The sequence below is a fragment of the Nerophis ophidion genome, linkage group LG12 (assembly GCF_033978795.1).
Source record: "Nerophis ophidion isolate RoL-2023_Sa linkage group LG12, RoL_Noph_v1.0, whole genome shotgun sequence".
Taxonomy (NCBI): domain Eukaryota; kingdom Metazoa; phylum Chordata; class Actinopteri; order Syngnathiformes; family Syngnathidae; genus Nerophis; species Nerophis ophidion.
Window position 1 is genome coordinate 33,497,835 of NC_084622.1, and position 105,566 is coordinate 33,603,400.

At 39.5% G+C, this 105,566-nt stretch overlaps 5 protein-coding genes across 13 annotated transcripts; 3 read left to right on the forward strand and 2 right to left on the reverse strand.

The window, feature by feature from the left end:
* Positions 1 to 6,382: 6,382 nt before the first annotated feature.
* On the reverse strand, positions 6,383 to 18,647 carry znf319b (zinc finger protein 319b). 3 transcript variants are annotated; one of them, XM_061917409.1, is made up of 3 exons: positions 18,517 to 18,647; positions 16,573 to 16,682; positions 6,383 to 14,078 (listed from the first exon to the last, which is right to left on the reverse strand). In XM_061917409.1, the coding sequence occupies exons 2-3, from the start codon at positions 16,575 to 16,577 to the stop codon at positions 12,248 to 12,250; spliced, it is 1,836 nt and encodes a 611-aa protein (XP_061773393.1). In that variant the 5' UTR covers positions 16,578 to 16,682; positions 18,517 to 18,647; the 3' UTR covers positions 6,383 to 12,247. The 3 variants fall into 3 exon arrangements, with proteins under 3 accessions (XP_061773393.1, XP_061773392.1, XP_061773394.1); XM_061917408.1 differs by lacking the exon at positions 18,517 to 18,647 and adding an exon at positions 16,881 to 17,398; XM_061917410.1 differs by lacking the exons at positions 16,573 to 16,682; positions 18,517 to 18,647 and adding an exon at positions 15,260 to 15,375.
* usb1 (U6 snRNA biogenesis 1) lies at positions 17,428 to 25,572 on the forward strand. The gene is made up of 7 exons (XM_061917411.1): positions 17,428 to 17,791; positions 23,911 to 24,050; positions 24,375 to 24,558; positions 24,821 to 24,874; positions 24,992 to 25,097; positions 25,173 to 25,253; positions 25,335 to 25,572. Exons 1-7 carry the CDS (start codon positions 17,613 to 17,615, stop codon positions 25,467 to 25,469), a joined length of 879 nt encoding a protein of 292 aa, XP_061773395.1. The 5' UTR covers positions 17,428 to 17,612; the 3' UTR covers positions 25,470 to 25,572.
* A 2,650-nt stretch (positions 25,573 to 28,222) lies between these two features.
* Positions 28,223 to 44,009, forward strand: bbs2 (Bardet-Biedl syndrome 2). Its single transcript, XM_061917412.1, has 18 exons — positions 28,223 to 28,379; positions 28,789 to 28,922; positions 29,024 to 29,251; positions 29,349 to 29,474; positions 29,613 to 29,675; positions 34,023 to 34,100; positions 34,271 to 34,375; positions 34,539 to 34,625; positions 34,727 to 34,862; positions 34,977 to 35,116; positions 36,540 to 36,660; positions 36,783 to 36,954; positions 38,197 to 38,326; positions 38,411 to 38,530; positions 40,708 to 40,845; positions 40,934 to 41,046; positions 42,653 to 42,801; positions 42,890 to 44,009. The coding sequence occupies exons 2-18, from the start codon at positions 28,806 to 28,808 to the stop codon at positions 42,994 to 42,996; spliced, it is 2,130 nt and encodes a 709-aa protein (XP_061773396.1). The 5' UTR covers positions 28,223 to 28,379; positions 28,789 to 28,805; the 3' UTR covers positions 42,997 to 44,009.
* Positions 44,010 to 45,928: 1,919 nt separating this feature from the next.
* On the forward strand, positions 45,929 to 60,017 carry b3gnt9 (UDP-GlcNAc:betaGal beta-1,3-N-acetylglucosaminyltransferase 9). Of its 3 annotated transcripts, none has more exons than XM_061917414.1 (7): positions 45,929 to 46,228; positions 49,266 to 49,547; positions 49,624 to 49,743; positions 54,550 to 54,894; positions 55,747 to 55,973; positions 56,051 to 56,306; positions 56,369 to 60,017. In XM_061917414.1, exons 2-7 carry the CDS (start codon positions 49,437 to 49,439, stop codon positions 56,699 to 56,701), a joined length of 1,392 nt encoding a protein of 463 aa, XP_061773398.1. In that variant the 5' UTR covers positions 45,929 to 46,228; positions 49,266 to 49,436; the 3' UTR covers positions 56,702 to 60,017. The 3 variants fall into 3 exon arrangements, with proteins under 3 accessions (XP_061773398.1, XP_061773397.1, XP_061773399.1); XM_061917413.1 differs by having other exon boundaries at positions 49,281 to 49,547; XM_061917415.1 differs by having other exon boundaries at positions 45,938 to 46,228; positions 49,281 to 49,547; positions 54,553 to 54,894.
* A 2,874-nt stretch (positions 60,018 to 62,891) lies between these two features.
* phaf1 (phagosome assembly factor 1) lies at positions 62,892 to 99,548 on the reverse strand. 5 transcript variants are annotated; one of them, XM_061917419.1, is made up of 18 exons: positions 98,928 to 99,548; positions 98,742 to 98,810; positions 98,550 to 98,638; positions 96,356 to 96,438; positions 91,809 to 91,892; positions 91,437 to 91,480; positions 85,083 to 85,162; positions 84,855 to 84,949; positions 77,155 to 77,219; positions 76,971 to 77,083; positions 76,587 to 76,720; positions 76,432 to 76,515; positions 75,039 to 75,121; positions 74,874 to 74,917; positions 74,733 to 74,782; positions 74,419 to 74,477; positions 74,244 to 74,316; positions 62,892 to 71,328 (listed from the first exon to the last, which is right to left on the reverse strand). In XM_061917419.1, the coding sequence occupies exons 3-18, from the start codon at positions 98,611 to 98,613 to the stop codon at positions 71,233 to 71,235; spliced, it is 1,251 nt and encodes a 416-aa protein (XP_061773403.1). In that variant the 5' UTR covers positions 98,614 to 98,638; positions 98,742 to 98,810; positions 98,928 to 99,548; the 3' UTR covers positions 62,892 to 71,232. The 5 variants fall into 5 exon arrangements, with proteins under 5 accessions (XP_061773403.1, XP_061773401.1, XP_061773402.1 ...); XM_061917417.1 differs by having other exon boundaries at positions 98,550 to 98,810; XM_061917418.1 differs by having other exon boundaries at positions 98,742 to 99,548.
* Between the last annotated feature and the right edge of the window lie 6,018 nt (positions 99,549 to 105,566).

Sequence of the window (105,566 nt, forward strand, 5' to 3'; positions counted from 1 at the left end):
TTCGTGGAAGCTGCTTTTATACCCAATCATGGCACCCACCTGTTCCCAATTAGCCTGCACACCTGTGGGATGTTCCTAATAAGTGTTTGCTGCGCATTCAGCAACTTTATCAGTATTTATTGCCACCTTTCCCAACTTTTTTGTCACGTGTTGCTGGCATCAAATTCTAAAGTGAATGATTATTTGCAAAAAAAAAAGTTTATCAGTTTGAACATCAAAAATGTTGTCGTCGTAGCATATACAACTGAATATGGGTTGAAAATGATTTGCAAATCATTGTATTCCATTTATATTTACATATAACACAATTTCCCAACTCATATGGAAACGGGATTTGTATATATATATATATATATATATATATATATATATATATATATATATATACTGTATATATTAGGGATGTAACGGTACGTGTATTTGTATTGAACCGTTTCTGTTCGGGTACGAAGGTGTACCGAACGAGTTTGTAAGCTGAAGTCTTAACAAGCTGCTTTGCTTCTTCTGCCTCTGTCTCAGCACCCAGCATTGTCCCACCCACACAACCATCTGATTGGTTACATACAAAGCCAATCAGTAGTGCGTATTCAGAGTGATGTAACAGCCAATCAGCAGTGCGTTTTCAGAGCGCATGTAGTCAATGCTTCAGCGTCGAGCAGATATGTTTTTAGCAGGTGAGCAGCGGAAAGCGTACTCTCTCCAAATGATAAAAAACACCACCCAGTCAACTACTACTAACATCATTATGAGCCTGTTGACCTTCTAGAAACTTAAACTGCAGCTCAGCTTACTCGCAGTTGAGGTGAAGGTTAATTAGCTTTTAGCGTAATGTTAGCTCATTTTGCTGTGTGTGTGTGTGTGCATGCGTGCATGCGTGCGCGCGTGCGTGTGTGTGTGTGTGTTAGGGGCAGCAAAGCCCTGTCTGTGTTATTTCACTTGAACTCCATGGTGTTCAGGGATGAATAGTCTCTCCTATTGCTATTGTACCATTTTTTCAGCAATAATTACATTAATCATTAGTAACGTAGCAGCCTAGTTTTGAATGGCAGGGTCCCTGCTATCACATGTTGACAAAAATATAACATTTACATAATAAAAGTCAACTAGAGGCTTCCCAATTCCTGTAATCAATTAAGCATGATGAGTTGACTTGAAACTGTTTAATGTTGCACTTTTTATATGTAGAAGAAAGGTTTTGTCATTTGATTTAATCAAAGCAACAATTTGAGGCAGTTTAATGTGGATTAACGTGGGCAGAATTATTATAGTGTTCCCAGTGTTAAAAGAATAAAGCCGTTGTTTACAAATTTGGTAAATAAATAACCCAAACATTTATATTTTGTTGTTTTCTTACTGTACCGAAAATGAACCGAACTGTGACCTCTAAACCGAGGTACATACCGAACCAAAATTTTTGTGCACCCCTAATATTTATATATTAGGGGTGCAGATTAAAAATGCCTTACTTTTTTAATCTGACTAAAAATGGTGAATATATATATATATATATCTATATATATATATATATATATATATATATATATATATATATATATAGATATATAGATATATATATATATAACTTATACTTGTATAACGCTTTTCTATCTTCAATGTACTCAAAGTGCTTTGACACTATTTTGACAAGGTTGTCGCACTTTGGGTGTATTGTCCGGTTATTAGCAGGCGCATGAGCGCAGTCAGTTACTGTATCTGACACCTTTGCACGTGAAACATGTTTGCCATCGCTGGTTGTGTTAGACTTAACTATTTTGTTGAATTTTCTTTGGTCATATTAAGTTAATACTTCTTCTATATGGAACATGCTTGCGCTGCGTATGTCGTAACGGAATATATTGAAAAAATAAAAGCAAAATCATGAAAATCGATTATTTTCTTTCTTTCTCCGCATTTTCACTGGATCGGTTCGCAGCCGAGTGTGAGGCGACTTGGATGAGAATCAGCACCTCCAAGTCAGAGTTCATGGGTCTTGTCCCGGAAAAGGGTGGAGTGCCATCTCCGGGTTGGGGAGGAGACCCTGTCCCATGTGGAGGAGTTCAAGTACCTCAGAGTTTTGTTCACGAGTGAGGGAGCAGTGGATCGTGAGATCGACAGGTGTGGTGTGGCATCTTCAGTAATAGGGGCGCTGTATTGATCCCTTGCAGTGAAGAAGGAGCTGAACCGGAAGGCAAAGCTCTCAATTTACCAGTCGATCTACGTTCCCATTCTCATCTATGGTCATGAGCTTTGGGTTATGACCGGAAGGACAAGATCACGGGTACAAGCGGCCGAAATGAGTTTCCTCTGCAGGTGGCGGGGCTCTCCCTTAGCAATAAGGTGAGAAGCTCTGCCATCCAGGAGGAGCTCAAGTTAAAGCTGTTATCGAAAGAAGCCAGATGAGGTGGTTAGGGCATCTGGTCAGGATGACCCCCGAACACCTTCCCTAGGGAGGTATTTAGGGCATGTCCGACTGGTAGGAGGCCACGGGAAAGACCCAGGAAACGTTGGAAAGACTACGTCTCCCGGCTGGCCTGGGACCGCCTTGGGATCCCCAGGCAGGAGCTGAATGAAGTGGTTGGGGAGAGGAAAGTCTGGGCTTATCTGCTTAGGCTGCTGCCCCCGCGACTTGACATCTGATAAGCAGAAGATGGATGGATGGATGCATTATTTTCTTTACACCTCTACCCATTTGTCAAGCCCCCCTTAACCAGGGACAGAACCATTACTGTACCCAGCTGCAGTGTAATGCAGAGGCTTTGTGGGTCTGTAAACCACATGGCTTTTGAGAAATGCAGAGAAGCAGAGAAGCTGAAGTAGTGAAACAACTGGCAGAGGAGGCAGATTTTAGCTCTGGCTGGGGAGGAAGGACACAACCAACCCAAAAAAGAAGCTATTAGTGACAAGGTGACCATTCCAGGATTAAAGGAGTGAAACGTTGAGGAATGGTGGATTGGCTGATGACCCTGCAGCTGATCTACAGACAGAGGTGGGTAGTAACGCGCTACATTTACTCCGTTACATTTACTTGAGTAACTTTTGGGATAAATTGTACTTCTATGAGTAATTTTTATGCAATATACTTTTACTTTTACTTGAGTATATTTATAGAGAAGAAACGCTACTTTTACTCCGTTCCATTTATCTACATTAAGCTCGCTACTCGCTACTTTTTTTTATCGATCTATTAATGTTTGTTTTGGTTAATGACAGAGCTTCAAAGTAGGATCTACGCATGCCTGCGTTTCACCAATCACATGCAGTCACTGGTGACGTTGGACCAATCAAACAGAGCCAGGCGGTCACATGACCGTGATACGTACAACCCGACTTAAACATGTTGACAAACTTAATCGGGTGTTACCATTTAGTGGTCAATTGTACGGAATATGTACTGTATTGTGCAATATAATAATAAAAGTTTCAACCAATCAATCAAAAGTGTAAAGGAAAAAAGAAGACAATTTTTATTTCAACCATACTTCCGGTCAAAAGCCTAAAGACTGATCGCACAGTTCCTGTCTTCACAATAAAAGTACCGCTCCATCGCGCCTGAGCTAACAAAATAAGAGTCTCCGAAAGCCAGCGCAAACAAGCTAGCAAGCTACGGAGTTTGCCGCCAATGTATTTCTTGCAAAGTGTATAAAAACGAATATGGAAGCTGGACAAATAAGATGCCAAAAACCAACGACTTTCATGTGGTATTAGACAGAAAAGAGGAACTTTTTTCTCCTCCATTTGAAAACCTGGACGTCTTGATTCCAATCAATGCAAGTCATCAGAATCAGGTAATACACCAACTTATATTCTTGTCTTCGTGAAAGATAGGAATTTATATGTTAAACATGCATGTATATTCATTGAAACACCTTCAACATGTGAACAAAAACATCAAAATAAATAAATGTAAATTATATACTGTATATATAAATATATATATATATATATATGTAAATGTGTATAAATGATTTGTGTGTGTGCATGTATGATATGTGTGTGTATACATGATATGTGTGTGTATGTATATATGAGGTAGATCACCTCGACTTGGTCATTTACTAAGTAATTGATAATGTTGAAAAACTTATTGGGGTGTTACCATTTAGTGGTCAATTGTACAGAATATGTACTGTATTGTGCAATCTACTATTACAAGTTTTAATCAATCAATCAATCAATCAAATCAATGATAGCCTACTGAGCCTATGGTGCTGTTAAGTTATTGTGGCTCAATGTGCCATTTATTTTATTTTATTTTAATGTACTATTATTTAATATATATTATTGTTTTATTTGCTTAAGAGATATTCCTGGCTCTGAATTTGCTCATTGCTATTTTTATGTTTTTGTGCATTATTTGTTGCCGTAATCAGGTTACTCATCAGTTACTCAGTACTTGAGTAGATTGTTCACAACATACATTTTACTTTTACTCAAGTAAATATTTGGGTGACTACTCTTTACTTTTACTTGAGTAATAAATCTCTAAAGTAACAGTACTCTTACTTGAGTACAATTTCTGGCTACTCTACCCACCTCTGCCTACAGACAGTAGTAGAGGAGGTGCAACAGGAAAAAATGCCCAGCAAGAAATTCCGCCCACCTTCACCTTAACTGTAATGCACACATTTCTTTGTTTGGATATCAAACTGACTCAAATGCTGCAACTAGTGTTGAGGCTGCCTGAATGCTCTATACAAATAATAGTGGCATTAATTTACACGTCTCGCGCTCACACACACTGACAATTATAAAAAAAAAGAAAGAAAGAAGAAAGCAGAAGCAAGTTTGCTATGAAGGCAGAACATTGCTTTCCAAAAAGTCAAGGAGACATCAGGGTCAAATGTTTTATTAAATATGAAAAGAAAGTATATCAGGACATTTCATGTGCTGCATTTTTGTTCATACCCTAATCAGCAACGACTCTTTATCTTTTCATTAGTGCTGTGAAACTATTGCTATCTTTTGTTAGTCACAGGGTTGCTGTGGATTAATCACAATAAATTTAATTTGTTTTAACCCATTCTAGGCCCTAGTGGTGTTTCATTTCACATGAATAAGACTATAGAAATGCTCTTAACATGTTTATTAAACACCTTTAATATCATGTTCAAGTTCATGTTAACAAAAACAAACATTTATCAACATTAGTGTGGACACGTTGCTCATTTTTGTGCTATTTTAAGATGGAAGTGCCTTGGTGAAAAGAAAACTTGCAGTTTGTGGAGTACACTCTTTTTTTAAAACTGTACTAATTTTTAGCATTGAAAGGGTCAATATGCTGTTGAGGGTCATCCATATTGACTTGTTTACTTTTGCAGTCTGTCACTCCCGGATTAACTTGCTGTTTCCACGACGGTAATACAACTCTGGCAAACAGACAATGTAGGAATTTTGAGTAATTATACTTCTCGGATTGGTTAATTGCCTTACATTTTTAATCGGACTAAAAATGGTGAATTCATCTGCATTAAATTAGGCAATACTACTTTTAAGTATATATTCAAGTTATCCAAGTAATTTCACATACTGTATTCAACAATGTGCAGCATGCTAGATCTTTGTGTCCTGCACAGGAATTTCATACTGTACACATTTTTTTGTAAATGTGGCAACTCGTCCAGGGTGTGCAGTGCCTTTCGCCCCAGTGCAGCTGGGATAGGATCCAGCACCCCTGTGACTCCAAAAGGGATAAACGGTAGAAAGGGATGGATGGATGGAGCACATATTACAACTATTTCATACACTGCGTTGCTTGTTAATTTTTTACCTTATACATCACCACCCTTCTGGCCAACAACACACTATCCATCCATCCATTTTCTACCGCTTATTCCCTTTCGGGGTCGGGGGGGCGCTGACGCCTATCTCAGCTACAATCGGGCGGAAGGCGGGGTACACCCTGGACAAGTCGCCACCTCATCGCAGGGCTAACACAGATAGACAACATTCACACTCACATTCACACACTAGGGCCAATTTAGTGTTGCCAATCAACCTATCCCCAGGTGCATGTCTTTGGAAGTGGGAGGAAGCCGGAGTACCCGGAGGGAACCCACGCAGAACATGCAAACTCCACACAGAAAGATCATCAGCCTGGAATTGAACCCAGGACTGCAGGACCTTCGTATTGTGAGGCAGACGCACTAACCCCTCTTCCACCGTGAAGCCCGTAACAAAAGGGCTGAATAATACCCAGGGGGATGTGTTCATGATACGATAAAGCCATTTTAATCAACACCAAGACCTATGACTCTCTTTTAAAGGATATCCATAACAGTACAAATCTGTATGTGATGTCATTGCCAAAGAGAACAATGATGCATGAATAAAAACATAGAAGAGAAGGCATGTTTTATCAGAAAACACGAGTAAATACACAAAATGAAAAATACTGTTTTAATACTGCACATAAACTGCTAATCAGGAGCAATTTAGGAAGAGAAAAACTGGGGGAGCTTTTATCCTCCTGTGAACCACTGTCCTGTTCAGTGGACATTTCTTTTTGGTCAGTTCCCTGCCCACTGGGTGTGAGTTTTCCTTGCCCTTTTGTGGGTTCTTCCGAGGATGTTGTAGTCGTAATGATTTGTGCAGTCCTTTGAGACATTTGTGATTTGGGGCTATATAAATAAACATTGATTGATTGATTGAGTTGCTCTCCTGAAAAAAATAAATACAAACCCCATTTCCGTATGGGTTGGGAAATTGTGTTAGATGTAAATATAAACGGAATACAATGTTTTGCAAATCCTTTTCAACCCATATTCAGTTGACTGCCCTACAAAGACAAGATATTTGATGTTCAAACTCAAACTTTTATTTTATTTTTTTGCAAATAATAATTAACTTAGAATTTCATGGCTGCAACACGTGCCAAAGTAGTTGGGAAAGGATATGTTCACCACTGTGTTACATCACCTTTTCTTTTAACAACACTCAAACGTTTGGGAACTGAGGAAACTAATTGTTGAAGCTTTGAAAGTGGAATTCTTTCTCATTCTTGTTTTATGTAGAGCTTCAGTCGTTCAACAGTCAGGGGTCTCCGCTGTCGTATTTAACACTTCATTATGCACCACACATTTTCGATGGGAGACAGGTCTGGACTGCAGGTGGGCCAGGAAAGTACCCGCACTCTTTTACCACGAAACCACGCTGTTGTAACACGTGGTTTGGCATTTTCTTGCTGAAATAAGCAGGGGTGTCCATGATAACGTTGCTTGGATGACAACATATGTTGCTCCAAAACCTGTATGGACTTTTCAGCATTAATGGTGCCTTCACAGATGTGTAAGTTACCCATGCCTTGGGCACTAATACACTCCATACCATCACAAATGCTGGCTTTTGAACTTAGCGCCTATAACAAACCGGATGGTTATTTTCCTCTTTGTTCCAGAGGACACCACGTCCGCAGTTTCCAAATATAATTTGAAATGTGGACTCCTTTAGAGTACAGAACACTTTTCTACTTTGCATCAGTCCATCTTAGATGAGCTCGGGCCCAGCGAAGCCAACGGCGTTCCTTGGTGTTGTTGATAAATGGGTTTTGCTTTGCATGGCAGAGTTTTAACTTGCACTTACAGATGTAGCAACCAACTGTAGTTACTGACAGTGGTTTTATAAATTGTTCCTGAGCCCATGTGGTGATATCCTTTACACGCAGATGTCGGTTTTTGATGCAGTACCGCCTGAGGGATCAGAGGTCCCTAATATCATTGCTTACGTGCAGTGATTTCTCCAGATTCTCTGAACCTTTTGATGATTGTACGGACCGTAGATGGTAAAATCACAATTCCTTGCAATAGCCCGTTGAGAAATGTTGTTCTAAAACTGTTCGACAATTTGCTTACAAATTGGTGACTCTCGCCCCATCCTTGTTTGTGAATTACTTAGCATTTCATGGAAGCTGCTTTTATACCCAATCATGGCATCCACCTGTTCCCAATTAGCCTGCACTCCTGTGGGATGTTCCAAATAAGTGTTTGATGAGTATTTCTCAACTTTATCAGTATTTATTGCCACCTTTCCCAACTTCTTTGTCACGTGTTGCTGGCATCAAATTCTAAAGTTAATGATTATTTGCACAAAAATTTTTTTTTTATTAGTTTGAACATCAAATATGTTGTCTTTGTAGCATATTCAACTGAATATGGGTTGAAAATGATTTGCAAATCATAGTATTCTGTTCTTATTTACATCTAACACAATTTCCCAACTCATATGGACATGGGGTTTGTAGCTCTGTTATGCAAAACATAAATATCCAGAGGATGCTAGCTCTAAGGAGGATAAACAGAGTAGTACAACAGACACAATACACAGGGGCCAAGCTGCTTGTCAGCCTGCGTTTCCTTGTTTGACCTAAAATAGCTTCCATTCACAAGCTGGGCCATGTTTGTCTTTACTTTCAACAAGATACAATCACTACACGGACCACACAGACATCATAGTGAAGAATGTTGTCAAAAAGTAGCAATACAAAATTTTCTTTAAGATAGGCATGATCTGACAGGCACACATCCAGTATGTACAGCAATGATATACAGAATAGACTGTAATAAACCTGTGTTTGACAAGTATTTTGGAGAGGTCATTTTGTTGTTTAGTGCCACCCCCCGCACCCTCTTACATTAACATTTATATTTTCTGGGTTTCTTTTGCAATAGTCGCCTTGTTATTTAGTCTGACTTTAGAAGGCAAACTGCAAGCACAATCAATTTAACATGCATCTATAAATTCAAACTTTGAACAGCGATTAACTGCTTTGGTCTTTCCTTTGACGTCTCTTTTTTAAATAGAAAAAATTCCAGATCGTTTTAAAGGGGCCTGTCTGTGACTTAAAAAAAAAATATACAATCCTTACACTTTTCAGTTGTGTATATAAAAAAGGCATTTTTTAGGGCTTTCTTGGTCTTTAAGTTATAGGAAACATAAAAAAAATATTAATGCAGCTGGGATAGGCTCCATCCACCACCGCAATGGATGGATTGAAGTAAATGTGTGTTCAAACAATTGAGTGCCAGTGTATACTAACTTGAGTAAAATAATAAGGCAAAAGGAAAGAAACTGAATTATTTTCTTCTTTACCGTCACTAAAAGTATTTTTTTCCCCAACTTGGCCATGTCGTAATTTATATTTGACTAATACTACATTGTCTGAATTAACCTCCATTATGGTATCTTTGTACATACTCGTGTGGACTGTAATGATCAAGTCTATTGGTAGGAGAACCCAAATAATGTGCTGCAAATATGTTGTAAATTGAGCTAAGGAAGAGAACCCCACCCAGCAATACAGTTCAGTTCTGAGACTTGATATTTTTGCACTTACAAAAGGACCAGTGCTTGCATATTATATTGATAACCATGATCATTTTGGTCACAATAATTGAATGCTTAGTTTCTCCTCTTCATTACAATTGGGGGTAGGGTTGCATGATAAACGATATAAATTATATAAATTTGAGCTCTTTTAATATTACCTTTTATACCGTGATAAGGCATGTTGATGTCACAGTCTAGCTGTGCCCAAACAAAGTTGTCTTCAAAGTCCTCGTTTACAGCTAATGTCCCTCAAAAGTGAAGCTTTTAAATGACTAATATTCGCTTCCATGGCGGAAAACTACAATTCTTACAAGTATAATTATCACAGGAGGACAAGGAATAGCTAAACATCCTACACTACACATTGTAATGGGATACAAAAAAGCATAGCAACACGCTAGAGTTCCTGAATGTAAATATGGTTTAATCGATACAAATATCAACAGTAGCGATAAAGAGTGTTTTATCAGTATATGGTCGATGCTACAGTGATTAAAAACTCTTTTAGTCATTTTTGTTATTGTTGACAAACTCAGGAAATAACAGCCAATAGTGGTTACTTTGACTTCATTATAAATGGTGCACATAATGAATGAAATAATAAAAATATTAATTGGTATTGTTACACATCCTGGGTTTTTGTTAGATTACGGATTGTAATCAGAATCATTTAATGATCCTGAAAATTTTAATTATGGACATCGGAATGACCAATTCGTCAACTACTTGGCATTTAAACGGCTCCATACTCAAATTTGTAGTATCACTCAAAACTAATTTAAAGTAGCAAAAACAACGGCAGAATAAGTGCCGATAATATCTTTACATGAGCGTACATATAAAAATGCTACAACAGTAAGTAAACAGATATTAACAGTAAATTAACAAGTAGATGAATGTGTTATTGAGATATGTTATCTCATACGTCAGCAGCTAAATTACAAACCCCGTTTCCATACGAGTTGGGAAATTGTGTTAGATGTAAATATAAACGGAATACAATGATTTGCAAATCATTTTCAGCCCATATTCAGTTGTATATGTTACAAAGACAACATATTTGATGTTCAAACTGATAAACATTTTTTTTTTTGCAAATAATCATTAACTTTAGAATTTGATGCCAGCAACACGTGACAAAGAAATTGGGAAAGGTGGCAATAAATACTGATAAAGTTGAGGAATGCTCAGCAAACACTTATATGGAACATCCTACAGATGTGCAGGCTAATTGGGAACAGTTGGGTGCCATGATTGGGTATAAAAGCAGCTTCCATGAAATGCTAAGTAATTCACAAACAAGGATGGGGTGAGGGTCACCCCTTTTTTAAGCAAATTGTCGAACAGCTTTAGAACAACATTTCTCAACGAGCTATTGCAAGGAATTTAGGGATTTTACCATCTACGGTCCGTAAAATCATCAAAAACTTCAGAGAATCTGGAGAAATCACAGCACGTAAGCGATGATATTACAGACTTTTGATCCCTCAGGCGGTAATGCATCAAAAACCGACATCAGCGTGTAAAGGATATCACCACATGGGCTCAAGAACATTTCATAAAACCACTGTCAGTAACTACAGTTGGTTGCTACATCTGTAAGTGCAAGTTAAAACTTTAGTATGCAAAGCCAAAACCATTTATCAACAATATCCTGAAACGCCGCCGGCTTCGCTGGGCCCGAGCTCACCTAAGATGGACTCATGTAAAGTGGAAAGGTGTTATGTGGTCTGACGAGTCCACATTTCAAATTATATTTGGAAACAGAAGACGTGGTGTCCTCCCGAACAAAGAGGAAAATAACCATTTGGATTGTTGTAGGTGCAAAGTTCAAAAGCCAGCATCTGTGATGGTATGGGGGTGTATTAGTGCCCAAGGCATGCGTAATTTACACATCTGTGAAGGCACCATTAATGCTGACAGGTCCATACAGGTTTTTGAGCAACATATGTTGTCATCCAAGCAACGTTATCATGGACGCCCCTGCTTATTTCAGCAAGACAAGTGTTACAACAGCGTGTCTTTGTAAAAAAAAAGAGTGCGAATACTTTCCTGGCCCCCCTGCAGTCCAGACCTGTCTCCCATCAAAAATGTGTGGCGCATTATGAAGCGTAAAATATGACAGCGGAGACCCCGGGCTGTTGAACGACTGAAGCTCTACATAAAACAAGAATGGGAAAAAAATTCCACTTTCAAAGCTTCAACAATTAGTTTCCTCAGTTTCCAAACATTCATTGAGTGTTGTTAAAAGAAAAGGTGATGTAACACAGTGGTGAACATTCCCTTTCCCAACTACTTTGGCACGTGTTGCAGCCATGAAATTTTAAGTTAATTTTTTTTTTGCAAATAATAATTAAGTTTATGAGTTTGAACATCAAATATCTTGTTTTTGTAGTGCATTCAATTGAATATGGGTTGAAAGGGATTTGCAAATCATTGTATTCCGTTTATATTTACAGCTAACACAATTTCCCAACTCATAAGGAAACGGGGTTTGTAGGAGTCTATGTAACTGGTTTTGAAATGATTCTATTGTAATTTATATGCCAAATGATATTTATTCTTATTGCAAGAGGCTGCAATATATAATATATAGATTTTAAGCATATTTTCCATTCCTAGACAGGGGTGACACGCTACATTACGACTTGATAAGAATGTGCCCGGCGTTTTTGGATCTGAAATTTTAAGTGGACAAAAGTGACATCTGCCGGGTTAAGCGAGGACTTTGTGGTAACAAAAACATGGTGGACCAAGACTTGATGTGTTGACAAGTTCTCAGACTCAGTTCCCATGAAACTGTAAGTACCCATCACCACTTTTGGTGATGGGAGACATAAAAATCTTGTGTGCTGCACTAAACCCCAACTGTATTGCTTGGTGGAGGTGAGAGGATGTGAGGGGAATGAGACGTTAAGAGATTGAGTCAGATGCAGTTGGGCACAGGGTAGTCCTCTCCATCAGTGGTGTGCTGTACTGTGTGGTCCTGTAAGGAGCCAAGGTCACTGAAGCGCTCACCACACCACACACACTGAAACTGTCCTCTGGAGTGCGTGCTCTGGTGTTTGGTCATGTGTTCACGCTGTTTGAAGCGCTTGTTGCAATGCTCGCACTTGTACGGCTTCTCGCCCGTGTGCACGCGTACATGTCTGTTCAGGTCTGACGAGTATTTGAAACGCTTCTCGCACTCCGGACACCTCAGCGGCTTTTCTCGCGATGGGTCGCAGCGATGCTGGACGAATTCGGACGAGGAGAGGAAGCGACGGTCACAAAGAGAACACTTGAGGGGCTTGTCCTGGCAATGAGAGTTTTGATGCCGCTGTAACGTGGAACTCTTCTTGTAGCCCTTGTTGCAGACGTCGCACTTGTACGGCTTGTCAGGCACAGGATTAGGCGACTCTCCGCACTTGTGCCTGAGCAGCTCTCCTGATTGGCTGAACTCCTTCTGACACGAGGGACACTTGAACAGGTTGTCCATGCCGTGGATGTGCTGGTGGTAGAGGAGGTGCGACGGTTGCATGAAGACCATGTCGCATAGATTGCATTTAAACGGCCTGTCGCCCGGGTCGTTGTGTGTACGGCGGTGCCTGATTAGGGCGTACTGCTGTTTAAAGCTCATCTGACACTCGTCACAGTGAAAAGGACGCTCCTCTGAGTGCGCGCGCTCATGTTGGCGCAGGTCTGACGGTCGCTTGAAACCCTTTCCGCAAGTGGCGCAGCGGAAGGGGCGGGAACCCTGCGGGTGGCAGGGATGGTGGAGGAGCTCTGACGATTCTTTGAAGTGCAACTCGCATAAGTTGCATTTGAATAAGTGCTCGCCGGAGTGCACGTACATATGACGCACCAAATGGGAGCGGTGCTTAAAGCTTTTCTCGCAGACCGCACACTTGAAAGGGCGCTCGTTGCTGTGTGTCCGCTGGTGGTGCTGCAGGTGCGACGACTGGCTGAAGGCCTTGTCGCATGTGTCACATTTAAAAGGCTTCTCGCCCGTGTGCACCCGTTCGTGTCGTGTCAATTCTGAGAGGTGCTTGAAGCTCTTCTGACATATGGAACATTTGTAAGGGCGGTCGCGGGCTGAAGGGAATGGTAGGATGGAAGAGTGACTGCTAGTGGACACCCTATCGCTGCTGGGCTGATGGGCATTGTTCGAGGAGGAGCTGGAAGTCATACTGCCAGAAGAACCGGGCCGGTACGTCTTCTCGCATATGGAACACTTCATCGGATGCTTGCTGTTGTGGGATGAGTGGTGATGGGCGAGAGATGTGAGCAGAGAGAAGCCCATCTTGCACAACCCGCACACAAAGGGTTTCTGTTCCACTTGAACACACTGGTGCTCCAGTAAGTCTGTCGCCTGGTGGAAGATCTTCAAACACTGGGTGCACTGGAATGACCTCTCCTGACTCACCATGCACTGGTGCTCATGGGGGTTGGCGAGGTGGGAGATGTCATGCCCACATGCCTCGCACTTACGTACTCCCTCATTCCCAGTCTGCTGGTCCTGGGCAGAGTGCTGCTGAACGTGCTGCGTGTGTTGCTGGTCCTGCTGCCCAAGCTGGGTCTGCTGCTGCTGCTGCTGCTGTTGTTGTTGGTGAAGGGGTGTGGACTCTTGCTGCAGGACAATTCCATACACAGTACAGTTCTCAGCCGCCGGAGGAATGGTGTGGACCACCTGTGTTTGGGGGACGGCATGCTGCTGCCAGGTCTCTGTCATGCGGGCACGGGCGTATGGGTTCAGTTTGGCAGCAGGAGTGGCCCAGCTGCAGAGAGTAACAGAACAAGTAAGCAATCTTATTCCGCAAATGGATGTACAGTGGGGCAAAAAAGTATTTAGTCAGCCACCGATTGTGCAAGTTCTCCCACTTAAAATGATGACAGAGGTCTGTAATTTTCATCATAGGTACACTTCAACTGTGAGAGACAGAATGTGAAAATATCCAGGAATTCACATTGTCGGAATTTTAAAAAATGTATTTGTAAATTATGGTGGAAAATAAGTATTTGGTCAACCATTCAAAGCTCTCACTGATGGAAGGAGGTTTTGGCACAAAATCTCACGATACATGGCCCCGTTAATTCTTTCCTTAACACGGATCAATCGTCCTGTCCCCTTAGCAGAAAAACAGCCCCAAAGCATGATGTTTCCACCCCCATGCTTCACAGTAGGTATGGTGTACTTGGGATGCAACTCAGTATTCTTCTTCCTCCAAATACGACGAGTTGAGTTTATACCAAAAAGTTCTATTTTGGTTTCATCTGACCACATGACATTCTCCCAATCCTCTGCTGTATCATCCATGTTTCCATTTTGGTATAAACTCAACTCGTCGTGCTTGGAGGAAGAATAATACTGAGTTGCATCCCAAGAACACCACACCTACTGTGAAGCATGGGGGGTGGAAACATCATGCTTTGGGGCTGTTTTTCTGCTAAAGGGACAGGACGATTGATCCGTGTTAAAAGCCTACTGAAATGAGATTTTCTTATTTAAACGGGGATAGCAGGTCCATTCTATGTGTCATACTTGATCATTTCGCGATATTACCATATTTTTGCTGAAAGGATTTAGTAGAGAACATCCACGATAAAGTTCGCAACTTTCGGTGCTAAGAGAAATGCCCTACCTCTACCGAAAGTCGCAGACGATGACGTCACATGTTTGAGGGCTCCTCACATATTCACATTGTTTTTAATGGAAGCCTCCAACAAAAAGTGCTATTCGGACAGAGAAAACGACAATTTCCCCATTAAGTTGAGCGAGGATGAAAGATTCGTGTTTGAGGATATTGATGGCGACAGACTAGAAAAAAAAAAAGTTAAAAAAAAAACGCAATTGCATTGGGACGGATTCCGATGTTTTTAGACACATTTACTAGGTTAATTCTGGGAAATCCCTTATCTTTCTATTGTGTTGCTATTGTTTTTTTTAAATTAATATTACCTGATAGTCGGAAGGGTGTCTCCACGGGTGTCTTGACGCGCAGTGTCTCAGGGGAGTCGACGGCAGCTATGGACGGCACAAGCTCAGCTTTTCTCCGGTGAGAACTGACTTTTTAACCACAATTTTCTCACCGAAACCTGCTGGTTGACACGTGGTCGGGATCCATGTTCTCTTGACCACGCTCTAATCCATAGGAAAGTTTCACCTCCAGGAATTTTAAACAAGGAATCACCGTGTGTTTGTGTGGCTAAAGGCTAAAGCTTCCCAACTCCCTCTTTCTACTGTGACTTCTCCAATATTAATTGAACACATTGCAAAAGATTCAGCAACACAGATGTCCAAAAAACTGTATAATTATGCCGTTAAAGCAGACGAAAGTTAGCTGTGTGTGTGTGCAGCGCTCATACTTCCTAAAAACCTGTGACGTCTTGCGTACACGTCATCATTACACAACGTTTCGAAGACGAAACTCCCGGGGAAATTTAAAATTGTGATTTAGTAAACTAAAAAGGCCGCATTGGCATGTGTTGCAATGTTAATATTTCATCATTGATATATAAACTATCAGACTGCATGGTGGGTAGTAGTGGGTTTCAGTAGGCCTTTAAGGAAAGAATGAATGAGGCCAGGGCTTCACGGTGGAAGAGGGGTTAGTGCGTCTGCCTCACAATACGAAAGTCCTGCAGTCCTGGGGTCAATCCCAGGCTCGGGATCTTTCTGTGTGGAGTTTGCATGTTCTCCCCGTGAATGCGTGGGTTTCCTCCGGGTACCCTGGCTTCCTCCCACCTCTAAAGACATGCACCTGGGGATAGATTGATTGGCAACATTAAATTGGCCCTAGTGTGTTAATGTGAGTGTGAATGTTGTCTGTCTATCTGTGTTGGCCCTCTGATGAGGAGACGACTTGTCCTGGGTGTACACTGCCTTCCGCCCGATTGTAACTGAGGTAGGCGCCAGCGCCCCCCGCGACCCCAAAAGGGAATAAGCGGTAGAAAATCGATGGATGGATGAATGGGGCCGTGTATCGTGATATGTTGAGCCAAAACCTCCTTCCATCAGTGAGACCTTTGAATGGTTGACCAAATACTTATTTTCCACCCTAATTTACAAAGAATTTTTTAAAAATTCATTCAATGTGAATTCCTCGATTGTTTTTCCACATTCTGTCTCTCACAGTTGAAGTGTACATATGATGAAAATTACAGACCTCTGTCATCATTTTAAGGGGGAGAACTTGCACAATCGGTGGCTGACTAAATACTTTTTTGCCCCACTGTAAAGCATCAGTATAATGAGGGAAAAACACAACTCACTCCATGGCTGCCAAAGACACTGAAGGTTGGTCAAGATGATTACTGTAGAGGACTAAGTCAGCTGTTGACAACTGGAAAAAAAATCCTCCACTTTCACTTTTGTGCGGGATCTGTGTGGACAAGACATTGAAAATGTAAAAGGGGGCGTTGACAGTCCCGTAATCTGTCTGGAATGGACAGAAATTAAATATACATATGATCAATGTAAACACAACGACGGGTTAGCAGCATTAGCCTTATGGAAACGGCAGCTAACGGTCAGATCAGTTTGTCGCCAACAAATCCGACAAGGATGTGTGCTAACATACCAGAGGCGTGTAAATGGACACTCCCGAGCAGTAGTTACTCTTCAGAACAACAGTTCGTCTGCAAATTAAAACGCTTCTTGTTGCAATGCTGCAGCTCCAGGGGCTGGATTCATTGATGTTGTGGCTTTGTAAAAATGCTGCTCCGTTCGACAAAAATGCCTATAAAAGCGGCAGTTGCACGTACGCGTTTATTTGGCGTTCATCTCATCCAGTCGCCAAGGGGGTGTAAATGTGTGCATATTGTTATCGGTAGCTAGCTTGCTGGAAACTAGCTTCTGTCTGCGCTCCCTGCGCACGGGAACATGAATACAGCAATTCAGTACGGGCGCGTTCACAAAAAAAGGGAAACGGCGATAGATATACACGCTGTGTGTGCGTGATAGTCGTCACACTCCTAGTCACAACAATGGTCACACTCACCCTAATAATAAAAAATAAACGTAATTTCCAATTTTCACTGTTTTTTTGTGTTGTATAAGAAGACGCATTGTTTGTTATGTTTGTTAATATCTCCGGAACGTGTTTTGTACAAGTCATTGTGTCAGGCCGGACATAAATGACGAGAACAGGTTGTTTACACCGGAAGCGCGGGTCTTCTGTGAGAGATAGAATATTAGCAAGCAATTGTTGTCCACAAGGTTGACCTAATGTGAAAAAACGGGAAAGGCTATTATGTTAACGATTACGTTTCTAGATTAGTGGCGTGAATGCTGGAAGTGTGTTTACTCAATAATGTTGGTCGGCTACAGCAGCAGCTCGGACGATGAAACTGAAGCTGGTGGTGAAGATGCGGTCATAACTGGGGACAGTAAAAGTGCTAAATATCATGAAAAGTCTCGGCAGGACAAGGATGACGACGACTGCCCGTCGACGAAAAAGCAGAAAAGTGAGGAAATATATCCTACAACAAGGTATGTTTTTCTTGATTCTATTAGAATAGTCTACAAATGGCCCCGAAAGAACAAGCGGTAGGAAATGGACGGATGGATGATTTGGTTTAAAGCTGTGGTCCCCAACCACCGAGCCGCAGAATATGTTTATATATATATATATATATATATATATATATATATAATATATATTTAAAATAGTAAAACAAATATATTTTTTTAATTAAATAAACATAAAAACATAAGATACACTTACAAAACCCTCCCTTTTTCATGACAAAGAAAAAAGAAATTCCTTCCCATCCGGGCCCATGCGCAACCGCATTTTGCAAATTTAATATCAAATCAAATTAAATGTTTATTGGATTCATCACTATACAGTGTACATCCACGACAGAACTACTTACTAAACTACTACCAAGTGTGGATTCAGGCCACGTAGCTTTTTCAAGTTCCATGTAACCATACATATTTTATAAATAGTAAACAAATTTGTGGTAGTAGTTTAGTCACTAGTTCTGTCGTGGATGTACACTGTATAATGATGAATCCAATAAACATTTGATTTGATTTGACATTAAATTTGCAAAATGCGGTTGCGCATTTTGCAAATAGCACGCCATTGGTATTGTGCTTACAACAGTGTCAAAAGTGCTGCCAGTGGAGCATTTGTATATAGCATCGTTCAAAACCCAAAATATACCACGGAATAAACGCAACGAAAAAATGCTTGAAGAAAGATTTACCTTTCACCAGACTTAATCACTTGGCGGTTCGCGGGCTCCTTTTAGTTTGGACCGCCGAACATTTGCTAATTAGACTTGATGGGTTCCCTCCGGGTACTCCGGCTTCCTCCCACCTCTAAAGACATGCACCTGCGGATAGGTTGATTGGCAACACTAAATTGGCCGTAGTGTGTGAATGTTGTCTGTCTATCTGTGTTGACCCTGCAGTGATGAGGTGAAGACTTGTCCAGGGTGTACCCCACCATCCTGGGCATTGTTGTAGGCACAATACCAATGTGAGCAATTTGCAAAATGCGCAACCGCATTTTGCAAATGTGTATAATGTGGAATCTTTTTGCAAACTTCTTCCAGCTGTCCATCCATCCATCCATCCATTTTCTACCGCTTATTCCCTTTCGGGGTCGCGGGGGGCGCTGGCGCCTATCTCAGCTACAATCGGGCGGAAGGCGGGGTACACCCTGGACAAGTCGCCACCTCATCGCAGGGCCAACACAGAGACAGACAACATTCACACTCACATTCACACACTAGGGCCAATTTAGTGTTGCCAATCAACCTATCCCCAGGTGTATATTTGAATAATGTGTGGTGCACGTTTTGCAAATCAATGGGCGCAAATACATGTTTTTGGTGTCAAAATAATTTATTAAATACTTATGTAAATCTATTCATTTGTAGTCAGGACAATATAACTGAGTATTGCCCTCAAATCAGTCCAACCCTAACCCTAACCAATATACAGTGTACATTCACGACTAAACTACTGACTAAACTACTACCACAACTTGGTTTACTATTTATAAAATATAATAATGTAGGGTTACTGACTAAACCATCCACAAAATCTCGTCTTAAATCTCGTCTTGCGATATGCAAATTGCTTGCGCACAATGGAAATGACATATAATTAGCAAAGTGCGCGAGATTGGTGAAATACTTACAACAGCATGACGTTAAGGTGCAACCCGGCAGTGGAGGCTCCTCTAAGGGGTCTTGGGGCTCTAGGACAGAGGTGTCAAACGTGCGGGCCGGATCAGGCCCACCAACAGGTTTTATCCGGCCCGCAGGATGAGTTTGCTAATTATAAAATCGAAACGAAAATTTTGAATTAAAGTAACTGCTTTTCTAAATGTGTCCACTAGATGTCACAATAGCAATTCTTTGTATCTTTGTAGACGATGCTACGTATGTAAAAAAAACCAAAAAAAAACAACCTTGATGTTAGTGCACCAGTCGAGGAAAATGAGCAAACTACACAAATAACATCCTTTTATTTGGTTTTGATATCATTTTTTTTATCTTGATAGATTGAAAATGAACTCCAATGAGTTAACTGATGAACATTATCACACAATTTATTCAGAAAGTATAAATAACAACAACTAAAGATAGAAAACCATGACTTGATTAACGTGGACCCCGACTTAAACAAGTTGAAAAACCTATTCGGGTGTTACCATTTAGTGGTCACTTGTACGGAATATGTACTGTACTATGCAATCTACTAATACAATTTTCAATCAATCAATACTATTAACCGCAACATGTAAGTGTAAAAAAAACAACAACATTATTATTTGTACATTTTCAGAATGTCTTTGTTCTATTTTTAAACAAAGAAAACAATCTGAATTTGTCTTTATTTTGAAGTTATCGTACCGTGATTTTACCAGTCCAGCTCACTTGGGAGTAGATTTTTCTCCATGTGGCCCCCGATCTAAAATGAGTTTGACCCCGCTGCTCTAGGAGGTTAACCCCATTACTACTGTTGCCTGTTACCCCAGGTGGCCCTTGGCAAAGGCCTAGTACCTTTCTGCCCCCTAGCCAGGAATACGGTGAATACCCCAACGGTGGAGCAGGCGGAAGACAGTAGATGTAAGAACTACCACAACGGCTGCAATGGTGGAAGAAGGCACACCCACATCCATGTGGGCCCAGTTATGGGTAAATAACCCAAGACCTCAACGGTGGAACAGGCGTAGGATGATTGCTCACCCTGTGAAGCATCACAACAGCTGGGATGGCGGATGAAGGCTGCAGAAGGAAAGGGTCCCCAGTCGTCTTGGACTCCATGCCACTGGACCCTGACCCGGATCTGTCAAGGATCATGTGGTGACCGTCTGTGCACGAGTCTCCCCACGTTAAACAAAGTCACGCACAGCCATTCTCCACAAAGGGACACCTTCCCCTACCAGGAGAATCGTCATACTCGTTTGAGTGCCCGCCGATGACCTCGCCTTCCGCCCTAATGCAGCTGAGATAGGCTCCAGCACCTCCGCCACCCCTAAAAGGACAAGCGGTAGAAAATGGTTGGATGGATAGAAAGCATTAAAGCTGGGTTTGCTCATGTATGCAACAGAGAGGCATATGTGTAACAGTGAAGCAATGTGTGGAGCAAAAGAAGGTTGCTCATTCAACCCTGGAAAAAAATAATAATAATAAATTGCAAAAAGCTGACTTTTAACAACCACTGGACAACAACTTATGAGTTCTATCCCCAGCAAGTGCTCGAGTCATTGTTTTCTGGCGGACCTTTTAAGCGACCGATACGATAATTCAGGCAAGCAGCAACAATAGTAGAAATCTTAGCGCGTAATCTACATCACAAAACTTGATCAAACATTTCTAAGTAGTTATAATTTGTGCAGAAAGATATTTTGATGGTTTTATATTGACATTGCTAACTTCGTGATATCCTTTGTATTCATGGTCGTGTTGTTTTTATGTCTGAGAGTAATGATCGATCCCCGTTTGTAGTGCTAAAACTTAGTGCTAAACCTGCTCAGTGGCCTTTTGGTTAGAGGGTCTGTCCTGGGACTGGAAAGTTGAGATTTCAAACCCCGGCCGAGTCATACTAAAGACCACAAAAATTGGACCCATTGCCTCCCTGCTTGGCCCTCATCATCAAGGGTTGGAATTGGGGGTTAAATCACCAAATTATTTCTGAGCACGGCCACCGCTGCTGCTCACTACTCCCCTCAGCTCCCAGGGGGTGAACATGGGGATGGGTCAAATGCAGAGGATAATTTCACCACATCTTTTGTGTGTGTGACTATTGTTGGGACTTTAACTAACTTTAAATTTGACCAGCAGAGGGCGAGACATATAGTGATACGTCACACACAATGTTTGGTGTGTAAATATTATGTCATTTCTGTATGTGTAAACATTTGTAGTTTATTGTGTGAATATATTAACATTAACACTAACACTTCTATGGACCTTACTTATGTAAAATACACAATGGATGTTATAAATGTGTTATGTTTATTTTATGTTTATATTTACAGGCTTACAAACCTGAATAAAGGACGAAGTGTCGAGAAAAAAAACAAAGAAAGGAAAATAATTAAAAAGGAGCATCAATCTTCCAACATGTTTATTTTATTGACGGTATAATGTGCAGATGTGTTTATTTTGCAATTAAGTAAACACAGTGTCTAAGAAATATAACCTGCGGAAGCATTCACATTTCGATGTCCGGCCCTCCGAGCCTTTGGGCTCTTGAAACTGTGTCCCTCTTCATTGAATAGCACTGCCTTACACCATAATTATACAAGTGAATAAAAAAAGATGAAATGCACAAAGGGCAAACTGTAACAGGAAATAAGTTGAAATGCGGATACAATTAGATATATCATATATATATATATATATATATATATATATATATATATATATATATATATATATATATATATAAAAAACCCACTTAGTGGCCTAGTGGTTAGAGTGTCCGCCCTGAGATCGGTAGGTTGTGAGACCGGCCGAGTCATACCAAAGACTATGAAAAAATGGGACCCATTGCCTCCCTGCTTGGCACTCACCATCAAGGGTTGGAATTGGGGGTTAAATCGCCATAAAATGATTCCCGGGCACGGCACCGCTGCTGCCTACTGCTCACCTCACTTCCCAGGGGGTGATCAAGGGATGGATCAATTGCAGAGGACAAATTTCACCACACCTAGTGTGTGTGTTGACAATCATTGGTACTTTACTTTACTTTATGTACAATAAGCGGCTTTGTCATCTTTTACACAAAGCTGTTTTTCCCTTCAATTCAGTTCACCAATTTATTTACAACGCAACAAACCAGCTATACAATTCAAAGAAATAAACCTCTCCAATACAATATTTTCATTTGCCAAAAAAAAAAAAAAAAAATACTAAGAAACTGAAAAGGGGCAGGAAGGAAGAAGCAACAGCTTATATTGTCCTACCCTGTCACTCAGATATTCTGATTCAATATCATCAATACAATGCATTATCACCTGCTACTTGACAGTATTAAGTATATTAATATGTATCATATTTAATTTAATTTGCATATGTTCACAATAATAAACCCATATGTAGTGTGTATAAATACATTACACCTGTAAGATAAAACATACTTTTAACAGTTGTGGTAACACAAAGCTTCTTTAAATCAAATGTACCCCTCGAATAATAATTTTCATCTCTATCAATGAAAATATTTTAGATATTAGGTGGTATTAAGCTATTTCTTTTGCAGTTGTAAATTTCAACTGATCCGTAGATGTAATTGTTTGGGACTTTAAAAAGGGTGCATTGGTGTGTTCCTGAATCCATCCCATCCATTTTCTACCGCTTACTCCTTCGGGGTCGCGGGGGGCGCTGGTGCCTATCTCAGCTACAGTCGGGCGGAAGGCGGGGTACACCCTGTACAAGTCGCCACCTCATCGCAGGGCCAACACAGATAGACAGACAACATTCACACTCACATTCACACACTAGGGCCAATTTAGTGTTGCCAATCAACCTGTTCCCAGGTGCATGTCTTTGGAAGTGGGAGGAAGCCGGAGTACTCAGAGGGAACCCACGGAATCACGGGGAGGACATGCAAACTCCACACAGAAAGATCCCGATCCCGGGATTGAACCCTGACTACTCAGGACCTTCGTATTGTGAGGCAGACGTACAAACCCCTCCTCTACCGTGAAGCCCGTGTTCCTGAATCCCTATATTTAATTAAATCTTAAAATTTATATTCATTATCTTTTAATTTGGATTGGTTTTAGCCAACACAGATAGACAGACAACATTCACACACAAGGATCAACTTAGTGTTGCCAATCAACGCCTTCTGCCCGAATGCAGCGGAGATAGGCTTCAGCACGCCTCACAACCCCAAGATGGACAAGTGGTAGAAAATGAATGGTTTTAGCCAGTGTACAAATTCAAAAATATTAAAAGGTCTCCCTGTATCCTTTGATTGCGACCAAGTTAGTGGCTGGCGGGTGGTAAAGAAATACTGTGTGCTTGACAATACTTTTGTTTTGTCAATGGAGTATGACTGAACTGTTCTGAATTGTCAATATTAAAGGAAATGTTCAATTAACCTGTTCAACTGGCTTGTGTGTTGTTGAACAGACTGCCTATCCCTGGTTGTTTACTCGCCATGTTTCCAGACGATGTGGACCCACAGGACGAGGACAGCTTGCTGCATGGTGGCCGTGTCCGCTCTTTTAAACACGAGAGAGGAAACTGGGCCACCTATGTTTATTTTCCATGTAAGACCTGTACACAATAGAGTTGAGTGTTATAACTGATACTCATTATTGCTACATTTTTTAATTACAATGTACAGTAATACACCAAATCATGTAGATGTTTTTGATCACAACATGGTTAAAGCATACTGCTGTACACTAATAAATAAACATTTTAAAAAATCCCAGCAATTGTAAAATTGGCAACAGTTTATTTTAAATAATTGCTGGACTTTTTTATATAGCACAAATTAGTCTTCATGTTTGTTATATAGGACTGACACACGCTGAACCTGTGGTGAGTTTGTATCACAATTTAAAAATGCCATTCTCGTGCCTTTTAAGACCAACCTGAAGAGAAGTTTGAGGAGCTGATGGAAGAGCTTCTTTCGACAGCAGCTGCCTTTGGTGTGATTTTGAACCCACAAGAGGAACTCCATCTCAGCCTCTCTCAGACAGTGGCGCTAAAACACCACTGGATCCTGCCCTTCACACAGAGTCTCAAGGCAGGCCTGGCCCGCTGCAAAAGGTTAGCTGCACTCTACACAATTTGTCCCATAAATCCGGGACTTCCCATTAAGAACGGCAGAAAGACCACTGTTTAGGTTTCCTTAAAGAAGAACAACCTTCTTTCTCTCTTATTTCCTATCTATTCCCTCTGTCTACCCCTTCTAAAACCATGGTTTGGTACCATTTCTGAAATAAAACATCCCAGTCTCAAAAGTTGGTATTTCTGAATCACCTGTCTGTAAATGCACAATAAAATTAATGTGCAAATGTGTGTTTAATAGGTTTGTGTGCTCAGCAAGCAGACTGAAGGTCTATTGTAATGCTGAGAAGACAAGGTACTGTCTATATTCTCTTTATAAATGATATCTCTTGTTACTTAAATTTAAGATGTATAACATATCATGTTTTGTGATTTGACTGCCTCCGAGTTTCTGACAGTTTTTCCCCTGCAGGACATTCCTAGGGATGGAAGTGCTAAATGGACACACTCACTTACTGGATCTGATCCGAGTGGTTGATAAAACAATGATAGAATTTCACCTGAATACTTTTTATCAGGTTGATTAGCACAAATTATTTTGGTTTTGTCATCGTAGCCTTATATCATCGTCATATTGCCATATTGTCTTGTAGGATCCATCTTTCCACGTGAGCCTGGCCTGGTGTGTTGGAGACTTCACTGCGCAATTGAGGAAGTGCCTTCAAGAGCTTCAGGTACTGTGGAATCCAATTGAAGTGGAGTTACATATCTTTGTAATACAAGTAATGATCTTTGAATGTTCTACCATTTCTCAGAATGTGGTTGACAATCATGAAGAGGGGCCGTATTATATGTGCTTAGACTGTACAGAACTGCGCTGCCGCACAGGAAACAAGACTTTCAGATTTTCTCTGGATACGACGCAGTACCAAGGACCACCAAACAAATAGACACAAGGGAGTTTGGGGATGTTTTTTTTTTTTTACACCTTGCAGTAACGCCTAATCTACAACTAGAAATAACCAATAAAGTGTAATATTTTTTAAGAGACAATTATTCAGTGTGTGTTATTTTTATTAAAGTTATGTTTGAGCAATTCAAACGTAGCCTGCGATGAGGTGGCGACTTGTCCAGGGTGTACACCGCCTTCCGCCCGATTGTAGCTGAGATAGGCACCAGCGCTCCCCGCTACCCTAAAAGGAATAAGCGTTAGGAAATGGATGGATGGATGGCAATTCTAACGTAGCGTTTAAACAAGATGCTTTTTCCTGACGTTTATTCAAGGGCAGGTTGTGACATTGATTTGACCATTGAAAATAGGTCATTTCCCAACCAACAATGTGTATCTCAATTTACAAAAACAACTATTTTGCAACATTGATTCAAAGTCAGCTTTAAAGAACATGTATGTATATTCAATGTTGTGTCAATGTCTTGCCTGCTGGGATGGCAGTAGACACAAAGTCTTGATACCAATGTCGTTGAACCAGCCACACACAAAGAAGTTGTAGACCTTTTCCAAGTTTTCATCTGTATAATGATGATGGAGCACATGATAGTTTTTGATAAAGTAAAGTTAACGTTAAAGTACCACTGATAGTCACACATACACACTAAGTGTGGTTTAATTACCATCTGCATTTGACCCATCTCCTTTTTCCATCCCCTGGGAGGTGAGGGGAGAAGTAAGCTGCAGCGGTGGCCGTGCTCGGGAATCATTTTGGTGATTTAACCCCCAAATTCCAACCCTTGGTGCTGAGTGCCAAGCAGGGAGGTAATGGGTCCCGTTTTTATAGTCTTTGGTATGACTCGGCCAGCGTTTGGACTCACTACCTAACAATATCAGGGCAGACGCTCTAACCACAAGGCCACTGAGCAGGGCTATAGGGATCTATTCCATTGCATAGTTAGATATTTTCTTATATCAGTTTTTTGCAGAAATCAATAGGCCCCTTGTGTACTCAGATAGTGTGCAAGCTGCTTGCTGTACAGCAGCTTGGTTGACCACCACTGCGAGAGAATAAACACAAAGAAACAGCTCCTTTTAATTCATGGCATTTTCCAATAATGCCCAAGGGCAATTAAAAAACAAAATCAGTGGACCAATAATGACCTTTTGGCTGCATTTCGGACACCCTGGTCAAGGAGTAGAAGTCCTGGCTTCAAATACCAGACAAACACTTAGAGGAAAACTTACCATATTCAGATAATATACATACTCAGATAATAACCATATCTGAGTTATTGTGCAGAAATATGGGGAAACAACTACCAATGTGCGCTACATTCGTTAACTATATTACAAAAAAAGATCAATTAGAATAATACATAATGTTGGATTTAGAGAACATACAAACCCTTTATTTATTGAGTCAAAAATATTAAAGCTCGATGATTTGGTAAAATTGCAAACAGCTAAAATGATGTACAAAGCAAATTATAACCTGCTACTAAAGAATGTGCAACAATTCTTCTCAACTAAAGAGGAGAAATATAACCTTAGAAGACAATCTAATTTAAAACATTTGTATGCACGTACAACACTTAAAACCTTTAGCATATCAGTATGTGGAATTAAATTATGGAAATTAAGTAAAGAAGTTAAACATTGTACTTTTTGATCCAGTTTAAGAGGCTGTTCAAATTAATTGTGCTTACAAAGTACAAAGAAGAAGAATTATGAGAAACACTTTCAACCTTATTGGCTTCACGGTGGCAGAGGGGTTAGTGTGTTTGCCTCACAATACAAAGGTCCTGCAGTCCTGGGTTCAATCCCAGGCTCGGGATCTTTCTGTGTGGAGTTTACATGTTCTCCCCGTGAATGCGTGGGTTCCCTCCGGCTACTCCGGCTTCCTCCCACTTCCAAAGATACAACCTATCCTGGGGATAGGTTGATTGGCAACACTAATCTGTGTGAATGTGAGTGTGAATGTTGTCTGTCTATTTGTGTTGGCCCTGCGATGAGGTGGCGACTTTTCCAGGGTGTACGCCGCCTTCCTTCCGATTGTAGCTGAAATAGGCACCAGCGTCCCCGCAACCCCAAATGGGAATAAGCGGTAGAAAATGGATGGATGGACTTTCAACCTTATTGAAAATAAGATATTCTTCATCTCAGTATGTTAACAATGATCATTATTGACATAATGATCATTGTTAACATACTGAGATGAATAATTAATTAGTTAGTCACTGAATAATTAATTACATATTACAAAACTGTTGTATTACTCATTCATGGATGTCATTTTTTAATAAAAGAGGTCAGTGGATGAATGTATAATTGTAGACGGGGTAGGATTAAATAAGCATTGCTTCTTCCTGCTTCTTTTCGGACATGATGTGATGTGAAATGATGTGTGGTTCATGTTCATGTTCGAAATAAACTAAGAAAGAAAGAAAGAAAACATTTAACAATAACTAAAGTTGTGTGTTCATTGTTCAACCGAAAAATGGAATATGTCTAAATGCCATATAAAAGTTAAGTAAAAACAATCTCTAATGTTATAAAATGTTATAGGATTTTGTACAATTGGTGACCTGAGTTTAACGTGTATTTATAAAAAATATACGTTTTTGTCAACAACAATAAATATGCCAAAAATAAAATGATCCTGATTGCTTTCAAATGACTTTTCTACCAATAAACAGCATTTTACATACATCCTCCTGCTGGTGGTTTTACCTTCATGCGCCAATGTCATTTTCAACCTTTATTTTGGAAAAACAAACCGGAAGTGGCTGAGAAAATCTACTTGTAGAATTATCTTCATTTCAGTGTTGTCTTCAATAGTACCAAATCCCTCATTAATTTACAAAACGTTGTTGTATGACCTAGATTTTGTTACACATCTGGAGGGCCGGTATGTTATTTTCTTTCTTTTTTATCTCGTAGTTTTTTTAGTTAGCGTCGTTCGCGTTAGCTCGCTATGCTAGCTTCTTAAACCACTGAAGGCAAACGGTACTGTTATTAGCTGTGACTAGTTGTTATTGTACATGGTATCGATGCAGTCTTGTATCATGGCAAAACACATGTATTGCATTCTGGTTACTATTTAAGTAGAATTTTTGTTGCCTTAAACTACAGGAGATTATCGCTATCTGAACGAGCTTTGGCGTGACACTTTTTGTTGCTAGGCAACAGAACTCCAATCTCGTAATTAAATTAGTGCTGCAAAATCATGCATTGTCACTTGCCAACATGCTGTGCTATGAGATTGTAATGTATTTGGTTTGTTATCAAAATAATGTTTTTTTGCGTTGTTTGTTTAGGAAGAAGCATATGCATCATGTTGGTCCCTATTTTTACTCTTAATCTGAGCCATAAAATAAACCCACGCATGGTGACTATAGGGAAATTTGATGGGGTCCATCCATGCCTCACTGCAGCCACACAAGCAGGAAAGGTGACCACTTAACACATTTCCCCTCTTTCTTGAGAGTGTTTTGTTATAGAACATTATCTTTCCAGTCAATCTAAGCCTGTTTTTGTGATGGCTTGTACAAGGTTTTTATACACAACCCTCACACCCGCACTCAAAGACCAACATCTCACCGGCTGAGCCAAAGCACGCATGATTCGGACATCTCTTTGCTCAACATCAACCAGGCGGTCACATGTCTGACTGCGGGCACTCTGGGTCCAAACTCCACCGGTGACAAACTGCTGGTGGGATCGCAGACCAACCTGCTGGCCTATGATGTCCATGACAATGCAGACATATTCTACAAAGAGGTGAGTAATTAAAACTAAAAGAAAGAGTCCAATGGTTGTCATTTTTCACAACTTGTTGATTTTTCTAATCATTCACCTTGTGCTTTTGCGTGTGTAGGTGTCCGATGGTGCGAATGCAATAGTGCTGGGGAAGCTAGGGGACATACCCAATCCTCTTTCCATCATCGGAGGCAACTGCGCCATACAAGGCTTTGACTCTCAGGGCAATGACCTCTTCTGGACTGTAAGAACCGATTTAAAACATTTGAGATACATCTCTATTTTTTAAATTGACTATGTTAAACAATTGACATATTCTTTTATCGAAATTCAAAACATGTATTTAATATTTATCTTGGAATGTATGCTATGTTTTTCCAAGGTCACTGGAGATAATGTGAGATCCCTTGTGCTTTGTGACTTTACTGGAGATGGCAAAAATGAGGTAAGATAAGATCTTTTTGGTTTTACAAATTGAGCTTGTCTTACTTTGCCCGATTTTCATCAACATGCAAGCCTCCAACACGTTTGTAGTGGCTCTTTTTTAAAAAGACAGTCCAGTTCTGTTTTATTCATATAGTACATTTAAAAGCAACTGCAGTTGACCAACACAAATAAAATTAGTGAAAAACAAAATCAAATGTACATTTGAACACAGTGGGATGAATACAATACAATAATAGCAATTGTATCTTAAAAAAGCACACAAAATAATACTAAATAAAATGCAAATAATACGTTACAATAAATAAATACAATATCTAAAATAATACATTACTGAAATATCCTTCCTAACTGAATTTGAATGCAAGGGGGAAACCATGTTTTTAGTCAGAATTTAAACTGGCACAGGGACCGGAAAGATCTAATACGACAAATGACACCATATCGGTCACCGAGTTCAACTTCAAAACTTGTGAGACAAAAATCTTTTCATCAAATTCCTAAAAACACTAGAGTGCTCCTGTCGCATTGACAATAAACATACAAATTGGCAGATCCTTGCATTAACATTTTAACCTTGCCAGGAAACATAGAACACCGGGGTCTAAACTTGTGATTTACATTTCTGAGGTGTTCCTTAAGGCACCTCTTTAAGTCCTCTCCTTTTTGGCAGTTACATTTTTTCCTGTAATGTGATTAATGTAACTAATGTGTTGCTGTAGCTTGTTTACTTCAGATGCAGTAAGTAGTAATTTTTTTATACTAGTAGTGTTTGTCAAGGTTCCATTTTGAGCCTCTCTTTTTCATAATTCATGCTATTCAACGGATGGCCTATGAGTTTAGTTAAAAAAACTTGCAAAAAAAACATACAATTTTTGCAGCGGATTCTTAAAAACACTAGATTGCTGTAATATGGCTAGATGATCTTTAACTAAATATTTTGCAAAGGTCTTTAAAAACAGCAGCATTGTCCTGTAACTCTGACAATACAAATTGTACAGCCCTTACCTTTGGGCTGATACTGAGGGCGACTGTGTTGACCAGTTTGACGCGTGCAAATGAGTGAATGTCCAGTACTGTAGAAATGTGTTTGGATATGACAATCCATTTATTGCAAGCTATCAAAATTAAATATAATGTAAGTTATAGAACATTATGTATGCTAAACTTGAATGGCACATTGTCACAGCAGCGAGACCTGACCCCACACAGCACGACACGACACAGTCGAAAACTTTTTGTCCTCCATGCAATTACCCCGAGTGTTCCCAGCTGAACCCAATTAAAGGAGGCTACCATGGCAACTGCACCATAGCAACAGTCCCATTCCTGTCAACACTTCCTGGTTCTCAACGGGAAGTGGGCGGAGCAATCTGCCAAAAGGGAAATTCAGCAGGAACTGAGGCCAGCAATCAGAGAAGGCAAAATAAAAACAATACAAACAAAAAAGGAAATTTGGCTCCAACACAAATAGACCAAAATCAAAAGTGTACTGTAGAGAACACTGGTTCTCCGGAATAAATGAAACAAGACTAAAAATAAAGAGAGAAGTCCAGTTCACCTGGTCCTTAGCTTTCTGGAAATGTGGCTTCCAAAACAATTCAGTTGAATATCCCTGGTTTAGGACCTGCTACTGCAAATGCTCTATCATCTCTGGTTTTGAGCTTGGCTTTGGGCACAACCAGGAGGCGCTGGTCTAAAGACCTCAATATTTCTGAGAAGGTTATTGGCTGCAAGCTCACATCCTTCCTTGACCTGTTCTCCTCCAGGACCAGGAGGCTTGTGGGTCGGATCACAGCTGACTCTTCTCACCCTGAACACAAACTATTATCCCTTCTCCCCTCAGGCAGGAGACTACGGTCCATCCAGACCCACACCTCCCGCCAACTGAACAGTTTTTTTCCCCTCGGCCATCAGGCACATGAACAATAACACGATCTGATAGCTCTGTTACAGCTCATTTTATTGCTTATTCAGTGTTATATGTGTTTTATGTTGCACAACTGCACCAAGAAAAATTCCTAGTTTGTGAACCTGTTCTCAAACAATGGCAATAAAAACTATTCTGATTCCGACTAAAAAAAAAATAGATACGGAGAGCACATGAGAACCCTAAGAACAATGTTAGATTAGATTCTAAAAGTAACTGGGAGCCAGTGAGGGGAGGGGAAATCGGTAATGTGATTACGTTGCTTAGTTTTGATGTTTTCCTGCTGGCTCTGCTGTGAACGGGACTCTCGCTGCTGTGTTGGATCCGCTTTGGACTGGACTCTTGCGACTGTGTTGGATCCATTATGGATTGAACTTTCACATTATCATGTTAGACCCGCTCGACATCCATTGCTTTCCTCCTCTCCAAGGTTCTCATAGTCATCATTGTCACCGACGTCCCACTGGGTGTGAGTTTTCCTTGCCCTTATGTGGGCCTACCGAGGATGTCGTAGTGGTTTGTGCAGCCCTTTGAGACATTAGTGATTTAGGGCTATATAAGTAAACATTGTTTGATTGATTGATTGAAACGATGGGCTGCAGTTGTTGGAGAGAGCCCTGATCTAGGTTTACATACAAAAAATTATTTACAAACTTAATATATTGTTGAACAAAGTTCATCAATCAAAAAGTTTGTATAGTGAAGCAAATTTCTCAATAAGAAACAATGTAAATATTAATAATGGGTTCAAGGCTTGACAAAGTCCATATTTTAGGTAAGGTTTGTAAACGTTCAACACAATATAAATGTGATATACAGTACTAGTGATGTACTGGTATTTTTTGGTACTAATTCCTAATTGAGGTCCAGCTGACCATCGTAACTAAGACACGCGCAACTGCAATGCAAAGCATAAAAAACATGGCGGACTAGCCAATTGGAGTTGGCCTTTTACCGCCCCACTTCCGTGTACAAGGTACGCGGAGGAAAACAGAATAAAATATTTTCGCATCTTTGGAATCACGGACGGAATCAATGTTTGCCAAAAACAGGATCTAAATGCGAGAGTCGCGGAAATTGGCATAATGTGACTGAGATGTTGTCATTGAGAGTAAAAGGGGAACTCCTGTTTATTTGCCAATCACTCACCTGCACCACCCAATGGAGGCTGGCCAGCCAGTTTCCAGCACTTGGCAGCTATGCATCCTTCACAGCCAGCTTTGTGTCTGCCTCAATAACACGCGGCCACCTCAAACTAGGAAAGTAACTCCAAAATACAGAGCCAGACAGTTCCCAAATGACTTCTAAATGTCAGATGAAATGTTTATTTAGCAAATTTTGTGACTACTTGTCGTCTAAAAGCTGTGTGTAAAACAACTGTGATACTCCTGCCAATGCTAGGAAGTTACAGATGTGACTGCCAATCTTTTTTGGCAGGTTAATGATAACTTTGCAGCTTCTAATACTATAGATGGACCACCAGTGTTGAAATTATAACTGATGGATCCTAGAGTGTCTTTTATTAACTTTAAAACATGTCAACTCAAATGTATTGGTACATTATTTTATTGTGCTTTTTAATTCCGTTTCCTTTTCATTTACTTAGAACATTAATGCAATGTTGAACTAATCCCTACTTTATGTGTTTTTTAGTACAGATGCTTTAAAACTGGCCTGTTAAAAATAATGTAAAACATTTTAATGTTAATCCAGATCGGATTATATATTTTTTTTGCCACATCACCCAGTCCTAGGATCTGGTAATCATCTTAAAATAATCACAAATAAGCAAGGATTCGTGTATGTGTATGAGACGCCGCTGAATGAGAAGTAGCTGTGAAATAAATCCGCTTTAGCATCTTTTTCCAGAACATTCTGTCCAAATCAAAATGTAAAACTTGCTGGGGTGAGAAGCAGGCTTCCTCAGCCTCTTCATTAGGAGCAAACACAAAATGGCTGCCAGTAGGACAAACAATGAATGATTAAGCGTTTGTGCACTAGGACATGTCACTTTTGTTTAATTATAAAAGTTCATTAAAAAAAGGTTCCACTGCAGGTGTGAGATTTACAAATGCATGAATGAATAGCTCTTTGGAATTCAACCTGTGTAAGGTACTTAAATTGTTTTGCAAGGAGTCGTAGCTGAAAGAAGCTAGATTTAACAATTTAGCTAATTTATATGTCAAGTTTAAGTAAGCCGTTTAAAAAAGACTCCAAGGCTCCTTGCAGATGCATAGCATTAAAAGGACAGAAGATCAATAGCACTGACATGTCCGTTCATAGGTTTTGTTTGACCAAATATCATCAATTAAATTTTGGTTAAATATAGCAGGTCTGTTGACATACACACGGTGCCCCAGCAATAGATATCATTTAAGGGATTTTGATATTTTTAAGCAAAAATTATGTTTTTTGTAGCTTCTGGTTGGCTCTGAAGATTTTGACATCAGGGTTTTTAAAGAGGATGAACTTGTGTCTGAGATGACTGAAAATGAGGTAAGTGCACTCCATTTGACAATCACAATAATGTATTGTATCAATCCAAAACTGAGAAAGCTACATTGCTAATGTTGAAATGGCATTAAATTAATCATATGTTTATTATCATAACTGTTGGGGTTTGTAGGTGGAGTAATTGTATTATTTCTGGTTCTTTTACCCCATAGACAGTAACATCACTCTGTCATATGCACAGTAGCAGGTTTGGTTACGCTTTGGCTAACGGCACGGTGGGAGTGTACGATCGCAATGCTCGCTACTGGAGGATCAAGGTATTTTACCAAACTATCGAATCATCATGTAGCTTTGTACAAGCAAAACTAATTTTACAGTATGTGGACATTACAGTGCTTTTCTTTGTTGTCACCAGTATTCAAATTATACTAAACCATGTTTATAGTACTTCTCAAATTAATGTTTTCTTCGCCAACATAGTCTAAAAATCATGCTATGAGCATCCATGCCTTTGACTTGAACGCTGACGGGGTTGTGGAGCTGATCACCGGCTGGTCCAATGGAAAGGTCAACACGCAGCACAGACCTCTTCAGAGAAGAGTGTTACATTTTTATGACTCAACAATGCATCCAATGTTAACTAACCCCAGCCTGTTGTTTTAATCCAGATTGATGCTCGAAGTGAGCGCACGGGCGAAGTTATTTTTAGAGACAACTTCTCCTCGTCTGTGGCTGGAGTGTTGGAGGGAGACTACAGGTTGGATGGACAGAAACAACTTATCTGCGCGTCGGTCGAAGGAGAAGGTGTGCTGTATGTTTGTCATTGCCCTCTGGAGGGACACTGAGACCGAGTGAGCAATCCCTTTTAAACTTGAAGTGTATCAGTAATGCAGCTGTGGCATGCACTGTATGTTGTAGTTCGTGGCTACCTGCCTGCCAGTAAGGACCTGAAAGGGAATCTCATGGACTCCGGTGCTGAACAGGACCTCGTTCGGGAGCTCAGCCGTCACAAACAGAACCTGCTGCTGGAGCTACGCAACTATGAAGAGAATAATGAGGTAAACAGTCTGTATTTAAAATGTCTGTTACTGTATATCACTGATATTCTACTGAATAGTTTTGGGGGGCACATTTCTAGACCGCTAAGGACCACATCTCCCTTTACCATTAGTCCTTTTTTTCAGACAATCAGCATCCTCGACAGTGGACATTGATTTTGGCTTATTTATTTTGTCAGAGTTACAGGAGCGCTTTGCTGTTTTTAAGGACTTTCCACAAAAAAGTTAGCCATGTCAGCACCTTGACAGCACTTTAATGTCTTTTAGAGTTTTTTGAATTGAGCTTGTTGAAAAGCCCAAATGATGAAAAACAAGATGACCTAAGATAAAACCTACTACTAGTAAAATATAACCCACTACCACAACTAATATAACTAAAGAAGTTAAACAAATTAGTTCTGGCTGCATCTGAGGTAAACAAGCTACAGCAACACCTGAGTAAGATAAATTACATTACGACAAATTATAACTGCCAAAGAGGAGAGGATTTAAAGAAGTTCTTTGAAAAACACTTCAGTTATATAAATCACATGTTCGGAACCTAGTGTTCTATGTTTGCTAGCAAGGTTAAAATGTCAATGCAAGGATCTGCCAATGTGTTTACAGTGGTCCAAGTTCCTCAGTACAACAGGAGCACTCCAGTGTTTTTAGGAATTTGCTAAAAAAGTGTTTATCTCAGATGTTTACAAATGAACTCAGGGGCTGGCATGGTGCCAGATTTGGCTTTCAGGCTGCCAGTTAAATAGCCCTGCTGAATATGGGGACGGCGTGGCGAAGTTGGGAGAGTGGCCGTGCCAGCAACCTGAGGGTTCTTGGTTAAATCCCCACCTTCTACCAACCTCGTCACGATCTGTTGTGTCCTTGAACAAGACACTTCACCCATGCTCCTGATGGTTCGTGGTTAGGGCCTTGCATGGCAGCTCCCGCCATCAGTGTGTGAATGTGTGTGTGTATGGGTGAATGTGGAAATAGTGTCAAAGCGCTTTGAGTACCTTGAAGGTAGAAAAGCGCTATACAAGTATAACCCATTTACCATTTAACCCATTTAATATAACGTGATGTTAAAATGAAAATCCTGCACAATGTTGAAAATGATCAGTTTGTCTCTTACAGTTTTGTGTAATCAAGGTTTTCTTTTAAATCTCAACAATGACATTACAACATGGTAGTTGTCCATCATGAAAGAGGTCAAAATAACATGTATACATTCATTTAGAATACATACATCCATACATACATTAAGAATCATAATGCAGAATGAATGAATTTCAGTTGTCATTTATCACTTGTAGGTCCAAACTTCCATCCTACTGATTTGTCCGTTGCATGGTCATTTGTAACACAGTGTGTATTCTTTGAGATGAAGACACCCAGCTCTATATTGTCAAGGCAACAATGCACACAAGCTGTCTTGTTTTTTCAGGGTGGGTCAGACGGCGCAGAAGGTATTCCTGCTAATACTCAGCTCCAAACAGCACTTTCGGTGAAAGCGGAAACCGAGTTCCAGAAAGCCCACGTGGAGCTGAGCATCACAACTCCAAATGGTATCATCTTGTAGCACTTCACTGTAGAAGTCCTAAGAAAGAGTGTATATTTACAGACTGGCTGCTGTTTGACTAAACATACTAATATCATGTGTTTGAATCCTTCACATATCTTTTTCCAGAAACCATCATCCGAGCAGTGCTTATTTTTGCAGAGAGCATTTTTAAGGGCGAGAGCCATGTTGTTCACCCCAGTGTCCAGAACCTGTCAGGTTGTGTTAAAATACCCATTATCCCTCCAAAAGATATACCAGTAGATCTGCACATCAAGGCCTTTGTCGGGGGCAGAACAAGGTAACATGCCTTATTACACACAATGGTAACATCCACATCCATTGTACTACAGTAAATAATAGTGTGAAGGACAATTTTTTGTTAAAAAGTTATTATTTTTTGGGTTAGAATGTAAATACAATATATAATACTGCATAGAGCCAGCATTCTCTGCAGTGGACAATTGTTTTTACGCAACAATTTGTCACTCCGACCAAAGAAATCATCCATTCATCCATTTTCTACCGCTTGTTCCTTTAGGGATTATAGGGGGCTGAAGCCTATCCCAGTCACAGTCCAAATATATATTATATATATAAATATATAATACTGCATAGAGCCAGCATTCTCTGCAGTGGACAATTGTTTTTATGCAAATATTTGTCACGCCGACCAAAGAAATAATCCATTCATCCATTGTCTACCGCTTGTTCCTTTAGGGGTTATAGGGGGGCTGAAGCGTATCCCAGTAGCACTCCAAAAAAAACAAAAAACTCAGAGGATATATCCGGTCCGATATCAACAAAAAAAAACTAATATCAGAGATTTTACATGCAGTAAAATCTCTGACACAAGCTGTCCTGCAGTGTTTACTTGTACAAAGATGAACATCCAGTTAACATCTATATGTCATCCAATGAGCACACAGGGGTAGTTTTTTACAGAAGGAGCGAGCAGTTACATAACAGAATGCACACAATACCACACAAGCGAGACATATGTAATAAGTGTCCTAACTGAACAATATTGCAGTCTAAAACACCACATTTGTCAATATAAACAGGTATCAAATAATTATGGTTGCATATTTCTGACACATACAAAGTCTCCAAAGCAGAAGTGTATTAGAAAGTGTCCATTACTAGGTGCAGTATGCATCATTCAATGTTATACATTATTGTGACACTAGGTGTCCCCAAAAAACAAATTAACACTCCACTTCAAAATCCTAAATCTGTGATAGATCTCTGGCTAATTTCACTTGATCAAACCTTTTTTAACATTCCACACTACAAAATGATTTAAGTATACACAGTACTACGATTCCTGCTGATATTGTGTCGAATTAATTTTTTTATTTGCTACTACTGGAGGCGTTAATATTGGTATCGGAAGTGAAAAAGTTGAATCGGAACACCCCTGATATAATGTAAACTGTACTATAAAACATTCCATTGCATAACATCCTTATATGGCGTTATTAATTCTAAACACAATGTAAGTGAAGTGGGAGTTGTTTTCAATGTCTTCCTTCTTACACAGCACCCAGTTCCACGTGTTTGAAATCACTCGACAGCTGCCTCGTTTCTCCATGTATGACATCATGACTGACCCCTCAGGTCCTCCTCCTACTGGAAGAGTGACTTTCCCCATCAACGACCGACCGCAGCGGGTATGTGGGACGAGTCTTTGAGAGCAGCATTGAAGCAACTGTGTTGTCTCAACTCACTTAGGCATATTTTACTTCTGTGTGTAGGTTGCAATGTGGTTGAACCAAAACTTTCTGCTTTCGGAGGGCGTAGACAGTCCTGATGTTACTTTCAGTTCCCTGAGGACAGGCGGACTGCTATCTATCAGCATGGCCAGTAATGGACAGGTAGAAACCAACAATGACATTAATGTGACAATTTTGTTTAAACTTTGAATAGCCAAAGAAGATAATCAATACCGCTAAACATTGTAAAGCATGGTCTATGAATGTTCTCATTAATCCAAGTCATTGTAATCTCTGGTCATCCTATCAATTGCAACTGGACTGTTTGGTTATTCTTGGAAGACATATCGCCTTTCATCCGAGTAGACTTCATCAGTTCGTGCTCATAGACTTAGATTGGTCGGATGTAGTCTAAAAACCAAGGATGGTTTTGCCCTTATGAAGTGAGAATTTTTTGGAGAATAAACATTTGGGGGTTTGGGAGTTTGGTAACAGCCACTATATTACAAAACCCTGTTTCCATATGAGTTGAGAAATTGTGTTAAATGTAAATATAAACAAAATACAACAATTTGCTAATCATTTTCAACCCATATTTATTTGAATATGCTACAAAAACAACATATTTAATGTTCAAACTGATAAACATTTTTTCTTTTGCAAATAATCATTAACTTTAGAATTTGATGCCAGCAACACGTGACAAAGAAGTTGGGAAAGGTGGCAATAAATACTGATAAAGTTGAGGAATGCTCATCAAACACTTATTTGGAACATCCCACAGGTGTCCAGGCTAATTGGGAACAGGTGGGTGCCATGATTGGGTATAAAAACAGCTTCCCAAAAAATACTCAGTCTTTCAGAAGAAAGGATGGGGCGAGGTACACCCCTTTGTCCAGAACTGCATGAGCAAATAGTCAAACAGTTTAAGAACGTTTCTCAAAGTGCAATTGCAAGAAATTTAGGGATTTCAACATCTACGTTCCATAATATCATCAAAAGGTTCAGAGAATCTGGAAAAATCACTCCAAGTAAGCGGCATTGGCCGGACACCAACATTGAATGACCGTGACCTTCGATACCTCAGGCGGCACTGTATCAAAAACCGACATCAATCTCTAAAGGATATCACCAAATGGGCTAAGGAACACTTCAGAAAACCACTGTCACTAAATACAGTTGGTAGCTACATCTGTAAGTGCAAGTTAAAACTCTACTAGGCAAAGCGAAAGCCATTTATCAACAACATCCAGAAACGCCGCCGGCTTCTCTGGGCCCGAGATCATCTAAGATGGACTGATGCAAAGTGGAAAACTGTTCTGTGGTCTGACGAGTCCACATTTCAAATTGTTTTTGGAAATATTCGACATTGTGTCGTCCGGACCAAAGGGGAAGCGAACCATCCAGACTGTTATCGACACAAAGTTCAAAAGCCAGCATCTGTGATGGTATGGGGGTGCATTAGTGCCTAATGAATGGGTAACTTACACATCTGTGAAGGCTGCATTAATGCTGAAAGGTACATGCAGCTTTTGGAATAACATATGCTGCCATCTAAGCGCCGTGTTTTTCATGGACACCCCTGCTTATTTCAGCAAGACAATGCCAAGCCACATTCAGCACGTGTTACAACAGCGTGTCTTCGTAAAAAAAGGGTGCGGGTACTTTCCTGGCCCGCCTGCAGTACAGACCTGTCTCCCATCGAAAATGTGTGGCGCATTATGAAGCGTAAAATATGACAGCGGAGACCCCGGACTGTTGAACGACTGAAGCTCTACATAAAACAAGAATGGGAAAGAATTCCACTTTCAAAGATTTAACAATTAGTTTCCTCAGTTCCCAAATGTTTATTGAGTGTTGTTAAAAGAAAAGGTGATGTAACACAGTGGTGAACATGCCCTTTCCCAACTACTTTGGCACGTATTGCAGCCATGAAATTTGAAGTTAATTATTATTTGCCAAAAAAAAATAACGTTTATGAGTTTAAACATCAAATATGTTGTCTTTGTAGTGCATTCAATTGAATATGGGTTGAAAAGGATTTGCAAATCATTGTATTCCGTTTATATTTACATCTAACACAATTTCCCAACTCATATGGAAATGGGGTTTGTAGATCTGACCAATCTAAGTCTATGAGCACAACCTTATAAAGTCTACTCAGATGAAAGGCGATACGTCTTCCTAGACTAACCAAACGGTCCAGTTGCGATTGATTGAATGCCCTCAAGTTTTGCGATTGATTGAATGCCCACAGGTTATAAATCCGAATAATAACCACCTTTGAACTATGTGATTTTCATTGTTAAACAAACACAAGTAATGATTTATCCAATCAGATTACTCTGGGAACAGATGATATTGACCTAGCCGGGGATCTGGTCCAATCACTGGCGTCTTTCCTGGCGATAGAAGAACTGTCAGCCGAGGCAGACTTCCCGACTTACTTTGAAGAGCTTCAGACTACACTGACTGAGGTTTGGACTTTAACCAATGTCTCTACGTTCGAGTCTGCTCAACAGTAAATGTGGCTTTTAGTTACTTTTTTCGACATTTATCCTTTAGGTGGATGAGTTCCACACTGTCCATCAAAAATTAACTGCAGAAATGGCCGACCACTCCAACTACATCAAAAATATGCTGGTGCAAGCGGAGGACGCTCGCTTGATGGGTGACATGTGAGTTTCAAACATTCTTACATTTAGGGCTGCAAGTAACGATTATTTTAATAGTCAACAAGTCTGCGCTAATTTTTTCCACTAGTTAACTACTCAATAGATTATGTCATACAACAACATAAGAGCAAAATGGGGCATCCTAAATAGCATTATTAAAAATGGTGCGAAGAAGGATTACCCTAAATACTTATCAGACGGAAATGTAGAAAATGACCAAATGAACAAAGTAGTTGAAAGCTTTAACATGCACTTTGTAAACATTTGACAAAATCTGGAGGAAAAGATTTCAGATCCTGAGTCAGTTGAGGACTTGAATGACACGATAGACAGAAAGCCCAACTCAATGTTCCCCGAAGGTGTGACAAAAGAGGACATAATCAATATTGTGAAAACATGTACATCCAAGACCTCAACTGACTGTAACGGAAATATCTGATGCATTACATTGTAATTGTATTGTATGCGTGTTCGAAATAAACTGAACTATACTATGTGATCATTTGTACTTGTTTAACTCATTTTCAAAATCTACATTATGTACCAAAGAAACATTAGGTACTTAGAGGTTAATGTTTTTAATGTACTCCAAAAAGTACCGATATATTACCACAGTGAAATATAATTTAAAGGTTTAAGTGCAAAAATTCCATTAAACAAAATAAATGTAAAGTATAGGATAGACATTTATTCATTCCACAATGGGGAATTCTATGGTTACAGTACAGATTTATTTACAAAAAATTAGTACAAACTATTAGAAAAAATAACAGCAATAATACAATTGCTCATTTAAATACACTTACTGAAGTAAAATAGTTTTTATCCAGTGCTGTCATTTAGGAATATTAAGCTACAGGCCATTTTTTACATAAAGATGATAAACAATACTGATCATAATCCAAACATTGATATCCTGCTTCATCTGCTTTTATTTGCCACAAAGAATAAAAGTGTAAGCATGAGTATGTATTATTAGATTTTAAAGAAATGAGCGATACTACAAATACTACCATACCAAGTAGTTATAGGAGTAGTATTGGTGATACCATTACACATACTGATACGTTTTGCTTTGAAATTTAAAACATTGTTGAATCATTTTATGATTTTTTTTCTTGCAATATTTGTCCCTACAATTATGGGTTGGTAAAACAGGACGACCGTCTAACAATGTCAATTAAATATTTCAATCATTTCCTGTTTGCATTTTAATAATAAATAAATGTTTTAGCAAACAAGGAGTCAATGGTATCTATTAAATAAAATGCCATTAGGCAAAGCATTGACAATAACAAATCTCCGTTAACACATTTTTATTGTAATATAATTATCAATATTGACAACATTGACTAATCATTAGACCCATACGTACCCCCTTCTATACAAAAATATAGAGTAGCAAGATCTTTCAGTTGTAGTTTTTTGATTCTACTGTAATGAAAACATTTTTACCTGTTAATAAACATTATCAAGTAGGTTGTTTTATAATTTGGTGCTGTTCATAAAATGTGTATTAATAACTGGATAAAATACTTATGCTGTGGGACGCCATGGACGTATCTTTCTCCTAATTCCCACTCTGACTTTGGGCCTCTGTTTTTTGCAGGACATCTATGAAGAAGCGCTACCGAGAGCTGTACAATCTAAACAGAGATCTTGTCAACGAGTATAAGATTCGCTCTAATAACCACAATGCCTTGCTGGCCTGTCTCAAGTCTGTCAACCAGGCTATCCAGCGAGCGGGTCGACTCCGAGGTTGGTCACTAAGCCTGTACGCTAATGGAGTACCTGTTTGTTAGATTTACTCACTCATATGTCTGTTTCCATTTATGTTTCTTCCCAGTGGGTAAAGCCAAGAACCAAGTGATCTCAGCATGTCGGGACGCTATCAAGAGCAATAACGTCAACGCACTCTTAAGGGTCATGAGAGCAGGTGTGGCTTCTTCCTGAAGGTGGAGCAGAGGACGGCAGAGATAGATGATCAACCTTTTCATTCTACTTCCTCAGAAGGATAAAAATACAAACTATTTTGGGATTGCCTGCAAATGCAACATTGGGCGCATATTCCGACTAATACGTTCACAGTACTTGAAAAAGGTTGGATTGCTGAGGTCCATCCATGACAGATGAGTAGAGTTCTTGTGCTTGTAGTGTAAATATTTACTTGAACCAAGAATAGTTTGTGTAAGAGAGTTTAGCCGTTAAAACGCAGGCGTGTTTCTAAAATATGCTGTCACTAAAAGTTTATATTTATGTTTTCTGCATTGCAAAAAAGGAAGAAGGGAGCTTTTATTCGTATTATACTTAAAATTAAACATATTGACATAAAGGATATGATTTCACCCTTGCATTTCCAAGATCACACTTAAAAAGGGTATCATTACATTGCTCAAAACACCCTTACACTGCTTACAGCCTTTTGTGGCCATATTTGCACAGTGTTTATTATATTTCAGTAGTTCATAGCATTGGTTAACAATATGAACCAGCAGTCACGTGGAATTGTTTTTTTGGCACGTCATACAAATTGTGTTTTTGTAATGATAATTAATTATGATGGAATATACATGTCTGATGAACTCAGCAATTACAATTGATTTTTTTGTGCCGGGTCAAAGAAATGCCGACACATGCTACAAAGTCCACGAGCGTGCAGTAAAAAGCAGCTTTGACTTCTGCTGACTCAGTAACATTTTGAGGAGAGCAAGAAGCAGAGCAGCCCCCATTCTTACACTGGACCATGTGGTTTGGTTATGTATGACTGTCAGACAGTTTGTCTATAGTGTGTGTGTGTGTGTGTGTGTGTGTGTGTGTGTTACCACTTTAGCACAATGTGTGTGAGTAGCCAAAGAAAACATATATGACACATATGACCAATGTATTTTCTATTTTTATAGATATGTTTTTATTGTCTTGTATGGTGGCAGAATATATAATTAAATGTAACCAATGTTTTAAGTTTGTTCCTTGACTTTGGTTGTTTGTTTTTCCCAAAGATCTGGCTCACTCAGCTGTGTCTGGGTTTGTGAAAAAGGATTAAGCAAAGCGGGAGGCACACGGTCTCCTCCTTCTTCCTCACTAGATCCCCCTTTTGTTTATGAAACATCTGGGCATCACATGTGGCACAGCTGCAGTGAGCAACCAGGCTTCCTATAATCTACACACTGTCCCAATGACACTTATTAAGAAACTACATTCATATCAAATAATGTGTAGAACGCATCAGCACGCCATACAGACATGCATCAGAGACATTTCCATTCCGTTGATGTTTAATGTAAAACATCTGTGCACTCGCTAGGCAGGATCGTATAGGTGCCACATGTGCTTTAGTCCCACCTAAAGATGCACAGCACTTTAATGTTCCCTCAAGGAAATCAGAAGCATAAATCAAAGAGGCCCATTGTGAGTGCATTCTTTGTGTCAGATCTTAAACATGGAGGTCATGAAGAAAATAAGATGATTAGTAGAGTTGGGTCTTTAGAACAATTCCAGCAATACCCCAAAATGTGCATCTATTTCTGTCATTTTCCCCCAGACTCCATCTCAATTTTCTTCCTAAACATTTTAACCCCCAGTATCAGTCTCGTTCAGGGCTGTATCAGTGTTGTATGATACTGCCGTGGTATCTATATATATATATACATACAGTGGGGCAAAAAAGTATTTAGTCAGCCACCGATTGTGCAAGTTCTCCCACTTAAAATGATGACAGAGGTCTGTAATTTTCGTCATAGGTACACTTCAACTGTGAGAGACAGAATGTGGGGAAAAAAATCCAGGAATTCACATTGTAGGAATTTTAAAGAATTTATTTGTAAATTATGGTGGAAAATAAGTATTTGGTCAACCATTCAAAGCTCTCGTTGATGGAAGGAGGTTTTGGCTCAAAATCTCATGATACATGGCCCCATTCATTCTTTCCTTAACACGGATCAATCGTCCTGTCCCCTTAGCAGAAAAACAGCCCCAAAGCATGATGTTTCCACCCCCATGCTTCACAGTAGGTGTGGTGTTCTTGGGATTCAACTCAGTATTCTTCTTCCTCCAAACCCGACGAGTTGAGTTTATATCAAAATGGATGCATGGATTATACAGCAGAGGATTGGGAGAATGTCATGTGGTTAGATTAAACCAAAATAAAACTTTTTGATATTGTTTCCTTTTTTGTGCTTTTCATGTCACTGCCACGACATGAACAGCACAAAAAAGGAAACAATATCATATATTGTTTCATTTTTAAATAGTTTACAAACTCCATCCATCCATCCATTTTCTACCGCTTATTCCCTTTGAGGTCGCGGGGGGCGCTGGTGCATAACTCAGCTACAATCGGGCGAAAGGCGGGGCACACCCTGGACAAGTCGCCATCTCAGCGCAGGTTTACAAACTCATATTAATAATTTATCCATCCATCCATCCATCCATTTACTACCGCTTATTTCCTTTGGGGTCGCGGGGGGGACTGGAAGCCTATCTCAGCTACAATCGGGCGGAAGGCGGTGTACACCCTGGACAAGTCGCCAGCTCATCGCAGGTTTACAAACTCATGCTAATAATAATGTATGTCTTTGTTTAGTTATTTTTGTACAATTTAGATAGCACCATTCTGTTAATTTTGTTGCACTTTCATAGGTTATTAATATATTTACATACATGTTTGCTTTGAACCTTTCTCCGGTGTTCTGATTATACTCATGAAAAAACTGGTATCAGGTCGATACCAAACTTAGAAGTATCGCCCACCTAATGAAGGCTGATCCTTCAAAATTTGGCCACGTGGTTGAGTAGGACGCTGCCTTCAAGTACTTCACGTTAATTTTCCCTTGACCAATTGATTTGAGCACCATTACAAATGTGATTGTTTACGCACGTGTGAAGTGAACCTATCTGGGATGTAACTGAACTGTACAACGCACAATGAAAAAACAGCTCGTTTTATTCCATGAGGATTCTAAAATAGAAAAGTTCACGCTTTTCTGCAACTCAGTAACAATTATTTGTTTAGTTTTTTATTGACAGATGCCAGAAAGCGTGAAGATTAAGGACCAAAACATGCCAGCTCAATCTTTCCCAGCTCGTCTCGTATGGAGTCCCATATATCCCACAACACTTAAAGGCACCACGGGCACTGGTGTTCAGACAGATGTTTCCAGTTTGTCCACTTTCCTCCTCTTCTTTGGTAAGTTTAAATGACTGCGTATTGCACTTTTAGACAAACATGCGTTGAGATTTCTAATATTTAAACTGACAGTGGTTGTTTATGTTGTACTGCTATTGTTGTTTAAAAAAAAAAGCTAAAAAAAAAAAAAAAGTGCGAGTTTTCTGTGCTTTTCTTCCACGTAGACTGCTCCGTTACGACAAGACATGAAACTTAACATTTGTATATTCTTTATTAAGTGTGAATGTATTTTAAGCCATTACGTAAACAGTTGGGGATATATTGCTGCAGTTTACAGTAAGTCAAACTTACATATTCACTTACTAACAGGCACGCCCCCCTTATTAAACAGATAATTATGGATATTGTGCTAGGGCAACAATATACCGCTAATCATCACTGTAGGAGTTTCTACTTCGCAAGAAGTAAAATAATAATTTCCCTTTGTCCGTGTAACTGTCTAAATATATTTTTAATTCAGGATGGTGGGGTGGGGGGGTCAAGAAATTATTTCGAATTTTTGCACAGCCACAATGACTAAGCCTGAGACATTCAGTACATTTTTTTATTTATCTTATTATAGTCCACATAACCTTTTCTGCTATTCCAATTCAAGAACAAGTCTACTGTATTTGTTCTTATACATGACTTATATCTGATGTACGTATTGTTCAAAACCCAAAACCAGTGAAGTTGGCACGTTGTGTTAATCGTAAATAAAAACAGAATACATGTATTTGAAAATACTTTTCAACCTACAGTGGGGCAAAAAAGTATTTAGTCAGCCACCGATTGTGCAAGTTCTCCCACTTAAAATGATGACAGAGGTCTGTAATTTTCATCATAGGTACACTTCAACTGTGAGAGACAGAATGTAAAAAAAAATCCAGGAATTCACATTGTAGGAATTTTAAAGAATTTATTGGTACATTATAGTGGAAAATAAGTATTTGGTCAACCATTCAAAGCTCTCACTGATGGAAGGAGGTTTTGGCTCAAAATCTCACGATACATGGCCTCATTCATTCTTTCCTTAACATGGATCAATCATCCTGTCCCCTAAGCAGAAAAACATCCCCAAAGCATGATGTTTCCACCACCATTTTTATATAAATACCAAAAAGTTATATTTTGGTTTCATCTGACCACATGACATTCTCCCAATCCTCTGCTGTATCATCCATGTATCCATTTTGGTATAAACTCAACTCTTCGTATTTGCAAGAAGAAGAATACTGAGTTGCATCCCAAGAACACCGTACCTACTGTGAAGCATGGGTGGTGGAAACATCATGCTTTGGGGCTGTTTTTCTGCTAAGGGGACAGGACGATTGATCCGTGTTAAGGAAAGAATGAATGGGGCCATGTATTGTGAGATTTTGAGCCAAAACATCCTTCCATCAGTGGGAGCTTTGAATGGTTGACCAAATACTTATTTTCCACCCTAATTTACAAATAAATTATTTAAAATTCCTTCAATGTGAATTCCTAAATTTTTTTTTCCACATTCTGTCTCTCCTATAGTCGATGTGTACCTATGATGAAAATTACAGAACTCTGTCATCATTTTAAGTGGGAGAACTTGCAGAATCCGTGGCTGACTAAATACTTGTTTGCCCCTCCGTATATTCAATTGAATAGACTGCTTAACGTTTAAACTGAAAAACTTGAGGGGTTTTTTGCAAACATTAGCTCATTTGAATTTTGATGCCTGCAATATGTTTAAAAAACGCTGGCACAAGTGGCAAAATGACTGAGAAAGTTGAGGAATGCTCATCAAACACTTTATTGGAACATCCCCCAGGTGAACTGGCTAATTGGGAACAGGCGGGTGCCATGATTGGGTATAAAAGCAGCTCAGTCATTCACAAACAAGGATGGAGTGAGGTTCACCACTTTCGTGAACAAATGTGTGACCAAATTGTCGAACAGTTTAAAAACAACATTTCTCAATGAGCTATTGTGAGGAATTTAGGGATTTCACCATCTACGGTCCATAATATCATCAAAAGTTTCAGATAATCTGGAGAAATCACTGTACGTATCGAACAATGCTCGTGACCTTTGATCCCTCTGGCGGTGCTGGATCAAAAAACAACATTGGTGTTTAAAGGATATCACCACAAGGGCTCAGGAACACTTCAGAAAACCACTGTCAGTAACTACAGTTTGTCCCTACATCTGTAAGTGCAAGTTAAAACTACTATGTAAAGCGAAGGCCATTTATCTACAACACCCAGAAACGTCGCCGGCTTTACTGGGCCTGAGCTCATCTCAGATGGACCGATGCAAAGTGGAAAAGTGTTCTGTGGTCTGACGAGTCCACATTTCAAATTGTTTTTGGAAACTGTGGACATCGTGTCCTCCAGGCCAAAGAAGAAAAGAACCATCCGGACTGTTATAAGTGCAAAGTTCAAAAGCCAACATCTGTGATGGTATGGGGGTGTGTTAGAGCCCAAGGCATGGGTAACTTACACATCTGTGAAGGCACCATTAATGCTGAAAGTTACATACAGGTTTTGGAGCTACATATGTTGCCATCCAAGCAAAGTATTCTTCATGGACGCCCCTGCTTATTTCAGCAAGACAATGCCAAGCCACGTGTTACAACAGCGTGGCTTCATAGTAAAAGAGTGTGGGTACTAGACTGGCCTGCCTGTAGTCCAGACCTGTCCTCCGTTGATTATGTGTGGCGCATTATGAAGTCTAAAATACCACAACGGAGACCCCAGACTGTTGAACAACTTAAGCTGTACATCAAGAAATAATGGGAAAGAATTCCACCTGAAAAGCTTTAAAAATTGGTCTCCTCAGTTTCTAAACATTTACGGAGTGTGGTAAAAATGCCCATGTGCCATCTTTTTTTGCAATGGGTTGCTGCCATTAAATTCTTAGTTAATGGTTATATTTATATAAGTTGAAAAGGATTTGCAAATCATTGTATTTTGTTTTTATTTACGATTCACATAACGTGCCATCTTCACTAGTTTTGGGTTTTGTAAATAAAGTTGATATTTAATTCCATTCACTGTTGTTTATTCTTACCCATTTATTGTAGTTGTGTTTGTTTCAGGATGCTTCTGCCGGCTACAGATGGTTGCTTTCTAGCCTCACTGCAAATAAAGCAAAGATGAGTTTGACAGCAAAACCGGCAAAGTCTTCCAAGCGGAGATGCTCCAGAGATTTCCTACCACCGTAATATTGTTCAATACTGCACTGAAGCCAGGAGATGGTAATGATGATGCTGATGAGGAGGAGGAGGTCTTGCCAGGTGAAAGGGGATGTAATGTGCACAATCCTGCTGCTAGTGCTCTTCTGCCTGTTGTTCTATGTGCGACAGGTAGACGCAAATTTCTCAACTCCATCACGCTAACCTAACATTCTTAGTAGTCTTAACAACAGCTGTTGTGTGCCAGGTCCTTCTGTCCTCTAACTGGGACAAACCTGCGTGGAAGTTGGAGATCATTCGTCCCACCAGCTCAAGTCGGAACCTGCTGGGAACCAACACCGCCAAAGTGGCCAAGAAGTCTCCAAAGGTATGACTATAATTTATTTAAGTGATTAAGAAGAAGTAGAGACTTGCAACACCAAACCTGTCTGATGAACTTCAGAGTGTAAACATAAGTTAACCACTGTTGATATTAAGGCATCCAAAAAACACAACCATTTTCATTTTCATAATGACAAGCATCAATTGTTTAACATTGTAGATACGTAATTGTAATCCGAATTTGTCTTACCAAGTTCCTACCCAGAGCCGGATGAGGGACAGGGAGTAAACTGCCTCACATTCTATTCACACATTCAGTGCATAAACAAAAACAGTGCTATCCAGCTTTTGACTAGCGATAGTGCCAAGAAGAAACCAGAGCTTGAAAACCCTCTTCTGTTGTTAGTCTACTGTTTGGAAACAGTTGCCTTCTCTGTGAAATACGTAAGGAGACAGAGACATGTGGATAAGGTCAGAACAGTATTCAGTAGAGATGGAGAACGGGGCTACAAGTTGGAACTATTAATGTTGCACTTCAGGCAATGAAGAACTTTACTCAAAATAATGTATTGCAGACTATTTAAACTGTACTTATCTGCATTGTTGCGGCTGCTCCTTCTTCGGGTACCACGCCTGGCAAAAATGTTGGAATCCCCAGACTTGGAGGGTGTTCATTCAGCTGTTTAATTTTGTAGAAAAAAAGAAGGTACCAGATATGACACAAAAAACATATAGTTATTTGAAATGGCAACATTCTGGCTTTAAGAAACAGAAAAAAAAAATCAATCAATAATATAAATTGTGGTAGTAACAGACAGTCAGTTTCATTTTTAGATCAAGCAAAGTGAAAGAAAAAACTGGAATAACTAATTTCTGAGATGAAATTATCGAATCACCCTGGAAATTTTATCATCTTCATCAGATTAAATCTGTTCATTAGTCTGTAGTAAAACAGAACCTTTGAGAGCTGTTGCACCAGGTGGATTGACATGAATCATGGCTCTGACACAAGAGATGTCAATTGAAACAAATGAGAGGATTATCAAACTTTTTTAAGCATCATTACGCAATGTTGGAAAATATGTTGATTGTTCACAGTCAGCAGTGTCTAAAATCTGAACCATGTCCAAACAACATGGAAAAATTGTAAAAGCCAAGCAAGCTTACTGGTAGACCAAGGAAAACATCAAAGCATCAAGACAGAACACTTTAAGCAATATGTCTCTAAAATGGAATATGCTGAGCAAAACAAATGAACAAAACTGCGGAAACAGGAGTCATCGTCTGGAAATGGGATTTAAATACAGAAAAGCTAAACGAAAGACAATGAATAGCTGAACAGGAATAACAAGGATACAATGGGCTAAGGAAAAGCAGTCTTACATTATGAATGAATGGATGAAAGTCAAATTTAGTGATTAATCGAAAATCAGTCCACAACTTTTTGAGTTATGTTGCCAACAAACAGACAAAATAATCCTGTCGAAAACATAACCTCTTTGGCGGAGGTAATAGAGTCTGTGTACTGCAGAGCAAAGCGTCCGACCTTCGTCTCTAGCGTTTCCAAGCCCACGCAGAGGGAACACGGACACTGCACACCACAGGGAATACGAGTAACATAATAAGCTACTTTATAAATCATCACCCAGAAAATATATTTGAAGCCAGCAAGGCTAAGCATCAATTTTTTACCCCAGGTATTTACATTATTAAAAGTTGGATTCTCAGTTAATCATTCATTTTACACAATAACATTTTTAATCTTGTTTTTTTTTTATACATACCACCATAATATCGTATCATGGCCTTAATACTATAATAATATCGTACTGTGAGATTTTGATATCGTTACATCCCTAGTCATTGATGGTATGAGTCTGCATGCAAAGGGAATGGCACTGGGGAGATGACTGTCATTACATCTTCAATAACTGGACAAGTGTATGTAGACATTGTGGACACTTTTCCTATTCCATCATTTGAAAGGACGTTTGGGGACAATGGCATCATTTTTAAAGATGAAAATGCATTTTCCCAAAGAGCAAAACATATAAAAACTTTCTTAAAGGAAGACATGTACGATAAATGTCATGGACTGCAATTAGACTGGATCTCAATCAAATTTAAAATCTGTGGTGCCAATTGAAGTTAATGGTCCATGACAAGACTCCAACCTGCAAAGCTGATCTAACATCAGCAATCAGAGAACATTGGAGCAAGATTGATGAAGAGTACTGTTTGTCACTCATTAAGTGCAAGCTGTTATAAAAAACAGAGTTGGTGTGTGGTAGTGTTTTTATGATTCCATAAAGTTTTACTCAGAATTGAGTGATTCTATATTTTTTACTCTGCTTGATCTAAAAATTAAACTGTTACTGACTGCCACAATTCATTTAAAACATTTTTTTTTGTTTCTTTTGGATTTAATGTGGCCCTTTGAAATGACTATAGTTTTGTATCATGTCTGTTGTCTTCTACAAATTTAAAGAGCTGAAGGGACATCCTCCAAGTCTGTTGATTCCATCATTTTTTGCCAGGGGTTGTATTAGTCTTACAAAAAACATGGAACGCAATGACAGCTGATTACTGCCTTGTCTGGAATAGTTTTCACTTTCATTCATCATCACTTACTTGTTACTTTCCGTCTTGCAAGGTTTTTCCTTTAAGTTTGTCATTCTTGTCCGACCTTTATTTCCCCATATTATTCCCTTTTTACATCCCCAATTATAGGTTGAATTTCTATTGCAGTATTCCGCTGCCGTAATTCCACTTAAATTGAATATGAACATGGTAAAAGCTACCATTCTATGACAACATCCTGTACGTCTACATGTGTAGTCTGTTAAATCCAATTTTGCTTTAGTCTTTCTTACCTCCTGGAGTGCACAAACAACAGTCAATGCTACATTTAAAAATAATAGTGTGTAAATGTTAGTGTGAAAGTTGTCTATCTGTGTTGGCTCTCGGATAAGGTGGCGACTTGTCAAGAGTGTACCCCACCCTCCACCCGAATGCAGCTGGGATCAGCTCCAGCCACCCCTGAGACCCTGAGAGGGACAAGCAGTAGAACATGGATGGATAATTAATTCTACCAGCAACTATAGTGACCCAGAGTTATGATAGATCTTAAAGGGGAAGTGCACTTTTTAAAAATTATGACCATCATCATTATGAGAGACATGACGATGGATGTTAATTTTTTTTTTAATGCAATCTAAATATTAACTACATGCGATCAAATGTTTGCTTACAAAAGAGCCCTTAAACAAACATCCAAACACCTCCATTGAGGTTGTATATACATGGTGTAAGTGTACTGTATATGTAATGTAGTAACAGACACATATATAATAACATTTAATATTTAAGTATTTTGATAATTGTAAGCATACTTGAAAAACTCAGAGCAAGGTTTGCTTTTTTTACTTTATCAAAGATTATTACTTACTGGAGACTTCGTGAGAGCCAACAAACATAATAAAACAACACTTACTGTCCAAGGTCTGCTGTTGTTAGGATGCCGACTGCTGGGATGTTCATATTTAGGTGATGAATGTTTCATAATCTTTACAAAGTAACGGTTTGGTTTTGGGGCCTAAATGACTGTCAAAGTGTTTATTAAATTGTCAGAATACCTACTCAGACTACTTCTGTCCAGATGAGATGCATGATTTATGATCTACAATAAACTTACAGGGAGCAGGGAAGCGAGGAAGCAGCAGACCCCTCAATGATGTAAACATAGGTACACACAAAAGTAATCACAGCGCCGCTATGAATAGTTTGTGTTAGCGCTTATAATAACAATATCACTCATACTTGGTTAATATTCAAGTCACGAAATGTAAAGGAGTATTGTTGGCGGTTTTTGAATGTTTTTTTATCGGACTTTATGGGCAAAATAGAGGAGGTCTCGTTGTAAACTGTAAGCGTACTTTCATTTACCTTTATGTACATGTTAGAATGCATTAAAAAAATCCATTGTTGTCGTGTCTTTCATAAAGATTGTGAATGATAGGTAAAATAAAATAAAAAAGTGCAGTTCCCCTTTAAGTCATTATGAATGAAAAATTGAATGTAATAATTTTACATTTTACCACTCTTTAGTAGCCCAAGAGATAATCAGAGACACTTCAGCAGAAAGTTTCTCTTAGTGTTGCCCGATATATGTTTGTTGTGCTGTAAATTGTGTATGCACCGTTATTGTACACTAAAAATTAGTCGACAGAATTTTGTTATAATAATAACAATGGTATTGTTTCTTTTGAATTTACAGTAATGCACTGTAAAAAGGACCGTATATTTTACTGTAAAAAAACTGGCACAATTTCACAATAAAAATAACAGTAGTACAGTTTTTCTGTTGCCAGTAATTGAGTGTAGAAAGCACCATACATTTTACAGTGAAATTCTGGCGACGGAGCTGCCAGTTTCTTTAACTGTAAAAATGTAAAGATTTATTTTACAGTGTAGTTATTGTCTAGTGGTATTCAAGACTGCGATAATATGTTTACAGTAACGATTAGCCACCCAGGCAGGGTATGCGGGTCCTAAGTACACTAAACTATGAAGTTTGACAGAAGGCCGCCAAATATGGGCCTGCGGGCTTCATGTTTGATGACCTTGTATTACAAGGTGGTGTTCAGTGATTTGTCATCATCCTCACAAGTTGCTTTTTAAATCTGAAGAACTTTGCTCCTGGTGACCATTTTATGCAACTGTCAACAATAAAGCGAACATACTAACATGCTATTTATGTATTATTTTACTCATTATTATTACAAAAAGGATCAATTACAAGAATATGTATGATTTATTGTACATGTTGTGTCACATCTTCTGTCCAAATAAGCAGTCCCCAGTCACCCACTCTGAGCCTCAAATCCTGCTCTCAGAGCGCAAGTCCAAGAAACCACACGCCAAGTCTAAAGCCGAGTCCAAATCCCCCAAAAAATCCAAGTCGCGACAGAAGAAAGCAAAGCCGACTAAGCAGACCAATGTCCCTCTGCCCACGATGCCGCCGTTTGACTTTGAGGGCTACCTGAGAGCGAAGGACAACCGCAACTTCAAGCTGCTGATCAATCAACCCGAGAAATGTCAGATGGGAGGATGGGAACAAGCTGGTGGCAGTCACATGAGCGACCTCTACATGCTCATTGCCGTGAAATCCATTGCTGCAGATTTTGATAAACGGCAGGTAAAATGACATGAATGCTGCTGTTTTCTTATTTATTTTGTACAAAACCATCCATTGTCTGTTCCATGTGCAGATGAAGCTGTTCATAGCCAAATACCACAATTCAAATCACTTTAAAGTTAAAGTACCACTGATAGTCACACACACACACTAGGTGTGGTGATATTACCCTCTGCATTTGACCCATCCCCTTGTTCCACCCCCTGGGAGGTGAGGGGAGCAGTGAGCAGGGAATCATGTTGGTGATTTCACCAATTCCAACCCTTGATGCTGAGTGCCAAGCAGGGAGGTAATGGGTCCCATTTTTATAGTCTTTGGTTTGACCCGTCCAGGGTTTGAGCTCTCGACCTACCAATCTCAGGGCGGACAGTCTAACCACAAGGCCACTGAGAAGGCTTTTTGCTTATTTACCCAGGTTCTGTGGGGCGGCTGCCTGTCTCGATCGGGTGGTTTGAGATAGTGAGACAGAGTATAGGGACAGAGAGCAACAACAGGATAGAAGGGTGCAGCAAAGAGAACAATGCGCACAACAGCCTGGCAGTGAAGATTAGCGATCAAGAATCAACTGAATCTGCCAAAGATAAAATATTCATAGACAACATGTTTGTCTTATAGTTGAGAAAAATGTTTGTATTTTGTCCAGATGATCTGTAATTGTTGAGAATAGGCCAATCGAAAAATAAGCTGCCAAACCAGACTTTGTACACGCCGGCTTTAAATATTAAATGACATCAAATCATTATATAATTATTATTCACAGCTGCTTTCAACACTGCAAGTACTCAGATTACCAGATGGCTTCATTGGTGCAATATTGATCGCTTCTGTTCTCTCCACTTAAAACGACCCTAGGTGGTGCGTAGGACGTGGGGTAAAGAGGACAGCTCGATCCGTACCGTCTTTTTGCTGGGGGTCCCCAGGAACCGCAGCGCCTTGCCTCTTTGGGATCAGCTGCTGACCTATGAGAGTCAAACCTTCAAAGATATCCTCCTGTGGGACTTTGAGGACACCTTCTTCAACCTGACACTGAAGGAAACCCACTTTCTAGAATGGGTCAATAGCACCTGTCCACATGTCAGGTCAGTATTGGTTCAACCAAAGCTCCACCAAAGAAGTCTGTTTTATCTCTTCTCGTTTCTTTCCGGCCTCCCTGCAGGTTCATCTTCAAGGGTGACGCGGACGTGTACGTGAACATAGAAAACATCCTGGAGCTGCTCCAAAGCCAAAAGTCAGAACAGGATCTTTTTATCGGGGATATTATAGTCAACGCCAAACCCATTCGTCGGCGCACTTCAAAGTACTTTGTTCCAGAGTTTGTCTATGGAGCTGCTTTGTACCCTTCTTACGCCGGGGGAGGAGGCTTTGTTATGTCGGGTTACACTGCACGCCGTCTCAGCTCCGCCTGCCAGCGAGTACGTCTTACTTAACACAACCAACTTCCTTTTCTCTTTCATGTCATTGTTTTTACTTGCAGGTGGAGCTATTCCCCATCGACGACGTGTTTCTGGGAATGTGCCTCCAGCTGATCGGCATCAAGCCGTCACGCCACCAAGGTTTTCGAACCTTTGGGATTCCCCGTCCGTCCGCCGCACCCCACCTGCAGACATTCGACCCATGTTTCTACAGGGAGCTCATGGTGGTCCACAGCCTCAGCGTGCCCCAGATATGGCTGATGTGGAACCTTCTGCACGACCCCAAACTAAGCTGCCACAACAGAACCAGACCGACATCCGGACCTTTCAGGTGGAGGGCAGAAGAAAGAGAGAGTGATTATGGCGATGAGCGGATGTTTGTCTCGCATGATTAACTCACTGTCCGCTTAGGAGAGGAGGGGAAAAGGCTGCTTTTGCAAAGCACAGGTGGGTCACATGACACCTTGGCCAAGTTAGCGGATTATGTGAAGTGGAAAAAATGTTTTTTCCATTAAGGAGGAACATTTTCTGCCAGGGCCAACGTGTTTATGAGATGTTGCCTCATAGTCATGTGGTTGACATAAAACACTGAATGCTCTCAAAGTGCTGTTTAACAATTGAAAAGACATTCCAAAATGTAGGACTGACTTTTTAATGCAGCTTTGGGATGAGCTGACAATTGATCGCTGATTGATGGGGTCTTGGAATGATTAAGGCAAAATACTGCTTGGCTTCACCAACAGAGATTTCTTTTCCAGCAGCGTTATTTTGCACAATATGACACGGAAAGGTCAGAACATTCTTCCACCCTTGGAGTTCAACCTGGCACTTGTAGAAAACAAAGAGTGAATGAGTTAGAAAACGGCTAAGGTGACAAAATAATGGCAAAAATCGCAGACTTCATTTGCGCCCACTCCTTTTGCGCTCACATGGAGTCCATTTGCGCTTGTTCCTCGCTTTCAGCACTTTGGCGCATGCATTGAGTATGCGAGCCGACCACTCCCTTCCTTTTGGATTGGTCACTTAAAACACCTACCGTCTCCTGGCATACCATCTCCTGGTCAGAGCCAAGCCGAGAGGACTGTTACCATCAAACTGTCTTGGTCTTTAGACCGTATCACCCAATATTAGTGTACTTTGTCTTTCTTTACCATGAATTGATTAACGTGGTCCCCGACTTAAACAAGTTGAAAAACTTATTCGGGTGTTACCATTTAGTGGTCAATTGTACGGAATATGTACTAAACTGGGTAATCTACCAATAAAAGTATCAATCAATCAATCAATCAACAATTCATACATGTTTTATATTACAACCTATTAAATGATGATATTACCATTTATAATAATGTCTTGGACTTAGACAAACTTTAATGATCCACAAGGGAAATTGTTCCACACAGTAGCTCAGTTACAAAGGATGGAAAGGGTAAGGCTGGAAAGGATCGTGCACACAAGGGCACAAAATGAGGGCGAAAACAAAAGGTGTTAAGTAGACTAAAAAATTACCATAGTATCAATGTAAAATACTATATGTAATATTTACATAATACCGGTATATATACAGTATATAATATATACTGATATATTATTAATTAATTATTAATAATCTTAGGATTGTGTCAAAAATCTCAATCTTTTAATAACAACCTTTACCAAGTTGATATTAGATAGTTAATAAAGATAGTTTTTTGGACTTGGCACCATGTTTTTTCTGGACATATACTTTCCAGGAGGCAGCACGGTGTCAGAGGGGTTAGAGCATCTGCCTCACGATATGAAGGTCCTGGGTTCGATCCTGGGCTCGGGATCTTTGTGTGTGGAGTTTGCGTGTTCTCCCCGTGACTGCGTGGGTTCCCTCCGGGTACTCCGGCTTCCTCCCACCTCCAAAGACATGCACCTGGGGATAGGTTGATTGGCAACACTAAATTGGCCCTAGTGTGTGAATGTGAGTGTGAATGTTGTCTGTCTATCTGTGTTGGCCCTGCGATGAGGTGGCAACTTGTCCAGGGTGTACGCCGCCTTCCGCCCGAATGCAGCTGAGATAGGCGCCAGCGAATCCCCGCGACCCCGAAAGGGACAAGTGGTAGAAAATGGATGGATGGATGCATTCCAGGTCATTGAAATGTGTTCTATAGAAAAGTAGCTCATTCATGGATACTAGAGTGCCAGAGTCGCCAATGTGATCAAAAGTGTGGCATTTTTTATTGTTTTCTTTGTAAGCACTTTACTTAATAAGGAATGTTATAATGTTAATTTTGTCTGAAAACTAATGATTGCAGTCCATCGGAGGATTGGCTTTGACCAGGAGACAGTAGGCCTTTACTTAGTAACTTTTCAACCATTATAAAATGTTTCCATAACTTCTGGAATGATACATGAATTTACAACTAGTTGAATGAAGGGGGTCTATATCGCATTTCCTGGCACTTGGTGACCTTGAGGAGGGTGGCAGGAACACTGCCAAAGCAAAAACTACAAATGTAATGACTTGCTTTACGGCGTACGTCCCCTCTCCTTTTACCATTCATTCAAAAGACAGAAATCGATGCGAACGCCTACGTGCAATTACTGCTATCGTGGCCGAAGCTCCTAAACAACCAAAGAAACTAAAAGTTTGGTCTCAGGACACAAAAAAAGAAAAACAGAGTCTACCTGGATTAAAGGACAGTCAGGATGAACATTGCCTTCACTTGATGGCGTGAGTTTAAAGACAAATGATTTCAAACCGATGCTGCCTTAGCTCTGTTCCTGCTGGACTACTAACTGACTTTAGATACTCGAATCAAAAGTATAATGCTAATGTTAGCTATCTGAAATTTGCGTGTTAGCAATAAATAGCCACATTCTTGTTAGTGGTGTCATGTTTGTAGCGCAATCAAAGTTAATTTCTTGATAGTGTCTGCTATTTAACATCAGAATAGCCATTACAGAACTATTTGTGACAATATTACAGTTTGATGCTATATGCGCCAGACCTCACGAAAAATGTGGTCTTCTTCTGGCAGAACGCTGCCGCTATTGTCCAATCAGAAAGGAGGGAAGTTGCACAGACCGTGTATTATATCAGTGGTCCCCAACCACCGGTCTGTGACATATTTGCTACCGGCACGCAAAGAAACAATAATAATTTATAAAATGCCACATTTTCTCCGACTTAACTTTTTACCTGTCCCCGTAAACCAATAAGCTTGTTTATAGATGTGTATTACAACTCCTTTGTCATAGTATATGGGACAATGCACATATAAAATGTTAATGTGCCAGGTTTTAGCCAACGGCTAATGTCCGTGAAAATAAGGCATATATTAAACCGGTCCCTGGTGGAAAAAAGGTTGGGGAACCCTGCATTAAAGAAACGACTCCAAGTGCCAAAAGGGAGGAACGTGTAAAGGAAGAAAGAAAGAAAGAAAGTGTGAATGCAAACAAACTTTGCGCGAGTGCAAAGAGACCACAAGCTCACAGATTTTTTTTCATGTTTTGGCATTGTTTTGACGTCAGACTGATAAACTTGCACATATCTGCATTTCTTCAACTATTATTTCTTGTCAATATGCTCACATTTCCACACAGGTACCAGTAGGCTGTACGCACCTTTTTTAGTTTCATATAGCGTGTATGTCTCTACAGGACTGTCCACATCTTTTCCAAGGTTTGATACATTTTGTGCATTAAAGAAGCTAAAACCAATGTTTTGCTCCAAAATAATAACCGCCTTGACACATTTTCATAACAGACATGAAACGTTTGCAAAAAGTGAATAAAAACTGGTACAGTGGGGCAAAAAAGTATTTAGTCAACCACCGATTGTGCAAGTTCTCCCACTTAAAATGATGACAGAGGTCTGTAATTTTCATCAGACAGAAAGTGAAAAAAAAATCCAGGAATTCACATCGTAGGAATTTTAAAGAATTTGTAAATTATGGTGGAAAATAAGTATTTGGTCAACCATTGAAAGCTCTAACTGATGGATGGAGGTTTTGGCTCAAAATCTCACGATACATGGCCCCATTCATTCTTTCCTTAACACGGATCAATCGTCCTGTCCTCTTAGCAGAAAAACAGCCCCAAAGCATGATGTTTCCACCCCCATGCTTCACAGTAGGTATGGTGTTCTTGGGATGCAACTCAGTATCCTTCTTCCTCCAAACACGACGAGTTGAGTTTATACCAAAATGGATACATGGATGATACAGCAGAGGATTGGGAGAATGTCATGTGGTCAGTTGAAACCAAAATAGAACTTTTTGGTATAAACTCAACTCGTCGTGTTTGGAGCAAAAAGAATACTGAGTTGCATCCCAAGAACACCATACCTACTGTGAAGCATGGGGGTGGAAACATCATGCTTTGGGGCTGTTTTTTCTGCTAAGGGGACAGGACGATTGATCCATGTTAAGGAAAGAATGAATGGGGCCATGTATCGTGAGATTTTGAGCCAAAACCTCCTTCCATCAGTGAGAGCTTTCAATGGTTGACCAAATACTTATTTTCCACCATAATTTAGAAATAAATTATTTAAAATTCCTACAATGTGAATTCCTGGATTTTTTGGTTGAAGTGTACCTATGATGAAAATTACAGACCTCTGTCATCATTTTAAGTGGGAGAACTTGCACAATCGGTGGCTGACTAAATACTTTTTTGCCCCACTGTAAATCTTTCAACTCACATGTCGAATCGATTATGATTCTTTGGGTGACGATTTGATTCAGAATCCATTCAACACAATTTTCGCAATATATTATTTGGCATAGAAATCATAATAAAACTGTTGCAAAATAGGTAAAAAGGATCAAAAGCTCTGCTTTTAGCTGTTGACCTATGACGTACACGTGCAGTAAGTAAGCGTGGAAATGGTCTAAAAAACTTCTTGACGCCTGAAACATGTTGCAGGCGTGAAATTCCAAATGGGCTAATATTTGCAAAAAATTAAGTTTTCCAGTTGGAACGTTAAGTATCTTGTCTTTTCAGTCTATTCAATTGAATATAAGTTGAATGATTTGCAAATCATTGTATTCTGTTTTTATTTACAATTTACACAATGTGCCAACTTCAATGGTTTTGTCATTAAATATACATGGGAAACATTCTATGCTAAGCTAGCTAAATTAAACATCTTAGCTTTGTTTTGTTTTAGGTGACAAATAATGCATCTCTTTCATGATGTATTCATTTCAATCAATATATCAAGGGGCAATAAAAAGACGAGCTGACTAATTTACGTGTGCATTTACAATGCAAAACAACTGAATGGGAAACTAACAAAGGTGACTCCATCTAACGACTGTTGTTGTGCTGGCAGGTCTCGTTTCATTGTATCGTAACGATCGTCTTTCACCATAAGAGAGCAGAACCCCTATTGTGGACATACTTGCCAACCCTCACGGATTTCCCAAAATTCAGCGCGAGCTGGAAGCCACGCCCCCTCCAGCTCAAACATGCACAGTTCGAAGCTTGAAAAGGAGGATTGCAGGCGGATCTGACGGCATTTAAAGTCATTTTTAAAAACAACTGCTAATCCTCCTCCTTTTCGACCGGACGACCGCGGAGAATTAAAGTAAGTTCATTAAGAGGGGCAGACTCATCGGCTCTCAGCCATGTTTCCGTCACACAAAGAAAGTCCGCGGGAAGTGAAGAAATCTTTCAGGATAAATGTTTTGTTTGTCCAAGATCTTGCGTTCACAAGACCGAACCTGGCGGGGGCCAGCACTTCCAAGGGCGCAGCTAATCCAGGCGGGGCCAGACACACAGCCCGAGGGTGGCAGGGGGTGAGGACAAGAGAGACTGAAATAGACGCAAACAACACAAAAACGAACAGAGCTGACAGCGAGACACACCAGGCCAAAGCACATACTGGCGCCATCTTCTGCAAACGCGGAAGTGACGTTACTCAAATAGTGAAAGATAAGTGTTGTTGTTTTTTTTTAGTAACCATCAAGCACAGTACAGTTAGTAGAACAACTGTGTTTTTATTACTGTGTATTTGATAGGTGCCCTCTGAAATTCAATATTTATTTTATTTATATATATAATTAAAAAAAAAAATATAGCTATAATTCAATGAAAGTCAAGTATTTCATACATATGTATATATATATATATATATATATGTATATATATATGAAATCTATATGAAATACTTGAGTTGGTGAATTGGCTATAAATATAGTCCTCCCCGCTTAACCACGCCTCCGCCCCACCTCCCGACCACGATCCCCATCCCCTGAAATCGGAGGTCTCAAGGTTGGCAAGTATGACTATGGACCACATGCACCATCATCTCAGACTAGATCTGACCTATTTAAATCTGCAGGCATGAACTGATGAAGTCTGCTCAGATGAAAAACAAAGAGTCCTTTGAGACAATCTGGTGGTTGACCAACTTAAGAGTAAATATAATGTGGGGACAATACTCCATGATTCTGTTGACATCGCCTAATTAGGAGTTCTTCACTTGTCTACACTCATTTTGTTTTCTTTTTAATCCATGGTGGTGATGTATAAATTGCAGTTCCAATTATTTTGGAGGTATGTGGAATAGTCCCACAGATGTGTCTCATAAATGACTTGATTTAGTCGCCGTTGGTCACATCCATTGTTTTATTTTGTTCCAACATCCTGCTCTCTCAATGAGCATTTTACACTCTTCCAAGTCAAAAAGTAGTTATTGTTTCTGCCAAAATTTATGTCAACAAGCAAACATTTTCCAGATGCAGCGTGTTCAGTCCACTATCTGCACTGCATCATCTCATTATTGCCTTTTTTTTTCCAGTCCAAATGCTGAGTGATGGCTTTCTTACACAAGCAGAGCAACAAGCATCTAAGATCTCTTTACAATCATGTTCACGTTTTAATTCATCACCTTGAATTCCAAGGAATGGATAATGAAGAAATGCTGGTCGAGTCCAACAATAATCACCAAGAGGGGAACAAAAGAAAATACAAAAGTGTTTCTACGAGTACTATTCCAACCACGATGAGGCGGTGCATTATAAATTAAAACTTTATGATTATAATACTCATTCACGTTCCCATGAAATGGAAAAAACAAACATTGAAATCACCTCTCACTATTTCACACCGATCGAAAGTTAGAACACAGTTGTGATATGTCACTCATTTGAACTGTACAGATCCGAAACTGGTATATTTTTTTAGAGTCCTTGTGATTGATAGCGAATCACAAGAAATAATAAGAAATGAAAAAAAAAAGATAAAGTACAAAAACATGTAGAAAATGCAATAAAATGAAAAATGCAGTAAAGGTATTAACAGTATCATAGCAACATGTATGATGCTGCTATGACACACCACACACACACACACACACACACACACACACACACACACACACACACACACACACACACACACACACACACACACACACAATGCATCTCAATACATTGAAATATTGCGCAAAAAACATTCCATGTCAAGAGTTCAATTCAGATAAAGGAACCCAAAAAGTTTATGCAGGGCTTTTTTTTTAATTAGCATGCAAACAAATAGTCTAAAACAGGGGTCCCCAAACTTATATATATATATATATATATATATATATATATATATATATACTGTATATGTACAAACCCCGTTTCCATGAGTTGGGAAATTGTGTTAGATGTAAATATAAACGGAATACAATGATTTGTAAAAAAAAATTTCAACCCATATTCAGTTGAATATGCTACAAAGACAACATATTTAATGTTCAAACTGATAAACATTTTTATTTGTGCAAATAATCAATAACTTTAGAATTTGATGCCAGCAACACTTGACAAAGAAGTTGGGAAAGGTGGCAAAAAATACTGATTAAGTTGAGGAATGCTCATCAAACACTTATTTGGAACATCCCACAGGTGTGCAGGCTAATTGGGAACAGGTGGGTGCCATGATTGGGTATAAAAGCAGCTTCCATGAAATGCTCAGTCTTTCACAAGAAAGGATGGGGCGAGGTACACCCCTTTGTCCACAACTGCTGAGAGTCAAACAGTTTAAGAACGTTTCTCAAAGTGCAATTGCAAGAAATTTAGGGATTTCAACATCTACGGTCCATAATATCATCAAAAGGTTCAGAGAATCTGGAGAAATCACTCCACGTAAGCGGCATGGCCGGAAATCTACCTTGAACAACCGTGACCTTCGATCCCTCAGATGGCACTGTATCAATAACAGACATCAATCTCTAAAGGATATCACCACATGGACTCAGGAACACTTCAGAGAACCACTGTCACTAAATACAGTTCGTCCCTACATCTGTAAGTGCAAGTTAAAACTCTACTAGGCAAAGCGAAAGCCATTTAACGACAACATCCAGAAACGCTGCTGGCTTCTCTGGGCCCGAGATCATCTAAGATGGACTGATGCAAAGTGGAAAAGTGTTCTGTGGTCTGACGAGTCCACATTTCAAACTGTTTTTGGAAATATTCGACATGGTGTCATCCGGACCAAAGGGGAAGCGAACCATCCAGACTGTTATCGATGCAAAGTTCAAAAGCCAGCATCTGTGATGGTATGGGGGTGCATTAGTGCTCAAAGCATGGGTAACTTGCACATCTGTGAAGGCTCCATTAATGCTGAAAGGTACATACAGGTTTTGGAACAACATATGCTGCTATCTAGGCGCCGTCTTTTTCATGGACGTCCCTGATTATTTCAGCAAGACAATGCCAAGCCACATTCAGCACATGTTACAACAGCGTGGCTTCGTAAAAAAAGAGTGTGGATACTTTCCTGGCCCGCTTGCAGTCCAGACCTGTCTCCCATCAAAAATGTGCGGCACATTATGAAGCCTAAAATACCACAGCGGAGACCCCGGACTATTGAACGAGTGAAGCTCTACATAAAACAAGAATGGGAAAGAATTCCACTTTCAAAGCTACAACAATTAGTTTACTCAGTTCCCAAATGTTTATTGAGAGTTGTTAAAAGAAAAGGTGATGTAACACAGTGGTGAACATGCCCTTTCCCAACTACTATGGCACGTGTTGCAGCCATGAAATTCTAAGTTAATTATTATTTGCAAAAAAACAAACAAAGTTTATGAGTTTGAACATCAAATATCTTGTCTTTGTAGTGCATTCAATTGAATATGGGTTGAAAAGGATTTGCAAATCATTGTATTCTGTTTATATTTACATCTAACACAATTTCCCAACTCATATGGAAAAGGGGTTTGTATATATATATATATATATATATATATGGTAACACTTTAGTATGGGTTACATATTTTCTAGGTATCTAAGACTTTATTTAGTTATTTGGACACTAGGGGAACATACCGGTATAAGGGTTAGGGTTTGAGTTACTAATAAGCAGTAATTCTGAGGTTATTGAGGGAAGACTCTTAGTTAATGGCTTACTGGTTGTGTAATAAGGCCATGCAGACTAAGGCATTAAAAAGTATTTAATAATGACTAATTAAGAGCCAATATGTTACTAATTTGCATGTTAACAGGCAACTAATTAATGGTGAATATGTTCACCATACTAAAGTGTTATCACATATATGTATGTACATATATCTATATACACATATGTATATATATATATATATATATACATATATATATGTATATATATATACACACATACATACATATATATATACATATTTATATATACATATATATGTATATATACACATACACACATATTTATATATATACATATATCTATATACAAATATGTTTATATATATACACACACATACATACATATATATATTTATTATATATATATATTCGCGAATTAATTGATGAAAAAATGCATTTTTAGACAATATGATTTGCCTGAGCGCTTAGGAGACACCGACAGTAACAAGCGGTAGAAAATGGATTAGAAAAGACAGATTTAAAAAAATATATATATATATATTTTGAAAATTTGTTGTTTTTTTAAACTGAGGGCCGTCGTTTGGGAACCCCTGGTCTACAATATTCAACTACATTTTTTATTCAATTTTACAGTTTATCACATCTTCAATTTGTTTCTTATTAACTGGTATCTTAAATCATCATCATTGTAAATAAGTTTATCTCTTAAATATTTCACTCCGTTTGTGGTGAATATACACAATATTTCACTTTATGAATTGAACTCCTGAAATACAAGTTTTTGTTTTTGTTTTTTTTCCCCAAAAATATTCACATTTATTGAGATATACATGATTTACTGTATGTCATATTTAGGGGAGCTAGCAACACAGGTTTGGGGGTTAGGGGGATTAAGTGAGGCACATTTTTTTTTTCTGTATTCTTTCTTCAAATGTACACGTTTGAACAAATATGTACAGTCAAGCATGAAATGATTCATAACCCTGCCAAATTTTGACTTAACGTTTTTTGTTTGGAAATATTGGATTTATGTACATTGTCTTATTCTCTTCTGGGACATGCATGAGTCACTTGCAATCAAGGCAAAAACTTGCTAAAAAAAGGAACTGTAGGTCCAAATTTGCCAGGGTTTTTTTAAGGTTTGAATGTGTTAATATGTATATTATCAAATATCCTGGAGGGAGGACCATTGAGTAGATGCTCAACATCTTGCATGCACCAGATTAAGACATTTCTGACTCCCGAGGTGCAAAACCACCTTCTAGAACTCTCCCATGCAGTCCACACGGGAAACATTGTCTTTCCCTGCTTGTCATTTATTGACTCAATAATACGACCGTTCATGATTCTATGGCTCAAACGTGAGCTGTGGTAGTTTCCATGGTTACCAAAACAAAAAACCACAATTGGTACAATGGCATTGCGAAAGGAAAAATGAAAAAAGTCAATGTTTTAAAAAGATTAACACTCAATCAGCTTCTGCCCTGAACAAAAATATCAAACATGTTTTTATTTTAACTCTTTGTAAGCCTTCTGCTTGAATGATGTCATCATATTTAATTAGCATACATTTGCATAACCTAAGTTATTTGACTTATTTACACCTGTGACATTATCTGATCTAAAAAAAAACAAACATAAAATTTTTGATGTTTTTGTGTAGGACTTAAGTTTTTATTAAGACATTTGATCATAAAAAGTAGAAAAAGAATATGAATATTTTTACAACTATCAAAATCTTAAAAATATATTGGTCTTGGAAGATAATACATTTTACTTGAATAAGGACGACAAAATCTAGCATGAAAATATGACATTGACAGGAAAAGTTGGAATTTTGGAGTAATATTTTATAAGCGAAAAGAAAGCGTTGGTATGTGTCTCAGTTATTAAATGCATCTTATTCTAGTATTAAAACTTTTACATTAGTTTATATTAGATTGCCAATTTTATTGCGGAACTTTCTTGCAACGTTTAATCTTAAAATTGATTCATTTCACCTTCTTGGTCATCTCCACCTGATAGAATATTATTTATATTCATAAGTAACAATCAGATACTTTTAAGATCATCAGCAATTGGCCATTCAGTTAGGTTTACACCCTGATCACCCTTCAAATATGCAGAGTGGTTAATGTTCATTCCCAGTTTTTGTGTGAAATGGGTCACAGTGTGAGGTTAGTTGTGCTTCAGTGTTTGACAGCAGCATTTTTCAAATCAAGATTCATGTTTCTCTTGTCAAATCCAGTGTTGCCAAACATTAGATTTGAAATCTGGAGGTGAAATTGTATATTGTTGTAGTCGTTGTTACATACACAGGCCTACCCACAATTCTTTGCTACGCTTAAAGAAGCTATAAAATGCAATTCGGGTAATTCTTTTTTTTTTTTTTTTTTTTTGTTGAAATGCATCGTTTAATTCAGGGGTGTCAAACGTACAACCTGTGGGCCGTATCACGCCCGCAAACAGGCTTAATACGGCTCGCAGCCCGCAAAATGAGATTGCTGAATATAAAAATGAGCTGCATTTTTTTAATGAAAGAAACTGCTATTGTAAATGTGTCCACTGGATGTCGAAATGGCAATTCTAATGTAATCCACTTCACACACAACACTAATTAAAAAATACGCACAATACTTTCTTTCATTGTAAAGTATCCACTCAATAGATAAATTAAGGAAACGCTAAGATGCAAAGACTTAAGTCAACATTACCAACATTTTTTTAGTTGGACTTCCATGCAACACGTGCAACTGATTAAATATATGATGCGAAGCCTGAACTCCCTTGTAAAAATGTGTGTTTCTACATTTGTTGTGTTTGTTTTATTTTATGCTTAAATCTACTACGTTCACATTGGTTAAGTTCGTATTTATGTTACCTTGATTTCGGCTACCTTGTCATTTTGATGATTGTTGTGTTTATAATTGTAATATTTGAATGATGATAAATGAATGTGTTGTGGCAGTTGCGTATGTCACCAATTTGAGGAAACACGCCCTATGTAAAGCGCTTTGAGTCACTAGAGAAAAAGCGCTATATAAATAAAATTCACTTCACTTCACTCAGTTGTGTTTCCAAATGTTTTTAATAGTGAACTGCCAACATGAGCATCCTAAACATATTGTGCTTAAAATTTAATGGCTTTGCAAAAACATTGACACAAAGTGTAAGTTTATTGTGTTCTTCATGCTGTTTTTTTTAAACCGTACCAATTTTTTCCTCAGATTGTTAAACTTACTCAAAGTGTTTTGTTAAGAAGAGTATTTGTATTATGCACATTTTCAGAATGTTTGTTCTATTTTTGGCCAAAGTAAGACAAAGAAATCAATTTTGGAGTTGTCTTTATTTTGAAGTTATTATGCCATGATTTAACCATTCCGGCCTGCGTGGGAATATATTTTCCTCCATGCGGCCCTTCAGCTAAAATTAGTTTGACACCCCTGGTCTAATTGAATAAAGACGAGTCTTGAATTTCCCTCTGAACTGCAGTCATTTAAATCTGCGCTACCAATATATTTGTATCTTGCATGAACACATGATGCAAATCAGTTCATCTATCCATCCCTAATTCTAGCATTTTTTTTTCTATTTCATTCTCATTGCATTTTCTTTTTTTCTTATAAATTCACACCTTATATTTGTATCAGTGCTGTCAAATTAGATTTTGTTTAAAATCAGATTGATCATACTTTTCAAAATACTTTCTTGCAAAGTTTAAATCAGCTAAATAATATTTTGATGCATTTTACTGTCAGAATGTCATACAAACATTTTTTTTTGTAAGTTTTACTGAATGAATGCCATTTATTTACAGTTGTATCTAATGTGCAGTTGGTGTGTATTTTGAAGAGGATGACGTGTGCATTGACCTGATCACTGACTGTATGACAACGCAGCCTTTCTGGTAATCAGTAAAGGAGCGCTTCAAATAAAATAAATGATTAATCCGAGCATATAAAGTGGGGCAAAAAAGTATTTAGTCAGCCACCGATTGTGCAAGTTCTCCCACTTAAAATGATGACAGAGGCCTGTAATTTTCATCATAGGTACACTTCAACAGTGAGAGACAGAAGGTGAAAAAAAATCCAGGATATCACATTGTAAAAATTTTAAAGAATTTATTTGTAAATTATGGTGGAAAATAAGTATTTGGTCAACCATTCAAAGCTCTCACTGATGGAAGGAGGTTTGGGCTCAAAATCTCACGATACATGGCCCCATTCATTGCACAATCGGTGGCTGACTAAATACTTTTTTGCCCCACTGTACAGGACAAATACGAACATTTTTGCGATTAATCATGTGTTAACTCATTACATTTGACAGCCATAAGTCGTTTTTTACCCCAAGAATGGCCCTTTTACTCCTTTGTAGGTCTGCAATAATGGTTCAAACTAAATCAGTTGAATTTCCATGTTTGAGGTTGACGTGCAGAACTGAATGTACAACAACTTGCTTCCCTTCTCCAAAAGTTGTAAGTGTGAAGAAATGATCTTTGGTTTATGCATTTGGCAGCTCAACAAACGAGTAGAAGCAGCAGGGGATGAAAAGCGACACAATAGTGTGTCATGTTTGTTACATTTAACGCACGCAGCAACACCAAGGACACAATTCCAGAAAGTTGTGTCTTGAGGATTTAAAAAAACAAAACTAATATTAAATGTCTTTAGGTTTTGGCCAACTATTGAAAAAGTAAAGGTTACTGTGCAAAGTAATACTGATGAGAGAGAAAATGCGGAGTCTTCAACTCTTCTGACACGCAGGATGAAAACAAAAAGGACGTTATCAATTTGTGCTTCTGTTTGGCTTCCTTTCAGGTCAGCTTCATTCAGTTTTTGTCTGCATTTGGGGGCTACAAGAAAAAGCCCAGTTGACTTTAGCGCGGAACAAACGTCTGTTGAAATCATAGGAGCAGATTAAGCAGGTTAGCTCATGCAGATTTTGTTCACTGTTCGGACAGTTCTGCTTTAAGAGGCTTCCCAGCTGGGCAATGGTTCTTCTCTCGGTCAACAACAATTGGATCTTCTTCTTCTCCTGCAGCATGAATGATACTTCCTGGGAACGGGGTGGTTTGCGTCTCACGTTCTTTTTGTTGTTGTTGTTGTTGTTGTGGCAGGAAGACAAGCAGAAGCGGCCTGCTGGCAGTGGTGTTGGTCATTGATGATTCACAGGATCAAGCCACTTTGGGTTTTTTTTTTACTGGTGGCTCTCACAAGTCCACAGTGGCAAATGTTTGCTTCTCGTATCTGAAAAGCTTCACACAATCTCCGAGCTGCACTTCACGATTCGAAAAGCACATACTTCCCTGCCTTTTTTTGAGTTGTACCGGGACACCGTCAGTTTGTGACCTCATTTCTCAGTCTTCATTATCCAACAAAGATCATGTCTTGAGGACAAGTCTTCTTCTGATTTAAGGAGTAATTCATTCCTCTGAGCCAGCCGGCAAACAAATGCTATTGTTGCGTCTGAATTCAATGCAATACATTTTTAGGATGTTGTTGTGGTTTCAGTCTGCTGGGGTTCAATTCTGCACACGTTCAAGACATGAATGAGAGAGTCAGGTTACGTGTTGCTCAGTGGGCGCTGCTACTGGACTCGGGTCGGGCTCGACTGCTGGTCCGTGGAGCCCCGTAGAGGGTCACTGATGCTATGTGGCTATTCTGCATCACCTGTTAGGGTACAAAACAACATTTTAGTTCAAATGTCACCTAACTGCTAAAGAACACAACTTATCAGACGAGCAAATAAGGCAGTGTTGCCCACAGGACTGCAGTCCAATTGCGGCTGCCGTGGTTGGAGGGGGATGATGTAATGATGTCATTGTAAAATTTGTATATGTAGTCATAACGCTTTTCATGGAATTACAATGGATGCTCAGGCGTGAAGAATAAGCGAGTAGAAAATATGATAAGAACAGATGAACTACAAATTTAAAAAAAAAAAAAATATATATATATATATGTATATATATATATATATATATACATATATATATATATAAAAGTCACAAACCAGACAGAGCAAGGAATTTTTAATTTATTAAATCGAATAATTCCCTAATAATTTTGATGACTGGTTTACAGCTAATAAAAACTCCAAATTACAATCTTCCCCTAAAATAATATATATAAAAAAGTTTAATATTGTAAACAACTGGTTTAACTGGAAAATGCAACAAATTCCTGTGCCTTTAATTGGTCATAATAATAATAATGGAGGAGATTTTATACTGCGGTTTTCTGCTGTTACCGTATTTTTCGTACTATAAGTCACATTTTTTTTCATGGTGCGACTTATACTCAGGAGTGACTTGTGTGTGAACTTATTAACACATTACCGTAAAATATCAAATAATTTTGTTTAGCTCATTCACGTAAGAGACTAGATGTATAAGATGTCATCGGATTTAGCAATTAGGAGAGAGAGATTGTTTGGTAAATGTATAGCATGTTCTATATGTTATAGTTATTTGAATGACTCTTACCATAATATGTTACGTTAACATACCAGTCACCTTCTCAGTTGGTTATTTATCCGTCATTTAACGTACACTTATTCAAGCTGTTGTTCACTATTCTTTATTTATTTTAAATTTCCTTTCAAATGTCTATTCTTGGTGTTGGGTTTTGTCGAATAAATTTCCCCAAAAAATGCGACTTATACTCCAGTGCATACTTATCAACCCTCCCAGATTTTCCAGGAGACTCCCGAAATTCAGCGCCTCTCCCGAAAACCTCCCAGGACAAATTTTCTCCCGAAATTCAGGCGGAGCTAGAGGCCACACCCCCTTTAGCTCCATGCGGACCTGAGTGAGGACAGCCTGTTTTCATATACGCTTTCCCACAATATAAACAGCTTGTCTGCCAAATGACGTTATAACTGTAGAATGATCGAGGGCGAGTTCTTGGTTTCTTATGTGGGTTTATTGTTGGGCAGTTTCATTAACGTCCTCCCAGTGTGGTAACAACACATAACAACAGCTGTCACGTTTTCGTCTACCGTAAAGCAGTTCGTCTGCCATATACAGCAATGTTGTGACACTCTTAAACAGGACAATAATGCCATCTACTGTACATGCACATGGTTAGAAAAATTGTGACAGAGAATAGAACAGGGATGGAAAATTCAACACTTAACTCAACAATGAGTAGATGAGTGTTATGTGTGTGTATGTGTAAATAAATGAACACTGAAATTCAAGCATTTCTTTTATATATATATGTATATACATATGTATATGAAATACTTGAATTGGTGAATTGTAGCTGTAAATATACATTAACCAAGCACCCCTCCCAGCCCCACCTCCCGAAATCGGAGGTCTCAAGGTTGGCAAGTATGCTCCAGTGAAACTTATATATGTTTTTTTCCTTCTTTATTATGCATTTTCGGCAGGTGCGACTTATATTTCGGAGCCACTTATACTCCGAAAAATACGGTAGGTGCTCAAAGCGCTCACAGAGAAGTGGGAACCCATCATTCATTCACACCTGGTGGTGGTAAGCTACATTTGTAGTCACAGCTGCCCTGGGTTAGACTGACGGAAGCGAGGCTGCCAGTTTGCGCCTACGGCCCCTACGACCACCACATATCATTCATTCACCAGTGTGAGCGGCACTGGGGGCAAGGGTGAAGTGTCCTGCCCAAGGACACAACGGCGATTTAGACGTGAAGAGGTGGGGAGCGAACCTGCAACCCTCAGGTTTCTGGCACGGCCGCTCTACCCACCACGCCTTTTTTTTTCTTTTTCTTATTTAAACTCCTGAAATCAAATAACCTTTGCTTGATCTTCTCAATTATAGAGATGCGCAATTAGGAGAATAACTTGCAACCGCATATCAAAACCTCCGTGTTAAGTTAAAAGAGATGTTTGAAAGACTCAGAATCAGAATCAGACATACCTTATTAATCCCCGAGGGTAAAAATTTAAAATTTCCACTCGACTTGCTCATGAACGTCACATGTCTAGCTCCCACTAGGTCTGACATTGACATATTTTGCTGGACAACATATTGTCTCACAAATGATTGCGGATGAATGATACTATACACATACAGTGGATTCATACAGTGTACACACACACACACACACACACACACACACACACACACACACATATATACTGTATATATATATATATAGCTTGCTGAAAAAATGTGGGCACCCCTGCCATATTTTATTTGGCTGCCTGGTGCCAGAGGGGTTAGTGCGTCTGCCTCACAATGTGAAGGTCCTGAGTAGTCCTGGGTTCAATCCCGGGATCGGGATCTTTCTGTGTGGAGTTTGCATGTTCTCCCCGTGAATGCGTGGGTTCCCTCCGGGTACTCCGGCTTCCTCCCACTTCCAAAGACATGCACCTGGGGATAGGTTGATTGGCAACACTAAATTGGCCCTAGTGTGTGAATGTGAGTGTGAATGTTGTCTGTCTATCTGTGTTGGCCCTGCGATGAGGTGGCGACTTGTCCAGGGTGAACCCCGCATTCCGCCCGATTGTAGCTGAGATAGGCACCAGCGCCCCCCGCGACTCCAAAGGGAATAAGCGGTAGAAAATGGATGGATGGATGCCTCTAAAAAAGATTCTCACCTCAAAGATCATCCTTTGCAGTCCAAAGCAGAAAGTAGAACCAAAGGGATTAGTGTTATTGGCAGACGAGGACCTGTTGAAGCACATGTTTTGTTGGTTATTTAGTAATGATGTTGGTATGATTATCAGGCATCTGGACAAATATTTCATTGTACAAATATCCTTTATTGTGTACCTATGAAGCACAACAGGCTTTTCCATAGGGTGGCCTAGCAATTCCTGGATGTGATCCCACTGTTAATAAAAAAGATAACATTGAAAACAATTTCACTGTGTTGACAGGAAAATAAGACCATACAAAAGTCTGGGTTCTCTTATTTTGGGGATCTGGAGAGAACTTGTGTCAGAAGCACTGATGTTGTTCTATTCCCAACAGATACACAACTCTAACAGTAATCGTGCCCTTTGAAAGTGTACTGTAAAAGCTAAAAAAGTTGCAAACCAAAGTTCATGTCAGGGTTTGGTTTCCAATTCCTGTCCATAACTGACCTTGCTATAAGTAGTTAATATGCAGTTGTCAGTCTGTGAGTCCACCCCTTCTGGTGGGGGAAAAAACCCAAACATAGCAGTTAAGTGGGAAAATAAATTAATGTATGACTTATGGTGAGGTAAAAGATTATAGTGTCAAACCTTTTTTAATGACAAGTGGAATTTTAAAATCGCATCGATGATAACTGCAATGAAAAAGGAGAGAAGAAAATGATGACATTGCACTGATTAGGAAACTTGCACATGGATGATTTGGTATATTTAAAAGGAAATATATATGAAATACAAAAGTTTTGAAATATTTACATATTGAAGTTATAATGTCCTGGGTAGTTAGTATGGAGGACAAACTTCTTAACCAGGTGAGATGTCGAGTCAAACAGGATATCCTGAAAAAAAAAACACAACTAAATAATAACAATAAATGATACATTTAGATTTTACTCATAATTAGTGCTGTCAAATTAAATGTTTTAAAAAAAGAGTTTTTTTTAAAATAAAATAAGATGAATCACCCTTTTGTAGGGCTGCAGATATTATCTTAGTCATCTATTGATTAGTTTGTTAAATTAATCGAATAATCAGATAAAACACGTTTAGGTTAAATAGTTTAAATAATGTTTCTGCATTTTAAAATCTAATTTTACAGTCAGTCTCTTTACTCATCTTTGCACAGTCTGATGCATTTACCTGATCAGTGACCGTATAACAACTTGTACTGCCTTTTAGGTAAGCATCCATCGTTAAGGTAAAAGAGCATGTTAGGGACGTAAAGATAAACAGTAATAATAACCACAGTAAAACTCCCAATGGGTAGTATTATCGTTTTAAACAAAAAATATCGAAAAACTGTGATTGATTATTGCACATTAATTAATTCACAAACAGACTGGCACTAGCTCGCTTGCATAAATGCTAACATGAAAACAATAACGTCTTTCCCCATTAAAAAACGACATACCCCAATCTAAACTTATATAAACACATTGCTGTCCAGGTAACTAAACTATTTAATTGTGCACATTGAACCTACGAGCAGTGCTCTCTAAGAACAGAGAGATTGTTACTTAGAAGATAATACAAGACAAAGGTGTATTAGTGGTGCGTTCATGGACCGCTGAACAGAATAGGACGCTACAATGCCCGCCAGAAAAAATGTTTTGATTTTATTTGAAACGCATTTTTCATTTAAATTCATCTTAAAGTGCTGCAACATAAAACAATATTTAACATATTAAAACCTTTGCCATTAAAACAGATAACATACTAAGATAAAACACTGTCAGTGAAGCATAAAAAAACCTTATACATGCAAAATTATGGATTTTCTAACAGTGTGTCTATCTATTTTAGTTATTGGAAAAAAAAACTTGGTCATAAGATTTCAGTAAGTCCTTTTTGAGATAATATTGATAATCGTGATAATTTTGGTCACAATAACCAGGATATCTTTCTTTCATATCGTTACGTCCTTAACTGTATGTTATGAAAAATAATATGAATCACCTGTCCAAATACTTTTGAACCCCTGAGAATGGATGTACCCTGCATAAAAGAGCTGAAGTTCACCAATATTAAATGTTATATTTTTGTGACTGAAAGCTGAAAGTCATCAAGAAGACTAACAAACATGCACCTGTCATTAACAAGTAAGACAATCTCCCCCTCATACCAAACTTCTTCAAACACAAATACGTACCACTCCCAGGGTGAAGTAGTTAAAAAAGTAGTCGTTACATTTGGAAGGAACCTGCTTGTGAGGTGATGGAGAGTGAATCTTCATCTAAAATAAACCAGCACAACGTCAGCCAGCGTTTCTGAAACACTAAGCATTTTTAGGAAGGATGAGTTTACCTTGTCCTCAGACTTGTAGAAGACTTTATGCGGAGAACCCAGAGCACCGAGTACATCCTGGCAGGAGTCTCCAAAGTAGATGTTTCTCTCCAAGGACCTGACTTTAGCATCACCCATCACACCAGGACCAGAACCTGCACAGCCACACCAAACATGAGTCGACAAAGCCATTTAAACCAATGAGAAAATGCAGTAGCTGTGTGTGTGTGGATTGGTCTGTGTTGCCGTTTGATTAAAATGTTGTAACTTTGCTTAAACATCAGCATAACTCATTCTAGCACATGAAAAGTAAGAGGAGTTATAAACATTAAGATCCACTGACTGAATAACATACTGAGGGCGTACGATCATTTCGAAATAAATTAATGAACGGGCATATGTTACCAGCGGTTAGGAGGCGGAGTTTAAGGCCTACAGGCCCGGGACCTTCTCTTAGAACATCCACACACTCTGCATAGATGTTACCAAGGAAACAGGCCAATGGCATTGCTGGTGCTCTAAAAACGAGGAGGTCACTTTTAAAAATCTTCAATACATCATGTTTCTTATTGTAGAGTGTATTTCGTACTTTGTTTCTTGTAGATTGTTGCCAGTATAGATGTGCATCCTCTTGACCATGGCCCCGTGTGGAATCTGCAGGGATGCCAAACCCAGGGCAAAATTAGGCTGCCAAGGCAAAACAACTGGCAGTAGTATTACAGCACTGGCTGACATGGAAATGCACAACAAATATAAGGGAATACATTCTTTTGTACCACAAATAATCATGTCACATAATCAAATACATCATGATTAGATTTTGTTCCAGAAGTGGCTTTATGCAGAGATTCAGTGCCAAGTTGGCACAGCCTTCCGAAATTCTGAGAGACACATTTAATCAGCTACATAATGAAAAGGAAGAATGGAAATCGCAACACAATTTCACCTAGTTTCAAATAGGAATGTTCCATTCAGGGTTTTATGCTGCAGATTTCGATCACCCATGAGGGGACTTGGCAGATACCAACACCGACCATGTGTTAAAGGCACTGTTTGCAACTTGCTCACAGTAACATTTTTCAAAGCAAAATATATAACAAAAACATTACCAGCTAGCTCATGTTACCATTAGTGGTTAAACAGAACACATTTGTTTTACAATTGTCTGTATATTTCCCCAATAACTAAGTTTATGTAATTTTTTAAAACAAAAATAAGGTGGCGACTTTTCCAGGGTGTAACCCGCCTTCCGCTCGAATGCAGCTGAGATAGTCTGGGGCGGTATAGCTCGGTTGGTAGAGTGGCCGTGCCAGCAACTTGAGGGTTGCAGGTTCGATCCCCGCTTCCGCCATCCTAGTGACTGCCGTTGTGTCCTTGGGCAAGACACTGTACCCACCTGCTCCCAGTGCCACCCACACTGGTTTAAATGTAACTTAGCTATTGGGTTTCACTATGTAAAGCGCTTTGAGTCACTAGAGAAAAAGCGCTATATAAATTTAATTCACTTCACTTCACTCCGACCCCAAAAGGTACTAGCGGTTGAAAATGGATGGATGATTGGTGTTTACTGCTGTCACTCACCCTGTCTCGTCCACATGTACGCGCAGAGAGTATGTGCACACATACCAAAGCATTCAAAGAGAAGCAGCGAACAATTTGGAGTCAGGTTTTTAGGGATGTGCATTCAATGACAGCTAACACTAGCTAAACAAATCGCTATCATTCGCTAACAACACCCAAACATAATGCGTGTGCACGTGTTATGCACGTAGCAGTAAGAGGGCGGGACATACTGTGAGGAAAGTTAGCGCCCTTTAGGCATCTGTGTAAATGTTGTAAACAGCCCCTTTAATTGTAATTTTTTCTGTTTATTTAAAGAAGGTGCTATTGACAATAATATCAAAACAACGTTTAACTTGTTCTTTCTTCTCTCTTATAACCTACAATTGTTTGAACAAAAAGTAAATAGTACACACTAACTAAACAAAAGTAAAACTGTCTATTACTCCATCCATCATCTTTCGCTTATCCGAGGTCGGGTCGCGGGGGCAACAGCCTACTACTCATTTAAATCCTTTGTTGTCCCCTTAAAAGCATCCTGTGTGAAGGGAATTATTACCTGAGAGTGTAAAAACACCCCAAAACATTTTTTTTTGAGAAAATAAAAATGAAATATATAAAGACACACTGTACAATGTTTGTCAAATCTTGGACGGGTTTGTGCTGAAAATTTAATTTTGTCATACTTGTGCAATGACAATAAAGAGCTTCTTCTTCTTAACCATATCAGTAAGTAATTATGGACCAAGGTGACAAAAACATGCAATTAAGTCATCAAACTATTAGTTTTATATGCCTTTATCCAAACTGTCTATGCCGGGAAATGTGCTCCAGTTCTGTAGATGTCATCACACCAATGGGTGACGGAATATAGAGCCTGGTGATGGAAAGAGGGCATTCCAAGTAAAATTAGTTATCTACCGATTACGCAAAAACTAACTGATTTTATGGGAATTGACTGCCAGATGCATTCTCAGGAACAAAAATATTTAAAGAACTTGTTAAAGAATTTTCGGTTATCTCGACGCAATGGGTGATTATTCATGCTTGCTTTTAAAATACCAATTAAATGGAAAATGAAAAGCTATTTATATGCTATTTATTTAATTGTTTCCTTTTATCCGTTAAACCTTATCCTATTATATTTGTAATTCGCAAAGTGTGTGAAAGTTGAATCCAAAGATCCACAAAATGTCACAATTTCAATTTTGAATATCCCTCTTCGGCAATTTCAGTACGTTCGGGATTTGATGACATCATGGGTGGGAACTCTTTTGCACTCTGCTCAGAGTCAGCAGATCAGTCATACTGGAAATACTCAAAAATGGGAAAGAGATGTGCTACTTATCATTCACAATCCATATGGAAGACAAGAACACGTTTTTCTTTTTTTACGCATTCTAAAACATAAATAAACGTTAACGCTAGCATCTGGGTCAACAGGGGCTCCTCTATTCCACCCATAAAGCCCTTTAAATAAACATAAAAACCGTCAACAATACTCCATTTGCATCTTGTAACCTGTATAATAACCGAGTATTAGCGATATTGTTATTATAAGGGCTAACACAGACAGTCTATTTTTAGCGGTGCATTTATCACAGAGAGCAAACTACCTTATGCTGCTATATTGAAATACTAAGGCCACCAGTACCTTGCTGCTGCTTCGCCACTGAGTTGATGAAAGTTACTCTAGTTTATAATCATGCCTCTCACTTGGAAAGTCATGAATATCCCATTAGTTGGCATCCCGGTGAGAGCAGGCATTGTACAGAAAGTGATTATTTTATTGTGCTCATAGTTTGTATTTCCTGTTCAATACTAAGAAAAATTGCTCCTTGATTCTTGTGTTCACTAAAGCTGCATTTGTGTAGCACACAGCTTCTAAAACTTGTTGCTCATCCTCCTTATGTTCAGGTTAAAAAATATATGGTTCTGGATAATAATTTGTCCCAAAGTCGTCTCTCTTGTCTCTCACAAAGTATGCCGTGAGTAGTAGGTTTGCTGTTGTTAAAGGGAACTGTGGTCGCCCATGCAAGTCACAGACCACGTGACTGCTCATTGTCATTATTCCTCGGGAATCTCTATGAGATTTATATTATTTTGATCATATCTGTTTACTCACAAAGTTTGTAAGTCTTTTGAAATAGGAGATAATCCCTTCAATATAGAGTCATCATGTTTCCCATTATACTGGTATTTTAAGGTAACTAGCGATGAGCAGGCTGGATGTTTCTCCAGGAAATGAACAGTATCACCGTGAGTCTATCAAGGTGCGCTAATCGATCACAGTTCACCAATAATACAAATTTCAAACTGTAATATTAACAGTCTGGAATTTTACCACGGTTTATCATTAATACTGATAATTGTTACATTTCTCAACTGGTTGTAAAACATTCAAATAGCTTCACTTTTTAGCCCTTCATTTAAAGTGGAGGCTTCAGCTAATTATTTATTTGGACACACACATTATAATTGTAAATATGGGTGGCATAGCTCAGGAGGTGAAGCAGAACGTTCAGTAACTTGAGAGTTGGTGGTTTTGAATCCCGCATCCTCTATTCAAGTCACTGTTGTTGTGTCCTTTGACAAGACACTTTCCCCACAAAGAGATGCCTTACTGACCAATATACTGACCTATGAACATAGGTGCCCGCTGAATCCTTAAGGAGACAGGTTATTTAAAATCATATTACCATATCACATTTTTAGCAAATGTTATTATTACATAAAAGTGTTAGGTTTGAAGTTTCTGAACATAATGAAAAATGAATTAATGATTAATGAAATCACTCAAGAACTTGTCATGCAACTGTACTCTCAATTCCTTCAACTTAAAACAGGGTTTCTGCAGGATTCAACAAGTCAAAGACTTTTTAAGACCATAATGAATACAATTTAGGACCCTTTCATTTCCATACGGACAAAAAAAGTAAAAAGACATACACAGGAAAATCAGCGGGCCAGAATGAATTGTACAAGTGTAGAAATTCCTTCACTGCTCTTTCACATTGGCAAACAAAAAAGTTAAATTAACTAAATACACCAAAAGCCCCTGTATTGTAAACTAATTGAAAACAAATATTAAATCATTTCAGCCATTTAGTAGTTTTCTTGCAAAAGGTGTGTTCTCATGTATAGCAACAACCACAACATCAGCAATGCTACTAGAAGAACATATTGCAATATGGGCGATATGTCGATATACTCGATATATCGCGGGTTTGTCTCTGTGCGATACAGAAAATGACGATATTGTGATATTCGAGTATACATTCTCACGCAGTTGCTTTTAGCTGCGGGCATTACACTGCATGCGTTGCCCACTCTTTCTTGTCTCTTCTTCTCACAAAGACTTAAACAAAGCGCACCTTCTTACACACGTCACGTGTGTAACATCACACGATCCCGCGGAGTAGACAGGTATCGACATGGTAACGTTAGCTGTGATGCAAGCGGAGTGATGCGAGTGGTAATACGAGAGAGAAAAGGTGCGAATCTGGTAACAAATGGAAGAATAATTAATTACCAAGAAAATCAGCACAGGGTCCATCGTCTGGCGGTGGTTTGGCTTCAAGCGGGAATATGTTCAATGTTTATGAGGCAAAAGCATTGTTACAAAAAGTAGCAGCACTGCTAATGTAGCATCATTTGAAAAGTCACCCACTAGAGAATGAAGAGTGCTTGAAACTCCACATGTCAACATCTCTGGCCGGTGCCAAACCAACAAAATGCCGAAGCAACCATTTCCACATCAACACCGTATGAAAAAAAAAAGTCAACAACAAAAGGAGATAACGTCCGCAAGAACCAATTATGCACCTCCTTTTTATGTGTCACTTAGTGAAATATCTTGTGTGAATTCATGCACTAAAGTGCACTTTATTTGTTTTTAACTATTGTAGTGGCTTTCTATACAAAAAGTACACTTTAATTTAGTGTAGTTTTGATATGTCATCATGGTGACATCATTCACAAAAGTGCACGTATAGCTTGTTTTCAAATGTCTCTGACAATCTTGCAGTTTCTGTTTTGGAAATGACATGAATGTCTGTGTCAATGCTTAATAACTGTTTAATAAATACAGTTTTGGTAAATTTACTTAGTTGTGATTTCCCTCTCTGCATGAAAGTTTAAAAGGAGCATATATCAATGGATTATGAACAAGAATGTTTAATGTAGACATATAGAATCATCATACTGGTGTGATTGTTTGCATCAAGTGTTCATTGAAGGCTATGGCAAAATATCGAGATATATATTGTGTATCGTGACAGGGCCTAAAAATATTGAGATATTAATAAAAGGCCATATCACCCAGCCCTAGACTGGAAGCATCTCTGCTAAAGCTAAATAGTTAACTTTTGCAGGGTTTTTGCGGCTGTAAGAATTGAGCAAACAGATAAAAACATATACAGTACTGCATCTGCACAAAGTTGTGAAAAACAGAGTGCAGACAGAGCGATTGTCTAAAAAGTAAGAATGTGATTATGGCTTGCAAGTCTCAAACAAAATTTGGATGTGAATAATGTGGATAAGATTAAAATTTGTTCAGCTCATTTTGTATCTGGTATGTATGACTACATTTTGCCTGTTTTTTGTAACTTTTTTAAAGCATGACAAGTTGACATTTGCAAATCTTCCATGCTTTCTTCACCCAACCATAAACTGAGTGTAAACACGAAACAGAAAAATCTTTATAGCGTTTGATGTCACTTGCTGTATAAATTTGGAAAAAAGATTAGGCATGAGAAGCTGACCTGAAATTATTGGAATAAATAATAGAAATATTATAGGAGAATTATTTTTTCTAAATAGTTTTACTGCTGTGAGTACACTACTACCACACATAAATTAGTGTGCGTTTACTGTATGTAATATTAGACTTTAAGCATGCATTAAATTGGTTGTTCTGGAACCACAAATTGTTGAATTTGCAATTACCCGTCTTATGCAAGTAATTTGGTTTTGCTGTAGGCTTTTGTTATGTTTTCTCAACTGCTATGCTAAGCTGTAAGAACACACCGTTGCGCACGCAAAGCACACAAGCTCGTGCGCTATTAATTCTGACCGGGCAGCACAGGTAGCCTACTTTGTATCCGTTTTGTAGTTACGTTATTGTGTCCTCTTAAATCCAAACATTTAAAACAAAGACTGAAGTGTATGCATGTTTTTAAAAAAAGTACCATACAGAGATTTTTAAGACTTTTTCAAATCATATTTAAGAACTTTTGAGATTTTAGGGAGAATTTTAGAAATTTTAAGTGTATTTGGCTCTTTGTGAAGCGACGCACAAAATGATCACAAAATCAACTGCCACCGCACCAATGTGAGAATATAATGTAACCTAGATAATGATGTACGGAACAGAGGAGCTTTAGCTCATTTCTATTTTTGATTATTTTTCTTTGACAAAACCTCTCCATCATCCAGCTACCACAGATCGGAGCGTGCCTCAACGTTGACCCACGCCCAGATCGAGACACGCCCACAACGTAGAAACAGATATGGACTTTTGTGTTTTCTCCCTTTTTTATACAGTCTACGGTTTCCTCTGGAACACCGGCCTCATCCCCATGACAATCACAACTACCACAACAATTGCTGAACCAACACAGCTGATAATTATGACATTTGAATACAGGCTACCATACAAAAAACTTTATAATATATTAAATGTATGCACTCAACATAACACCCGGACATATTCCAGCTTTAGATATGTATATATATATATTTTTTTCCAATTGTTTTTTGAAAAAATAATTAGCCGTTTGGTGCTGCATAACAGTTCATAGTTTCCGCTTAAAAAGGGCCGTGGCTCAATGTGGGCGTAGGTCAACGTTGAGGCCTACACCAAACCGCGGGCAGCAGCCAGGAGTACTTGAACTTACTTGGCACTTACTTCGCATTTGGTGAAGAAACCAGGTGACAGCTCAGTCACCATCAGTGTAAATAAAACATTGCAAAATAGTGTGTACTCACAGAAAGTGTGGTTAAATACATCGCTAAAAATAGGCTGCTATTTAATACCATTATAAAACTAGCATTTTTAAGACTGCTGACATGTTGGTCTCCCTACCTCGGAATCTGCCAAACTTAATTTTGATTTGCATGTGACCTGTTACTACATCTGTTTAAACTGTAGTGTTTATATTGTTACTTTGAAATTTTGTTTAAGAAGGTTTAACTTGATTGTCAGTTAAGTAATGCAAAACTTGAACTCTGCCTACTGTTTATGCTTTTAGTTATGTTTATTAGAGTACAAACTTTGCTAACAAAGTATATTTAATTGTTATGTTTGTTTTATTTAACTTGCGGATTTAAACGTTTTAATTTCAATTGTATCGTTAAAATCACAAAAAATACAAGTTTATTGCATTTGAAAGGCTATACATGCATTATTATTATGTACTATCATTAAATTTATGGTTATTTTTGTCTCACAAAATCCTGGCAATATCGTTTATAGGCAATAATTTGTAAATATATTGTCAAGCAAAATTTGTTATCGGCTTAGGCCTAATTACAACTACATGTACTGTTGAGCTAGATGTGTACAAACAAAACATGAAATGCAGGCTAATACTTTACGTATACTTTACTATTATTGTTCATGTTCATCAGTCCATACAGATTGGTGTCCTACCGCATTGTGTTGTGCATTACAAACACAAAAGCTAGCTTACTTACTGTTAAATTACATTCTCTCAGCAACAATCTCACCTCGTATTTTGGAGCCTCGTTCCATGAGTCTAGTTGGAAGGAGAAAGACAGTCCTCGAAAGTTTAGATGGAACAACTGTTCTGCTGCGTTGTAAACTGGACACAAATGGGAGGGGGGAAAAAAGAAGTAACTTCAGCAAAAAAAAAGAAAATTTCTCGCACAGAGAAACAAAGAGTGAAATTTTCCACAGGGAAAAAGAGTATGCAAACATTTTAAATCAAAGTATACCTCCAGGGTGAGTAGCTCCAAATGACTGGTCTATTTGTTCTATAGTGGGGGCAATGGCTTGAGAGTTGAAATGTACTCCACTGGAATGACACACACATTAGAAATTGGTTAAAAATAATACACTATATTTCAGTTGGTATTACAACATATTTGTTTGAGTTGATAGTAGTTTTAAAAAGACAACCCGATGCTGGTTGTAAAATAGCAGCTGGAATGTTTATGGCTTAGAGGTGAACATCCACAGAAATGGTCCATACAAATACTGTTAATAGTTTCGTGGGGCACAAACAGTGAGGACTTGGTTTTGGTGAATGACAAGTAGTTGTTTCTGCACCTGTTATAAAGCTGCAATATAAAGTAGGACTGTTTCCTAAGAAATTAGTTTTTACTTCCCAAGACTGCCATGTACTGCCCACCCGAGTGCAGCTGCAATAAGTTCAAACACCCCGTCATAACCAATAGATGGATGGAGGGTGTATCAGGTAGCTTTTTAGTTGAATCTTATTTCCGGCTCTGTGTCAGCTATGAAACGCTCAAAACGAAAGTGCCGCCCTTAGCTTACCCAGTATACAGACTTACTTGCCTCCGCCAAAAAGGTTATATTTTGGCTTGGAATTGTTTGTCTGCAACATACATCAACCAATTATGGATCGCTTTAATGTCCCCAAAAAAGTCATGTTATCTATGAGTAAAAACATACTTCACTTCCTGCTTACAGCGTTCAACGCCCCCACCTTGCTGTTCCCGCGCTGCCCAGATGATTTTAGGAGATGTAGTTTATTTAGAGACCCAGCCAATGCTAAAACGTCAAAAGAAATCTACACCCACCAACATTTCATTCAAAGACTTTGAAACAAAAACACTGCAGTATTTATAATACGTTACATTCCTAGTATCTACGTTTATTTACGTCTCCAGTTACATAAGTACTGTAACAAGCGCATGAGTCTTTTCACGACAACCTTGGCTCGTGTTGTTTTAAAGGCCTACTGAAATTAGATTTTCCTATTCAAACGGGGATAGCAGGTCCATTCTATGTGTCATACTTGATCATTTCGCGATATTGCCATATTTTTGCTGAAAGGATTTAGTAGAGAACATCAACGATAAAGTTCGCAACTTTTGGTCGCTGATAAAAAGCTTTGCCTTTACCGGAAGTAGCAGACGATGTGCACGTGATGTCACGGGTTGTAGGGCTCCTCACATCCTCACATTGTTTATGATCATAGCCTCCAGCAGCGAGAGCTATTCGGACCGAGAAAGCGACAATTTCCCCATTAATTTGAGCGAGGATGAAAGATTCGAGGATGAGGAAATTTAGAGTGAAGGACTAGAAAAAAAAAAAGTTAAAAGAAATAAAAAGGCTTTTGCAGTGAGAGCGATTCAGATGTTATTAGACATGTTCGCTTGACCGCTCTGTTCCATAATAAGGCTTCACCTTCGGGAATTTTAAACAAGGAAACACCGGCTGTGTTTGTGTGGCTAAGGGCTAAAAGCTTCCCACCTCCATCTTTCTACTTTGACTTCTCCATTATTAATGGAACAAATTGCAAAAGATTCAGCAACACAGATGTCCAGAATACTGTGTAATTATGCAATTAAAGCAGACTACTTAATACTTGGATCGGGCTGGAAAATAATGTCCGCTACAACCCGAGACGTCAAATGCACGCGTCATCATACCTCGACGTTTTCAACACAACACTTCGCGGGAAATTTAAAATTGCAATTTAGTAAACTAAAAAGGCCGTTTTGGCATGTGTTGCAATGTTAATATTTCATCATTGATATATAAGCTATCAGACTGTGTGGTCAGTAGTAGTGGGTTTCAGTAGGCCTTTAAAGACAAACACCGTCAACTGATTCGGCACGATAACAAGTAAATGTGTCTACACTCAATTAGCCTAAGGATTCACAACTAAATCTTATCGATTGAGGGGGCTGCAACCGGTGTAACTGAACCTGCCACCTCGTGAACGCATCTGGTCACCTCGGTTTATTGTTAACAACCCTATTAAATACTGTACAATATTATTACATTACTTTATAAAACTACTGTAGTTGTTTGTAGTACATTGTATTTTAATTGTTTTTGTACAAAAAACTTTCATCCAAAAGTTTTTTAAAGACGTTTTTAAAATTGTGCTGTTTTGCAGGCCGAGCACCAATTAAATAGATTTCATTCATTTCAATGGACCATATTGAATTGAGTTAAGACCTTCGTCACAAAACCAATTAAGTTGAGGTGCTATTGTACATGACTCCACCGCCAAACCTGCCCAAGAATTAAAGAATAAAAGTGTAGCTAAGATAAAAACAACTGACTGTCTCTGAACAAAACTAGAATAACAAAAAAAGTACTGTAAACATATTAACAACTACCAAAAACGTAAATAGGGGAAAAAAGGAAAGCCATCTACCAGGTGACCTGTTGATCCTGCCTGTGTCTGTGAGCGTCTCACTTTCTCACTCCTGTCATCTGCCTTACTGCCTTTCCTGATGAGCAACCAACTTCGGGTGCACTCGCGGGATGCACGAGGAGGCTAATAACCTGATTAGCAAACACACAGACCAGATGGCACATACTATGACCACATGTAGTACACTGGAGCCTCTAAAAGTCTGAATTTTGGCAATTGATGAAAAAGATTTTTCATAACAACTTAAAGCCATAAGAGCAAGATGCAAGCATTTAGCTTGAGACTAGAGTTTATATCATGAGGGTTCAGTTTGGAAACTGTGAGAGGATTATCTTCATGAGCATTTCGTTGTTCTCTTTGGAACGAGAGAATATTTTTAGTGGAAGTTACACAAAGTAGTGTGACTCTCACGCAGTAGAACAGTGGTGTCCCAATTACACTACAACACTGCTCAGTCTTTTGTTGTTTATAGGTTGATTGGCCGTGAATGCGTGGGTTCCCTCCGGGTACTCTGGCTTCCTCCCACTTCCAAAGACATGCACCTGGGGATAGGTTGATTGGCAACACTAAATTGGCCCTAGTGTGTGAATGTGAGTGTGAATGTTGTCTGTCTATCTGTGTTGGCCCTGTGATGAGGTGGCGACTTGTCCAGGGTGTACACCGCCTTCCGCCCGATTGTAGCTGAGATAGACACCAGCGCCCCCCGCGACTCCAAAAGGGATTAAGCGGTAGGAAATGGATGGATGGATGGATGGATGGATGTTCTGCATTTTCAGTAGGGAATGTATTTTTTGCATTTATCTATTTACATTATTTGAGAGCGCCAACCTTAGATTGCACTGTACCTTGAGCAAGGCATAGACACCTCAGCTTTTTAGGGTGCTCTTGTGTGTGCAACCCCCTCGATCAAACCCCCCGATGTCAGTATATAGAAAAAGACTGAATTTGTAACATTTGAGGGTACACATGGAAAGACATATGTTGGTATTGATCCAATACCAAGTAAATACAGGTCTAGTATTGTTGATATTGATATCAATTCTGATACCGATACTTTGACTTGAAATGTCATAATCACTTTATACGTTAGTGGATTTGCCTAAGATAACATCGGAAAACTATATTCTTCCCATAAAATGTTTTTATACCTAAATGCTACTAAAACAACAAAACAATGTATTAGTCTGAAATTAATTTAAATAATTCCCTTGTTATGTTCAATTACACACAGTTATTTAAGAAAAAAGTTACTAATGCAAAACAACAAAAAGTGCACTAATGTAACAAAAATGTAAATCGAAATAAATGTCAACAAATCCATTGCAGGCACATGTATGTGAAAAATAAAACAGTATTCTGTTGAGCTGAATGTGGGAGGGGTTAAGTGTGTGCGGGGTAAGGAGTATAGAGAGAGATGCACTGTTTGCACTGACAGACTAGGGGAGATGCTATGCTTGCACAAACTGAAGAAAAGTGAGTAAATTGGTACCTCAACTTACAAGTAATTTGAGATATGTCTCTTGGCTTTTTATTACGCTTTAAATTGTGAGTATAATTTGAGTCACCAGCATTTCCACTGCCAGTTGAAGTAGTAATTGTTCACAGCTGTATTTTATATTTTATCTGTAATTATATGACGTTGAATTACTAAATGTATTTTTAACCTGCTGGCACTTCGCTTTTGCCCTGGGACAACCAATGATAATGAACTTGCACTGTAGTAATATGCAATATACAATTTATAGTGGGGCAAAAAAGTATTTAGTCAGCCACCGATTGTGCAAGTTCTCCTACTTAAAATAATGACAGAGGTCTGTAATGTTCATCATAGGTACACTTTAACTATGAGAAACAGAATGTGAAAAAAAATCCAGGAATTCACATTGTAGGAATTTTAAAGAATTTCTTTGTAAATTAGGGTGGAAAATAAGTATTTGGTCACTTCAAACAAGGAAGATCTCTGGCTCTCACAGACCTGTAGCTTCTTCTTTAAGAAGCTCTTCTATCCTCGACTCGTTACCTGTATTAATGGAACCTTTTTGAACTCGTTATCTGTATAAAAGACACCTGTCCACAGCCTCAAACAGTCAGACTCCAAGCTCCACTATGGCCAAAACCAAAGAGCTGTCGAAGGACACCAGGAAAAGAAATGTTGACCTGCACCAGACTGGGAAGAGTGAATCTACAATAGGCAAGCAGCTTGGTGTGAAAAAATCAACTGTGGGAGCAATTATCAGAAAATGGAAGACATAAAAGACCACTGATAATCTCCCTCGATCTGGGGCTCACGCAAGATCTCATCCCGTGGGGTCAAAATGATCATGAGAACGGTGAGCAAAAATCCCAGAACCACACGGGGGGACCTGGTGAATGACCTGCAGAGGGAAAGGGAAAGGACGACTGATCCGTGTTAAGGAAAGAATGAATGGGGCCATGTATCGTGAGATTTTGAGCCAAAACCTCCTTCCACCAGTGAGAGCTTTGAAAATACATGACAATGATCCCAAACACACCGCCCGGGCAACGAAGGAGTGGCTCCGAAAGAAGCATTTGAAAGTCCTGGAGAGGCCTAGCCAGTCTCCAGACCTCAAACTCATAGAAAATCTGTGGAGGGAGTTGAAAGTCTGTGTTGCTCGGCGACAGCCCCAAAACATCACTGCTCTCGAGAAGATTTGCATAGAGGAATGGGCCAAAATACCAGCTACTGTGTGTGCAGACCCGGTAAAGACCTATAGTAATCGTTTGACCTCTGTTATTGCCAACAAAGGTTATATTACAAAGTATTGATTTGAATTTTTGTTATTGACCAAATACTTATTTTCCACCATAATTTACAAATAAATTCTTAAAAATTCCTATAATGTGAATTCCCGGAATATTTTTTCACATTCTGTCTCTCACAGTTGAAGTGTACCTATGATGAAAATTACAGACCTCTGTCATCGTTTTAAGTGGGAGAACTTGCACAATCGGTGGCTGACTAAATACTTTTTTGCCCCACTGTATATAAAATTGGAACTGTATGTACTGTGAAATATCCCTGTCAAATAAAAACAAACAAACAGCACACAGCCAGAAATCGACACAATCCTTCCATCATACAACTGTTGACGTGAGTGCCACAGATGAAGACCACCAAATAAGAAAAACAAACAAATAAAAACCAACGCAGCACTGTCAATGTGCACAACTTCAAAGAAGAATTCAGCCTGCGCTCCAAAAAAACATCCACACGGTGGACATTAGGCAATGAAAATATAGAGTAGCTGCTGAATGATCTTTCCGACGTTTGTCAATTTGTTCTTTTCTGCTGACCCGCTCTACAAAATGGACGAGTGAGCATTAGCATTATTTACTGGGTCAGACATACATGTTGTATGCAACATAAACAAATAGAGGCAGTGTTGCCAAATGTCACAAAGGAAAACAAGCAACCAGCTCTATGAAAAAAGTCATAATAAAAAATTAAGTGGTGAATAATAATAGATATATAGATAGTACATTATTTCATAAAACTACTGTAGCAGTGTGTAATATATTCTATTGTTTATTTTTGAACAGTGTTGAAAAGTATTTTTTTTAATCTAAAATACTTTTTTTTTTTCTTTTAAAAGGTATGATGCCTGTTAAAATTGTTCTGTTTTGGGGAGAGGCGAGCAAGGATTGAATTGATTTCATTTATTTCAATGAGATACCGTATGCAGGTTTGAGATATGAACTTAGTCATGGAACAACTTGTGCAAATAAGTTGAGGTACCACTATAATATGCTGAAAGTACAGACAGAAATCTACAGCAAAAGTATCGATCTGATACCAATACCCACTTTGGTATCAATACGCCCATCCCTAATAGAGACTAAAACAGAGTGTGCAACTGTTTTTTACTCTCACAGCAAATTTAATTTTTTCCTCAAAGCGTATAGTTTTACTCACCAGTACTTCAACTTGACTTTGCTCAAGTCGTACACTTCAATCACCTGCCAGCACAAAGACAAATTAAATTATTGGCATGTAACAGGTGTCCAATGCATACAACAGGTAAATGTGATTAAACAAAGGGGCAAAGAGAAAGCAGTAAGATTATATAAAAATAAAAACATTTTTTGCAGTTGGTTTTAAGTGCAACAAAACATAATTACAAGGAAATATATACAGCTTTCCTAAAAATCCATTAATTCACTTCTTATGACCCAACATGCAAGTGAGACAATTTTTTGAAAGTGTCAGGACATCCATCAATTTTCTACTGCTTGTTCCTTTCAGGAAATGCTAATTTAATTTACATAAAGTTACATAGATTTTTACCTTAAGTCTCTGATTTGTTGCATCAAAAAGCAGTTTAATGCCATCCTGAGTCAGGTTCAGTATGAGATCATGGCTGAATGGTGTCTGTGGGGGACATAAATAAGGGCGTTAATTCATATACACATGAATGGACGCTCACACGAGACAATTCGCTGACAAAAACATTTATGAGCACAAATCATTCTCTTAGAATTCTTGCATACACATAAGCCTTTGCCGCCGAAATATGCCATGATATAATCAACAGTAGAATGTCACTGTGAAGGTCAACCGTATTATGTAGCAAAAACTCAAACTGTTAATTTACATTAGGGTTTTTCTTTTGTCATTTTATGTATTGTATGCATGTTAAAAGAAAATATGAAACTGAACTGAACTGTATACAGCCAAACCCACCTACCTCATTTTATATTTAGGATAATTTTCTCTAATCAACAATGGGTCAGAATTGTAAATACAGATTAAAATATAAATACACCTATTCATGTCATCTACTATTATCCATCCATCCATCTTCTTCCGCTTATCCGAGGTCAGGTCGCGGGGGCAACAGCCTAAGCAGGGAAACCCAGACTTCCCTTTCCCCAGCCACTTCGTCTAGCTCTTCCCGGGGGATCCCAAGGCGTTCCCAGGCCAGCCGAGAGACATAGTCTTCCCAACGTGTCCTGGGTCTTCCCCGTGGCCTCCTACCGGTGTGACGTGCCCTAAACACCTCCCTAGGGAGGCGTTCGGGGGGCATCCTGACCAGATGCCCGAACCACCTCATCTGGCTCCTCTCGATGTGGAAGAGCAGCGGCTTTACTTTGAGCTCCTCCCGGATGGCAGAGCTTCTCACCCTATCTCTAAGGGAGAGCCCCGCCACACGGCGGAGGAAACTCATTTCGGCCGCTTGTACCCGTGATCTTACCCTTTCGGTCATGACCCAAAGCTCAAGACCATAGGTGAGGATGGGAACGTAGATCGACCGGTAAATTGAGAGCTTTGCTTTCCGGCTCAGCGCCTTCTTCACCACAACGGATCGGTACAACGTCCGCATTACTGAAGACGCCGCACCGATCCGCCTGTCGATCTCACGATCCACTCTTCCCCCACTCGTGAACAAGACTCCTAGGTACTTGAACTCCTCCACTTGGGGCAGGGGCTCCTCCCCAACCCGGAGATGGCACTCCACCCTTTTCTGGGCGAGAACCATGGACTCGGACTTGGAGGTGCTGATTCTCATTCCGGTCGCTTCACACTCGGCTGCAAACCGATCCAGTGAGATCTGAAGATCCCGGTCAGATGAAGCTATCAGGACCACATCATCTGCAAAAAGCAGAGACCTAATCCTGCGGTCACCAAACCGGAACCCCTCAACGCCTTGACTGCGCCTAGAAATTCTGTCCATAAAAGTTATGAACAGAATCGGTGACAAAGGACAGCCTTGGCGGAGTCCAACCCTCACTGGAAATGTGTTCGACTTACTGCCGGCAATGCGGACCAAGCTCTGGCACTGATCGTACAGGGAGCGGACCGCCACAATAACACAGTCCGATACCCCATACTCTCTGAGCACTCCCCACAGGACTTCCCGAGGGACACGGTCGAATGCCTTCTCCAAGTCCACAAAGCACATGTATACTGGTTGGGCAAACTCCCATGCACCCTCAAGAACCCTGCCGAGAGTATAGAGCTGGTCCATAGTTCCACGACCAGGACGAAAACCACACTGTTCCTCCTGAACCCGAGGTTCGACTATCCGGCGTAGCCTCCTCTCCAGTACACCTGAATAAACCTTACCGGGAAGGCTGAGGAGTGTGATCCCACGATAGTTGGAAAACACCCTCCGGTCCCCCTTCTTAAAGAGAGGAACCACCACCCCGGTCTGCCAATCCAGAGGTACCGCCCCCGATGTCCACGCGATGCTGCAGAGTCTTGTCAACCAAGACAGCCCCACAGCATCCAGAGCCCCAGAAATAGGAGAGTCCACCACAGATTCCCCAGGCACTGATTCCTCATAGGAAGACGTGTTGGTGGGATTGAGGAGGTCTTCCAAGTATTCCTTCCACAACATCCGCAGTTGAGGTCAGCAGAACCCCATCCGCACCATACACGGTGTTGATAGTGCATTGCTTCCCCTTCCTGAAGCGGCGGATGGTGGTCCAGAATCGCTTCGAAGCCGTCCGGAAGTCGTTTTCCATGGCTTCCCCGAACTCCTCCCATGTCCGAGTTTTTGCCTCAGCGACCGCTGAAGCCGCACACCGCTTGGCCTGTCAGTACCTGTCCACTGCCTCCGGAGTCCTATGAGCCAAAAGGACCCGATAGGACTCCTTCTTCAGCTTGACGGCATCCCTCACCGCTGGTGTCCACCAAGGGGTTTTAGGATTGCCGCCCCGACAGGCACCAACTACCTTGCGGTCACAGCTCCGATCAGCCGCTTCGACAATAGAGGTGCGGAACATGGTCCACTCGGACTCAATGTCCAGCACCTCCCTCGTGACATGTTCGAAGTTCTTCCAGAGGTGGGAATTGAAACTTTCTCTGACAGGAGACTCTGCCAGACGTTCCCAGCAGACCCTCACAATGCGTTTGGGCCTGCCAGGTCGGTCCGGCATCCTCCCCCACCATCGCAGCCAACTCACCACCAGGTGGTGATCGGTAGAAAGCTCCGCCCCTCTCTTCACCCGAGTGTCCAAAACATAAGGCCGCAAATCCGATGAGACAACTACAAAGTCGATCATGGAACTGCGGCCTAGAGTGTCCTGGTGCCAAGTGCACATATGGACACCCTTATGTTTGAACATGGTGTTTGTAATGGACAAATTGTGATGAGCACAAAAGTCCAATAACAAAACACCACTCTGGTTCAGATCCGGGCGGCCATTCTTCCCAATCACGCCTCTCCAGGTTTCACTGTCGTTGCCAACATGAGCGTTGAAGTCCCCCAGTAGGACAAGGGAATCACCCGGGGCAGTACTTTCCAGTACTCCCTCGAGTGCTCCCAAAAAGGGTGGGTACTCTGAACTGCCGTTTGGTGCGTAAGCACAAACAACAGTCAGGACCCGTCCCCCCCTGAAGGCGGAGGGAGGCTACCCTTTCGTCCACTGGGTTGAACTCCAACGTGCAGGCTTTAAGCCGGGGGGCAACCAGAATTGCCACCCCAGCCCGTCGCCTCTCACTGTCGGCAACGCCAGAGTGGAAGAGGGTCCAGTCCCTCTCGAGAGAAGTGGTTCCAGAGCCCTTGCTGTGCGTCGAAGTGAGTCCGACTATATCCAGCCGGAACTTTTCCACTTCGCGCACTAGCTCAGGCTCTTTCCCCCCCAGTGAGGTGACGTTCCACGTCCCAAGAGCTAGCTTCTGTAGCCGAGGATCGGACCGCCAAGTGCCCTGCCTTCGGCTGCCGCCCAGCTCACATTGCACCCGACTTCTATGGCCCCTGCTATGGGTGGTGATCCCATTGGAGGGGTGACCCACGTTGCCTCTTCGGGCCATGGGAACAGGCCCGGCCACCAGGCGCTCGCCATCGTGCCCCACCTCCGGGCCTGGCTCCAGAAGGGGGGCCCCGGTGACCCACGTCCGGGCGAGGGAAATCTGGGTCCATGTTTTATCTTCTTCATAGAGGTCTTCGAGCTGCTCTTTGTCTGATCCCTCACCTAAAACCTGTTTGCCTTGGGAGACCCTACCAGGGGGAAAAAAGCCCCCGGACAACATAGCTCCTAGGATCATTGGGACACGCAAACTCCTCTACCACGATAAGGTGGCAGCTCAGAGAGGAGGTCATCTACTATTAATCTTATAATAAATTGGAGTTAAGTTTTAAAGGGGTCATGTCATGATTTTTTTTCTACATTATATAAAAAACACTTACTTTTGGTCTTCATAACATGTAACGGTGGTTCTTTGTTCAAAATGTTGCATAGATTACGTTTTACAGACCGTCTTCAAGCTACTTTCTGACCATCCGGTCAGGATGTTCCATTTTGTGGGCGGCTTATTTTCATGCCTCCCCTTCGACAGCGCCTTCCCCCCCGCCAGCCATGTTGTCGTACTCAGCGCTTCCATATCAAGTCTTCTGACAAGATACACGCTACATTGTATTAGAAATGGCAACAGCGGAGGATGCATGGGCATGTGCGAGTCAGTCTGCCCCAAAACAAGAGGATAGAGAAAAAGAAGGAACTTATTGACTATGTCAGACTACAATGGCGGAGTCGCGCAAAGATCTTGGGGTAAATTGCTGTCATGTATGGAGATATCTGCTGACGTCCCAATTGGGAAAACACGTCACAAGTTGGGCAAATTCCAAACAGCTTGCTTGGAGAAAGTATGAAGAAAAGCAAGATTTTTTTTCAGCCATCCCTCCATTGTTTGATTTCAAATTTTACCGCACTTCTGCAGATCCAAAATACACAAAAACAAGTACCAATCGGTAAGAAAAGTAGATTTTCCTTGAACATATGAACCAATTATTTATTACGCCAAACTGATCTTATTTGGCCTCAGAAATAATCATGAATAAATGTTGTTCTTGGTTGAAATAGTATAAATATTTTTGTGCCACATCTTACCTGTTCACTATAAAGCACCTGGACATTTTTGATGATGCGGCAGTGTTTCTGGAGAATAGAGATGGCTTGGGCCAATGGCATGCCTGTGGAAAAAAAAGAGACATACAGCAGTTTGCCTCAGTTTTAAGGTTGGACTATAAATAACTTTGTAAGGGGTAAGTTGCCTTTGGCAACATAATGAATCCTGAATGAAACAAGCTTCTAATTATCTTCTATGGCAACACAGGTCACTAATTTGGCCTTGTTCACAGTGCAGGTCAGTGCGACCTGCACCTGATTTTTTCAGGTCCATGTGAACAGTGCAATTCCGAATTGTCATATCCGACACAGGCCTCTTTCTTATGTAGATATAAATCGAACATATATGCGACATGTCCTCAATATGAATGCTCCCGCGCTCAGGTTACATTCATCAGAACAAATGGTCATCAAAAAGCGACAATTGTCATAATTATTTGCCAAAATAGACTGCTACAAAATAAATAGTTGACAACGGAGCAGAAAACAGGTGAAAAGAATGTGTTTAAGGACCTTAAGTGAATTTTTTTACCACTCCTGTCTCCGACTCCATGCCCTCTGACATGCACATCAAACTGACATTGAAGCAAAATATCCCATAAAACTGCAAGATCAAAATACTTGCCATCCTCTTTCTTAATATTTTACGTGCAAACAATTTGCCTCAGAAAATGTTGTTTGATTGCAAAAATTCATTAAAATTGCCACAAATGTGCCATTACTGAGACCATCTAGTGGAATCCATGTTTACTACTGTAAACATTGCAGTGCATGCAACTTTATGATACAATGTCCGCATGCAAGTCAGATTGCATTGACGTTAGAAATCTCATTTTTTTTGGCAGTGTGAACGGCCATTAAAAAGATCTGATTTTACAAAGAGAATTTGAATTTGACATCTGACTCTGCAGTGTGATCATAGCCTTATTGTATTTCATGTAAGAATTCTAAAAGTTTTTGTTTTTTTTAAATATATGATAAATGTTAAAATTGTGCCAGTTGAATTCATTTCAATGGGAGAATTTGATTTAAGATGCCGAAAGTGTTTTCAGTCAAGAGCGCTGTCACAAAACCAATTAAGCTTGTAAGTTGAGGCACTAAGATTCTATGTGTCTGCAATAATGTGTATATTTAGTTTCATCTTCGATTGTGGCATCGCTTCTGCAATGACACATTTATTTCTGTTTACAATTGCATTCATTTTCTGCCGACATCTTGGAATAATGCAAAGTTTCCCCATTGTGTTTCCACTTTCAAATAATGCGTGGACAGTTCTCAACCCCATTTTAGTAGTTTCATCAATCTCCTTTGTTTTCCTCATGGTTAATACAAACCAATGATTTTTACCTTTCAGAAAACAAAGTTAACATACTTTTCACAACTCCTGGAAGTATTCTCTTTTGACATGCAAGACCAAATAAAAGCAACTCACTGATACGGTTGCTTAGTTAAATCCAAGTGGTGACCTTTAGTGGGCCGGGCAGTGTTTTAAGCACATTTACTACATGTGAATAGCCTTTTTCACATTTACCAAAGACATACGCATCTTCTGTCAAATATGCGAGAATTGTTGTTTTGATTACCGTATTTCCTTGAATTGCCGCAGGGCATACAGTATGCGCCTGCCTTGAATTACTGCCGGGTCAAACTCTCTTCGCTAAATAATTAGCGCATGCTTAGTATTACCTACCGCCTGGTCAAACTTGTGACGTCACGATTGACACTTCCTCTGTCATCATTTTCAAAATGGAGGAGGCTGATTTCAATACCGGTAATTTGAAATCGCATAAAGGGAAGAAGATTAAGAGGTATTCAATAGGATTTAAGGTCCAAGCTTACATCACACTCAAATGTTTACTGCATGCCTTTGGTAAGTGCCGGAGTGAGAAGAAGTTTTAAAATAATTAGCGCATGTTTACTTTTACCGCATGCCTTTGGTAAGCGCAGGAGTGAGAAGAGGTTTTAAATTAATAAGCGCCCCAGCGGCAATTCAAGGAAATACGGTATATCAGTACCTCTGTCCATTTTCTACCGCTTGTCCCTTTCGGGGTCGCGAAGGGTGCTGGAGCCTATCTCAGCTGCATTCAGGCGGACTACACCCTGGACAAGTCGTCACCTCATCGCAGGGCCAACACAGATAGACAGACAACATTCACACTCACACCCTAGTACCTACCTAAGGCAAATTCCCATTGCTCATTTCCGAGTGATCGCTCAGGTACCACCTCCAGATCCAGCATTGGCAAGTAGTAGAGGGTGGCTCACCTTAAGACACAATGGAACCCACTGAAGGATTCTCTCTCTCTCTCTCTCCCTCCCTCCCTGATCAGTGTGCACACAACTTTACCTAGACTACTTTAATTCATACCTCAGCCAAACAGCCACCATAGTCATGTGTGGGCATCAGAGTGGCACTTTTCCAGTAACAGGTGCCCACCTTAATCAATGACATGCGGTATTTAAAATTGTTGGAATGACCCAGTCCTTACAACTTCCAATTTTAACAGTAGGTAAGCTGATGGAAAGTTTTGCAAAAACAAATTACACAACCTACCAAGTACAGTATCAGCTGTCAGTCAAACTGCTGCCTAATTCTGTAATCTGGAGGGCTCACACAGCAAGATAGACTCGTTCACGAGAACAAGTTTGCACTGCGATTACAGAGGAAAATAAACTCCACAAAACAATCTAATCAATAAATAACCTGGAATATTCTGTCAGTATGTGCAAGTTACGAAAGCAGCAACAACAGAGCGACTGTGCTGGCTAACATTTGCCGACGAGGTACCCGCTCTGATTGCGTTGGAGATTAAGTACAAATAGAAGGAAAAAAATCAGGAAATCAAACAAATAGAGGATCCACTAATCATGTTGTAAAAAGACAAAGCGGGTTAAGAGGTGTTTTTCTTCGTTCCTTCACGCTAATATACCAGCGTTGAGAGCTAGCTCCTCTTCCGCCCAATCAAATTCCTCGGTAGGAAACACGTCCCCTTGTTACACATTTGTTTGTCGGCCTTTTGTGAGTCCGCCGTGTTCCTTTTACGAGCCTAATGTTTCGTCGGTGTCGGCGGCCGAGAAAGAGCAGCAGGGCGAGCGAACAACGGCAACTTCTGCCTTCAACGACAACAAGAGGCAGCATCAGCTGATTGTTTAACTTCCTGTCTTCGACGCATGCGCGTTACAGACGTGGTGACGTCAGAGTAAACGGCTCACTGATGGCAATGGAATTTTTTGTTATTTTTTATTTTCAGAACTTGCTTAGCAAAGTTACATTTTATTGTTGGAGCTAAACATAACATGTCCAAAAAGGAGTAGGAAGTCTATTTGTTTTTTACTTTTCTATTTTCTAAAATAGGAACTCAATTTATGATGCCCTTTTTTTTGCTGCAGCTGTTACATATACTGCATTGTACATGGTAATTGTTATACATATTGTATAAAAAAAATAATATTATATAATAATATGATACATCAGGGAGGTTAGTGCATCTGCCTCACAATACGAAGGTCCTAATCAGTCCTGGGTTCAATCCCGGGCTCAGGATCTTTCTGTGTGGTGTTTGCATGTTCTCCCCGTAAATGCGTGGGTTCCCGCCGGGTACTCCGACTTTCTCCCACTTCCAAAGACATGCACCTGGGTATAGGTTGATTGGAAACACTAAATTGGCCCTAGTCTATCTGTGTTGGCCCTGGGATGAGGTGGCGACTTGTCCAGGATGTACACCGCCTTCCGCCCAATTGTAGCTGAGATAGGCGCCAGTGTCCCCGCGACGCTAAAAGGGAATAAACGGTAGAAATGGATAGATGGATGGATAATACATCAGCATATATTATATGGATGGATGGATGGATAATACATCAGTGTAAATTATATAATGTATGTATAATACACCTCTTCCTCCTATCCAGGTAATCACAAAAAGCCGCTGCCTGACCAGGGCTCAGAAAATCTGTAAAGACTCCTCCCACTCCCACCAAGGACTGTTTTCGCTGCTGGACTCTAGACTCCATAACAGAACCTCCAGGTTCCGTAAAAGCTTCTTCCTTCAGGCCATAAGACTCTTGAACGCATCAAAATAATTTCCTCAATACCCCCCCGCCCCCAAAAGAAAAACAAAACGGATTAACTCGCTGGAATATAAAGACAATATAACATACATCCATAAACGTGGATGCATATAAAAAAGTGCAATACATTTATCTGGAAACCCCGTTTCCATATGAGTTTGGAAATTGTGTTAGATGTAAATATAAATGGAATACAATGATTTGCAAATAATTTTCAAACCATATTCAGTTGAATATGCTACAAAGACAACATATTTGATGTTCAAACTGATAAACCCTTTTTTTTTTTGCACATAATCATTAACTTTAGAATTGATGCCAGCAACACGTGACAAAGACGTTGGGAAATGAGGCAATACATACTGATAAAGTTGAGGAATTCTCATCAAACACTTATTTGGAACATCCCACGGGTATGCAGGCTAATTGGGAACAGGTGGGTGCCATGATTGGCTATAAAAGCAGCTTCCGTGAAATGCTCAGTCATTCAGAAACAAGGATTGGGAAACGGTCTCCACTTTGTGAACAAATGTGTGAGCAAATGGTCAAACATTTTAAGAAACACATTTCTCAACGGCCTATTGCAAGAAATTTAGGAATTTCACCATCTATGGTCCGTAATACCATCAGAAGGTTCAGAGAATCTGGAGAAATCACTGCACGTAAGCGATGATATAACAGAACACTTCAGAAAACCACTGTCAGTAACTACAGTTTGTCACTACATCTGTAAGTGCAAGTTAAAGCTTCTATGCAAAGCCAAAGCCATTTATCAACGACACCCAGAAACGCCACCGGCTTCGCTGGGCCCGAGCTCAGCTAAGATGTACTGCTGCAAAATGGGAAAGTGTTCTGTGGTCTGACGAGTCCACATTTCAAATTGTTTTTTGGAAACGGTGAACGTCGTGTCCTCCGGACCAAAGAGGAAAAGAACCATCAGGACTGTTCTAAGTGCAAAGTTGAAAAGCCAGCATCTGTGATGGTATGGGGGTGTATTAGTGACCAAGGCATGGGTAACTTACACATCTGTGAAGGCACCATTAATGCTGAAAGGTACACACAGGTTTTGGAACAACATATGCTGCCATCCATGCAACGTTATCATGGTCGCCCTTGCTTATTTCAGCAAGACAATGCCAAGTCACGTGTTACAACAGCGTGGCTTCATAGTAAAAGAGTGCAAGTACTAGACTGGCTTGCCTGTAGTCCAGACCTGTCTCCCATTGAAAATGTGTGGCACAATATGAAGCCTAAAATACCACAACGGAGACCCCGGACTGTTGAACAACTTAAGCTGTACATAAAACAAGAATGGGAAAGAATTGCACCTGAAAAGCTTCAAAAATGTGTCTCCTCAGTTCCCAAACGTTTATTGATTGTTGTTAAAATAAAAGGTGATGTAACACAGTGGTGAACATGCCCTTTCCCAACTACTTTGGCACGTGTTGCAGCCATGAAATTCTAAGTTAATTATCATTTGCAAAAAAATAATAAAGTTTATGAGTTTGAACATCAAATATGTTGTCTTTGTAGTGTATTCAATTGAATATGGGTTGAAACGGATTTGCAAATCATTGTATTCCATTTATATTTACATCCAACACAATTTCCCCACTCATATAGAAACGGGGTTTGTATTTATTCATATACCGGTATACACATTATTGCTCTTTTATCCTGCACTAGACGAGGTAATGCAACACAATTTCGTTCTTATCTGTACAAATTTGAATGACAATAAAAGGAAGTGTAAGTCTAAGTCTCTAATATGTAAATCTTACATATATGTTATATTGCTACTAGGGAACATTTTTAGTCTACATTATACCTGCATTATCTTTTACATCTTTACACTTTCTGTCCTTTGTAATTGAGCTACTGTGTGGAACAATTTCCCTTAAAGTTTGTCTAAGTCTAAATCTAAGTCTAAAAATCCAATTTACTCTCCACATGTCTGCAATTACTGATAAGCATGATCACTCCCTTTGGTCAACACGTTGGTATTTTCTGTTATTCTTTGATCTATAAACGTGGATGGCTTATCAAGTTATAAAATACAGTAGTAGAAACGGACCTAGAAATTGCATGATTACCAAGCAAGTACTAACAATGTATTAAATAACAATAAAAAATGAATTCAGCATAAATGATATCAGCCATTGTGCTTCTCAGACAGTTTTACTGTCCTTTCACAGGCTCATATTAGTACATTATTTGAGTTCCCTTCTCAATCTGTTCCTTAATTTTACCCCACATATTGATGTGCTAAAAGTTTTGGTTAGGTTTTTGTAATGTACCAAATTTTCTCTATTTCATTTTTTGTAATGTAAAACATTGGAGGTTTGTGTCTCAAGGTGAGTTTGGCGTTCACCCCAAGATGCAGAGACTCTCGATGCCACGCAGGAAATATAATAGTTTAATCCATCCATCCATCTTTATTCTACCACTTGTTCCTTTTGGGGTCGCGGGGGGTGCTGGAGCCTATCTCAGCTGCATTTGTTGAAAAAAAAAAAAAGTAGCACTAGCTTGCAAGAAACAAAGGTCCATGGATGAGTCATAAACCTACACAAAAGACCAAACAGGAACCAAGGTAGAAGTAAGAAAAAATGTACATTGACAAACTAAAAGTTCAGAATACAATGAACCAGCGCTTTCTTTCTCTTCCTCTTTGTTTAACGGTGGTTGCAAGCTGATTTGGTGTATTACTGCTATTGCCCAGATGTGAATGATGACTTAATGGCTTACAAGCTAAAGTTTGGCATTATACATTGTTTCAGATGTCCTATTCAGTGGGCGCGGCACTGCTGCTGCCCACTGCTCCCCTCACCTCCCAGGGGGTGATCAAGGCTAATGTGTCAAATGCAGAGGATAATTTCGCCACATCTAGTATGTGTCTGACAATCATTGGTACTTTAACTTTTAACTTTAACTTCAACCCCAAAACCACAGAATTGAAACAAAAAATGAAAAACAACAACAACAAAAAAAAAACTTAAAGGAAATACTATATTGATGTTTTATTTGGTTTATAAATGCTCAGACTTACAAGTAGACATGAGATTTTAATACAAGGACATACTCAGAGTTAATTGTCACATTATTGTACCATTTTAATTATAAGTAATGATAGTGATGATTACTTATAAGTACAGAAAGAAACACGTACCACCAAAGCATTCCCTGTTTATTTTATTAAGGCCATGTTGGACATGAATTTATGTTCAACACATTTATCCCTGCACGCCATGCACTTGTGAACTGTTGAAAGCGAGATATAGTGCCCATTTTGGTTTGTAAATTAGAGATGAGAGATTATCGTCACACACCAACATTTTTAACATGTGAATGTTTCCTTTTTGCTAGGACAGCATTGCAGATGGAAGCATCTTCTCAATCGTCTCATTTATAAAGGTCAAATAAATATGTAAACTAGGAAGTAAACGTTTTGTACTACATTACCCAGAAGGCTCAGCGCTGTAGACAGGAACAGAAAGTAGCTCCGAGTCATGCGGGAGGAAGCTGTTTGAGCAATAAATAGTTCATGTATTGATACATGTTGCTTTTTTCTGCCTCGTCTACAAAAGAAACAAACATAGGTCTTGATCAGACAGTTGACGTGTGCGTTTGAGCGACGCTCAGAGAAAAATTTGATTGATGAGAGATACGCTGATTGGTCCAAAATGTGCGGGGAAGTTGCAGGCATTGGACAAAATTATAAAGTCGAGCATAATTTGTGGGGAATAATTGAATTTGCGTGAAGAGAACATTGAAAATGTCCTGGAAGTTAGTAAATTCACTGTTATGGTGAAGAAATGTGCTCCTATAGCATACACATAGATTAGAACATTTACTCATTTATAACTGCGGTGCTTTGCCACCATTTCCGGTGAGCTCTGCTGCCACCTGGCGTTCAAGCATTGATTGATTGATTGAAACTTTTATTAGTAGATTGCACAGTTCAGTGCATATTCCGTACAATTGACCACTAAATGGTAACACCCGAATAAGTTTTTCAACTTATTTAAGTCGGGGTCCACGTTAATCAATTCATGGTAAACATTAACATAGAGCAGGGGTGTAAAACTCATTTTAGATCATTATCCCAGGCCACATAAAGAAAAATCTACTCCCAAGTGGGCCGGACTGGTGAAATCTCAGCACGATAACTTAAAAATAAAGACAACTTCAGATTATTTTCTTCATTTAGAAATAGAAAAAGCACATTCTGAAAATGTACAAATCATAATGTGGAGGGTTTTTTTTTTTACACTTACTTGGTGCGGGTAATAGTATTCTACCTTTATTTGTCGTTATTTATACTTTCTAAATAAATCATGTGATAATGTTCATCAGTCATCTTATTGGTGTTAACATTTTAATCTATCATGATAAAAAGTAATATCAAAATCAAATTACAGGATGTTATTTATGTAGTTAGCTCATATTCCTCGACTGATGTACTAAAATCATGTGGTTTATTTTTTTTTTTTATATACGTAGCATCATCTACGACAGGGGTCTCAAACTCAGCTTACCAGGGGGCCGCTGGATGCAGAGTCTGGGTGAGGCTGGGCCGCAAAAAAGGATTTCTTTAAAAAATGTTGCATACTCCTCGGTATGTCCATTTGTATAATGATGTTTCAAATTGTATTCCGCAACTTTTTCTGTGCAAATAAGGTACGTCGAGGTGCCCCTGTGCTCAACAAAGAAGTATTGCATCTCCCTTTTCTCCTGGAATTGTCTTTACACATCACTAACACTTCTCTTCACTGCAGGCTTTGAAAAAGACATGTTTGGGGTTGTGGAATATATTTGTATTTAGCCGACACATGGAGTATAATGTTATTTCCGCAATGTGTGTTGTTCCGCTTTTCCTCCCTACAGCAATATGGCGGTCAGCAGATAACAGCCAGGAAAGTACCGGGATAGCGAGCGCAAAAAAGTGACGGTGTTATCCGGCGTCATATAGAAATATTTGTAGTGTTCATCGTGTGAGGCAATGCAAATGAAACAATTAAAAAAGAAACAAATAATGGTTTTGAATTGGTCCAGGTTATCGGGGACTATTATTACTGACAGGTGCCGCGGTGTGACTGCAGCCAAGCACGTAAGAAAACCCTCGTCT

What these genes read in the sequence shown, in the direction of transcription:
- usb1 (XM_061917411.1), top strand. Translation starts at nt 17,613, where the DNA reads ATGTTGGTCGGCTACAGCAGCAGCTCGGACGATGAAACTGAAGCTGGT. An exon ending in TGTAATGCTGAGAAGACAAG is followed by an intron (nt 24,875 to 24,991) that starts GTACTGTCTATA and finishes TTTCCCCTGCAG; the next exon opens with GACATTCCTAGGGATGGAAG. An exon ending in ACCTGAATACTTTTTATCAG is followed by an intron (nt 25,098 to 25,172) that starts GTTGATTAGCAC and finishes ATTGTCTTGTAG; the next exon opens with GATCCATCTTTCCACGTGAG.
- bbs2 (XM_061917412.1), top strand. Translation starts at nt 28,806, where the DNA reads ATGTTGGTCCCTATTTTTACTCTTAATCTGAGCCATAAAATAAACCCA. An exon ending in GCTCGCTTGATGGGTGACAT is followed by an intron (nt 41,047 to 42,652) that starts GTGAGTTTCAAA and finishes TGTTTTTTGCAG; the next exon opens with GACATCTATGAAGAAGCGCT. An exon ending in GCGAGCGGGTCGACTCCGAG is followed by an intron (nt 42,802 to 42,889) that starts GTTGGTCACTAA and finishes GTTTCTTCCCAG; the next exon opens with TGGGTAAAGCCAAGAACCAA.
- b3gnt9 (XM_061917414.1), top strand. Translation starts at nt 49,437, where the DNA reads ATGGTAATGATGATGCTGATGAGGAGGAGGAGGTCTTGCCAGGTGAAA. An exon ending in TGTTGTTCTATGTGCGACAG is followed by an intron (nt 49,548 to 49,623) that starts GTAGACGCAAAT and finishes GTTGTGTGCCAG; the next exon opens with GTCCTTCTGTCCTCTAACTG. An exon ending in TCAGCTCCGCCTGCCAGCGA is followed by an intron (nt 56,307 to 56,368) that starts GTACGTCTTACT and finishes TTTTACTTGCAG; the next exon opens with GTGGAGCTATTCCCCATCGA.
- phaf1 (XM_061917419.1), bottom strand. Translation starts at nt 98,613, where the DNA reads ATGCTGGATCTGGAGGTGGTACCTGAGCGATCACTCGGAAATGAGCAA. An exon ending in GGACATTATAACTTCAATAT is followed by an intron (nt 74,918 to 75,038) that starts GTAAATATTTCA and finishes TTTTCATTGCAG; the next exon opens with TTATCATCGATGCGATTTTA. An exon ending in TCCACTTGTCATTAAAAAAG is followed by an intron (nt 74,783 to 74,873) that starts GTTTGACACTAT and finishes TTCCCCCACCAG; the next exon opens with AAGGGGTGGACTCACAGACT.